This window comes from Uloborus diversus, chromosome 2, assembly GCF_026930045.1.
Source record: "Uloborus diversus isolate 005 chromosome 2, Udiv.v.3.1, whole genome shotgun sequence".
In the NCBI taxonomy this organism is placed as follows: domain Eukaryota; kingdom Metazoa; phylum Arthropoda; class Arachnida; order Araneae; family Uloboridae; genus Uloborus; species Uloborus diversus.
Window position 1 is genome coordinate 115,124,644 of NC_072732.1, and position 144,179 is coordinate 115,268,822.

The 144,179-nt window shown below is 33.0% G+C and overlaps 3 protein-coding genes across 3 annotated transcripts; 2 read left to right on the forward strand and 1 right to left on the reverse strand.

The window, feature by feature from the left end:
• The first annotated feature begins 13,507 nt into the window (after positions 1–13,507).
• Positions 13,508–18,640, forward strand: LOC129216499 (protein sax-3-like). Its single transcript, XM_054850714.1, has 3 exons — positions 13,508–13,541; positions 15,808–16,092; positions 18,483–18,640. Exons 1-3 carry the CDS (start codon positions 13,508–13,510, stop codon positions 18,638–18,640), a joined length of 477 nt encoding a protein of 158 aa, XP_054706689.1.
• A 2,100-nt stretch (positions 18,641–20,740) lies between these two features.
• Positions 20,741–72,234, forward strand: LOC129216000 (roundabout homolog 1-like). Its single transcript, XM_054850135.1, has 22 exons — positions 20,741–20,861; positions 23,108–23,232; positions 27,323–27,482; positions 28,450–28,647; positions 32,676–32,765; positions 34,033–34,194; positions 35,931–36,104; positions 37,883–38,004; positions 40,746–40,971; positions 42,474–42,589; positions 45,850–46,021; positions 47,804–47,992; positions 50,135–50,165; positions 50,948–51,079; positions 53,707–53,842; positions 58,494–58,575; positions 58,765–58,839; positions 58,974–59,152; positions 61,067–61,403; positions 63,599–63,739; positions 66,169–66,360; positions 71,283–72,234. The coding sequence occupies exons 1-22, from the start codon at positions 20,762–20,764 to the stop codon at positions 71,327–71,329; spliced, it is 3,186 nt and encodes a 1,061-aa protein (XP_054706110.1). The 5' UTR covers positions 20,741–20,761; the 3' UTR covers positions 71,330–72,234.
• A 5,609-nt stretch (positions 72,235–77,843) lies between these two features.
• On the reverse strand, positions 77,844–89,423 carry LOC129216500 (glycine receptor subunit alpha-2-like). Its single transcript, XM_054850715.1, has 4 exons — positions 89,309–89,423; positions 85,128–85,312; positions 78,538–78,699; positions 77,844–78,137 (listed from the first exon to the last, which is right to left on the reverse strand). Exons 1-4 carry the CDS (start codon positions 89,382–89,384, stop codon positions 77,844–77,846), a joined length of 717 nt encoding a protein of 238 aa, XP_054706690.1. The 5' UTR covers positions 89,385–89,423.
• Positions 89,424–144,179: the final 54,756 nt, after the last annotated feature.

The window sequence follows — 144,179 nt, forward strand, 5'->3', positions numbered from 1 at the left end:
ATGCGATAAAACCATTCTGAAGTGATCAGCACTTCGGCAAAATTTGCTGAATATGGAATTTTTAAGGAGGTCTCAGTGACTTCCCATCGGGGAGCCAGTGCGTGATATGCTACTAGAACACTAAAAAGTTGCAGTCTTGAGAAATGATAAAAATGATTGTCTCCAAAATTCAATCTAATCTTTCGCTATTAAACAACTAAACAACGTAATCTTTATTTACAAAATGAGTAAAAAAATCTTTTCCCCTGATATAGACCGTAATCTAAATTTTCGTAATTAAAGATTTTCTCTGCAAACAAAAAGGTATCATTTGTTTGTTTGACAGTTTTTTCTCCCTATTTATATATTTCCTCCGTGCCCCTCCAGTCTTAAGTGCAGTCAGTAAGTGCACAAAGTTAATCGCATTTCAGGATCTGTTTATTATTTCGTTCTTTTCGCCGATAACTTGCTCTTCCATTTCTTCCGCAGTGCGGAGAGAAACATGTGATAAAATATGCTTTTTTCCATCTGAGGCATGAATGTGAAGTTTTTTTCGTTTTACCAGTCACAATCGTGATAAAAGTGCTGTTAGAGAATGTCGAACTCCCGACATTGTCTCCACCCCCTTCATTCCCCGCACATTATCCCCCCAATTTTTATTCTCGCATGTTTTGTAAAATAAGCTGTGAAACTTATCGCACTGTTCTACAGCATTACATACAGCGGAACATGAATAGTCTAAGTGAAAACTTAGCTTCAACTCTTTTAATTAGTAGTTTTTGTAATACGAATTCTTCCATGCATACGCTAAAGTGACCAACTTACTTAGAAACTCAATAAGACACGACTGATATATTTTAAAAGACTATTTTTGGTTAAGAACGGCGCAGATATTTGAATTTTTTTTTGGTAAATTGGTTTAAAATGTCAGTAAATGGTGAGGGAGGGGGAAGATTGACCTTCTATTACGCTATTTTTTACTTTTAAATTTCTATTAGAAGATGAAAAAAAAAAGAAAGCTTACGCTTTTCGGCCCAAAATCAATAATAAATAAGCTAAAAACAGTTTAGAATCATGTCTTACTTACAGAAAAAAATTAATTCAACATTTTTGGTTAAATTGTTGTATAACTGTAAGTAGAAGAAAAAATTAGGAACTTAATCTTAAGAACTTAGTTGGATCATTTAATCAGGTTGGTGAAGGTGTTTTAGTGTGAGGGTGCATATCAGCATCAGGACTTGGTAGTTTGTATTTTTTTGATGAAATAATGAATCATGCTGTTCCTTTAAATATTTTAAAAACCAATTTTGAACTCTTAGCCAAATTAGAATTAAGAACGTTTTTTCGCACAAAATTGTTGATTACTACATACACGTGTTTCGATAACGCAAGAGTGCGGCTTTTCCCAATGCAAAAGAAGTGAGCTTATATGAATGAAAAGACATCCTACAAAAGTCAAATAAATGCTTTAAAATCATTCGATTATTTGAATTGAAATGTTCAACGGACCTTCATCAATTAACCCAGAAGGTCCGGTTATCACACCGGACATCCGGTTCTGGGTTCGTTGAGCAGAAAAAGCCCTGTTTCGTATCTCGACTGGTTGTGCGTAATAAGTGCTAATTTATTGAAAAAAAAAAAAAAAAAAAAAAAAACTTTCTGAAGGAAGAGAAATATTTTTGGGATGCATAACATCAAAAGTAGGCTCTTGTTGTGACGTCATTGTCTTGTTGTTGTGACGTGTGAGATGGATTAAAACGTCATCGAGACGTCTGTAATTTATGACGTGGCTCCAACGAGTGGCGTAGCGATAAGTTTTTCATGAAGAGAGGACTTTAAATTAACCATCATTTAAATCCCGGAAGATTTTAAGTGATGGTAAAAACCTAGAGCTTTGGGAAAATTTCAAAATTTTGAAAAATCAAGGTATTTGATAACACAAGCAGTTTTCAAAAGTTGATACTCATATTGTGATATTATTTTGTAAGTCAAAAGGTATTTTTGGCATTATGAAATGATCAAATTCTTGATATTAACATCCTAAGTATTAATTTAGATCTACTAATATTAAGTGCAGTAATTATTTGTTTAATATTAAACTTTTTTGTATTTTAAATGTTGTGTTTACAGTTAGTCAAGTGCATGCATCATAGGCGGCTCATTTTGAGGGGCAAGGGGGGTGACTGCCCCTCATATTCAAAAGTAAAGAAGGAGCCTTGCCCCCTCACTTGTCAGATTTTAAGATTATTGATCAATTGAAAAATGATTTTTTTTTTAGTGTATTGATATATTTTAAGAAAGCAAAAATTATAAACTCCAAATAAAAGGACTTTTTCACCTTATTTCATAAAAATTGAACTTTGAATTGGAGGGGGGAAAATCTACGGTGACCATCCGTCCCGATTTTTCAGTATTTATTCGTCATTTTTTGGAGATCATAGAATCTGTAATGTTAACAGCCTTGAATATAGCCCAATTAAAAAAAGACAAAAACAACAACATTTTCAGGGGCCACGCGCCCTAACCTAACCGCACACCTTTCTTTTGACCTCCCTCTTTTTTGGTGCACCAGCCGCCTATGCGGGACAAAGTGAAATAGATTGTTTCGTTTACTTATTCAATCTTTTATCAAATCATTTTCATTAATCAATTAATTCATTTGCATTCCTTTGTTTAATAATTCCCGTTTTATTCATTCAACTCATTTATTTATTCATTCACTATTTTATTCATTCATTTTCGTATATTAACTTATTTATTTATTTATCCATTCGTTTACTGTTTCATTTCCTTTTCATTTATTTATTTCATCATTTATTTAATCATAAATATCTTTAATAATCAAATAGAAAGTATTTCATCAGAAAAATATTTCATTTTTCACCTTGCCCATGAAAAAAAAAAGTGAAAAATTTCCATTCCAACTTACAGCCAAAAATAAAAAATAATTTTTCAATGCATGTGTTATTGTAAAATACCTTGTTCGTTCTTTATTTACCGTAATTTTCAAAACATATTTCCAATTTTTTCTTTTTGAAAAAAGTGAGTTATCTTAACTGTTTTACTTTGTCCCACACTCCCCTACTTAATAAAAGGGGTTTTTATAGTGGAACTTGGCCGATTTTGCTTGAAGATCGAAGATAAGACCCTTTTAATCAAGTTTAACACTTTTTAAGCATGCTTTTACTTTGAATTAACACCGAAAATGTTCATTGAATAAGACTAGTTATGCCATAACCCCCCCCCCCCCCCACCGTCTCGCCGCCCGGGAGAAAAAAAAATTTTTCTTGACAAATTTAAAAAAAAAAAATTTAAAGCGTTCTATTTAAAGGCAAAAAGAGATCTTACCCCAAGTATTACAGTAAAAATAGGGTCGGACCCAAACATCCAAAAAAAAAAAAAAAAAAAAAACAAAAGTTTAAACCTGTTGCAAATTGTTTATTACCTTCCCAATAAGAACGGGTAAAAAGTCCCACCCCATTGTGCGTCGGATTTCGGACTGGGGAGCATTTAAAAGTGCTATTTTGGGGATTTTTTCGGAAATTTTAGAGAAAATTTCAAGTGGGAATATTATGTCATACTAAATTTAAAAGCATTAAATTAAAGGTGTTTACCCCACCTCTCCCCAAGGGGGATAACACAACCCATTAATGCTACAGAGACACCCCTCTCCCCGTGAAACGAAACAGTACCCCTGAACCCCCTCCTTACATTTCAAGTGGAAATATTATTTTATGCAATGTTAAAGTTAGAAATCAAGTGTGTCCATCCAACAAGTGCAATGGTGCACCTCCTCCCAAAGCTACAGCAACCCCCCCCCCCCACTCAAATAAAATAATACCCCAATCCCCCCTCCCCTCCTTTCTATTTCAAGTAGAAGTGCAAGTTTCATGCAAATTTAAACTGAATTAAATCAGGACTGTTCACCCCCACAAGAACAGTAGTTCCCCTCCCAAAACGAAATAATATAGTTAAAGATTACTCAGCCCCCCCCCCCCCCCCCATCTGATGGCACATTTTATTAAATGGTCAGCAAAATTACGCTGAACTGTTTTTCTTCCTTTTACTATATTGCTTTTTCGCAGTATTTAAAATCAAAATTTTTAGTTTGCGTTATAACGCAAACTCAATACGTAACATGCCTCAATACGTCATCAGATTGAGATAAAGATCAACTCCGTCAGAAATGGATTTTCAAATTATTTCTCCTAAGTTTGAAACAAAAAGACTTCTTTATCAAGATCTTTTTTGGAATCTAGATTTTCGGCAAAATCGTTATTGTTGCAGCTTTGTCTAACACAGTTTGTGCACATAGTTGAGCACTTCAGTCCACTTTCAGACTTTTCAAACATTCACTGTATCCAAGGTACCCCTCAGAGCAAGTACAAGATATGAGGCGCAGCGAAAGTCTTCTGGAGAAGACTTGGCTGTTGTAATAGGATGCAGATGAGATTTCTGTTGTGCTTTCTCCTTCTTTGTACCCGTAAAAAATGACACTAGCTTTCCATACTTACAAGTGACATATACACTGCATAGCTGGCATATTTCCTTGAAGCTTGCCGAGCATTATCGAAAAACAAAAACATGATTGAGAAGGCATGTACCATTCATTACATATATGACACCAGCTGTTTGTTTTGTGAGGGTGGATGGATCTATTGCTTCAGATAATAACACTTTAACGGTACAGGATTTCTTTCCTTCTGAAACCAGATTCATTGAATACTGATGGAGGATCAGCGCATAACTCGTACTAGAAGTTTTTAGCAATTTGTTATTCCATCTTTACTGTTCATACCATTCGGTGTAAAAGATGGTTTGGGCTTACATGTCTTTGCAGATAGTAACTACTCTCGTAACAGAAGCTAGAGACATAGCTGCATAACTCCTTTACAAAGAAATACCACTATATTTTTTGCTTTCCATATCCTTTTATGTTACTACGTCAACGTTAAAGGCCTCATCACATTTCACGTTATTATCAGCGACCAACCTGTATCGGCGAGCAACACCGCTACCAACTTGATCCAATACCCATTGCTGATTGCTCTTATCAAGACTTGTTCTGTCATTGAATCACTACAGGTTCTGGATCACCTAAATTTGTCACTGCGTTGGATTGTTGGGTAGCTGATGTAACACCTTTATCAAATTATTTTTATCGCATAATGTACTCAAAAGTTTCAGGTAGTGTTGTAAGTAGATATGCGCATATTTAGCATAATTCACATAAACGCCTGCGTAAAAAAAAGGCGGCTAAGTATTTTAAGTGTTTGCGAACGAGAACCCACACCGACTTAGACGGTGCAGAATTGCAGCATTGTCCCTCTCACTATTGTCAATTTCGGTTACCCCCCCCCCCACCCCCCCTCTTAAGGTGACTGCAAAAAAATATAGAAAAGCTGAAGTAAATTGATTAAGAAGAAGGGGGAAAGTTCAGTCAATTTGGACTTTTTATATGTTGCACAGGGAATTTGTTTTAGATATCACTCCAGCGCTCTAAAGAGTTTAAGAACCCAATCACAACTAAATTGGTTACTAAGCTTGCTTAGATCTTTTAGAATTATCCTTCTGACATTACAATATCATTGTGTGGCATTTTTTACTTCGGAAAAGTTTAAAATCAGTGACATTTTTCGTGAACTTTTCTGCAATCGTTGATTTTAGATTGAAAATTCAGGGTCCCCCCTCCCCCAATGCCATGGCGCACCCCTCAAGTGTGACGGAGTCCCCAACTAGAATAAAAGTCCTCAAAAAAGAAATACCCCTTGAAAAAACTGCCTTAAAAGTTCCAATGACGCAATGTGCGGCATGGAATCCCACCCCCCGCCTGTGCACCCCGGTTAATAAGCATTTTTTTTTCAATGATCAGTGGCGGCTCGTGCCTTGAAAAAGTGAAAGGGCCAGATCATGGGTGCACTCGCACCCATTATATCTGGTCATGGGCGCACCCATGATCTTTTCTGGGATCGCACCCATTCCCCCCCCCCCCTCTAATTTTTCGAAATTGCAGTTCCAAAAATGCAATTGTAGACAAACTTAGAAGATTTTTACGGGAAGGGGTTCTGAAACGCTTCCGTGGATTTTTTTTCAAAATGGAATTCCTAAAATTGGCGTGAAGGAAAGAAAAAATCTTCGTATAATCCCCGGATAATACGATGCAAAAAACGAAGTTTTTATTTAACATATGATTTTAGCAACAAAAATGAAAACGTGAAGAAATAATAACTTATTCAAAACTAATGTAAAAAGTAATATAAAAAATAATGATTTCTTCTCCAAATTGTCATTATATTAGGCTAATTATTTGAAGATAAGAGTCAAGAAAGGAGCAAGCGGTCTAATCTTGTGCAAATGAACATGGGCGGATTTATGAGAGGGCAGAGGGGGGCAATGCCCCCCCCCCCCAATTTTGGGAGGACTTTATGTAGTAACAACACATTTTTCAAAAATTAAAAAAAGAAAAAAATATTTATTTTTCTTTTTTGAATAGTTCAGAAGCGCATGGGTGGATTTACAGGGGGGGAGGAGGCACATGGGGCAATGCCCCCCACTTTTGGGAGGACTTTATATAGTAACAACACATCTTCCAAAATATTAAAACAAAAAAATCATGCCTTTTTCTTTTTTGAATACTTTAATGAAAATGAAGAGAAAAGCGAATGAATGTCCTTTTCTGATGGGAACAAAAAAAAAAGGGGGAAAAAGTTCAGCTGTCACTGGGGTGCTGAAAATGTGTCTAAATTCACTATTTTGGACTGAAAACCATTTGGGCAAGTATATGAATGAAAATATAGGCAAAACGAGCTATACATTAAGCTGCAACACTTATAATAATTGACGATTATTTTAACAAATTAGAACCTAAAGCAAAGGAGAAAAAACTCCCCCCCCCCCATTCTCGCTAACAGAACGATCTACTCGTTATGATTTGTGTCCACATTTAAAGTATATTTGTGCATAATATTTATGTTCTTAGTAGATTAATTGGCCTTTTAGAAATTCTAAAAAATACAGTTTTTTTCCTTCTCCCCCTCTCCCTCTCTCTCAAAAAGAGAGAGAGAGAAAATAAATACTATCGCAAACTGAATAAATTTCAGTTATCTGAGTGTTTTGATTAAATGAATCTTTTTACTTAGAGGGAGAGTACAATTTTACTTACTTTATAAATACTGTTTAAAAAGTAAGGTAAGTCATAATCAACTAAGTCTAAGTGAGTCAGTCTTGTCATTATTGAAATCTAAATAATTGAGTTATCAAAATTTTTGCAAAAAATCACTGAAATTTTATAGAAGTCTATAAAAATCTAACAAAGATTGGTAAAATCGTAAAAATCCTTTATTCGTAAAAACTGACGAATTTTCGTAAAAATTACAAAAAATCTAGCAAAAATTTGCAGGTAAGAGTGAATTACAAACACGGTCGAATTTGCCTAAGATAAACAAGCTATTGCTTAGGGCCCTTGCTTTGAAGTGGGTCCCTAACTCCCCGAAAAAATTCATGATTCGTTTCTTAAAAAATGGAAATTGCTTGAAAAAACTAATTTCATTTTTAAGTGCTTGAAAACCTTGAATATTTGGAAACGTGTGGCTACAAACCTTAAATTTTAAAATTTTAAACAAATGGTAGAGGGGGAGGAATGCCAAAATATGTCAAATTCAGCTCCTTGCCACATCCTGTATTAAAAATGTAAAAATTATGGTTCTCACGTTTGTAACATATTATTTGAAATAAATTTTTGTGACTCACATGGTTCATATCTTGTTACTTATTCAATCCCGAATGCAGTATTTTGGAAATTCTTTTGTATTGATTGGTTTTATCTTACTTCTTCTGCATATTGTCTATCTGTTTAGCACGGAAAAAATATACACTACTTCTATTTCTTTTCGTTTTCTGCCCCACTTGCAACTGAAGAAAAGTTATTGTCATGAGAAATCTATGGTTTTTTTTTCTTTTAAATTTAAAATAGCCATTTCTCACAAAGTTAGAACAGGACTGTAAAAGTTTACAATCGTCATTGCGAGGAAATTACGGAGTAATTGACGAAGCAATCCAGTTAAAAATTCTGATTTACAGAATTTTTTTATTATTGTTCTGGATTGCCGCGCTCGCTTCGCTCGCTAAAATATCAGAGACTGGAAAGTAAAAATGAAGTGCGTTAAATAATTTTATTTATTCTAGAGTCCGGGAAAATTATTCGATAAGTCTTTGAAAGTCCTAAGCAAAGTGGGCTCCAATTACTTCTACTGCATATTGTTAATCTGTTTAGCCAGAGAAAATCCTTTTCGTTTTCTGCACTACTTATAATTAAAAAAAAGATGTTGTAATGAGAAATCTTTAGTTCATTTTTTCTTTCAAACTTAAAATGGCTGTTTCTTACAAAGTTAGAACAATGCTGTACAACTGTATAATCTAGTTATCAATTTCTATGTCTATCCAATTAACCTTTATAAGGCTTCAAAATGCAGAATTTTATATCCATTTTACAAAATTTCCTCCGGGAGAGAAACCTTCAGCCCCCTAAAATTGGAGATATTCTATTTCCCACTTAAGAGAGAGCCCTGCGTCACTCTCTTGATAACGCTCCCTCTCTTAAGGTCAGTCTTAAGGAGAAACAGCTCCCTCTCTTAAGGTCAATTCAAAAAGGACAGCATGAAAACACACATTAATGAAAACGACATACAAAAAAGTAAACGTGGACTTATGCATCACAGGAAAAACACAAAAACATGGGAGTGGGGGGCAATAAAAATGTTGCTAAAAAAATCCTGCCCCCCAGGAACTCAGTCCTAAATCCGCCTATGCAAATGAAGGCTTCTTCCTTTACTGTATGTTGTTTATTTCACATAGCCTGAATCGCGTAAAAACATTCAAGCTATGTAAAATGAACAACCTACAGGCATTGTAAAACGGTTTTGGTGAATCCTGCTGTAAATATTGAGGTTCAGTGCGTATGGTAACTGCGATTTTTGAGTATTTTTTTAAACAATAGAAATTATTTTTATTTAAAAAGAGGATTATTTCGCCCCACCCCGTTCCCCCAAAACCCGACGTGCTGAGACTTTTTACCCCTTTATGCTGGAAGGGTAAGACGTAATTTACAACAGGTTTCAACTTTTTTTTTGGATATTTGGGTTCCGCCATTTTTTGGCCTAATTTTATTGTAGTAAAGATCTAAGCTCTGATTAGGATCGCCCATAGACTAATAATAAGAGTCGACCAAGCTTTCCCAAACTTGCTGATGAACAAATTGGTTCATGGATACATCATGTGACTGGTGGGAGGCTTGGCGAAAACTTTGGCAGCATGGTTGCTAGCTGGCAACTTTATCTATAGTTTGGCACTCGACATGTATTTTAAGACGTAATGCTTTTTCATTATAATTTTTTTCCCAGGTGCAGAGATTGAACTGTTTTTCTTTTAGTTATGCATTATTTTGACATTAGTAATTAGTTTTTGATCACAGTTTTCAGTAACTTTTATTTCATTTGGAACTGCTACGTCAGCGTTGGCCTGAACGTAACGGCGTAAATGTTTTGCGTTAACGCAAAAATGTACTGATCGGTATCTTAAATTGAAATTGTAGGTAAAAATCTTACCTTTTACTCCTTTTTGGGCGCTTGCATCTTTAAATGCTTAGAGAGTTACTAAAATTGACTAAAGAAAATGCACAATACTATCTAAACGAAAAACTCACTATATTAACAAAAGATTTACAACTTAGAATAACAAATTTACAAATCGGACTCCATAAAATATCATTGTTCCATCAATTCTATTTATTTTATTTCTCGCGAGCGTTGATCGTCTGCTACGATTAGAGTCCCTAGCTACGATCAACGCCCGCTGCCGCTGTTGCTAGGATATCCACCAGTCACATGCTTTGGTTTATGAGCAGCAAAAGGGTTGCCATAGCTTGGTTTATGAGCAGCAAAAGGTTGCCATAGCTCGGTCTATTCTTTTTATTAGTCTATGGGATCGACCATAGACTAATAATAAGAGTAGACCGAGTTATGGCAACCCTTTTGCTGCTCATAAACCAAACCATGTGACTGGTGGATATCCTAGCAACAGCGGACGTTGATCGTAGCAGACGATCAACGCGAGCGAGAAATAAGACAAATAGAATTGATGGAACACGGAAGAATTATCTTTTATGGAGTCTGATTTGTAAATTTGTTATTCTAAGTTGTAAATATTTTGTTAATCTAGTGAGTTTTTCGTTTAGATAGTATTGTGCATTTTCTTTATTCAATTTTAATAACTCTCTAAGCAATTAAAGATGCAAGCGCCCTAAAAGAATCGGCAAACGGTAAGATTTTTACCAACAATTTCAATTTAAGATACCGATTAGTACATTTTTGCGTTAACGCAAAACGTTTACGTCATTACGTTTACGCCAACGCTGACGTAGTAGTTCCGAATGAAATTAAAGTTACTGAAAACTGCGATCAAAAACTAATTACTAATGTCAAAATAATGCATAACTAAAAGAAAAACAGTTCAATCATCTCTGCACCTGGGAAAAAAATTATAATAAAAACACATTACGTCTTAAAATACATGCCGAGTGCCTAACTATAGATAATCCTGCCAGCTGGCAACCATGCCGCCAAAGTTTTCGCCGAGCCTTCCACTAGTCACATGATGTATCCATGAACCAATTTTTTCATCAGCAAGTCTGGGGAAGCTCGGTCTACTCTTATTATTAGTCTATGGGATCGACCATTAGCTTTCAAAAAGTATTTAATATTTACATCTGGCAACCAACCAGAACTAAAATTTAAACTATAAATCTGGCAACAGAACTGTACTGTTTACTTTTCTTAAAAATTCGACAGAGTCGGAGAGTTGTCCGGATTAATAGAGATAAAGCCACTTTGATAATGTGCAGCAGATATCTCAAAGTGACAGAAGAAAAAGTCAGAGAGGTCTATGTAATGTACATCTTTCATATTGTTAAGTGTTTGTAGCAACTTCTAACTTTTTTGAATGACGACACAGTTCTTGAGAAAAGCACATGATATTGCTTTACAGCTATATACAGAAAACGTAGTTACAACTGCTAAGTCAATCACCAGCAATTTAGCTAATATCAATTAACACCGTAAACTCAACGATGGCACACGTATTTACATCCAAATACGCAAAAACACAGCTCATAGGCTTCACAAAACAGCTAATACATGCTCTCCAGCGCACAGCTGATACGATTCACAAGCAAAAACTAACTCTCCCCTTCAAATTCCACACCGCATTTATACTGCTTTGGAAAGTTCGACAAAACTCTACAACTTTCTACCAATTGCTCATATTTTCTTTTTATTCATTCACAAATCTTAGCATTCAGAAATGGAGGGACCGTTTACTTCAGCCGAATGTTAGGGGGTTTTATGTACATTACCAGAAACTATTTACAAGTTACGTTACTAATATAATTTTTGATGAAAAATAATGGAATAAGCACCCAATTTAGCCAGATTACAACAAATTAATCGCAAAAAAAAATCTATTTACAGAATTTGTAACAATATGTATTTTTGATTAGAAATAAAATGTGGAAAAATGTTGTGGATTATTAGAGGCAAAAAGCTTCTCCGTTGAGAATAACTATATACCCCAATGTGTGTTATCATACAGGGTTCGTACGGGTCATGGAAATCCTGGAAAGTCATGGAAAAAAAATAACAGAACTTCAGACCTGGAAAAGTCATGGAAAATTGAAATTTTCATTGAAAATCATGGAAATTTATTTCAAGTCATGGAAAAATTTCCTGACAAAGAGAAAGGAACAGTAGCGAAAGGAGTATTAGAAATCTTGAGTGATTTAACAGTATAGCAAATAAAAGCTATTAAAAGTGAAAAATTCAATGATCCAAAAATCAAATTTGAATTTTGAAATCTCGTTGCATCCACTTCTGTTGCAACCGCTTGCCATTTTTTGCGATGTGGTTTTACTGCCTAGACATCACTTATTTTGAATTTTCTGTTATTTTCATATTCTTATGTGTCATATTCTGTAGTAGCAAATTTTCACGTTCTTAGTTTTGCCACGCCCACTCAAAAAAAATAAAAAAAATAATTCAATTGCATGCGAGTTCGATTCCATCACTCGGTAAGGGCCCAACATACTGCACGCAAAACTAATCCATGCAACCCACTGCTACGTTCAATGTCCGGAATTAAACGTGTTCTGGAATTTCTGAACCTATTAATTTATATGCATTTGAAAATATGCAAATTTGTAAACAAAACAAATATACTTTTGACTCAAAAGATTGATTCATTACTGAATCGTTTTTTTTTTTTTCAAAAAAAGATCTGGTTTAGAAACATAAAGAACTAAACTATGTGGCTTTACTTCAAAGAACCAAAATACTGTCAAGTTACGTGGATGATTTAAAGGCACTGTTGACACTAAAAGGTAACTTTTGAAGCAAGTTTATTGAAACTTAGTGATGACTCATTCAACCTTTGTTCCATTCAATATCATTCTGCCTGTTTTTTAAAAAAATATCAGACATTTAAGCATCATCATATTCGCTTCACTGCATTTTTACTTTACTTAAATTTATATGATGAAGACAAATAAGAATAGTTTAGTTTTTTAAGTGTGCACTTATATTTTTTCCATTACGAGTAAGTGCTTCAAAGAGGCTGTGGCATTCATATAGACGTTTTGCTAATGCTCATTTCCAAATACAGTAAAACCTGTAAAGTTGACTACCTTTGTAAGTTGATACCTGTCTATGTTGACCGCTTTTGTCAGGAACGGAATTGGACCTTTCTTATATAATGAAGGAAAACCTCTGTAACTTGTCCACCTCTCTATCTTGACCACCTGTCTATCTTGACCACTAATGTACACCAAATTTGCTTCGGAGTATTGTAAAAAAACCCTTTGTAAGTTGACCACTAGAGTTTTTTTTTTAACTTAATCAAGCAAATTATTTTCTTTTATTATTATTTTCTATAGCTTTCCAAGAATAATTTTGATGCTTTAGACTAGCATTTTACCAACTAAATAAAACAACAGCATAAAGCTTACGCTCCTAATTCTCCGAACTTGTTTTTCTTTTGTTGTTCTATTTGAGATTGCTTTTTGTACTCTCTGTTCAATGAAAGTAAAAAACTGGTGTCAGTAGAAAAAGTACAAAGTCTTTTCTTCCAGTAGCAATATTTTGAGGCAACACTGGAATTGTGCTAAAGAGAAAAGTTACTTATTTCTGGAGCAACGGATTAAGAGATAGGATATTTTCATTTTCAACTGCCTTTATGAACTATGAGAGTCCAGCTTGTTGCTCTTTGTGTAAAAGTTTTACATAAAATGGTTTCAAAAAGAAAGTTAGTTGAACTTGAGATTGATAAAAAGTATGAAATATTTAAATTATATGAAAAGGAAGAAAGTTGGCGAAAATTAGCTGACACATACGGAATTTCTAAAACTACAATGTCTAATTTAGTAAAAAACGAGAAAAAAAAGCAAAAATATTTGAATAACTTTTTAAATTATTGTTTCAAAGTAATGTTAAACAGTAAAAGTGACTTAAACAGAAAGAGTAAGTGGCAATGATTCCAGAAATGAATACATAGTCCATAGTGCAAGAAAATGACAAAAAAAAAAAAAAAAATCATTACCACCCTTTATAAGTTGACCACCAAAGTACTGCACCGCAAGTGGTCAACTTACACAGGTTTCACTGTATTACCAAGTTTGAGATTAAATAGTGCTATTCTCTTCGTGTAACGATGTCATGAAAATTTTCATTGAAGTCATGAAAAAGTCTTGGAAAAGTCATGGAATTTTTTCATCCAAATAGAGTATGAACCCTGATCATAAATCAAATCAAATCGGAGAGCGAGTAAGCGAAATGAGGGACAGTGAAAGGTACACTATTTTATTGTGTTATGATTCCTGAGTATTAGATCTACATATCAAAAAAAAAGAAAACAACGTGATTTTTTGAAAAAAAAAAACAAGTTTTTTAATATAAAGTCGAATTAAATTAAGCCTTGAAAAAAACTTAACATTGACACAAAAGGCTAGGAATTGCAACCATATATAGCAATGAAAATTTCTCTTCTCGCTTTAAAATTTGAAACTTGCTTAGGGTTGGCAGGCTCATCTTATATTAGCCACTTTGGCTAATTTCAATCACACTTGGCTAAAAACAAATCCAAAAGCATTATGTAAGTCAATATAAGACTTTTTTTTTTAAAGCAAAACTATTGCTTGACCGTCTTATTTTATTTATTTATTTTCTTTTTTACACTTCAAAAAGTTTTATATGTTTTTTAAATCATGCATCTAAATATTATTTCAAAAAAACATGTCTTGAGACTGTTTATATTTTGTTAAGACTCTTGTTATAATTCGTTGCAATGCTGTATGTAGCATTTTCTGGCGTAAAGTAACCAACTACCCTAAAAGTACTTTTTCCAAATGAAAATCTCGATTGGGATAAAATCATAAACCGCAACGTAGTACGTAAGGAAGTATTGGGTTAAAAACCGACTTCAACATAGTAAAATTGGCTTAAAGTTCAAAATCTTTAGCCTTTTATTTATGACAGGAAAATTGTATAGTGGAAACAAAAATGTTGCAGATAGTTTAAAGCAAAATGTTGATTTAATTGTGTTCAGAAGCTTCTTTGTTTGGTACTTTAGTGTTATAAGAAGTTCATAGCACATTTTCAATCTTAGCAATTTTTTCATATTTATTGTTGCCATGTTTTGTCTTAGAAACTACTTTTTTTTGGCAATACCGTGCATTAAATATTTATACACAACCAGCTCAGAGCTTCCTTAGGTGTATGTTTGTGGGGAAGAGTAGGCCTATATTCAGTAGTTGGCTTCTTATAGCTGAAATGATTATAATGCTGATGATTGATGAAGTGTTTGCATGCACATCTCTCGTTTCTTGGAATCATATCCAACCACTGGCGAGAACTTTAATATTTCATTAACGTGATGTTTTTCAAGTATATTTGAAAAAGTATCTAACCTTAGAGAAACACAAGCTGACAAAAAACAATTGTTTTGTAGCCGAGCGAGGCTCGGTCGTCCAGGTACTATATATATATATATATATATATATATATATATATATATACACACACACACACACATACAGAACATGTACTGAGGAGGAACATTGACATCATTAAAAACAATTCTAAAAAGAAAATGCGAAAAAAATTTGCAGTGCTGCGTCCTATTTGTCAAATCAATTAATCAAAATGTTATAAAAAAAAATTGTTTTGGAGGTCACAATGATCTCCGGGGACTTCGCATGTGGACGACCCTGGGGGGGGGGGGCTATTTCTTTCATTCGCCTGGGGCGCTAGACCCCATAATTACGCTACTGTTCCTGATGGGACAAAATTCTCCCAATATGCAACAGTGTACGATCTTTATAGTTAAGAATGTATATCTTATTTAATTGCAGCCAAGGGGTATATCACCTCTTGGGATGGTGTACTGCTTGATACTCATGTTTAGGCTTATGTGTCTGTTGCTGCTTTTACGTAATTTGTTCATTCCTCATAGAATCATAAAAATCATTTTGTTTTACTCATATAAGTCTTAAGGGTTAAATTTGTTCTGTTAAATTCAGTTTGATTCTCAAGGTTTGAGATTGTTCTGTTAAACATCAATTTCAGAATCATTTATTACTTTTATTTACTGATGAAGTAAATAAGTAAATATCATATATAGTGTATAAAATGTCCTACTTATTTCACTTGCCTTAAATTTTAAATACTTGTTAATGTTCACTGATATTTTCTGCAGTTCATATTTTAATTTGTCTGTTTTTTATTCTAGTGTTAAGAGAAGACTTTCGTATTGTGCCTAAATTTGTGGTGGCTGCAGTGGGAGATGTTGCAACTTTGGAATGTGCTCCTCCTAAGGGTCATCCCGAACCAGCTGTTCGGTGGCGAAAAGACGGTGAGGTGGTATCCATCAGCAAAAGTGGCCGCATCCGAATTGTTCCTCCTGGCAACCTTGTTATTTCTGAAGTTCGGCAAAGCGATGAAGGGCGTTACTCCTGTGTTGCTCAGAATTTGGCGGGTGTCAGAGAATCTTTGCCTGTTCATATGACAGTACATGGTAAAATGAACTTTCCTTTTTGGCAATATTTTTTGTAGCAAGTAAGCAATGTTTGTCTTGCAGAGAAAGTTTAAGTATGATTTGTAAATTAGTACATGCCACTGGAGGAAATCTGATATTTATTCAAACCTTTTGAATTGCATTCAGACTTGAGTGTAGCTCAGCTGAATGGTTGCTTGGTGGAACTATTTTTTGGTTTTGCAAAGTAATGCATTTTGCATTACTATGTGGCACATGGCTGTGGCATAGCAAAAGTTTTTAATGGAATGAAAGGTTAACTTAGAACACATATATTATAAACACAATTTATCCTAACCTCAGAGCAATAGCAAGACATCAAAACCTGAAAAGAACAGTAAGATAGCCAGGCCCGGATCTATAAATTTTGGGCCCCCCCTGCAACAAAACCTGTTGGATCTCTTGCCAGAGGCTAGCAGTGTATATTTGCAATGTTAATAAGTCTTAGTTTAGGGCCATTGAGTCCCTTAAAGATGTGCCCCCCCCCTCCCCACACACTGCAAGGTCTACAGGTATGCAGATCCGAACCTGAAGATAGTCTACTATTGCTTTGAGGCAACAATATAATACATGCACACGCATGTAGATATTAATCATGTCCACAAGTTTGGAGGGATCCTAGTGACTTTTCCGAAGCAAAATCAAAGTAAATGATAGAAAAAGGCCCAATCTCAGTTGCACAGCAGGGGGGGGGGGGGATCAAGGAGCTTCCCATAGCCTTGGTTTTAGAATTATTGCCAATCCTAATACAATAGTTCATGTTCATATACGTATGTGAGGAACTCCCCCCCCCACCCCGCCCAAGAGGTATTCTGGTTGTGCTAGTGCCTAGTCTAATTCATTTTCCAGCTCGAGAGACAGAGTCCACTTGGCTTTGCTGAAAGCGAGGGTTTCCTTTTTAATGAAGTTGAATATGTTTCACTGACTTGTGGTCTGGATGCTGCCCCATCATTACATGAACGAGTTTTCTTCAAACCTCACTTGTGCTCGTACACCAACAAGAGCTCCCAACACCCGGAGTATCTTAGACAACTTGCTTTGGAGGTTATTCACCAAATCCCATGTGATGCATTGCAAATATATACTGACGGTAGCAGGGGTGACGGCGCTATCTCCGGTAGCGGTGTTTATATCAGAGAAGGAAACGGCATTAAGATTTGTATTAAAAACCCCGATTTTTGCTCCGTCTTCCGGGCCGAACTTCTAGCTATTGAGGAGGCTCTGAATTATTGCGTCACAGAGAGTGTCAGTACTGATATTTGGATCTTGAGTGATAGCCGAAGCTCTATTCAGCATCTGTCTGAATGGTGGAAACAAGGTGACAAAACGACTCTGAACATAATCGAACATCTAAAACACTTGAGTAAACGTCTCATCATTACTTTTCAATGGATACCGTCACATGTTGATGTATTTGGAAATGAGATTGCTGATGGGCTGGCTCGTCAGGGGAGCCGAGAGATCTCTCCCCATAACGGATGCCTTTCTTTTTCAGAAATTGCCACCCGTGTTAAGCAAAGCATCAGTTCCTCTTGGAGACAGCCCCCTATTCATGAATGGTACAAAGCATCCCGCCCTGGCGCTGCTTTACTTCGGGCAAGTAGTAGGGAACAACAAACCGTCCTAGCCCGACTGAGAAGTGGACACACTCGAGCACAGCGACATGTGGCTGGTATTAAGGTTTTCCCCTTGTGCCCAAAATGCAATTTGACTCAGGCTGCTCCCGCCCATATTTTCTCTTGCATCGGCTGTGACCTGAATCAGCTGTATTCTGACCCTTCTGCTGTTTTGGAGGGACTTTGTTTGCACGGCTTCATGGACTTGGTATGATGTTTCTGTCTGCCAAGTGGGACAAGCAACAACAACAACATTTTCCAGCTCAAAAAAAACACGTGATTAGATCTCTGGATTTGGATGTTGTGATCACTCAAATGTCATTTTTATAATGCTCAATATTTACATCTAAGAACCATGATCAGCATAAATGCATAAATAATAAGAATAATACTGAGAGAGTTCTTGCAAACAATAAAACAGTCGAAATAAAATGTTTTTTAAAATCAAAATTGTAACTATTCTCTCATTTAAAATGAGATATGTTTTGATTAGTTTTTAGGATGGTATTAATGTGAAAACTTAAACTTCTCCATTCCATAAAAAAAAGGGAGGTTGGGGTACCCCCCCCCCCCAAGGCTTTGGCTTTAACATTATTTCCAATTCTAATACAATAGTTTATACACAAAAAAGGACTTTTTATATATAAAAAAAAATAATAAAAATAAATAAAGAAAAGCCCAGCAGAACATAATTCTGGCTGTGCTAGTAGTGGTTATCAATTTGTTGTTCTACAAAACTTTTTTTTTTAATTTTAGTGAAGCCATTTTTTGTTCAAGAGCCAGAACATTTGACTGTCTTAGCCTATACAGATGTATTATTTTCTTGTAAAGTTGATGGAGATCCAAAACCTGCAGTATCATGGCACAGAAAAGATGGAAAACTCCCTGGAGGAAGGCAAGTATTTTCAATTTAACAAAATTTTAAGCAAATCAATTACTTTAATTCTTTAAAAAAAAAAAAAAAACCATAAGCTCTTTGGAGTGATAGGCTCTTTGTTGTAGGTAAAAACATTTTTTTTTGTTGCAAATTTAGCTTTAACAACTCAGAAACTTTAGTATTCTATGAGTTTTCCTATTTTAATCTGTTGTTTAAAATTATTTTAAGCTTTCTAGTTAAAAAATCTAATTTCATTCAAATTTATTATTGACATAATTTGTCACAGTGTTGTTTGGTTTCAACCAAGTTTTTTTTTTTTTTTTTTAAACCATGTGTGTGTTTTTTTTTTTTTTTTTTGAAAAATTTCATTGCTTCCCCCCAAATGTTTTTATAAATTTTACATATTATTGCTACGAGTTAAATCTAATTAATGCAAAGTAAATAGCAAAGCTTTATAGATAAATTACAGATTTTATAAATTTGGAAACTTATATTTTTTATGGTAATGCAAGTTTGCTAAGTAGTTTTTATTTTATTATTTTCTTTTTTTAAATCTCTGCAGCTTTCCTGTTAGGTACATAAATTTACAAGGCAGACCAACTTAAAGTTTTTTTAGAATTACATGGAAAAAAATCCAAGTAGCTCATTTATAATTTTGATTATCATTATTTTTCAGTCTTTTGCATTTCAAAATAGTCAAAAAGCATGTTTCAACCAAAACTTCATATACTACCTAATTTGCTTGATTACTTAAGATTTATTGAAATAGATTATGTACCATTGAAGGGATGCATAGTGTAAAAACATCTTAACACTAGAATATTTAAATGACAAGAGGAAAAAATGACTAAAGAAGTCCAAGAACACTTAGAGTAGGCATGAAATTGCGCTTATACCTGCACGCTTTTTGCATCCTCGATAGATGATGCAGTCTGAGAAAGAAAAGAAAATGTATAAAATTATGAAAACAGAAAACTTTCATGTAACTCTATGCTCTTATAAAAGTAATTTAATGCCAAATTTTCACATTTCAATGAACTTTTTTGATCCCAATATAATAAAAGAAGTCTCATGTATGAATAGTGGAATAATCAATAAACATTCATTTTTATGACCGTCTTTATTATTAAAGTATAGTAAAAGAGTATATTCCTTTAAGTTTGTACTGAGGCTTTTAATTAAAATGATTTTTTTCTTTGTTAAAAAAATTGTATTCCTAAATGCATTAAACCTGGAGAAATAATGTCTACAAAGGAAAACATAATGATTTTTTTATAACCTACTTGTCCTGTTTCTTAAATTCTTGTCACTGATACATCAGGCAAATAAATTTTAGGATTTGTAATTTTTTTTCGATCTTTAAACAAAATATGCGTTGATCTTTTAATTTTTAAAGTTATATAATGTATATCAGACCTTTGATTCATTTGTAGATACTGCAAAATACTTTCCATGTCTAAGAATGCGTGATTTTAATCTTCTTTTTTTAAAAATTTATAGTAGATAGCTATGATCATGAGGAAATTAATTTGCAAGAATTTATTCTTGGTAATTTGTAATTAATAGTGTCTGAACTATCACAGTAAATTATTTCTTTGATTACTTCTACCGAGACCCATTTTCGTATTGTATTTTTTATAATAGTTGAAGATTTTCAAACAATATTCCTCTATAGGAATCTCTAAGTATGAGGAAATGAAATTGACGAGATTTTACTATTAATTATTTAATTAATTATGAAGGAAATTAGGTAGATATATGAACATTAAACATTTTTTTTCAAACAAATCTGCTTTTATTCCAACCCTGATTTGTCAATTATTCCTTGAAAAAATTAGGTTGATTTCATATGTAGTGATTGTTCTTTCGATGTTAAAAATGTTTGTATGATAAGGTTTTCTGTATCCTATTAAATTTTTCATATATAATAGTATAAATAAAAGAAATTATTTGATCAACAATTGTTAATAATACGCAATAAATACATTTGATAGTATTGAACAATTAAGGATGGTTGTCTGATTTCATATGATTACTTGCATTTATTTCACTCTTAAAAAATCTTCTGTTATGCATCAAAACGGAATGTTGGCATTTAAATATATTTATATATTTTTATTTAAATTAAAGGGCTGAAGTATCTGAGGAAAGTAGCTTGATGATCAAAAGTGTTAACATTGATGATGAAGGAACTTATGTCTGTGAAGCTGAAAATTCTGTTGGGAAAATATCATCTGAAGTAACATTAACTGTTCATTGTAAGTAAGTGGTGTAGTTTACTATAAGGGTCAATCCGACGAAAATGGTACATTTCATGTCCGGCACTTTCAGATTTTTTACAGAAAATTTGATAGATAATATGAATTAATCATATTTTTTTCTTTATTCTTTGTGCAATTTTGTATCATGAGGTATTTTTTGTTTTTAATATTTTAATTTAGTAATTTTTTTTAAAAAAATTATGTTAGTCAAAAAGGCAAAATCTTGGTGTGCTTCAAAACAGTGACAGTTAAAAAGTGATTTAAGTAATTGCTTAGATGCAATAACAAGAAATTTCCAATTGTATTACAACACTTTTATTGTAACAATTTAAGCAATAAATTTTTTTAGAAAATTTTTTTTTAATGAAAATGCAGGGAATTTATAATTGTCCCTACAGTTTACAAATTTTGAAATGTCCACTCTGTTAGTCATTAAAGAATAAAAAAATATTTTTACAAAAAAACTAGCAATATTTTTGAGATGACCAGATGGTAAAAACTCCATGTTTAGCTAACCCTAGTGAATTCAACCGTCAACAAGCAAGGTAAGATTCATTCTTTGTCTCTGATAGTAAATTTGAGTTACAAAATGTCCACTATGTTACATTAATTTTACTAATTAAAATGAAAAAAACAAATCTAAATTACATATAAAGTAGTAATTTTAGAGTTACTTTTTGCTTTTGTATTACTATTTTAACAGTTACTTTATGTTTAGGATTAGAAATTTTTTTTAACTACTTATTTGTCCACTCTGTTACACTTCTTGTGTAACAGAGTGGACAATATTTATGGAAATAGTAAACAAGTCCCATATGCTATTGATGTTTTTCAAAAAGCATAGCTTAACAAATTTATAAAAAAATTGAATTAAATATAAAATTCTAAAAAATGAAACATTGTCTTTCTTTTTTCTCTGCTTAAACATAGAAATTACTTCTATCTTCAATAATAGTGTCCACTCTGTTACACGTACGTCCAGGGATGTACAGGACATACAGGAATATTTTACAGGAATATTTTAACTGATTTGACTGTAATTTTTTTTAAATATTTAATTTAAAGGTTAATTTGCATAGAACTGCACAATTACTAACTAGAATAATCCAACTTCAATCTTTTTTCAAGTTTGTTTTATATAGTAATCTAACTTTTGCAAATGATTTTTTGAAATTTTGTATTTTTGAGTAAGATAATTAGCAATAAAACTAAAATGTGCCTTTTACAATGACATTTTAAGCATTTTTATGAAAGATATGTTCGATTAGTTGAGCTAATTAATTTTTATAGTTCAGATAAATCAAACCCTTTTGCCATTATTTGACATTAAATTTTGTTGGATTAGATGACTTTGGAAAAAAAAGTTTTGAAAACTGAAATGTACCGTGTTCACCGGAATGACCCATAACTTTGTATTATGTGCAAAATATTTGTGTAATAATATATGGGCACAAACTGCTGTTTTCTTCAGTATATTTAAATATATTCTTAAATTAACTGATTTGTTGAATAATTTCTTCTTCATTACAGTAGTTTTACTACAATAAACTTCATCTTTCATTGACTTTTATTCAGATTCCTGTGATAGGCAATGAAGTTGTTTTCTTCAGTCAAAAGTAGTACTTTTTGTCACCAAAATTAATAGAATAAGCAAAAAAAAAAAAAAAAAAACATGGACCCAGAAAATACTTTCATTTTCCCAATAGTTATTTCTTAATTAATTTTTCCAAAATGTCCAATTTTTCAAACAAGGCTTGGTCTTGATGTGTCACAAATGATGCACTTTGGCATGAACCATATCGTTGCCAGTACATGTGAGTAAAGATGGGAAATAAATTTTTTGCTTTGTGAATGGCATTTCATCATTTGTCATGCCATCGGTAGAAGCGTAAAAAATAAAAGTGCACCGATTTAAGTAATTTTTTTTAAACAGAAAAATTTAAAAAATATTCAGATCCTATGTTTTTAAGCATGCTCTTTCAGAAAAAAATACTTTAAAAATTTTGGAAATGACCCCATTCACCTGTATAATTAACCACTTAGTTGATAGATGGCACCTTTGAAATCAGTGGCTTCCAATGTAGCACTTCAATGGTGCCATCTTGGAACAAGCTGATTATCTGTGCAATTGTGTACTACACAATTACTTAACTGTTTTAGTTTTGTTTATTAATCTTTTGCAGCTAATTTATTATTAATAATACTTGGTTGCTTAAAATAATGCCATTTTCTTCTTTTCTTAGCACGACCAAATTTTTTATCTAAGCCCAAAGATCAAAGAGTTGGTCTCAATGGTATTGCAAAAATGGAGTGCAGTGCTACAGGAAACCCTCCACCATCTATTTTTTGGACTAAAGAAGGAAACCAGGTAGGCAAATAAAATATCTTGTTTTCATTAATGCAAAAATACGTACATGGAAAGTACTATGTGTGAAAGCTAGCTACAACATCTGCTCTATTTCATTGGCAAATGTTGCCACCATGCCAAAGACTGCATACTTAAACAACAAAAAAGATTTTGATATAACTTAGAGAAGCTTCAATCTGCTCAAATAAAGTCCTGGCTAGCATACAAATTAAAGAAAGTTCTTATTATTGCAGGACTTAAAATGAAGAGAATAAATTTAATAAATTGTTGTTGCTCTGCGCTGTGTTGCAGTGATCAGCAAGGATCTTAATTTAAATAGGGGATTCATTCGTAGCCAAGGGCATAAGTTGTATTTAGTGTTTATTTCTGATAACATTTTTTGTGTGTTAGCTGGACTTTTTCTAAAATTCAGTAATTTCTTTTTAAAAAATAATTGTTATTTGATGAATATTTTAATTAATTTAATCTATTAGCTGTTGGTATGAAAAAGGTTATCTGAACTACTTAAGGGGTTGTCCCAAACTATTTTTCATCATCATTGGAGAAAAAATTTAGCTTTAGAAATAAATTTTGAGTAAACAAATGGAATTCTCAGTAACTTTTTTTGAAAATCTGACTTAGATCCAACAAAGTTGACTTGATGCAGTTAAGATTTTAGTAATTTATTTAAAAAAATTATTTATGTCAATTGAATATTGAAGAATTATTAGACAAATCGTGAATTTATATTGTACCTTTGAATCCTAAACCAGTAAATTAAGCCAGTTAAATATATTCCTTCAAACTGAGCTCTGGCTGCAATTTTACTACCCCTTTAGGAAACAAAAGTGATTTATAAAAACATGCTGTGTGTGTGTGTTTTAAATAATAGTTAAAGAATTTGATTTGTGCTATTTAGAAAAAAAAAAATTAATGGGATAGTTATATTAATTTTAAATCTTTTGGTAGGGTATGGGTGCCCTGTGCCCCCCCCCTCCCTCCATAAAATCTACTTATGCATCTAATTGAAAATTAACAGTTGAATGAATATTTGACTAATTTTGTTTGTTTTTATGGTTTTGAACAGGGTTCGTACGGGTCATGGAAATCCTGGAAAGTCATGGAAAAAGAATAAGCAAATTTCAGACCTGGAAAAGTCATGGAAAATTGTAATTTTCATTCAAAGTCATGACAATTTATTTAAAGTCATGGAAAAATATCCTGGGCAAAAAGAAAGTAACAGTAGATAAAACAGCATTAGAAATCTTGAGTGATTCAACAGTATTGCACATAAAAGCTATTAAAGCTGAAAATTTAAACGATTCCAAAAATAAATCTTGAGTTTTTAAATCTCATTCATCCACTTCTATAGCAGCCGCACATCTTTTCTTTCTTTTTTTTTTGTTGTTTTCGCAATGAGATTTTACTGCTTGGACATCACTCATTTTTAATTTACTATTATTTTCAACACTTCATATATTTTATGTTCTGTACTAAGGATCATGCACCGTCTTGATTTTGCCGCGCCCACTCAAAAAACACAAGCCAATTGCATCCAAGTTCCTTTCCATCACTCGTAAAATCTTTATTACTAAATTTTTGCTTGTTTATCTCAATTTGTCGAAGGTTTTAGAAAATTAAGATCTTAATTCAGGCGACAGAACACAGAAATAGGGGACCTGAACACTCTAAAAAAGAGTAGTGCCCAACAAGCGACCCGTAAAACTAATTCATGTGTCCCCCTGCTATGCTCAATGTCGGGAATCAAACACTATGTTCTTTAAATTCTGAATCTCTTAATTTATATGCATTTGAAAATGTGCAAATTAGTAAACAAGTACAAGAATCAGAAGATCTATTCACTACTAAATGTTTTTTTTTAAATATAAATATCTGGTTTAGAAACATAAATTTACTAAAGAATGTGACTTTATACTTTAAAGCACCAAAATACTGTCAAGTTATGTAGATAATTAAATACACTCTTAACACTAAAAGGCAACTTTTGAAGCTAATTTATTGAAACTTAGTAATGACTCATTCAACCTTTTTCCCATTTATTATCATTCTGCCCATTAATTAAAAGAACAATATTAGACATTCAAGCATCGTTACATTCCATTCACTGTCTTTTTGCTTTACTTAAATTTATAAGATGAAGACAAACAAGAATAGTTTAATTTTTTAGGTGTACACTCACACATATTTTTTCAATCATAAGTAAGTGCTTCGATGAGGTAGTGGCATTCAGGTAGCAGTTTTGCTAATTCTCATTTCCAAAAAAAAGGCAAGTTTGATATTAAATAATACTATTCTCTTCATGTAACAAACAAGGTCATGAAAATTTTTATGAAGTCATGAAAAAGTCTTGGAAAAGTCATGGAATTTTTTCATCCAAATAGAGTATGAACCCTGTTTGAAAATAAATAAACTATTGGCAGATAGGAAACAGAAATGCTAATCTTTATTTGATTGTAAAAGTTTTATACATACAGTAAACTCCCAATTATCCATGGAATAGGGTGGCACGGTAATCGCAGATAATCCGAATAATAGGTAAAAAATGATATGGCTCTACTACTGTGTACAATGGCTAAAAAATATGAATAACACTCACACATACATTTAAATTATAGCTGAAAACATTGTTACATTGCATTTTCTAACATTGAATGTAAAAGATATGCATATGTAAAAGCTGAAAACAAAATATAACACAATCTTAAATTAAAAAAACTTTCAACGACCAAATAAAAAAGTGAAAAGACCCGCTGATAACCCGAACTGCGGATAATCCGAACGCCGATAATCAGGCGTTCTGCAAAGAAGATAAAATAATACAGATTGCATATATTTTAAATATTTAACCCTTTTTATACTTTCTCAGAAACTATCATTACTGAATTACAAATAAATTTAAAAAGTGAAAAATTTCTTTTTATTTTTTGGGGGGGGGGGGGCAGGGACACCTGTTAGCCCGGACCAAGCCTGAAGTGGACTCAATATTTTCAAAATGGGAGGCGAAATATACATAGGGATGTAGGGGTAAACAATATATAAAGGGGGGGGGGAAGTTATTTGTGGCGGGCCTCAAAATTTCTGTGCACGACCCTGCCAACAAAATCATCTTCACATAATCTAAATTGTTCCTTCTCCAATCTATGCAGCTCTGGAGAGGTGATGGACTCTGAACATCTTCTGTACACTGAATTTTAGGTGCTCTAACAATGAAATAATGTCAACGGGCATGCTTACGGTGCAAGTTTCATTGTTGGTGACATCATAGCATTTCTCAATCACGAAATTTAACTATAATGTATACTGTCAGCCCTGCTTAATCGGGTAGCAGATAAAAAAATACCTCGCTTATACGAATAAAACCTCCCGGAACCAAATTTTTTTCCATAGATGCAATGTTAAAGATCCCCGTCTTATTGAATAATCCCCCCCCCATAAACGAATAATATTGATGAGCTTCCATGAATCTTTTTGCTGAGAAATTTTTTGAATAAATTGGAAATAAATCAAGGGAGAGCAATTATTGACGTAAAACTGAAACGTAATATTTCCCGCCTACAACAGGCGAGGAAAGCAATATTCATATTCCATTAAAAAATTTCTAATATATTACCAAATTTCTTTTGTCTTAGTCATTTCAAAAAGAAAAAAAAAGTACACAAAAAAATAACACAATCGATAATTAGACGAAATAACACAAAGAAGAAATGTACACATTTTAGATGATAAAAAATTGATAAATATTAAACGTAAAACAAGGTAGAGGAGGAGAGGAAAAAGGAAGACAGAAATATGTTTCCAAAAGAACCCAATCTACTATTATGGAATTTTTCAAAAGAGAATGTAGTGAAAAAATTTACTAAAATAGATTTCAGAACTCAAGTTGTAAGTTACTTTTTATAATTTTCATATGTACTTATAATATGCATATTATCAAATACTCCGCTTGATAAAATAAAATTTCTTGGAACTAACGATATTCGATTAAGCGGGGCCGACAGTATCGTTTTTTATTTCTTCCAAAAAGTATATCATTTATTGTCTATTGATAAATCATAATTTTTTACAATGCTCTTTATGTTATGTTACATAGATATTGATGTTCCCAGAGAGGTCTTATGGGAGGTTTTCTGTGAATAGAGGTGGAACTTTAATTATATCTGGAGTTAAAAAAGAGGATGATGGCTATTACATATGTTCTGTTTTATCAGGTCTAGGATCATCTATGGCAAAGGCTTACCTTGAAGTTACAGGTAATTTTTACTTGTTTTTAGCACTGAATACCGTAGGGGCTGTCTAAGAATGATTTTGCGCTTTGGGAAAGGGGGGTGGGGGGTTTGTGAAATTGTGAGTTTGTGACAAGGGGGTAGGCAACAAGAAGTGTGATGTCACACATTTTAAACAAGAATACGTTCATGAAAAATTATATGACATGTGACAAGGAGGAAGGAAGGGGTGAGGTAAAGTGTGACTTTTTTAAAATGGGGAGAGGGGGGGGGGGAATCAAAAATGATGAAAAAAGTTTGACATCATTCATGGACAACCCCCCATATTTTAATGAATACGGAATACTCGGTGAAAATTCCATCTGAATATTTTGCTAAATATCTGATTAAAATTTTTTAACTGGAAATAGTTCTATTTTTATTTTATGCCAATTTAAAACAGAAAATGTGAGCCTATGTTGTTTTTTTGCGAAATGTAAATGCATTTGCGTTTAACCTCCTTAATTTATGTACATATTTAATATTTCATATCGTGTTGTGTAACTGTAAAATTATTGATAAATGAAAAAGCATGCAAATTTAATGTGAATTATGTTACTACAACCTTTTTTTTTAAATGTAGATTTTTTTAAAAAAAATACCAAAGCTGGCATAAGTAATTTAAACTAGTGTTTTTCGGCCCAAAAAAAATCCGTGAACCATAACACCTACTTTATAATAAGGTGTGTTCCCCAAATATTTTTTTCAAACTGCAGCATTCATCTTATCATTGAAAAATTGGGGGTAAAAAGGAAAAAAAGTAAGCTATATGTATGTGTGAGAAAACACAAGGTTGATATTCCGTTTGATTAATCTTACTTAGATTGATGTCATTTTAGTAGAAACTGATTACATGTTATACAACCATTTTCTTATTTTTATTTCTTTATTTTTTTTTTTTTTGCACTTAAAAATCATTTTTTTTGACAAGATTATAAAAAAATGTTTTCAATAGCTGTTGGAGACCTTCCTGCTCCAATAATAAAACTTGGGCCTGCAAATCAAACTTTGCCATTGAACACAGTAGCTATGTTACCTTGTGAATCTTCTGGCGAACCCCCTCCTGTCATACGCTGGCTGGTGAACTCAACTCCTCTCAATACTCGTAATCCAAGATTTGTTGTTCTCGATTCTGGCACCTTGCAAATTGATGGTATGATTTCAAACAATATTTTTGACAATTATTTTTATAGTATTATAAAGAGCTCCTTTCTGAATGATTATATGTTTATATTTAAAGAAAATTTATTTTTATTGCAAATTTCTGCATTACTAAGCATGGATCCAGGAGTCAGGAGTTGGGTCATGGGGGGGGGGGGGGTCATTACCTCTCTTAATGCAAACAAAGAGTCTTAAATAGAGTTTTGGGCAACTTAAATTTTGAGAAATTACAGGGGGAGAGCTGCAAACTCCCTATTTCTGCCCATAGCTAGATAATAAAGACGTACACATGCACACAGTGCGTGGATGTAGTGCAGATACATTTGCTGTAGATATGTGAATTGGTTGAAAGTTTTTAATGATATCCATATTAAATACTGATTATCTTCAAAAGTTGAGATAAATAAATGAAAAATGCTCATTTTTGCTTTCACGAATAAGAATACATGATCGAAAACAAAAGGCATTTTCTTACTAAAAATGTTACCTACCCACTGCATGTTGATTTTCATTCTTGCACATAGTTCTGAGCTATGTGTGCAGATACTTTATATTTTAGTTTACTATGTTTCTACCAAAGTATTAATTATGACCTCCTCTGCTGATTAGTGTGCTCGTAGTTTAGTAATGATCACCTTAAAAAACAGAAGCTGAATCTGTCCTTTTGTTACCATTAGTTGGCTATTGCCATAATGAACTGCTCTTTAAGTGCACTACTTACAAGTAATTTGTGTCATTGCCAAATCTGTTTGTTTTTCATTAAATTATAATCAATTTCATTTCAAGTTTTTATTCAAAAATTAAAGTGTTGTCTAATTTTATTGTTTCAGGATGAAATAGTGTATTCTTATTATATTATTAGAGCTTTGATGCAGCATCTTTTTTGAAAATTATTTAAGTTTTTAGAATTAGCTGGAATGTGTACTAGTAACAGTATTTGAAACAAATAATTAATGCATTGGCAAGAAACTGTCCAGTATTATTGCATACTGTTGTGGAATCTAGATTAAATTTTCCAGGAAAAAAATGAGCATTCTCTATACTTATTGTAGTCACTTTCTAGGCTGATGAGCCTTGGACTATCCAGAATGTTTCTGGTTGGTGTTTAGCTTCACTAATGTCAAATTTTTTCACAGGGCTCTTGAAGGAGCCTGAGTCATAGCAGCCAGAAACATATCAAATAGACCATGGCAGACAAGCTACAAAGTAGTTATAACTTTGACACTGATTCTGAAAGCCTCAGTTCTTATGTTTTCTATATTTTGCTCAATCCATTTGCACAAATGACATTTTTATGCAGATATTTGCACTTTATTTCTGGAATTTTAAATTTTGGCTTTTAGTTGTGATACATTCAAAAATGGAGAATCAGCATTCATAATATAAAGAATCAACTTTCTTTAAAAAAAAAAAAAAAAAAAAAAAAAAAAAAAAAAAAAAAAAAAAAAAAAAAAAAAAAAATGTGCATCATAAAGTTCTGAATTGTCACTTCACCCTCAGATTTTCTCTCACACACACGCTCTTGTTCTTTCTGTGCCTGACTTAGGCCTTTTCTCAACAAAATTGTATATTTTAAGGAAGAATATAGATTACAAACAACAGAGTACCTAAACAATTCTCAAAATCCGTTTTTTATTTTTTTGCCAAAAACAATGAAAATAATAGTAGTTATCGAGTTAATTTTGTTAATAAAAGTTAGCAAATTAATTTCAAAGCAAAATTAAGCAATGTGGATTACGCTTTTATACTGATGTCTTGACTTGAATGAAATAAATCTTCTAAAACCTGAATTATTTGAAAAGTTCAGAACTCCCAAATCTTTAAATATATACTTGCTAAGTTTAGCCTTGAAATTAGTTTGTTGAGATTCATTAACAAAATTAACTTTATGATTATTATTGTTTTTCTTTGTTTTCGGCAACAGTTAAAACATAACATGTCACTTTGTCACACAAAAAGATTACAGATCGGGATTTCAAAGCCCTCGCATAAAAAGTTTCCCTTCCAAAAATTTTTGTTCTGGAAAAATATTGATTGACTTGGCGGGGGCACTGCCGTGCCCCCAGATGTATGCATGTTGCTTGCATGACTGTAGGGTCTCGTCCACAACACATACAAAATTTTTTAAAAAAGTTTTTAAATGTAAAAAAACTTTCCAGAAAGTTAATGCTTTATATTATGATACATAATAGTTCCTCATGCAAATATTTAGAAAATAAAAGACAAACTTTAAAATTAGGGGAATAAAATTAGGGGTAAAAATGTCTCATTTGTGCGAATCAATAGAGCAATTTAAAAGTAAGAAACAGGGTGGCGACAGATCAGGGAAATCAGCGAGGTCAGGGAACTTTATCAATCAGGGAAAAGTCAGGGAAATATCAGGGAATTTTGAAAAAATAACAAAAAATCAGGGAAAATTGATTTTATGAAGAAAAAAAAAATTTTCCTTTACCAAATTAAGTACTCTAATTCCCTATGCATTTTCCGCCAATTATCTGTTCAAAAAAAAAAAAAAAAGTAAAATTAATGAGGTGCGATTATACATTGCTGCATATTTGTGCATCTTTTTTCCTCAACGTCGAAGTATTGAATCTTAATTATTAACCACAGGATGAACTTCCTCAGATTGCTTCTGTGTCTGTTAGGTTGTTTATTTTACCTAGCTTGAAATTTCCTTTTACGCTTTCAATGCTATGTAAAATAAACAACCATACAGGCAAAGAGGAAGCCTTCATTAATGCCTTAGCTCTTTTGCTTTTATTCCAATGTCTCGAAGTAATTAGCGTACTGTAATCACGATTTCAAGAAGAAATCTTTCGTTTTTGAATTAATACTAAAAACGCTTAAAAGTTATTACTTCTTCGCGTTTTTAATTTAATTGCTAAAATTGAACTTTCAATGATAAAAAAACTTTGTTTTTTGCCGTTATACTATTTGTTGTCACCGCAGATTATAAAGGTTTTCTTTTCTTCAGACTTAAGTGATTCTTTAATTTTATTACTAAGTTGTATTCTTCTTTTATATATTTTGAAATTAACTAATTGCTTTTTTTTTTCCTTTTTTTTCCCTTGCATTTCAAAGCTGTTTGTTACAAAAGCAATCTAAGATTTTTTTTTTCATTACATACTGAAATCATTTGAAATAGAGTTACCTTGTGTACTTAAGTAAATATCTTAATTTTTTTATTGTTAAAATGCTGTATTCATTCATTAAAACCTATGTTCTTGATTAGAGAAAAGCTCCCTATGAATGGATGTCAAATGGTTTCATCTGTTTTTCATAAATATGTCAATTAGTTATATAAGAATAACTGCATTCCTTCTATTCTTTCACTATTACTTGTTATTCTTGCAACAATTATTATACGGTTTGAAAACTTAGTTCAAAATAATTTCAATTACTTTTTAGTTCTATCATAAATATACATGTTTTTAAGAGTAATTTTAATAGTTTCTTAAAATTCTTATGCTAAGTGGTTTCTGGAAGTAAAGTTTTTTTTAAAAATTTTCTGTAATCTTTCCATGTAGAAAAATTTAATATACTTTTTTGTATGTTTTGTTTTTTCCCAAAAAAATTGACTTTATGTTTTTTTAAACAATTTTGTTAAAAAAGTAGCATTTTTTAAAAATATATCTTTAGTCAACAACTTTACACAACTTAAAACCTTTAAAATACTGCATTTTATACAAACATACAATGGATTTCAAGTAGAGCAAAGAAAGAAAACCAGTATCATTGGTAACGTAAATCAGGGAAATTTGGTGACTTAATCAGGGAAAAGTCCGGGAACTTTTTTTCACAGTTCCTGTCGCCACCCTGAGAAAGTAACTCAAAAGTGCATAAGAACCTTTTCTGAAAGAAAGAAAACCTAATATAACTTCTTTCAATGAGTTTTAACCGTTTTACTGATATGTATCCATATTTTAGTTGAATTCTCTTTTTTATTTATTAATAAATAGTTCACATCATGATTTCAAGTCTTTGCGTCACTACATTCATAAAGTTGTCTTGATATTCCAGGTTTGCAACCTGAAGATTCAGGTATCTATACATGCACAGCATCTAGTGAAAGTGGTGAGACTTCTTGGAATGCAGCTCTAACTGTAGAATGTGAGTTTATATGCTGTTTTTTGTCGTTTTAGCAGTACAGCTGAATACCTTTATAACGCTGATCTATCAAACTCAATTCTCTATAAAATACACAACTTATTTTAATGTGTGAATACATGGATATATTCTGAGTACTGTTTTCTAAATCTGTGAAATGTTCTACATAACGTGAAAACCTTTATAATGCAAAATCTCTGGTCTGGAGGTGTGCACTGTAACTGCCATCAACTGTATATTAAAAGTTTATATTTATTCTGAATTCTACAAATTAGTGTAACAGAGGAAAGGGGCTGCAGAAATTGTTTCACAGTGATTTTTTTTTTTTTTTTTTTGCAATTTCATTTTTTTTATGACATGAACTTTTATTTTGTTTTATACTGATAGGAATCTTTATTTAAGTTTCTATGAGTTTTCTTCCCTTATTTCTCTTTTTTCCACAAAGTCTAGTAGTACAGTAGAATACCATTATTACGCCGACCTATATAACGCAATTCTCTATAAACCACATAACTTTTCAGAAGTAAACAATAGGTTTTAAAGTTTAAAAAATCCCTCTGTTTTGCCTTGCAAACATAAAAATTGTCAGGCAAATTAAATTTTGAAACAGTTTTTTTTTATCTTCCCATCATTTAATTCAAAGCTTTTGAATGAAAATTATTATTCACAGTAAAAAGAAAATACCAGATGGCTCTTGAAAATGCAGCTGTTATACAAACCATGAAGCTACCAGAAGTGCAAGATAATTCACTTTCTTTTGATTGTGAGATATATTTATTTGTGAATAACTAATTCCATACTTAGTGCTTTACTACTCATTGCAGATAAAACTCATTCTGAAGTGCTAATATAGATATATTCTGAATATTAGTTTCAAAACTTAGGAAACAATCTATATAACGCCAAAACCTGTATAATGCAATAGCTTTGGTCCCAAGGTGTGCATTGTAATAGTCTTCTACTGTAGTCAACTGTCTTTTTTAAGTTCATTATTTTGCTTTTAGTCTGTACATTTGCTTAGTGCTCATTCAAGAGAAGAAATATAAATAATGCTTCTGTATCACGAAACACATTGTACTATGGTATTGTTGCTGTGGAACTTGTTTCATTTCCCAGTTTCGAAAGTATTGTATGCACTTAGGTTTAAAGCTTTATTAACTAATTTTTTATTTCAAAGTGTGAAAGATGCTTAAATATGCCGACATTATGTTGTGTTGCTATTCACTCTATGTGATTTTGAGATTTTTAATTGAATTTCTATTTCATCTAGCGCCAAGAAATCCAAATGTGATATTCCATAGAATGCCAGATTCTTCAACATTTCCTGGACCTCCATCAAAGCCGTTAGCATCAAATATAACCAAATCTTCTGTGACACTGACGTGGAGGAAAAATTCTAAAATCGGCTCTTCTCCTCTTATCGGATATACAGGTACTAACTAATAAAATAAAAGTTTATTTCATTAAGTTAAGATCTTGCCCATCAAGTGAGAAGGGCAAGAGGAAGAATGGCTTCCCCTTACTTTGAGAAATTTAATGTATTTATGCTGATTATGTGTTACTTTTTTTTAAAATAAAAAATCTGTTAGGTATGTACTGATTGATGCTTTTCTTATGGACAAGCTTAGAATATTCAGCATACTTGAGTACAAATTTTTTTTTGTCTACTAGCGCTTATTTGACCAAGTTTATTTATATCTGTTTTTTAAAGTATTATTCATTTTATGCAGCACATACATTAGTACAGTGAAAATGTGAGAAATGTTAACATGCACAATATTTTAAACTGGAAATTGTTGAAAAGCATAGCCTGCTTCAAGAAGCTTTTTGTGTCTTGAAAACCACAGCCTCAATACCCTCAGTTCTTCTGCCTTAGACATTAAATGAAAGTTAATTGTATTTACATTTCATCCGTAACATTTGACATTAAAAAAAATGTTTTCAGCAATAAAATAGCTTCATCTGCATAAAGAAATTTGAAAAGCTTTTACTCAATACTAGCTATAATTCTTAGTTCCAAAAAGATATTTCCTCCCTAAAACTATAAAAATTTAAAAAAAAAACTAATTTTAATCATTTCAATTTTTCCCAATATGGTTTTGTGCATTTAAATGACAAACTATAGTAATTTGTGTTCTTTTTTGTGAGTGCCAGTCATTAAATTTATTTTTCCTTCAAATTATTGAAAACTGTTGATTGTATAAGCTACTGCTTAAATCTTGAAAACGTTTCATACTTTATAATAAAATGTAATTAAACAAAAGCAGTTGATTAAAAAAAACCTTCCAATTTTAAAATAAAAAACTGATTTTAAAATCAACAATTATATTTAATTTTTTTAAATAGCTTCTCAACCTAAACTTAGATAATCTGTTCAAAATGTATTCTCTTGTCACAGATCAGATCTTGTCACAGAATCTCCTATATAATTAACGCATAGAAAAAACAAGTTGTTTAGCTTAGTGCATATTTTCAGATCTGACATCTCAAACGCAGTTGAGAAGGTAACATTTGCAAATGTAGAGGTACCAGGAAAAGAGGTCCTTGCACAAGATTGATAGCCTGTGTAGATGCTGTTTTCAGGACATAAAAACAAATTATTCGTTTGCAGACCCTGGTCTCTGATCAGACCATTGAAAAAGACTTGTCTAGATGACTTTGGCCTGTTGTAGTGCAGTTTAAGAAGAAAAAGTTCATACTCGATTGGTAGTTGATTTAAGCCAGTTTCTTTTGCTTCATCAAATATCAAAAATTATTTTATATTAAGTTAAATGTTATTCCTTTCCCAAAACTTGAGAGTTATTGGTCAATAAGAAAGGATTCTTTAAGGAGTAATTTTTGGGCATTATTCCACCTAAATCTCAAAAAACCATTTACTGGTCATAAGATGTATTGTTTAAAATTCAAAACTTTTTGAATTTTGAAGCCTTAGATGTGTAGTATTGAAACCTCATGATGTGATCTCGTACCTTTTGCTCCTAAAGAAATCTATGGCAGTCATTTAAGGCTAGTTATGCTTTTGCTGCTTCAAGTGATAAAGTGTTAATGACTAGTGTGTGCTGACTATGAATGTCTCTGAATTTGGTGATGAAAAACTAAATATGTGGCATTATGTTTACTTGGTGTTTTCAAATTAATGTTTCTAATGAAATTGTTGTTTCTTTTTAGTTGAATATTACAGTACTGAAAGTGGTTGGGTTGTAGCTGCTCATCAAGTCCTTAAAGAAACGTGTACTATAAACAATTTACGACCTGACACAAAATATGTTTTCTTAGTCAGAGCTGAAAATTCTCATGGATTAAGCTTGCCTAGTCAAATATCAAATGTGGTACAAACATTAGGTACGATATTTTATTTTTTTTTAAAGTAATTTTATGTATAATCATATTTTTTAAAAATCTACACTAATATTATAAAGAGAGAGAACAAATTTTTGTGCCTTTATATGTTCAAGGTAATCTTCGGAATTATTGCAACTATTTGAAAAATTCCTTCACTGTATGAAAGGTGCCTTCTTACTGAGTAACATAGGCTATAATTCGAAAAAAATCCGATAAATAGATTTTTTTATTCCAATTTAGGCCGAAATTTCATGTAAATTGCCTATTATTGGCTATTAAAGGGGTGAAAAATTACTCACATATTTTGTATCGTTGAAAAGGCTGGAATTTTCCGCGTTCTAAGCAATTTGTTTCAATGCTCAACTTCATTACGATGGGAGCACTTTGCGTTTTTATCTCGAACTTTTTTAGGCTTAGCTGAAATTTTGGCAATACTTTCTTCATTAAATCTATCAATAAAAAGGGAAGGAATTGTCCCACAGTTTTCTTTTTGACTCCATTGGAAAAAGCGACATTTTTTACTCCAGAAATATCTCGACCTATGGTCGGAAAAATAACCTATCTCCAAAGGAAAAAAAATTACAAGCCGTTAAAAATAAAGTTCGAATAAATTTAATCTCTATTAAAATTACTGATGTTTTGTTTCGCATTGCCATGGTTACGTCTTTTAGCTTCGCTTCATTTTAATTTCTTAAAGGTCCACGAACTTGGCACTACAAAATTATAAGCAATGGGGAAAATTTTTCACCAATTCTGCATATTTTACCATCTATGTTATAATTCCCCCAAACAATGTAGAAATTGCGGGAAGAGTTTGAAAACTAGGAGTCTTAGCAATTTTCCCAATTGTCGCCAAATTTGTGGATGCCAAAGACCAAGGGCTAATGTACTTTGACCATGGCCTTGCTAATAGTGACAGAAGCAAACAATAATTGATGATAGCGCCAAACCCCCAGTTATTGAAATTTCTTCGAAATTACTAATGAAAAGATACCAGTGCATCGTAAAAGCAGGGGGGGACGGAAGTTGTATGCACTTTTACATTTAATTCTAAAGAAGAACATTACTATGATTTAGCTTTCAAAACTTAATGATATTAAAATCATTTTGCAACAGAGGGGAGGGGGCGTCATTTTCTTAAAAATTAAATGGACTTCCATTAAATTTTTAGCACGAGCATCGCAGTGCAGGTACTGCTAGTAAATCATAAATCAATGACTAATATAGGAGCAGAAATTCAAATATTATAATTAAAATGTGAATTATTTTAATATTGTTTTGTAGAGTCTAGAAATGGAAAACTATTTGGAGAAGAAATGCCTATTTAACTGTTTCTGATTCAGTCTTATATGATTCGGTGTACCTTTTGTAGCCCTCAATTGTAGTCACCATGAATAAAGATAATACGGATAAAAGTTCCGTTAATAACGAGTGCACTTTTTGAGTCCAGCACGATACAACATATGTACTAGAAAGAATTCAAAGCTTTATTGTTGACCCTTGGCGCTCTTCTGAATTTGTCTCATAAATTTCCATGAAATAGTTTGTTCTGAGACAAAACATTAATTGGTGTCTAAATTCAACATATCTTCTGAGGACATTAAATTACTGGTATGAATTCGGTATCACTTGGTACTTCTGCATTGCTTACTGGTGTAAATTTTTGAAATGCTAAATCTTCAAGTGTTTTAAAGTTTTATGCAACATTGAATAAATATTTATTGGAAAAAAGAGCTGTTTTCAGTAATATTCTTTCTTTTGAAATTTGGTACATTTAGGCTTTCCGTCTGGCATGTCCTATTATGATCTAGATGAAGCTCGCACCCATTTGAATGATGTTATTACTTTTTTACAAGATGTGACTGCCAGCAGCTCAACATCACTACAATTAATGTGGAAGGTATGTATTTTCTATTCAGTTAAACATGAAACCTCCCACCTTTCAAGTCAGAAAAATCTAATTTAATAATAAATTAGTAAAATTAGCCTTGACTTACTTTTTTTCGTGCTAAAATCTGTTTCTTAACATTTACAGGGCTGTCAAGAAGGGGGGGGAGGCAAGCCTATGTATTGCACAGGGGCCGGTGAGAGATAGGGGGGTTCGCAAAGCGGACCGAAGTAAAAAAAAATCCTCTACCCCTTTTTTTTCTGAAATTTTTTTAACTTGAAACAAGTTTTTCTCATAGAAAGTTAAGATTGCAAGTTTTCAATCGAAGTGAGTTCAGTAATAGTGATCAAGTTCAAAGTAAGAAATTCCATTTGTCCTTATCTTCATAGCCTCTATTGACGGCATTAGCCAAAAATAAGTATGATTTTTTTATGCATGAATTCCAAGGCTAAAAACATAGTTTCTGTTTGAAAGATAAGCAGAACTTTAGTAAAATGGACAAGGGGCAAAAAAGAAGACTTAAAAATAAGCGCTTCCATTTTCAGTGTTTGAAACTCAAAACATAGGCAAACAACGTAGTTCAAAGAAAAGATTTTAAAATATTCATTGATTTGAGTTTTAACATCAGTGATACAAACTGAAACTAAATCTAGTGTTTCTAGAGTAAAATTAGTTGCCCAAAGGAAATATTTTGAAAGAAGCATTCCTCATCAAAGTGTCTAGAACAGTCTTACAGTATGTCTAAGAGAGGTTGTGGCACTGTATTTATAAGAATCAGTGCTGGATTTACCTATAAGCTAAACAAGCTCTATAGCTTAGATTCCCCGCTTCCTTGGGGGTTTTCAACTCTGGAAAAGTTGCATGATTCGATCCCAAAAAAAAAGGAAAAATACATTAAAAAATAAATTTTACTGTCACGTGCTTGAATACCTTAACAATTTGGGAAATTTTTAACTTCTTCAAATGCAGGAAGGGGATGCCAAAATGTTCCAAATTCAGCTCCTTGCTAAATACTGCATCAAAACTGTAAAAAGCATGGTTATGACGTTGCTGTAACATATTGCTTGCTTGAGATATATTTTCCTGACTAGCATGTTCATATTTTTCAATTTATTTAAACATGAACTCTGTATTTTGAAAGTTCTTTTGTTATTGCTTGCTTTTATATTACTTCTACGAGGAATATAAAAGCAAGCAATGGGAGAGATTGGGAAGTACAAATAAATTGCTTTAAATCATTTTAATTATTCTAGAGGTCTTGAAAATAATTTTAAATTTCTGAATCTGCTTGAAAACTGCTTCAATTTTATTTATCAGGGATATAAAGTATGAATTGTCTGAATGGTTAGGGTGTTACTTTCTCATTACCTATTTTTTAAATATTTCCACCATTTCTTTTAAAGCATTTTTTAATCTGGACCCTTTTTCAGTTAATTTAGTGTTGTGTTTAATGGTGGTTTGAAGGGACGATCAAAAACTTAATGTACTGAAGTCGATGTGAGTAAGTGACAATGCGTTATCGTTTCTCCTCCCTCGCTCTTTTTCCACTCTGTCGATTGATATCAACAATTTGTAGAACCACGAGCAATTTTTATTTTGTATTGTCTAAATTTGCAATTGTTTGAAAAAGTTTTTGTTTTCCTATTTTTCCCTGATGTTTTTTTAGTTAGTATTACCCCGTGTAAGGCCTCAAAATCCAGAATGTTTTAATGTATTTTTCAAAAAATTATCCGTGTTAGAGGCTCCCGCACCCTTTAAAAAATTGCCGATATTCTACCTTCAATACAAAGGAGGTCCCAGCATCACTCTCTTGACACCCTACCTCTTCCAACTTAAAAAAAAAAAAGTCTAGAGAATTTAAACAAAAAAAAAAAAAAAAAAAAACATATACACACGGAGGGAAAAGCACACAGTGAGGAAAAATCTTTAAAAATGGACTGTTTTGCTATGGACAGAAAGCTATTCAAGCTGCAAAAGGGTCTTCCGTGCCTGAAATAGTTTAGGGCTCTGTTAAGTCTAAATCTGGTTCAGTATGCAAGTGTCTCTTTTAAAAAGTATTACAAAGTTTTAATTAAGAAGCATCTTAAATTAATTTTAATTGAAAAAACAATTTTCGGTGAAATAAAAAACGTTTAAGATCCACTGACAATATTTCAGATATTTTGCGAAAAGGAGCCTAGAAAGAGGAGGTTAAACGTTAAAGTAAAAAGTAAGGGCCCTCAAGAAAGTTGCATAGGGGCGCATAAATCCTGTCGACGGCCCCGAAGATTTATTGTAAAATATTTGTTTTAACACAGCGTTTTCTATCTCTACTAAAGATTGATGATATGCTAAGTATATAAACTTCCTTCATGTTTAAATGGTTAAACTGGTGTATTCAGCACTTTTTTCACTTTGTTTTCACTACTTAGCATAATTTATTTTACTTCTTTAATTAGCATAAATGTTATTATTGCTAGAGACACCATGTTTTGCTCAAAATTCAATTTTCAACAACCTAAAACTTTGATGGTATTTTGGATCTAGATGTTTTTACTGTGTTGGTATTTCTGTTTATGAGTTGTCTGTAAATGATCACGTAGGAATTTGCAATTACAGCACTGTTTTGTTCTGGTCTAACTATATTTAGACCATGTATGTAAATATCTGTGCATTGCATGTATGTTTAGATTTTTTTAAAAATAAAATGTATCCTTTTAAATTCAATTTTTTTTTTAAATTTGTATTTTAAATTGTTTTTATTTTTAATGTAGGTGCAGGGAGCTTTTGACTATATTGAAGGATTTTATGTTAGATTTCGAGATCTGAGTGGAGGAATCCAAAAATACAATATAGTTACTATCTTGAATGCAGGATCATCATCTTATATTTTGACAGACTTAAAAAAGTTTACAAAATATGAGCTGTTTTTAGTGCCTTTTTATAAAACTGTGGAAGGCCCTCCAAGCAACTCAAAGATGGCTCAGACTTTGGAAGACGGTACTGCTTTATTCATTTTTATTATCTTTCATGTATGCACTGTTTCTGTATTATTGTATTTTTAAATGATGAACTTTGTCTTACTGATAAATATGGATGTGTATATTTAAAATTGTACTCTGATACCTAGAAGTAGAAGTTTTATTTTTTAAGCACTAGTGTAGTTGAGATAGAAGGCTTGAGGATGGTGTCCCCAACTTTTTTGTTTTAATTCAAGCTTCCCCTCCCCCCTACATTTCACTTTAAATGTGTTTTTGGTTTTGATAACTCCATATTGTCGCCTCAGAGCAACAGAAGGATATCTTACTTTTATTCCTGGGATTAGATGTTTTACTGTTGCTCTGAGGCGACGATATATCCATCAGAGGGCACCTCCCCACCTTAATTTCGAAGATTACATTGCTGATTGTAAATAATGGTTAAACTTGTGCAAGAAATATTTATGAATGTGATTAAAATTCAAAATGTGGTAAAAATTGTAATGTCTTGTTCCAAAAGCAAGAGCTTGTTACTGAGAATTTATGTGAATAAGTGTCACATTAATAATTCTAGTCAAATGTATTTTTGAAGTAACTTAGTGACAGCAGGGGATGCATTGACCTGAATACATTGCAGCCAGACTTTTATTTTTCGGGGTCAGACGGGGGGGGGGGGGGCTGCCCTTGAGAAATCAATATATTTGCATAAATATGGGCAAGTGTTTTGTTGTTTTTCAATAGCATATGCATGCTTTTCAACCCCCTGAAAATTTTTTGAAATGATAGTCTTGAATGTGGCATATCAATAGAGATAGTATGCTATTTTTATAACAGATGAAAGGCAAAATTTGCTTCACTCTGCTTTATCTTTCATGTAACTTAATTGAACTTTATATATATATATATATATATATATATATATATATATATATATATATATATATATATATATATATATATATATATATATATATATATATTGGTACAAATCATCTGGCACAGTCTCATCACACACTGTCACTAAGTCTCCCCTTTCGACAATATCTAAAGTCCATTTAATATGGTAGTTTTATTTTTTGTCATTTTCGTTTTCTTGTCTGGATTTCGTGTGCTTTGTTGATTGCCAAAAATATATTCTTCAAAATACTATTGCAAATTTGCTTTTTTTTTGGTATCTACTCCCCCCCCCCCTTCTTCTTTGATGCTATTGATAGTTTTAAACATGTTGTAAATGCTTACTTAGGAAACTTCAGTTCTTCCAAAAAGTTTATTGACATAAGTCGTATATTTCTATTGTCTGAACATTTTGAAATTATTTTCATATATAGTAAGTTAATTGTGATTTATGCCATTTTAGTTGTTTAAAAAAGTTTCAGGATTTCAGTCTAAATCAATTTTGAGTTTTCCACATTCTAATATTACTTTGGGAATAATGGAAATGTGTGTTCTTTGTGATTAGTTTTAAAAACTTAAAATTTTCATATGCAGTCATTTAACTAATATGGTAGTTCAATTTACCTCTAGTTCCATCTGCGCCTCCTGACAATCTGCAAATTAGAGTGACTGGTCCAAACAGTGCTACAGTAACTTGGTCTCCACCTCCTCCTCAGCATCGAAATGGCATTCTTCAGGGATATTCTGTAAGCCTTTATCTATGCTTTGTTTTGTATGTGCAGAAATTAATTACATGTATTTCCTTAAAAATGTATGCCCATTTAAAGTCTTTTTTTTTTTTTTTTGTAAATGAATAAATTAAGAGAAAAAATATGATGTTAAAAAAAAAAGTTTCAATAAAATCTGAAGAACATGTCACATTCATATCAGAAATGTCTTTTAATTACTCTAAAATCACTTTGTTTTTGTGAGGCTTAAATTTTTGCGATTTTCACTAAGTAGCCAAGGCTTGGTGCCAATGATGCCTTACTTTTATGTTCTAGTTTCGAACTCTGAAATGAACCCTTTACTGTATAAGTCAGTTCAGTTGATGAATCAGTATTTGTAACGACCTCAGCTATGATCATTTTCAGATGTAATGTGCTTCACATACATTGCCTAAAACCTTAAACTACTGTATATGGATTAAAAAGAAGAGAATGAGTGTGCTAGATGCTAAAAAATGTTAAGCAGAAATAAAATAATTGTTGATTATTTTCTGCAATATGAAATATTTTTATCTTGCCACAAATGGTTTAATTTTTAATACTTTATTTTTTCTCATTCTTCAAAAGTTGGACTCTCAGATTACTCCTTCATTTAATTACTGGCAATGAATTTTGAACCTTTTTAGTTTTGATGTAAACCAAGCATTAACACCAAAACTAAGTGTTTAAGGTCAACCTCAGGGCCGCGCCGCCCCTATGTTCAAGGTCGTGTGGCGCACGACGGCGCCAGAGTCAAAAAGGCGCCAAGCTCTACCAATCAAAAATGCTTCAAATGGGGGGGGGAGAATCTCCAACCAAAAAAAATTTTTTTTTTTAAAACTTTTTTTGTATCTATAAAAGTAGCGGTGAAATTATACTACTCATAAAAACAAACAATCCTCCTTGCTGCCTATCTATAAGGAAAATCATTGCCTTGTTGGTGTCTGAATATGCAATTCAAAAACGCAATCGTTTACACTGAAAACACATGATGCTAATTAGCATTTTTCTTCATATGTGGAGCCATGAATGTTATTTCGGTATGTCAATAATTTCACAAGGTTGAGCATACAAAGCAGCGCAAGAAATTTGCTATTCCCCAATTTGGTTCTTGCGGTGTATATGACATATTATAATTCATGCAATATGTCTTTTTGTGATTTTTAACTATTGTTCGTGGTTCATGGTAAATCCACTGCATCATGTTATCATACATTAATATATACGGTAAGCACATTTGCATATTATTTACTTAGTGCGTAAAATGCATATATTGTAGACAATAATTTAGATAACCTTTTTAGTTCTGAAAAGTAACAACTTGACCATAATTACTCAATTCCTCTACCCCCTTTTTCTTCAACTATTTGTGTATAAAATTAAAAAAGAGCTTTGGACAATGTGTTTGTTTTAGATATTAAATTAAATGCCTTTTTAACGATTCGTAATTCAGAATTATTTGTTTTACCGGCAAGTTTCAGTTTCAGATTTTAAAGTGGAATATCCTCTACAATATTATCCTTCAATTTAGAATTATAATCAATACCCTCCTATTCCGTGGCGCAACCAGAAGGGGGTAGGGATACATAGGGCACCTCTCTATGCCCCTCCCCTCCAGACTGCATAGTTGAATGTTTTTCAAAAATATTTACTATTAAAGGGTGAAAAAAATTTGTCTTTGGAAAACAAAGTGATTTTAATAAGGAAAAAGTAATGATGTTGGGGTAAAACTTTAATTTCTTTTAAAAATAAATCTTTGGGTTAAAAATTCTCACTAGTTTCAGCTAATTAGTCAGCTAATCCATTTCCGTCCTATTTCTTTTTTCTTTTCCTTATTATTTTTCTTTTTTCTAGTTCGCCTAAAAATCAAAAAGTTTTCAAAATGCCACTCCGCCGAATCCCCCCCCCCCCCAAAAAGACTCAAATTTCGTTTCCAGACCTTTAGCTTCACAAAATTTCGCGAAAACTCCCAAATATGAAATAACATCGCTTGAAACTCCGTTCGAAAATCACTTAAAATTGTGTTTTTAGAGCTTCAATTTTGAAAGATTTGCCGGCCCTAATGTTACTAAATATGGTCATACAATCACGTATTTAAAACTTCAATTTCAGAAAATATTCGGACAATGGCCTCCGAACCTCTTTCCTTAAATATCATCAAAAGTTAGGTTTTTCAAACATGACTTACGAAAAATTTAAGTTAGAATAGCCTCCGAACCACTTCTCCTAATATCATAGAATGCTGCTTGGGTTTTTAGGACGTTAATTTTGAAAAATTTTCCAGGAGGGATCTACAGAATTTCATTCGCATAAAAATCTTCAAAGTCGTCTACAATTGTGTTTTTGGAAGTTCAATTTCGAAAAATTAGAGGGGAGAAAAGGAATTGATTTATATCTATTCTTCACAAAAAAAAAATGATTTGGTAGAATCGCAGAGTTCCATTCCATCCCATATTCTAACGTCAATAAATATGGCCTATAATCAGGTTTTCAGGCTTCAATTTCTATAAATTTTCGTGGAATCCCTTGTACCCTTTTCCCCCATAACATCACCAAAAACCGTTTAAAATTGCATTTTTCAAACTACAAGTTTCAAAAATTTTCCGGGAAGAACCCTTGTAGCCGTCTTATTAAAAGATATTTTTTTCAATTTGTGCCCCCCTAAACTATTTTCTAGTTGCGCCACTGCTCCTGTTATGTTTTGACAGGCATAAAAGTTTATTAATTGTTCATCACTTAGAGATTGGATAGATAGTGTAAACACATATGTGTTAAAATATTTTCTTCTTCCAAAAGGTGTTATATTAGCACATCAGAGGAGCTGCTCAGCTCGGAATAATTTCGAGATATGAAGTCAAAACGTACACCATATTGCGAAATTAAATATTCACACATTTTTTGTATAAATTAAATGCCTTTTTTTTTCATTTTATATTTGTCTACAAAACCTCTCTCCAGGTGTGAACTATATTTTTCTCGAATGCCAGAGCATAAAGGCGCACGAAAGACATTTGCACGACGGCGCAAATCATGCTTGGCGCGGCCCTGGTCAAGCATTTACCTTAAGCATATTTGAAATTATGCTTATTATTACAACTCTTTTTATGATTTTTATTAAATTTATCGAATTTATGTTGCAAAGTACCTTTCAAGTGTATAGTACAAATTAAGAAAGTAAATTTTGTTCTTTAAAACACACTTACTATAAGTTAAGAACAGTTATTGTAATTCATTGCTTTATATTTTTGTGTTCTTTACAGATTAGGGTTTTGGATAACTCGTCTCAACTTTATGCCCAAATAACAACAAATTCTACAACAACTTCTGTCACTCTAACTAATTTAACAGTTGGAACCACCTATAATATTAAAGCCGCAGCATTCACCTCATCTGGTATTGGGCCATTTTCACCTTCAATCCATCCTAAAATTGGTAAGCTTCTGACTATTTTGCAAAAGTTTCACAACATTCTTGTAACTCGCACAATGTAGGATTATTTTACTGTGAATTTTATTTTGATGGAACCAGAAAATGTTCTCAGTGGTGGTTATATAAACTTATTTTTAGATTAGAAAGACAGAAAAGTTTGTCTGTTGGTATATTTACAACAGTGTCTTATGCCTTTATTAATTTATTTTTTTCATTGGGTTCCTGTCAAAAAGTACATTTTTTTAAAATTTATGGAATTATAGTCATTGCAATAGCTGCTAAAAATGCAATTTCACTAAATAGTTTTTTTCTACCTGCAAAAAAACTTTTTCTTTTGTAAGCAAGGAACTTGTTTGCCTTGCAAAAATCAAAATTTAACAATGTTCAGTATACATCTTTTAAATATCGACAATAACTTTACAGATGCGTAATGCCAAAAAGGTCTTTTCTTTCCATGCCCCCAAGTAGAGTATAAATATATTTATTCAACATTTAATTCAGACTCGAATTTCTACTGATAGCCAGTTCTCCAATTATGGGAAAAGGGGGGGGGGGAATCTGTGCGAAACTATTGATATTTCTGTGTCAAAATTATGACATTTTTGTTTGAATAGTATATCATCTTATTTTAAAATAATTTTTTGATATTAAAACACCTCAAACAATCTGATCAAATCAATATGTATATTTTAGAACCTCCATTTAAAAGACATTTATATACATAGTTTTATCTTTCTTGAACATAGGTGGCTTGTATGGGGGCATCAACTGTCCCCTTTTCAGGATCCATTGAATAATGATTTTTTTTTTACAGAGTGAATTTATTTATTTCACAAAAAAAAAAAGATAAATAAATAAAAAAATAAAAAAAAAAATAATAAAAAAAGTAAAATCTGTGACCTACTTCCCCCCATTAATTCTAATTTGAATTCCGAAACTTTGAATTCAAATTATGTTTTTCGCAATCACGAGTTGCGACAAGACCCTACTGATTAGAGTTATTGTTTCTAGAAACGGCTCCCCCCCCCAAGCATGTCCCTCCTCCTGGGTGGTTACGTGTGTATAGTTGTGTGTAGGCTTACGTGTGTGCACGTAGGCGTGTGTATGTGTGTAAAGGCGTGCGCACGTAGGGGAGTGTATATGAGCATGCGTGTGTAGGACATGGACGCCACCGCCCAGCAAAAGTGGATTCCGGTGGACAGTGCTCAGGACCAGCCACGCCGCCGCCGGTGGACTGTGGTGCTGCAGCCCTGGTCCAAGCTGAAAAAGGAACCGTAACGTCAAGGACAGTCAAATGAAAGCAATAAGCAATCGTGATTGCTCAAAAATGAATAAAAAAAATATATAAAAATGCACGTAAGAATACTAACACTAATAATTCCAAATTAAAAGAATTTTCTTATGTTATTATTTCATAAGAATGAAACTTTGAATTGGAAGGATTAATAGACTTTTCTCACACTGTTTCATAGGAATAGAACTTAGAATTAAAAGAAGGAAGTGGCTACTCAACCAAATTTTTGAGGCCCTGTTCTACATTTTTTAGAATTTATTCAATCAGTGAGGTTAAATCCAATAATATTGCCAAAGTTTATAGGGGGGAAAAAACAACAAATCAACTTCAGGGTGACCACCCCTAACCCCAAACACTTCTTTTGACCCCCTTCCTTTTTTTTTGACTCTCCAGTCACTTTTGGTTTTGAATATGATTGTATCTACACATATTAAAAAATGCTTTTAAATTTTAAACCAAGATAAAGAATGTTTCTTTTTTTTTTTAAACAGATTACGGAGCAGTTACTGCATTTGATGGCAAACCAACAAGTGTTTCTGACATTAATGATGTCATAAGGCAACCCTGGTTCATTGCAGTCATTGGTGGTATCATATTCATATTATTATCCATATTTTTCATCATCATGTTCATCAAAAGAAGAACAGCTCTGAAAAAAGGACTACAAGCTCATTTGAGTGGTAAGTTTCTGCAATTTCTTGTCTGAACTATTGTTGAAAATGGGGAATAAAGAAATATGAAATAATTAAAAAGCAGAAAGTTGGGTTTTGAGATGGGGAAAATGTGTGCTGGTTGGTCTGTCCCCCCCCCTCCCACCAATAACTTTTGTGTAAATAGACTGATTCAAAGAAAAGTTTTTTGTTTTTTTTGTTCTAAAGGTCTTGCAAGGATACTTCATTCCAATATTTTTTCTTATTACTCATTCCTATTTACTTTTTAATTTGAACAATTTTTCGTTCAATCTTGAACAGTTCAAAATTTTTTTAACATTATTACTTATGGGGAAATTTAATAGCAATATAATCCCAAACTTAAAGGTGGATTTGCTTCAAACAAACTTTGTTGAAAAAAGCTCTTAATGAAGAGCATATATAGAACAGGAAGTTTTTTGATAGAGCTGTTTTAAGGTTTTAACTTCAAAAACAACAACATGAAAAATTATTTTTTGGCACCAAAAAATTGAACAAATCATGCAGATTCTGAATATATTCTTAATTTTTGGTTTCAAGACATAAAAAAAAGTTATTAATAAAAAATTGAAGTTCCATATCCTGTAGACTAGACATTGACGCAAGTCAGAGATAATATGACTGAATCAAAACAAAATTAATTTAAAGCACAAATGTTTTTACCAGGGCCTGGAAAGTGGGAAATTGACCACTCCTGACTCTTAGAATTTTAGGGCCTTCGACTTTGACTCCTGTTCTCCAAAATCTGTCCAAGTCCGACTCTTAACTCCTCAGTCTTGTAGAAATACAGACACTCAGTGGGAAAATGACGGAATCTGACTCTGTGAATTTTAAAGCCTTCGACTCCCGACTCCTTTTCCCCAAAATCAGTCCAATTTCGACTGCACAGCTCTTCTCCGTCTCCTCAGCCTTGCCAGAAATGTGGAATCAGAGTGAAAATGACTGACTCTGACTCTCTTTTGAAGCCTTCGATTGCTAACTCCAACACCTTTACCACAAAACTAGTCCAATTTCGACTCCAACTCAGATGGGTTTCTACTGTGACTCAGACTTGGTTTCTACTGTGAAATAATAATTGTTACAATAATTTATTTTTATTTTCATTTTAAAGTTTTAATTAATTTTATATTTGGCAACAGGAAATAAATAGAAATTTGGAGTGTTTTTTTAATCAGAAAAAAAGAGCTGTACAGACAATTTTTTATTTTTGGTGAAAACTGTTTATTTAAGAGGACATTTTATTATTTACTTATTTTCTAAAGTATATTTGTTTATTTTTAGTCTTGGCAATGAGGAAGAAACAATTTCTGATTCTATATTTTGTTTTTGGAAATCATCTTAAAATGTTAATAAGGTACAATGACTTAATATGCAGTTTTAGCCAATCAAGAAAATATTGATCAGATGCTAGAAAATTGATGTTGGTATATGGGAAAGTAGACTTGTTTAGTTCTGGACGAAACTTCTTGAAAAGTTCATGTTACTATATCAGTTTTGGGAAAATATTTTGATTAGAGCAGGAAAAAATTATTGAGACTGAGCAAAACAGGTACAACGTTATGTATTGGGTTTCATAAATTTAAATCAGGCTTTTTTTTTTTTTGTTTAAAGCAAATTATTTTGATTTAAGTGCTATAAAGGTTAAATTTTTGTACAAATGTCCAGTTTGACTTTCAATTTTTTTTTCTTTTATGTACAGGCTTTCTCACCTTTGTATCTATCCCTTCCATAACTGAACATTACCCAAATCTCATTTTAGTATATTACACTATCTATGAACACATCTTGCATAACTGGTGCATAATTTTTGAATACTGGAACTAATTTTAAGAAATAATCCTGGTAAAAATTGGTGCTAACAAGCCAATTTAGGTTCTTTATAGTGCCTAATTTTTACCAAGAGGATTTCTTGAAATTGAGTTCCTAGAATAACACGTGTATTAATATGGATCATGGTTTTAGAAAAATTGAAAAACTTTTGTATTTTGTTTTGTGTGTTTCTATTTACAACAAAGCTTTCTTGTTAAAAAGTATGAGGGAACTGATTTTTGGAACACCTTTTGCATTTTTATTCATAAAGTTACTCTTGTATAAACATTTCTATATAATTAATTTTTAATTATTAAATTTCAGCTTGTCCACCCCATAAACCTGAAGATGTTCGGTAAGTTGACTTTTATGATATGATAGTTCATGGAAAATAAGCGTATAATACATTACTTAAAGACATGCTATGGAAATTTGAAACATTATTATAATGCTTATCTATTACATTACGTTCTATAACTCCCCCCCCCCCCTTTTTTTCTTCCACATAATTTTGCCCTATTCATTGAAAAATCTGTCTTAAATTTGCCATTCTTAATGAATGTCAATATATAAAATTAATGAAAAGAATTGAAGAGAAGTGAAAGTTTCAATCAGCAGTTGTACCCTTGCAAAACAATTTGTATTTAAAAAATATTTTTACATATTAATGAAAAACAATGTATGTATTAAGATGTTTAAGCTTTAACAATTAGAATTTTGAAATCAAATCAGGAATCATTTAACAAAACTTCATTTTTTTCTAGATTGTACTTTTGTTGTGTTTTATTAATTAATTGAGGGTAAATAACTAACACATTTAATTAAAAAACCTTTATTTTAATGAATAAAGGTTTTTTAATAAAATGTAATTAAATGTGTGTGTGTATGTACTTATTTTATTTTATTTTTTTTAATATTTTCGAAAATTGTGATGTTAACAATTTATGATTTATAATTACAACTCCACAACTTCAGCTACACAATAATTTTTTTTTTTTTAATCTCCAGGAAATTCTTTTAAATGGAAAAGCTACGGATTTTATAGTTAATCTTTAATGCTTTAATATGCATGTTCTGGTGGCGGTGTGGTTTCTTCTTTAACCCATCTAACATCTCTTTACTGTAAATCTTATGTAGAGTTGGGGTGAGTGCACGTGAGACTCTCTGGATTAATCAAGCATGGCATCCTGCCCCTTCAGGAAAAACTTGCTTACCTGATGATAAACTGCTAAATAATGTAAATGCTGGAGTGGATCGTAGTTACATAAGGTATGTATGTAGCTTGGTTGCTAAAACCCAAGTGTCATGCATATTCTCATCATTACAAAATATAAATTTACTAAATTACTGAATGTTTAAGTTGAATAAAAAACTGCTTTACTGGAAAAAAAATAGCAATTGTTTGCAATTTTGTTCTTTCATTATGTTATTTATTTAACTTTTACCTCTAGTTCAAAGGTAAACACACTAATATTAATTTATTTCTGACTTAATATAGTCGTTCTCTCTCTTTCTTTTTGTATTTGCAGCAAATTTATTACTTAAGTTTTTTTTTCTTCACCTTTCTATATTATTCTTCACTTATCAACTTTATTAATTCATTTGACATTAAAGACTCATTTCTGTCATCATAAAGAATAGACTCTTGTTCTGCATGTTTTCATTGATTTTTTTAAGAACTTCTTATAAATACTTAAATTTATTGCGAAAACAAACACTATATGCCTTAAAATTTTCTGGTAATTTGTATGGTTTATTAACCATTTGCATACTATGTTGATTTGAGCATTAAAGACATTCAATACCGATTTCTTAGAATTATCGAAAACAGAACTTTTATTTTTACTTGAATTCAGAATTCATGAATAATCTAAATTAGGAAAAAGATACATTATTTATTCACTCAAATCAATTATTAAACTAGAATTATCTTGAAGTTGAAAAACATACAAAATGCTAAGAAATCTATTTTTCTCTAATTGTGTAGTGTACTTTAAATTTTGTAGAAAGTTAAAATTTGATAGCTCTACTTTATTAATGCATAAAATTGTGAGTTTTTCATGAAAATAATCTTGAGTGTATGGTTTTGCTTTTTATTTTACGCTTTATGCTTTTATAGGATTGGAATCCTATCTTCTTAACTGTATGCATTGATAAAGGGGTTCCTTGTAACTCCAAAATACATGCCAGTAAATTTTATTGCTATTTTGTGTGTTTCATTGCCTTGATTTTCTATTTTGTTATTTCTACATATGGGTAATATTCTTACTTTTCATTACCAACCACTTCACAATCAGTTCCAAGGAAAAAAAAAATGCATAAGCTCAAGGATACCATCTGACTATAGGATTGCTCAGCAAGATCCAGCCCTTTAATTAATTTTTTTTTAAATTCTTATCAAAGTTCATAAATTTTTTCATTCAGACATTCATCCATTCAAAACATTACTGTATTAATGTTTTGAATCTGAATCTTGTATCCATCAAAAAGCAGATAAAGATTTTATTTCAAAAGTGTTGGAAGAGATTTTGGTTCCATTGCAAAGTAACTGTAACATACTAAATGTTTTATTAAATGAATACTCAATACCAATGGAAGAAATCACTACATTTTAAAAGAGCAGACAATCACAGAATTTGCCATTATTGTGGTTTTGCTTTGGTGACTATTGCATTGGCATTTCATTTAGGATTTTAAAAATATTATTCAGTTAACACAGTATATTTCATTAATAATAGATTTAAGCCCCATCCTTATTGCTTCACAGAGCTGCCATGAGTAGGTAAATGGCAGTATCTGCAGGAATGAGTTTTCAAGATATTTGAAGAAATGCATTTTGGATTCAGTATTAACAATAGGGAAATATTGGAATTAAACTTATTTTTCACACTTTTTTCCCCATCAAAACCAAGTAAGCAAGCTTGTACAATAAAGCTAACGTTACAGTAGGTGACAAAATGAAAGAAAATGAAAAATCTGCAATGAGAGTCTTTACATCTTTTAACAACGTTACCTACCACGTCAGTCACCAGTGACTGACGCTGATCTGTTTGTTCAGTTTTCAGTGAACTGACTGTAAACTTTTCCTTCAGGTCGCAGGTTTCAACCTCGACTAACACCATAAAATGTGATAAACTAAAAATTATAGTGTGATTAATTTCAGGACTGTATCATTAATGTACTTAAAACATTACTCATCAAAAATTTGAATGTATTTTCTTGAAACAATTTAAACAAAAAAGTGGCTATTCTTCAATATCTCCACACTGAATGGTATTTTCTCATAAATGCTCCTAGCAACTAACATGTTGAAAGATTTTTTTAATGAACTTTGCTGAAACTTCTTTCCCAGCATGCTACAGTTACTGGTAGACAAGGAAATAATAATTTAAGGATATGTTTTACATTGATCCCAATTAACCATTTTCAAGTCATAAGAAGCCCCCCCCCCCCTTTTTGAAGCCTTATGCTGTTGCCTTTTTGCTCAAAAAGGGCTATTGCTATATCTGCCATAGGCTAATCACACTTTTGTTTTAGTTCATAGATTTGATGTCGCAGTGAAATCTCATTTCAGTGGATACTTACTTATACAATGAAGCATCCATTTTAGCAAAATAATGTTCAGTCTTGTTTTAATTGTCATTACCTTTGCCATCCATTGAACTTCATTGTAACAAGATTTAACTGTGTATGAAACTATCAATGCACATTATTGTGCACTCTAGCTTTATTTTCTATGTAATATAAATGAAAATTTCCCAATGTTAGTAATATTTAGTATTTTTTGCATATATGTGTGTTCATTTTCAATGTTATTTAAATTTGTTGTTTGTGATGCATGCGTTGTAGCCTGTTTTAATTGTTATTTACAGCTTGTATTCCCCTTTTTTAAGCAGTGGTGGAGCTTCAGATTATGCTGAAGTGGACACTCATAATATGACTACATTTTACAAAAAGGAACTTCCTGCAGTTCCTGCTCCATATGCAACAACTACTTTGATTAATCCTTCAGCAAGGCATCATAGTGGTTCTGTACGTAACACAACTTGTCCTCTAAGTTCTTGAATTTTCAGTAATTGTTATAAAAACAAACATGTTAGAAAATTATTCATGTATTAACGATAAATCGGAAAGAATGCAACTTTTTGTTCTGCCAAAAAAAAAAAGCAGAAAATGCAAAATAAATGTAATGATAGTACCAATTGAAGAGGTGGCATATTTTATAGTATTTTCTAAACCTTTATAATCGTGCACATTTAAATGAAAAACTCCATTGAGATGTTTTTATAATTTTAAATTATTTTCCTTTATACAACTATAAAAGGTCATGCCAGTTTTACATTGATTTCAAAGGCATTCAAAATTAATGCTGTAATGATTTTTTGAAGAGTATATATTTTCACTTCATAGATTCCATTTGGCACTGGATATAAACTATTTTATTTCCAATATTTAATAAATTGTTCACCAGTACACTGTATAAAATGTATGTAAAAAAATCATTACAAATTCAATTATGTTCCTGCAAAAATCATACTTAATCAGAAAAATTAAACTTACTACAAATAAAAAAAATCAATGTTAAAATTAAAGCAAAAATACAATAAATAAATAGGTACGCTTAAATGTAACAATTTATTTATTGAAACTTGCTAATGATAGCATTGCGTAAGTGGCTAAATATTTTTTTCTGGGTCAATGCAAAAAAAAAAAAAAAAAGACACCCCTTAAAGTCATTCCTATATATATGTTACGGCCAAAGCCCGAAATCGGCCAGTTCGTGAATTGGCCAGCCAATTCGCGAACTGGCCAACATTGCTGAAAACTTACCGGCCAAAGCCCGAAATTCTCTTCATTTCGGGCTTTGGCCGGCCAATTCGCGAAGTGGCTATGGGCGATCGGCCAAAGTACGAAAAAAGAAATGAGGAGCAGACTGTTTTACACAATTTAAAAAATGAAGTATTTTGAAATGAGTACTTCGATGTAATATTTTTTTCTAAAGTACACTTGCTTCAAAAACGAGTTCAAATATATGTGATACCTCTTTGTTGAAAAGCTTGAAATGCATAAAAATATCTCGTGTTATTCTTTTCCGTATTTAAGCCATAATAGATATTATTCAGTGAAAGTACATGATGTAACAACGTGATAGCGTAAAGAAGTACATTTGCGCCCTTCAAATGAGCGAATTATATCTTAAATAAATGCGTTGTGTAAAGTGTGCGAATGCAAAGGTAAATGAAATTAAGGACGATCGACAGTCTTTTTCTGCTCCGTAGACTTAATTTTAAAGATCCTGGATCACATTGTACCAAAAAATATCGCTTCAAAAAATTTTAAATTATTTTGGAAAGCCTCCATAATAAGGGCTCATTAAAACAAATAAAAAGCGAAAATAGTTGTGTTGTTAATATTATTTAAGGACATTTCTTTAATGCCGCTTTTTGTCAAACTTCCCCTACAACATGTCCTTATTAATACTTTATACATAAATGTCATTATATTTATTTTAATTTTCTCTTAGCATTGTTTTTTCCTTTATAAGCAGTCCAAATTTTTTTGAATCAATATTTCGGAAGAGAAAGCAATCTAGAAAATTAAGCATATTTTCCTTACATTTAAGAAAGGTTGTTCTTACTGTCATAGTATTTATTTTAATTCTTTTTTTTTTTTTTTAACGTTTTCACGCATGCTTTACTGCATTTATTTTAAGGCTGAATTGATTGCGTGTATTTTAGTTGGTTTTCTCTTCGTCTATAGCTGTATTTGCAATGCGAAGTTTTAATTCAAAACTTTTTCTTCTTGAGGATGCGGAATTCATTTATATAATTTACGTTGCGTATATTTGAGCTAAATTCTTTTTTCTTCTACGGGGGATGGATAAGCGAGATTTTCCTTTGGTTCTAGATACAATGTGTTTTTATTTACCTTCTCTGCGAGGAAGGCGAGAGAGCGGGATTATCCTTTAAACGCTTTCGTAAGAAAGGTTATATCGCTAATCGACCGGAGTTCGCTTCGCTCGCAAATCGATTGGATAAGGAAGCGTGGTAACTGGGCGAGTTTGGAGAAAAAACTACATTCTATTAATTATTTTACATTTTAAAGCAACTTTTTATGTATTTTAATGTCTTTTTCATGTAGCAAAATATTTTACAATTGCAGATTTTTTTTAAATAGATTTTCTTAAAGAGTATACGCATTTCAGTATAAGAAAATGATTATTTTGCATCAGAGATGGGAGGGTGGGGGGATTTTGATTTATTTAAGAACCTTCCTTTAAATTCTTAGCACGGGAATCGTCATGCGGGTATAGCTTGTAATTAATAAAAGTACTCTCATACTTTTCGAAATGGCTTGTCGCACCAACGCAACGGTGTGAATAGACCGTGAGTACAGACTAATCGCGTGGACTCAGCGCAAAACATGCTAAATTTCCCATCTTTGCTATCTCGTTTTTTAATTGTCAATTCTACACAAATGAAAGCAGAAAGAAAAAAAAAACATTTGCAGCTTCTCAAATTTTAAACTTTCTACTTCCAATAAAGCATATTTCAAGAAAAAAAAATCAGACATGATTATTTAATTAATTTCTAAATGGAAACAAGTTCATATTATTCGTGCAATAAGTCCTTTCCAAAACGTGTGTTGCCGAAGATTAAGTTGCTATATTTGGATTTTCATCACTACTTTATAGCTAATTTTTTAGTCATGACTGATTTTGGCTTGGAGATTTTCTGTGAGATGTGGTTTTGTAGAAATTCGGGATTCAGAGCGATTTTAAATAGAACCGATTTTAAATGGAATTCTGGGGAGGGGAGCACACGCTAAATTCCTTACTTGTGATTAGGTTTGGTTTCAGAATGAAAATTATATTTAAAATTTGTGTCACACACACTGAAAGGTTGAGAAACACAGCCTTAGGCTTAACCTTAGCTGGGACCGGTCAAGTATTATGTAGGCGGAAAGGGGAGACTAAGGGCTGCTTATTTTCTCTGACAAGGGAAGTGGGGTCACAAAAATTCTTGGGTAAGCATTAAATAATGAACAACAAAAAACGTGGGAAAAGAGCATCCTGTGACGCACAATATGGCATAAAATCTTATATAAGCAAAAAGGGAAGGGGTATAGCGCATGCTTATTTTTTCTCACAAAGTGGGGGGGGGGGGGAGGTACAAAATGAATAAAAAAATGCCTACACAATACTTGAATGACACTTTATTAGCGATCGCATGTAATTTCAACTGAAAGTATTCACATATAGAAGTGAAAATATCAGAAATACATACTCATAGCTCAGTCGAAGAACTAACACCAAGAAAAACGAGGTCGAAGTTTAGAATATCTATTGTCACGACCTTCACAGGGACATGGTTGCACCCTCCAAGCTCAACGAGATGACATCATATCAGCCTAGTGGGAAACTAGGGATCCGACTCTGTATTAAAGTACTATAAATTTGACTGGTTTTATAGAGGGAGGCGGGCCTGGTGGCGAAACTGACAAGGGACTCGATTTGGCTCTCGACGGCCCTGAACCAACCCTTATTTTCTAGTTTCTACCACTTGCACACCGCGCCGTCACACTGGAAGCGACACATGCGTCGTTTACCTGTTAATCTAAAAGATTTCGTAATCATTTCGGACTTTGGCCAAGAATTTCTGGCCACTTCGCGAAATGGCTAGCCAAAGTAGAAAATGCAATATTAATTGCAAGTATTTCGGGCTTTGGCCAAACCTCTTGGCCAATTCGCGAATTGGCCAGCCAGTTCGCGAACTGGCCGGACTTCGGGCTTTGGCCGTAACATATACATATTTTTAAATAGCTTTTTCTGTTTTGCTGATTGTTTTCAGTACCTACTACTTCCAAAAATAGTTCCAAAATGCACATCTTAAATGAGCACATTGAAGTATTCTTTTTGAAATTCTCTTCAACTTGTTTCTTTTCCTTTTTTTTTATTTATTTGATGAATTATTAGTATTAAGCATCAACTTAGTTAAACTGTTATGCTATTTTAAAGGAAACTTAAGAGAAGAAATGTAAAAGTAGACTTACTATTTATTTATCTATTTATTGATTTATTTTAAGGTTTTTTCCAATATTTATAGAGCTATGCAAATGTGAGGAAGAAGGTAACAAGGCGTACATTACAATGTACCTAAAAAGGATGTTGAAATGAGCTTTGAAAAATAGTTTTGGTGGTTTTTGTGTAAATCAACTGTATTATGAAAGAAATCAGCTATTTGTTATGTACTTATCGGCTAATTAAGGCTTTAATAACTCACCAAATTTAAAAAATAATTTAGAAAAGTTGCTCAAGAAACCAACAAAAGCTGTTAACTTAATATTTTGGATAGATTTTGATGATAATCAAAAGCAACCCCAAAATATTGTTATTGTAAATGCAACTTAAAATCAATCGAAACAAAATTTTGTAAAAGTAGTTCTGTAACTAATTGTGCTTTTAAGATATTAACCTCAAACTTTAGTCTTTTGAAATGATTTTTTATAGTTCTATTTATTAAATTTATTAGTTTTATACTTAAAAAAAAAATTAAAATAATAAATTAGTAACTTATTTATTCTGTAGGATAGACATTCTAAAGTTGATTGTAGTATTTGGTTTTAAAAAGTACAAATGTTTAAAACTATCTATTTTATTTACTATTGCCATCTTTTGTAATAGGTTCATGAAGGTAGGAGCAGTGGATCTGAAGTTAGCAAAAAGTCAGAGAAAATGTATGATATGGAAGCACGTTTAATTGAAGGTAAGCTTAATACTTGCCAGTTATATGATAAGTTTAAGATATAGAGATTATGTATGAAAATAATTACTTTTAATCATATAGTAATATTGTGAAATGTCTTTTCTGTTCATAGTAATAACATTTGTTTATTACCTTTAAGTTAGAGTTAAAATTAAATTTGCTGACTCTAGTTTTTAATTTATTTTATAGATTGTGTAACAGAACAACTTCTAGATGCCAGAAATGTGATAAGTCCATCTAGTGATTCTGGCAGTTACACAACAGGTATTTAATTGTTTTTTTTTTCCTCTCAAACATACAATGATTCAAAAATAAATTGAGTTTTAAAGAGTCTGTTTTTAAAAATATTTATTTATTTGCAGTTGAGCAAAGTTTTACTGTTTTCTTCTTTTTTTCAGATGAATATGGTTTACCTATTCGAAGGAAGAGATTGAGATCTGGTCAGAAAGGTAGTGTTCTGAATTGGATGGAGTTTATTCCTCCACCCCCAGATCATCCTCCTAGTGAAAGGGGTTCACCTACACATTCATCATCCAATCTAAGAAATCCATATCCCATTAGGAACATTCATTCCCAAGTATGATGATTATACATTGTTTTTAATAATGTCTCAATGTGCTATTAAAACATAATTTGTATTTCTTAATATATTTAATACTCAGTGCTGGGAATCAAACCATTCAAAAACTGGTACGCTTGAAATGTTTTATAGGGATAATAGTAATGAAGTATTAGCTTTGTAATAATGAAATATTTTAAAAATGTATGAATAAATAAATGAAAACTAAGTTTTCAAGCTCATTTAATTCAACAAAAAATGCACAACATTTTTTTGGGAATTTCTTAACTTACTTCTTCTAAATTGTGATTATTATTGCTTAACCACTCTGTTAACACTGGCTCCGGGTTCCAATCTTTTAGTGGTTATCCAACTATGGGGTTAATTATCATTATGTTTGAAATATTTTTGACAGGTTATCTGTTTTTCCTCTGAACAAATTGTATCCATTAGGATGAAGCGTCCTTCAGCTTCAGCAGAACTTACAGTGATGGTTTTAAGGTTATTTCTGGATTCCCCCCCCCCCCCCCCTTTTTGGGATGCTATAAATTTCAAAATTTTCTAAAACGTTTGAAATAAAATCTCTGTTCTTGTTTGCACCGATTTCATATTTGAAAACCTCAAAAAATTGCTGAATAAGTTTTACTGTCTTTATGTACTTGTTTGCGGAGCTTCAGAAATTTAAAGAGTAAATATGCGAAACTTTGAGAAATTTTAAAAAACGTTCACTCAAACCAGTGAATACCAGCTAAATCCCATCACTTTAAACTGAATAATGTATGGGGTAATTGCTATGGTTTTAGTGTTGTTAATCTAGTATAGTCAAGTTTATAAAAGTTTGTGTCCTTTGAATTTCAGCTTTCTTTTACTAATCTGAAACCTGTACTTATGAAACATAATTGGGAATTGAATTTGCATTATAAATAATCATAGCAGAATTTAATAATTAAAAAACCACATGCAAATAAAATTCCATTAAAATGAACATGCACCATGATCAAAATTAGCACACATTGTGCAGCATATATAGGTTGTGGGTGAAAATGTTTTGAGGCAAAGTCCAAAATTCTGTTTTTTAATTCACGAATCCCTGAGTAATTTAGAAGACGGTGCTTTTGTAACTACTCAATTCATTTTTTATTTCTGAAAAGGGGTGTAAGTTCAACAGAATTGCTTAATATAGATCGGCAGTTTAAAGCTTTTGTACTGTAGCTATACAGGGTGTCCAAAAAGTCCTAGACGCATTTTAAAAATTTATAGAAAAGCAACATATTGTTGTATGAATATGAGGTTTGCGCCATAATACTTCGCAGTTTCAAGACTTTTTTTATGGCATCGTAAAAAAGGAAAGAAAAAAGTAATTATAAGTAATTAACATTGATGACTGTATCGTCACAGTAGGAAAAAGAAACGTCATGTGAGATTTTAATCATGTTATTAAACATAATGCAATATCCTTCATTTCCAGAGTTCAATGTGTGCCCCATATCTTGATTGAACCACATCTAAACGATTCTCAAGTTCATCTTATGTCACAAACGATGCACACAATGAGTTCTGGTAATGAAAGGTATTGCTTTACGAATAAAATGGCTAATTATCTCGCATTACGTTTCTTTTTCTTGCTGTGGCGATACAACTGTCAATATAAATTCAATTCTTGAACCTATGGAGCATTTTGGTGCAAACCGCATATTCATACTACAATTTGCAACTTTTTTTATGAACTTTTAAAATGTGCCAAGGAATTTTCGGACACCCTGTACATCTTATCTTTTTAGTTTTAAAAAGGAATGTGTCATATAACAACAAGTGTTATGAACTTTGAAAACTCTTTTCTATTTCATGATCTAATTCATAACTTTTTTTTCTGTCTGTCTGTTTTGATGAAATTTATTTTTCCTGCTTTTCATATTTTGTTTTCCTTTTCAGATTCCCTTAGAAAACATAACAAATTTGAATCAATCGCCTCAAATTAGTCGCAGTTTACAGTCCACTGCATTAGCTAGGCATACCTCATTAGGACCTTTAAGTCACAGTCTAACCAGAGCTCAAGGTGATGTAAATAGAGCTCCCACTCCTCCTTCCTCCACGGGACCTCGATTTCCTGTCACGAGTATCCCCACGCCATTATCCTATGGTTCTAGTCCTGGAGTAGATAGAGGAATTCAGTCCTCATTACTATCACTTGCTAGTGACCCCAATCCTAATTCAAAGATAATGTGTCCTGAAAAGTGTATGAAAATGAATTCATTGCAAAGCAATCCAGGTAAGTGAGAAAGTTATGGATTATTTTGTATGTCTTTGTTACTCTTTGTAAATTACTCATGGTCTAAGAACAGACTTAGGTTGACCTACCCAGTAGTGTATTCAGAAATTAATTTTGGGAGGTGCGTCTCGCCATTGCGATGAATGATGCTATTTATAGGATAAAGACTCTGTGAATGCTAAATAAAATACAATATTTGAAAGGCTCGGAGCAATAATGTAATATGCCACATGATGCGAATTTTTCAGTAGGACAACTTCCAACCTTTTAAAAAATATTTGTAAAATTTTTCAAAGGTATAATTTATTCTATATTATGCAATACTGAAACCAGATATGTTTTTCTCCAAACGACATCATCCATTGTCATGTTTATTTCAGTTTTAGTTATGAGAGACAAAAATTTTGATCAAAAAGTCACTCCTTGTGTCTTGTCACATTTCTGCCCTGAGACCTTCACATCCATTTTGTTCTTTCTATTTAAAGCTGTTTAAGAATTGAATTTTTAAAATAAAGTTATGAATATCACTACAATATACATCATTTCAGGTTAATTAAGAACAAAAATTTTCACTAACCAGAATAGGTAAAAAAAGTTATGATTATTTGTCTTTTTAGTTTTTCGTAAAAACTAAAAAGTGTTTCGTCATCGTTTTTAAATCATTCATAGGTGAATTATTGAAAAATACAATACTTGAGCATTCCGCAAATTTTTTTGCGAGAATGCTTTGCAACCTTGTGGTTTTTCTCTTACATTTTTACGAGTAAAAAATTATTATTTTTTACGTATAGCTGTGATAAAACAATACTTTTTAGTTTCCATCAATTATTTTTCAATAAAAACTATCTGATTAACAATGAAATGTATAACAAACAATCTACTAAAACACATTTTAGGTGTACTGTTACTTTAAAAATTCTTTGTATAATTCCTTGCAGGTTGTGTTCGCACACTTCAACCGGTTGACCGGTGACTAACCGCAGCGTTCTATAGGAGTTATATGTTAACTGGTTGCTATCAATATCGTTCTATTAGCCTCACCGGTTGATCTACCAGTCGACCACAATATAAGCTGGTTGATTGAACCATGGGACATGTTTGACCAATAAGTATTTTTGACCTGCGTGTCTGCGCAAGTAACTGATGATCCACCAAAAGCGTTCGATGAAAAGTTGGTTGGTGAACAACTGGTTAGTAACCACTGAGGTCATTAGCTGTTATGTATGAGATCAACCGACCGGTAGCTACCAGTTGAGGTATGCAAACGCAGTCCAAGAAAAAATCTTTCATCAGTACATGTTGTAACAGGAAAAGCAGACTTAATTGTGAGTTCATGTGTGACTATAGAATAAAGGCTTCAATCAGACTGGACTATAGAAAAGGGGAGATTAATTTCTCCCCTTAATAAAAACGCACTCTTTATTTATTATTTTTTAAGGGGGTATTCTAGTCTAGAAGTTCAAAAAAAAAAAAAAATTTCTTGAAGTTTAGACCTTTAAGAGTAAGTTTCTAACAAGATTCATAGAAATTCAAATTATTTTTGGAGTTATAGTTAATTTTGTTAAAATGAACTCTTTTGCTGAAATGAGATTGCAAACTTTTCACTCGTTTTTCTCAAAACTAGTTTTTTCAATACGGTTGACAATCTCAAGTTCTAATGCACCAATTTACTTGAAATTTGGTAGGCTTTCTTAGTACTATCAAAACTGTCTCCTCGTAGGGGTTTTTGCAATTTTTGATTTTTATTCTTTTTTTTAAAAAAAGCTCACAAAAAGACGCCATTTTGTGAAAAATTTTTATTTTCTAATCGGCTACGTCCAGACAGTTCTAGATCCTTGTTTAATAAGAATTAACTTTTACTTTATGTTTCAGATCACGTGGAGGATTGGAATCACGTCGGCCAGGAATCCCCCCCCCCTTTTTTTAGAGTCCCCACTTTGCCAGCCTCCACCAACTACAATTTTTAATTTTTTTTCAACTATTATGCATTTTTATAATTTCAAAATATCAATTTAAAAAAAATGATAAAAATGTATAGTGAAAATAGCTACTGTTTTTTTTTCTATTGCGCACATAAAATCACCTTAAAATCAAACCTCTAGACTAGAATACTCCCTTAAGTGGCCAGAAAAGTATGTTTCAATTCATGCCATAGGTGAAAATGATCAATTTTTATGAGTTGTTTTATCTTGCAGGTATCATTTATCATCAACTTCATCCTGAACCTGATGCGCATGAGAGAGTGCGGTATCATAATGTGATGCAAAACATACACCCCAAAAACCATTCACCTGCCTCCAGTGTTCCAGATGATACCGAGTATGCTCCTGGTCACTGTAAGTCATCACCTATTTAACTATTGCAGTCCTTTTTTAAAAACCTTGCAATGTGAAGAAAAATATAAGTTTTTGTTTGGAGTTTTTATTAAAGATTTCTCATGAAAACTTCAGATGTAAAATTACATATACTTTGTCTAAAAAGAAAAGGGCAAAATCTGGTCACCACTGAAGTGCAATTAAATTAAAACAAAGGTAATTAAAAAAATAGCTGTCAATTGCCAGTAAAAAAAGAATATAAGTCGATAAAATTTTTCCAATCTAATCAGCTGGCATCCTTTATGAACTAAGTTATAATAAAATATATTAACTTACAATAATGCAGTTAGGACTATAAATTTTAACAGATTAAACAAAATTCTTCTGCCATGGGCAGGTAAAGGGCAGTAACTGCAAATTTTTTTTTTTTTTTGCTTTTTTTGTCATCTGTTTTACGTTAGCTTTATTGTACAAGCTTGCTTATTTGGTTTCCGCAGAAAAAGAGGTGTGCAAAAAACATCAAATTCCAACATTCTAATGTTAGTATTGAATCCGAAACAAATTTCTTCAAATATCTCGAAAAATCATTTCTGCAGATACTGCCGTTTACCTGCTCACGGCAGTATTGTTTTGCATTATGCCATTGCTTCCTTCTTTTTTATGCCATTACTTCATAAAAGGCGCTTCAAATGAGATGATTACTTTGAATGAAGTTGTTAGTGACTAAAGGTTTCTTCGAATTTGACCCATTATTTGTGTTTACAGAAATTAAAGTCATACCATATTGACTACCTTGACATTTGTCCTTTAACTACATTTTGTTTACACATATCTTTGACTTAAGGTGCCTACCTAATAAATGCATACCATCAAGGGCGTACACAGGGGGGGGGGGGATAAGGTACACCTGTTGGCCCGGGCCCGAGCCTAAAGGTAGCCCAATATTTTCAAAACTAGGCATGAAATATAGGGGTAAACAATATGGAGGGGGCTCGGAAAAGTCTTTTGTGATGTGCCCCAAAATTTCTGTGCACGCCCTTGCATACCATAGACTTGACTTTAAATGTCTCTACTATAAATTTCCTGTAGGCTTAATATCCTTTCTTAGGAAAAATAATCTTCCTAATGTTACCAAATTAATATTTTATCCGAGTGTATATATTCTACTGCATTTACCCATATCTCAGCTATCAAATTGATTTTTTTGAGATTTTCTTACTTTAATTGGTCACATATATTTAACCTATCACACAATTATATCAAATTTGAATGATACCTATGTGGCTTCAGAAGTTAATAACTTCAAAAACTTGGCATTAACAATACAAAACATTTTGAAACAATTATTATCAATGCTGAGCAATGTCTCCATAAATTTTCAGCTTTTTTTGTGAAATATTAGCTAGTTAAAGAAAAGTACCTGGACGACCGAGTCTCGCTCGGCTTTAAAAGAATTATTTTTAGTCAAATTGTGTTTTTTTAAGGTTCAATACTTTTCCAAATATACTTGAAAAGCTTCAGGTTAACGAAATATTATGTACTCGACCTTCTTATAACACTAAAGTACCAAACAAAGAAGATTCTGAATGTAATTAAATCAACATTTTGCTTTAAACTATCTGTTACGTTTATTTACTCTATACAATTTTCATGTCAGTAATTAAAATATTTTGACCTTAGTTTTGCTATGGTGAAATTGGTTTTTAACCGAATACTTCCTTTCATACTATGATGCGTTTCACGATTTTATCCCAATCGAGATTTTCTTTTTGAAGAAGTACTTTTAGTTTTTACGCCAGAAAATGCTACATACAGCATGATATCCATCAAAACTGATGATCCACAAACCATTCCAACAAATGATAACAACTGTCTTAACAAAACATAAACAATCTCAAGACATACACTTCTTCGAAATAAAATTTAGATGCGTGATTTAAAAAACATGTTAAACTATTTGAAGTGTAAAAAGAAAATAAATAAATAAAATAAAATAAAACAGGATGGTCAAGCAATAGTTTCACTTAAAAAAGAAAAAAGCCTTACATCGACTTACATAATGCTTTTGAATTTGTTTTCAGCCAAGTGTGTTTGAAATTAGCCAAAGTGGCCAATATCAGCCAAGCCTGGCAACCCGAAGCAAGTATAAAATTTTAAAGCGAGACGAGACAAATTTTCATTGTTATGGTTGCAAATCGTCTGCCTGATGCGTCAACTCACAGTTTACTTCAAGGCTTAACTCAATTTGACTTTACATTAAAAAACTGTTTTTTGTAAAAAATCGCATTTTTTCAGAAAAAACACTGATGTAGATGAACTTAGAATGCAAAACTACAATTAAATCCAAAATTTCATCCAAATCGTTAGAGCCATTTCCGAGATAAGAAATATATATATACCCACAAGAATTGCTCGTTTAAAGATATAAGATGTACTTTCCTTCATCCTAGGTGCAGCTCCTTCTTGGACTAGTGTCACAGACAGGAGTAGTACATCCAGTGCTCGATCAAGTGTAGCAAGCTCTTCAGATGGATCTGTATATACCGACTCTGATTTTGCAAATGTTGTAGCAAGAGCTAATCAGAATGCTGGCTTTCACATATTTAGGCCAGTTACCTCTCCAACTCAACCGTCCAAATTAGGTATGAAATAAATACAGTTCATATATATATAATTTTGTTTTAAATTTGGTTGATAGATTTTTAAATGCATTGCATATTGAAGAAATTCTGAATGAAATCTAGCATAATTCATTTATATTCAAGAGTTGGAGAAACTAGCATATACATCTTCTGCTTGTGTACTTTTTTTTTCCAATACTGCCAAAATAATCAAGTGTGACAAAGCACATGTTTAAATGTTTGTTAAATGTATTGCTTGTTCAAAGTCCCAGCACAAAAGAAAGCATGCAGAAAAAATCCTTAATGTAATACGATGTATGTCAAGCATTACAAAATGACAAGACACTTACAATCTTAGGAAATAATAGGAATAACTTTATAACTCCCTTATATCATTTTTTTCTTTTTAAAGAATTTTATTTCAATCCAATTTTAATGTTTCAAGTCCAAGTTTAACGGTCCTTTGTTACAGCAAAGTTATGTTCAAACCAAACTTTGCTGTAACCAGGGGTGCTCCCCTTAAATATTGCAAATACCCCCTAAAAGCAAGAGCCCCCCCCCAAAAAAAAAAAAAAGAAAAAATACCTGTCAAAACACTTCTGTCTTAAAAATTTTAATGCCGCAGTCTGTGGGCACGCCTGTTGTAACAGTGACTGCAACCGTAATTTATTTTTTAGAAAAGGGGAACTGGATTTAAGCATGCATTCTAAAAAGATTAACAGTAAAGGAGACTGGGGATACTTGGTCCCTAAGGATTGCTAAGGATTCCATAGCCAAAAATGTACCAAAATAGTTAATATAATTGTCAGGTTTCAAATCTCTAAAGTTATACTTGTACATAAACACTGGCAACATTTTGTTTTTTTCAGCCATTTTGTTTTAGCTCAAGAAATAATAGTCTAAATGTGTCAAGGGAATTTTTTTTTTAGGAAACCATTCCAAAGTTTACATTATCCATTAAGTACAGCTTAAAAAAATTCCGAAGTGTAATGTTAAAGTATAGACAGTCTTTCATAATTGAGACATATTTTTAGTAAATTGCCATTGATTGTTAACAATATAGCAAGTATGTTTGTAAAAATCACATATTAGGGACACTTGATCCTTTCGTTTAGAGGGATACATGATTCCAGTGATCAAGTATCCAAATGACAATATAAACACAATGAAAGAAATATAAATATTGTTTACTTAGTTAACATTAACTTTAAACATTCAAAACCATGTTAACATAATAAAATTATCATAGTTTGATAGATTTAAACAATCACTACAGTGTGAATATGCTAAACAATTAAAATATCAGTTCTCACTTGTAACCCACAAAACACGTCAAACATCTAAACATGAACTAACTCTACTGATAAATTATGTTCTGATCAGCCAAATGAGCTTGAACAATTGAAATAGATGTCAAATCTTTGTTTGAAAGAAAAAAATGATTTTGCTACAGTTCGACTTTTTTACAACAAAAAAGTGAATTGGCCATTATGTAGACTCATTAGCGGATAGAATGCTAAGTTGAATTTCTAGAGTTTGAAATACGTTTTCTGGAGTGAAAACGTAATATGCTTAATCAGTCTATTTTTCCTGAAAAATTGACAAAATGTGTTAAGCTGCACACATCCAGTTGGGTTGAGCGGAACTTTAAGAACTACAACAAACAAATTGTTTTCATTCAGGCCGAGGAGTCAGTCACCTTTCTCACCTTTATTCACCTTTTGAAAATTTGGTTACTTTTAGTCACCTTTTGCAGCTTTTGTCACCTTTCTCACCTTTTTTGAAATGCATCTTAGGAATTTTTTTTTAAATAATTAAATCTTTGAAAAGTATCTGAATGGTAGCTTTAACAGTGAAATTAATTTAAAAAATAGCCTTAAATATGCCCCCCTCCCCTCCACCTTGTTGTTGTTTAAGAAAAATAGCTATGCTATCGGGAAATCGGGGAATTTTTTTATCGCTTGCAATTGCACCCTATGAGCAGAACCAGTCTTTCTATCCCCCTTCGACCGTCAGACGCATTTTCCGCAAGTCTCGTCTAAACGCCATTTTCTACACACTTTGTTGAGTGAGCCGTCATCGAATGCAAGTTGTCTTCCGTGTTTATCAAATGACGTCATCTGAAGTCTCTGAATCTCACGGAATCTCACGCTCATCTCTAGCCAGGCGCGTTACTTGCTTGTTTTACTTTTACTGACTTCGAAAGTCGCGACTAAGCAGTCACAAGCGGTTTGATTTGAAAAAGGGGTGATGGGTTAAGGAGGTGTGCCTCGATGCCTTCTTTGAGCGCGGAATAGTGAAAAGTTTTGGTTTATGTTTATAGTTTCACTTTGTGTTTGCACAGAAATGGTTAGTTCGGGTTTTATTTTTGCTGCGCAAGTGTGAAGTGAACTTGGTCTGTGTAAACATTTCTTAACATTTCCTTTTTTGGTGCGTCTCAGAGAATCTCCGAAATTTTTTTTAAATGAGGTTTCAATGCTTTATATGGCTAGCTCCAGTAAAAATAAAGCTTTTAGAAGCAGATGCTAGCCAAAAGCTTTATTTTATCTAACGGCGAGATTGATTTTATTAAAGTACGGTATTAACATGGTTTGGTAATGTAATGATTTGGTTCTTCCACATTCATTTTAAAAAGCTGCTGATTTTATAATCCAGAGATTTTATAAGTGGCGGTTAGTGTTTATTTATTTATTGAATTAAAACAAAAAAACTGCTGTAAACCTATTTGAAACAAAATGCACTACGACAGTATTTTTGATAAATGTGATATTATTTTCCTAGATTCAATAAGGAATAAATTTATGTTTAAAAAAAAAAGTAAAGAAATAAAAAAAAAACAGCCAACCAACGCATCTAACAAATGAGTCCCGATTGAAAAAAAAAAGTACCCTCACATCGTTATCTTTATCACCCCTATTTTGATCAAATCAGAAGAGACCATGATAGCATTCCTGCTTATTCGTCATTATTTTTTATTCCTAAGCCTGATAAGTTGGGGATTGTAACTTGACTAGGACCAGTCTAGCTATGCCCAGAGCCTGTTACTGGTTGTCACTTTTGTATTTGTAATTATTAATATCTTGATTTAACACTACATTTTTTACCTCCCATGGACATGTCATGGAATATTTTCAGAGCTTGCTAAAAAAAATAAAAATTAAATAAAACAAGAAAGAAAAAATCATGAACATTTTCAGGCATATGAAATGATATTTTCAGTTTCATACTTCAACATTTTCTTTTTGCATTGTAAGTACAATTATCATTTTGTTAAAGTCTGATTTTTCAAATTGGTTTTCTCAGTTATTCTCTACTGTCAAGACTTTCGATTTAATATTTATGCTTTTTATTTACTAAGAAAAAAAAAAGAATGCTAATAATTTTTCAACAAGCTAAAACAAAAGAGAAAAAAACAATACTAAAAATGTGATTGAATAACATAAATTATATGTTCAAGAAATGCATCATCTTGCTCTTTACTTCACAATTTCAAGCTTTATTATGTTGATTATATATATATATATATATATATATATATATATATATATATATATATATATATAATAAGGTTACATAGAGTTACACTGAAAGTTTTTTGAAAATGTCTTAAAATTTTTATTTTACTACTTCTAGCCCTATAATATTCATTTCCAAAATTGTAAAAAAAATCTTTACAAGAAATATATAAGCTATTTTGGTAAAAGTCAGTAAAAAGGGATAATCCTTTTTTTTTTTTTTTTTTGAGTTCTTAACAAATTGCTTTTGGTCACCTTTTAGTTACTTTTTTGTCACCTTTTAGTCACCTTTGTTTTCAAATTTGTCACCTTTCTCACTTTTTTCAAAGGCCATCAGCCATCCTCGGCCTGTTTTCATTTGACTTTTCAGGTTTTGAAAACATATAAGCTAGGCTTTCTTTTTTATAAGTACACTGATATTTACATTTTTCTTCCTTCTTTTTAAAAATTAATTCAATTGATGAAACCCTTAATTTTATTATTGCAAGACAAGAAGCAAATAAGATGATTTTCGTGCTTGTCATCCTATTTTTTTAAATTGTTGTAATTTTGGCTTCACTATGCTACTTTAAAAAAATTGTTAGTTTTGTTTATGAAATATAGTATTTTGTTTGCAACTGTGTTGGATAATAAGTAACTGATCAAAAGCATCATAAGTTCATGAAAGTTGTGTACATTTTTTTTACAAACGTCTAGTGAAATTTGAAACTATGTTATTTTATATGCACATATTATAATCTAATAAAGAAAATTAGAAATGGTGTTATTTTTTAGAAACAGTATGTAGAAAACTAAAATCCATAAATAAATTGCCTACCTAATGAAAGATCTATGTATTTTTTCTCAGTGGGATCAAGTATCCCTGATGAAAAAATAATGTATCCCTTGATGTGGGGATACATAATCCCTTTATGAAATATCTGTTACATACCCTATCTGTTTAATTTCAACTAAAAAAATACTGTCAGATTGAGGAAAAAATTACCTTTGTTCATGTACGTTAAAAAAAAAAAATAATAATTTGCAGCAGAGAAAGAAAATTGAAAATTAAAGTGGGATCAAGTGTCCCCAGTCTCCCCTAAGGGCTAACCTTTTTAATTATTCAAACTTAATGAAAAATCATGAGCAAAACTAAGAAATACGGATGTTCTTCATGCAAATTATCCCTCAAGGTTATTGTGAGGAATTTGCTATCCCAGATATTTAATCTGACTATCACAGCACATAGCAATGTCTGTTTTCTTGCTTTTGAAAGATGACACATTCGCATTGCAGCACTGCAAATTTGCATTTCAGTTTTGTTCAGCCCTTTTCATTTAGTAATGAATTCAAAATTGCTTCATTCTTGAATGGCTTATCACTACTTTTGTGGATTTTGCTTAATCTTTGTATGTGTACATCATTTAATTTTTGTAATTTTTCTTTCAGAAATATCACAATCTTCATCATTGCTGAGTCCTATACAAAACTGTTGATGTCTGTACATAAAGAAAAATATCGGCTAAATAGCACCCCTTAGCCAAAAATATTAGCAGAAAGTATGGATTCAAGTCATTTCATCATCTCTATTGTGATCTCAACATATACTTATTGCAAACAAAAATTTAAAATAAAAGAAAGCATTTACAATTAAGGCGAAAAAAACACCTGTAATAAATTTTTAAAATATGTATTTAGAGAAGCAATTCAAAATTTTTTGATAGTTCAAAAGTTTCTACTTTACATCACTCATTTTGTAATAATATTCTCATTCCGTGTCATAATAATTGTAGTTTACTGCTTGTAAAAATAGCACTTGGAGCAATAAGAAAATGGTTAAGTGTTTTTTATACAAAAGTTTTGTATGCAGTTTTACTCGTAGCATATATTTGAAGAAACGTGTAAGTGAAATTTTTCTTAAGCGAAACTGGGAAACGAATAATATAAAATATCTATGATGCTAAACTCTACTTATTAAACAAATTTTTCTCCTGAGAAATTTAGTAACATTGTTGCAAAAACAAAGAAAATTTAACCTTGTGGTTTCGTGTGTTAACATCCGTTACTGCTTAATATATTCTTTGTTCTGTTCATACAGTATTTCATACTACTGCATAGTACATACATACATGCAAGTACTAATTTGTGGAAACTCTTTTGCAACAACACTGTTTTATGTATTTTGATGAACTTAAAAAAAAAAATCTTACTCTTCATTTTTAAAAGAATTTGTAAGCCAACAGTTTTGTAACTTGAATACATTTTTTGATTTTGTTGTGCCTACATCATTGTAATGGGTGCCAAATTGTTTGTATTTCAGGAAATCCATACAACCTTGCCATATTTCCAGTCATGTAAATGTAATTTGCCTTGTATATAAAATGTAATTTATTTTTGTAAGTATCTGTACAGAAGTTTTATAGTTTTTTTTTCAAGAATTAAAAGTTTAAGTATTAAAAAGTGCCGTATTCTTTTGTTATCATCCAACACATTATAACTAGGGTTATGTGTATTTAAAGTAATGACAATTGAATGCCTCACTTGCCAAATCGATTAATTCCATGAAACAAAAAGTAGAGAAAAGTTATGAAGAAGATGGTGTTATCCGTAGGTGCAAATATGTCGTCGTGTTACATTTTCTGCTATCACATGGTCAGAAATGTTTTGAACCAAAACATTAACATAAACTCACATACTAAGCATTGATAAAGCACTATTAAAGCAGAAATGAGGATTTTTCAATGAAGTGGAGTTAATCGAGTTGGCAATGGAGGCATCCAATTGTGCGCCAATTAACTGAAAACTTTTCAAAACTTGTTTTGTATTGAAGTATTTAGGAAATGCTAAAACTTTCAATTTAATAAGTAAGAACAAAATTGAGAAAAACTAAGATTGGTAATTAACTGCAATTCCTGTTTACCGAAAGTGGAGTTCATTGCCTAGCAGTAAATAATACGTTCAGACATTCGAATTAATGCTGCTCTTTTAAGCACAGTTGGAAAAGTTCTTCCTTTTTTTAAACTGAAAAATAAAGTATACATGTTTGTTACAAATTTAAGGGTAAGTCTTTTTAAGTTATTGTGGTGTTTGTCATATCAAGTCCAAAACGTTTTATTACTGTTCTTGGATTTTTTGCAGATATTTGGATTCATGGGGGTTGTTTAGCATTGCTAAACATGCCCGAGATAAGTCAAAAAAAAAAAAAAAAAACGTTTTATTACAGCCAGAGATATTTTTAACACTTCTACAAATGATTTCACACAAAGAAAATTGGAGACAAACATATTTAGTCAAGTATATTTTCATTCTTTGTATTTAAAAAATAAAAAAAAACATTAAGGTGAGTGTGTTTGACTCAGTTGAAATTTAAAAAATACTACATTTATTTGAATGTTCTGTAATTTTCTGTTTCATGTTCATTTTCATTTAATAAGGTTTTAGATCTAAAAATAAAGAACTTTTGCACAGTTTGAAGAGAAAAGAGGGAATTCTGAACATTACTCATTCTATCTGTTTCTGGGTATATTCAGAATTGTCAGTGTCTATTACTAGGGCCGGATCTTTTTTTGAAATTGAGCAAGTAAAAATAGAATTAACTAATTCAGAGGATCGAGAAGCAGCCAAACCTTAGATGAGATGTAGTTGCATGAGAGAAAAATAATTTTAAAAGTCTAAACGCATTAAAAGGCTCAGAAAATTGAGTTAACATGAGAGCCACGTCCTTAAGCATCTGTTACTAGTGCTGTCACCCTATCTCTGGTTATACTGCCGTGTGCAGGTAAATGGCAGTATCTGCAAAAATGAGTTTGAGATATTTGAAGAAATGTGTGTCTTATTCAATATTAACCATAGGGAAATCTTGGAATAAGGCGTTTTTTTCGCGCCTTTTTTTTAGCGGAAACCAAATAAGAAAGCTTGTACAATAAAGCTAACGTACAATAGATGACAAAAAAAAAAAAAAATAAATAAATAAATAAAAAGTTGCAGTTACTGCCCTTTACCTATACAAGGAAGTATAGCTTTTAGGTCTGGATCAAATGCCATTAAATTTGATATTTAAAAGCTGTTTTTTGTGTTAAAATTTTGAAAAATACTAAATTCTTCAAGTTTAAATTAAATGTTGACCCCTTTACAAAGGTTGAAATAGTTAGTCTATTGATTTTAGAGTCTTCGGAGTCAAAAAACTTAGTTTGAATGGGGGGGGGGGGGCATGGTTAATGTCAAAAGGATGCTAATTTTTTGGTTATTAATAAAAATGAAAATAGGGTATCTACAGTGGTGTAGTTACTGTTTCTGCCGCCCGGGAAGGCTCCTCTATTTGCCGCCCTTTCATTAAGAAATTACTAATACACATCAAAATACACATCGAAAATTATTGAACTTAAAATTAAAAATTTTATTTAAGGAAAAAGACAAGCTAATTTAATCCACATTCTTCCCACAAAAAGAGGGAGGGGGCAGCTCCTCTCCCGATTAATGCTCATGTTTAGGACTTATATTTTTACTTATTCTAATCGAATTTGCATATAATTTGACTTTTAACTAAAAAGTTTAGCTACCGAGTGCGTGGCAACAGCAACAAACTTATGTTATAAGCGAGTCGCTTATTTACATTTTCTGTCTCCCACTTGCATACCTGCCGGTAGCAGCTTGCACGGCATTTATATTTTAAGTTGTAAATGAAAAGAATTTTATCTTATGTTTAAGATATTCCATATGCTACATGTTCACAGCTGAATGGACCCGTGACACCTCAAAATTTACATCAGAAATCCCGTAAATTTACGTCAAACATTAATAGCAACGTTCAAAGGAGGGTTCTCTCCTGAATCTTCTACAAAACTGAAGTCAGTTTTAGCCTTTGGTGACGTTAGGAGGGGGGGGGGGGGTCTAGAATATTTTCCGAAATTTAAGTTTTGAAAAAACCATTTAGTCTATTTCTTAAAAGACGTTAGGTAAGGGAATGAGGAAGGTTTAAGGGCTCACTACGGAAATACTTTTACTCATTACGGAAATACTTACTTAAATACTACGGAAATTTTGAACTCTGATGAGCACAGCTGAAGTAGTGAGAAGCAAAGGAGGGTAAGTGGACTTTTTCAAGAAGAATGTGTTTAAAGTTCAGACCCTAGAAAAGCTTTCATTGACATAATTTTCTAAACCATGCTGTACAGCAGCACCTACCAGGGCTACTAGCCCTTGGACAGGCAAGAGTATCACCTACCGTTTGTACTGGGTACTTCGAAAATTTTAATTTTGGCACATACATTCCTTTGCTTCTCACTGACTCAGTTGTAGTCATACCAAAATCTTACATTTCGAAGGATTTTTGAGCAATCAGGATTGCTTATTGCTTTCATTTGACAGTCCTTGATGTTCCGGTTCCTTTTTCAGCTTGGACCAGGCCTGCAGCACCACTGTCCACCGGCGGCGGCGCGGCTGGTCCTGAGCACTGTCCACCGGAATCCACTTTTGCTGGGCGGTGGCGTCCATGTCCTACACACGCATGCTCATATACACTCCCCTACGTGCGCACGCCTTTACACACATACACACGCCTACACGCACACACGTAAGCCTACACACACAACTATACACACGAAACCACCCAGGGGGAGGGACATGCTTGGGGGGGGAGCCGTTTCTAGAAACAATAACTCTAATCATTAGTGTTTTGTCGCAACTCGTGATTGCGAAAAACATAATTTAAATTCAAAGCTTCGGAATTCAAATTAGAATTAATTGGGGGAAGTAGGTCACAGATTTTACTTTTTTTTCATTGCCTTCATTAATAGATTTTAAGTATGATTCCCTTATTTTTTTCCCCACATCAAAGGCCCTGAATCGCCACCCCCAAAAGTATGCCGCCCGGGCGGACCGCCCCACCCTAGCTATGCCACTGGGTGTCGAATAACAGTAATTTTAACAATTGGGTTGTTTCCGAAAATTTAAAAGTATTTTTATTCTGAATGAACATGCTTAAAAACACAGGTTTTATCCATTTAAAAAATAATTTGACAAAGTTTAGTATTAAAAAAATATTTTAGTCAGTGCTCAGATTCAATTTTATTTTTTACGCTTCTGCTCATGACATTACAAGTGATGAAATGCCATTCGCTGATGGCATCAGTACAGAGTGCTACATTTTGGCATTAGATAAAGATTAAAGTATTATAGCACAATAATACTAATGAATTTCATGTTTGCTTTAGAAAAGCCTTCATTCAAAATTCTCATTATGATTGTTGTGTTATTGTTTAATGGCAACTTTTTATTTTAAACAATGCGTAAACACTAAGTGCGCCAATGTGCATCACTTCTGACATCATAAAGACCACGCCCTATTTCCAAAATTGGACTTAAAAAAAAATGAATAAAAAATAACTCTTGGGAAAAACAAATTTTTTTTTCCTGTGGCTCCAGTCCCCCCCCCCCCCTTCTATCAATTTCAATGACTTAAGTGGTACTTTTGACTGAAGGAAACAACCATATTGTGGTTAAAGAAACCTCAGGAGATTAAATAAATGCTTAAAGTTTTCTATGCGAATGTTCGCAGCATTAGGAGCAAGATGGAAGAATTGAAAAGCACAATTTATAGATGAGAAGTTGGATATTATTGGAATTATTAAGACATGAGCTACCAAAAATGATGCAGATTTGTTGTGTATTGCTGGTGTATAATTTGTTTGGACAAGTTAGAGTTGGTGAAAAGGGTGGTGGGGTTTTATTTTAGGTTAAGAAACTTCCACCTGCAACGAAATGGTCATAATCAACTCCAAAGCTCTGAATTTTACTGAGCAAGTGCAACTGTGAACTTTTGCTTTCTACTCAATAAAAAAGACCTGATTTGTGGCAGGTAGGAGACTGGTTCTTCCACCACGACAATGCATCTGCACACACAGCCATCTCAGTTATCCAGTTTTTGGCTAAAAACAACATGCTCCGCTACCTTACTTAACTTAGTTTCATACAACTTTTTCTTATTTCCACGATGGAAAAAGGGCATTAAATGATACCAATTTAATGACATTGAAGATGTCAAGGAAAGATTATAACTATCAGCAATTTCTAAACATGACTTCATAAATTGTTTTGAGCAGTGGAAGCACCAGTGAGACAAATTCATTAGTTGCAATGTAGTAGAGTACTTTGAAGGGGCTAAGATTCTTTTGTAAAAAATATTGAAGATATAATTGCTGCTGCAAAATAATTGCATTATTTTGGGTACCCCTTAGTGTATATTATGTGTATATGAGTCTCACCAAAAACCAATGGGTGCGATGCATCACTCATTGCTAGTGCTGCTTTGGGCAACTCATCAAACAAGTACAGAGACAATGAAAAAACACCTTAAAAGTAAATACTGTACAATAAATAAAAAGACAAAAATGAGTGTGTGTGTGGGGGGGGGTATCCAATTTGTAGGACTTGACCGATGCATCGGCACCGATGGTTCAGAAATTTAGCCATCGGCATCAGCCTTAAAAGACATCTAAATGCCAATGTTTTTTTGAAAAAGAAGGGGAAATAACCTAACGTTCATTTATCTGATTTTTACTGCATAATTAATAGTAAGTACAGCATAGGGCTCGAAGTCAGGCAGCAACGGGATCAACAGCAGTTTTGGATTTCGGAGCACGCCGAATTTTGGGCCGCTACCAAAATTTTCGCAACATGCATGGCAAACACTTATCAAATAATCATTTTGTTGGGCAGCAAGTCAGCGAATGCAGTCTCTACCCATCTTCACTCTGAGATACCAACTGGAACCAAGATCCACCATATTCATTAATGGACTGATGTATGCAAAATCTGTGATGGCCACAAAATCCTCTTCCCATTACGAATCAATACCTCTAACCATCTGGGAATACTAGAGCCTAGAGCAGGTTCTGTTCTGTGTCTGTTCTGGATCAAAAATTGTCTACTGGTCAGGAATGATGATGTTCATCGAAAGTTGTCCCACAAGTTTATGCCTCTAATAGTTGTTTTAACTGCACTTTTATTTCATTAAAGATATAACATTTGATTTCGATGAATCCTCATATAATAAATCCAATACACAATTGCAAACGTTAAGAAAAATCCTGGAAAAAGTCTTCTGCACAATTTATCAACACGATGTGCTGATTGTTGAAAAGATGCACATTTAGTGCACTCATTATTCGTTTCTTCACGAAAAAAAGAATTTTTTCTTATGTTCACGAATTTAATTTGATTGTCTTCGCCTTTGATCCACGAATTAATTTTCTTAAAATCTGTATGATTCCGCGTATTTGACATTGGCTTTTCAGATTTCTTTATCTAGAAAAGAAGACAATCTTTATACTTAAATTATTGTTTACAAGTACATGTGAACAAACTTTGCGCGACTCTTGCTACATTGCCGTGGACAATTCAAAGCAGTAGCTACAAAAATACTTTTAGAAATATTTGGAAATAGCAGATCCAAATACAGAAAACAAAGCAATGTACATTCCTTTTGCGTGATTGCAAAAACCCGTGAAAGTTATGCAACAAAGCAATAAAAATGAAGCAGTGAATTCGCAAATATTCATAAACAGTGTGCATTTCTCTCGCGTGATTGCACTAACCAGAGAAAATTATGCAACAAAGCAATAAAAATTGAGCAGTGAATTTGCAAATGTACATGACAATACATGAGATCATTAGCATTCATCACGTATTTTGTATGAGAACTTACCAACAATTTTTCACGACATTCTTTGCATTTTCTTCGTAGAAGATTATAAGCTACAGCAAATTCAAGAAGGGTTGAGAATACCATGATTATACAAATGAACAGCCAAATATCCATCGCTATTATGTAGTTCACTGGTGGGAGCTCCGTTTTGTACTGTTGAGCCTAGTGGAGGTTAAGTATTCACTTTTGTGATAGAAATACTACTAGCGACAAGTGACATATTTACATGGGACTAGGCACATGCGGCGACCAGCTGGTTCGCCTTTTTACCCCATTTGCCTTTCTTTTATGCAGGCAGCCGCTTACGGCAGCTGTTTGGCTTATTTGTCATTCATCTTTTCACTCCAATATTGGCGACTTCGGCGACTGCTAAAATAAATTTGGCGGTGGTATTAATTCCCCAATATTTTGCATAAAATATTTTCTAGATATATCTCCAGTAACTACGTTTGGAATTTTTCCAAAGAAGAAGCGAGGGGAAGCGCATAAGGTGTACTCTCAATGCACATTTTGTCCGAAAATACGTAACAAAAAGCACGATTACGTTTATGTAAATGCATTAAATTTTCAAAATCGTGTATAGGGGGGGGGGGATTGACCTCTCGCTGAAGTTTAAATGAAGGACCTATCTATCTCTTACTGACCATCTACCTATCGACCTCTATATTTATTTATCTACGAGTATTTATCTATGCGATCTATGCATATCTACCTCGGATGTTAGTTAACAACTTTTTTCTACGTATATAAGTATTAATTCCAAAAAACATTTTTGTACTCTCAATCAGGGTTGCCAGATTTAAGAACAGTAAATACGGGACAGGCTTCTAGAAGTGAAAAGGGGGGGGGGGGTATTTTTGAGGTTGCGGTCAATTACTGGGTAATTTTAAGGGGTGCTTTCCGATGTAGAATGTCTCTTCTTGATAAATCTGAAAAATTCAATCCTTACGACAGCATTAAACTTTACAAAATATCGCCGATCAAAGTATAAAAATCTTTTTCATTGTGATTGACGACGCATGCGCAGAGATATATTTCTCACAGTCAATGAACAAAGAGGAAGCAACCATTCGGCTCCTAATAGTTTTAAAAAAATCAAATTAAAGCGAAAATAATTTTTGCGTTTGCTGCCACGTGATTTTCTTATTGCTCTTTATTTCACATTTCTTTGTTTTACTTGATTTTTTTTCCATTAAAATGATAACTCGTTTTGTAAAATATTGTTATTAGCTAGAATACGGGACTTTAGCCGTCCCGTATGGAAGTTCCCCGGGACGCGGGACAATTTTTCAAAATACGGGACTGTCCCTTGAAATCCGGGACGTCTGGCAACCCTGCTCTCAATATCTATCTATCTAATAACCTATACGATCTATCTCTAAGTTTTCTTATCCATCTCCATTTATTTTAACCGCCAGTTCTTAACAAAAACAAAGATCACGCACAGCGTATTTTACTATCTAATTAAAATAGCACAAAAAAAAAAGCTCTATAATGCACGTAGTGTGCAAAAGGTTAAAAAACTCACTGCTTTTATTGAATTAAACACACACAAATGTGCAACGTAAGATATACTATAAACACAGCAATACATCAGGGGGGGGGGGGAGGAATTACATCCCTAAATGAAGAAAAAAAAAGCAAGGGCTGCAGTTAGACAAAGTCATCGTAAATTAAAGATCACAAATCTTCGGCTGTGCTTAGATAAGTCGTGCTGTGCTCTGCATTAAAAATAGTGTAAAAAAAAAATATTGAGTGTTTTGAAAACATCTTTTTTTCTGAAGAGGGTGAAATATTTTTACTATTACATAATTAAACTTTAGAAAAGAGGCCTTTATACTTTTCGCTGGATGAGTTAAGCAAAAAATTAAACCTATGAAAAAATTCAAAATAAATTCATTAAAAATACAAAAATTCATTAAAAATACAAAAATTAGCAAAAACTTTTTTTTTGTCATACTTAAAATTGAATTTCCTACATTTTAGTACAAAACATATTTTTCTGGCGCAATTGTTTTGGCGTCTGTGGAATAAAAAGTACTAAAACTGCTAAAAGTCACATAAAGAATAACCTTTTTAGACACAGTTTTTTTAGAAATAAATAACTGCCTATTTTACTTCCTGATAATGTAGCTTTCTACACTCCTGTTTGTGAAAATTGCAACACCACGAAGGACATACGCGAGTGAGCTAAAAATTGCAGGACATGCAAATGATTAGAATTGCAGACCGGTAGCGCATGCGTATGCTGAGCAGCGCCCTCTGAACGGCGGATCGAACCGAATATAAATAGACGGTTGTAGCGAGGTGTGAATGTTTATCGGTGGTTATATGCTAGAGAAGCGTTAACTGAATTTTTACTATGCCTCTTCGACGAAAGAAAGCGAAATTTGAACAAATTTCGGAGTTTGAACGAGGCTGAATCGTCGACCTTTGTGAAGCTGGATTGTCTTATCGTGCAGTAGCCGCTCGTGTGCAACGTAACAGCAGCACAATCATGCGTGTTTGGAAGCAGTGGACGGACGAGGGTCGGACAGCTTGGAAATCCGGGAGTGGACCCGGAAATGTGACGTCAGCTCGCGATAACGGACACCTGGGGGTATGGCGCTGGCGGACGGCACAGCTTCTTCTAGACAATTGGCAGCACAGTGGTCAACAGCTACAGGTGTTCCATTGTGTGCTTCATCAATTCGGAGACGTCTGCTGCAGCGTGGGCTGCGCGCAAGGATTCCTTTATACAGGATTCCTGTCACGCAAAACCATCAACGCCTGCGGCTACAATGGGCCAATGTGCATAGGAGCTGGCGTGCTGATGGGCAGCAGGTCGTCTTTTCTGACGAATCCCGCTTCAATTTGTGGCACCATGATGGCCGAATTTGTGTCAGGCGCTATGCCGGTGAACGGCAGATTCCGTAGTGCATTATCGAACGCCACAGTGAACGAACAGCCGGAGTTATGGTCTGGGGTGTCATTACATATCATGGACGATCACAATTGCTACGAATTGTTGGCAATTTGAACAGCACCCGATACATAAACGAAGTTTTACAGCTCCAAGCTATTCCTTTCCTGCAAGAATTGCCAGAGGCCATTGGCATTATCCAGCAGGATAATGCCCGTTCACATATCGCCAGGACTGTCAAATCCTACCTTGATTCGCAGCAGATACAGCTTCTTCCTTGGCCTGCATATCGCCCGAATATGTCACCGAATGAACATATGTGGGATTTCGTTCGGCGGCGTCTCGCTCGTGATCCTCGTCCTGTTGCTTTGACAGACGAACTTTGGTTGTGTATACAAAAAATATGGAATACTTTTCAGCAGGCAGATATTCAAACCTTGTTTCACTCCACGCCGAGTCGTGTAGCAGTTCTTATTGAGGTGCGTGGTGGCCACACAAAAGACTAATTTCTATCTCTTTTTATTGTTTGTTTGGTTTGAAAATTTAATCATTTATCTGTACCATTACCACTCAACTGTGTATTAAATTTCATTCAACTATGATACTTCCTTCATGGTGTTGCAATTTTCACAAACAGGGGTGTATTAGCGAGAACATGGTTAAAATCAGTTCAGTAGTTTTGGAGCCTATTCGATTCAAACAAACAAACAAAAAAATCTTTCCTCTTTATAATATTTGGGTAAATAAATAAAATACAATGATGTATGTATCCACACAATAAAAAATAATGAATTATTTTTAGTGTGGTAAACTTGCTTCAGTCCAGAGCAGAGCATGAATGTACTAAGACTTGTTTTATCAAGCAACATTGTATACACGTGGCGTTGATTTTTCAACCGACTTCAAAAAGGAGGCGGTTATCAGTTCATACCGTATGTATGTTTTTTTTTTTTTTTTGTTTGTCTACTCACAGCGTCTCACCTAGTGGACGGATTTTGATGATTCTTCTTTTAATGGATAGGGGATGGCTCAACTTAGGTCCCATTACTTTGTTTGACCATATTTGTTCGTTAGAAAAAAAGTTATGGTCAAAAAACAGTAAATTTCATGCAATTTCCCTATTAAATGATTAAACATAAAACCCATTGTTTCAACAATTTGGTGCCATACAACAATAATATTAATAGTAATTGTGGTGATAATTTTGAATGGAGGCTTCTCTGAAGCAAGCATCAAGTTTCTTCAGTGTCATTGCTTTATAGTGGGGGTAAACCTAACGTGGAAGCGAGGTTTATGCAGTGATTTGGATCTGCTTAGCCTTCACAATGCTACTAGGTTAGGTTTACTTCAACTATAGTTGTATTTTTATCGTTATCAAGTATGCCAATAACAGATGATTCGGGCTGAGTAAGGAGATACAGGATTGCACAAAAAGCAACTATGCTGTGAAATGTAAATTAGTTAGGGAAAACGTAATATTTAAATGGTTATAATTAAATTAACACACAAATGAATTCCAGCGAGGAACAAAGATACATTTTTATTGTCAATCGCTTAAAGTTTAAGGCGTGTTTTTATTTTTTTAATATGGAACATTTTTATGAAAAAAATAAGGTAAAGTTTCGTTATAGTAACTTTTTAATATTTCTGAAATACATTTACACTAAAAAGAATAAAATAAAAAAATTTTGAAAAAAAAAAATAGAACCGACTTCAAAATTGCTCTAAAAAGTGAAAAATAATTTTATTCTTTAAACACCATCGATAATACTTTTAAACATAATTTTTGAAGTTGGCGCAAAAAACGATCGATAAAATCATTCACAGCCATAACTCAGTTACAACTATAAATTAAATCAGGCCCAGTTTCTTCACTACCACATGCATTACGCATTGATGACTGCATATTTGAGTAACGATATAAATGTTTCGTTCCTAACTTGGGATGATTTTTCGATAACAATATGAACGAAGCATGGTTACAATGGATTTTACTTTTTGTTTTTGCGCCAACTTCAAAAATTATGTTTAAAAGTATTATCGATGGTGTTTAAAGAATAAAATTATTTTTCACTTTTTAGAGCAATTTTGAAGTCGGTTCTATTTTTTTTTCAAAATTTTTTTTTAACAGCTAAATTCAGAAGTCTTTACTATGCAGGTGTAAAATGGCGGACAATCAATCAGTTGAAAAGCATTTTCGACATTACATGCTTTTTGATTTTCGGTAGGTTGTTAATGTTAAGGTTGAACAAAGAAAAATTCTGATGTGTATAGAGATAAATTAAAAACTAATAAGTGCAAAGCTGGTTTAGAAAATTTTCCAATGGTGATGAAAATTTTCTAATCCCAAACTGTGTGATTAGGGGGAAAAAAATCGCGGGATACTTGGTCAACTGTCCTCAGACATCTTCAAGAAATTGGAAAGGTTAAAAGGTTGGGCATTTGGGATAGGTTAAACATCCGTGATAAGAGATGAATAAAGAACAACGTCGCAGTAAGACTAACAAAGAAAAAAATAAGGTAGCTAAACTGAGAGGTTTTACCGCATCTCCCATACCACTCCAGACATAACACCATCCGATTTTCATTTATTCCGATCCATAGAACATTCGTTAAGGGGAAAAACATCCAAAAAATGACGATGATCGATATCGATGTGCGAGCGCACCTAGTATTTTCTCTTCGAAAGAAGCAGAGGATTGAAACTCCACCAGCAACATGTCAAAAAAATATTGGATAACGACGGAAATTACACGGAGCCGTGGTGGCATGATCGGTAAGGCACCGGACTTGTGCCCGGAGGGTCCCGGTTCTAATCCTAGCCGATCGAAGATCCATTATCGTCATCATTAATGGTGACTGGGGGACGTTAAATATGCTCGTGGTCACAAAGTCCTCCAAGTGAAACGATACATGTGGGGTGCTGGACCAGGAACGGCTCGGCTTCTGGTCTGGATCAAAAAATCAGAGCTGTCTTTAGGGGTCCCATCCAACTGGTTAAACCACAAACAGTGGTAAGTACGGGGACCCTGAAGTGTGGAGATTATACAGTCCACTGAAGATAAAATTAAACGCTAATAAATTTCTTTTTTTTCTCTTAGCTCTTTAGCATATAACGTTTTGAATTTTTTAAATATAAAAATTATTATTTAAGTAATTATGTTATTTATTTTCAAAAAAAAAAGTTTTTTTTCTTAAATTTAAGAACACTTCGCATTCGTAGGGTACATATATAAAGAGAGTAAAAATGAGAGAAATTTGACAGCATCGAGTATACTTCTTTCCTTCAGCATAAAAACATCTTTCCGACGTGGCAGATGTTGCAATCAACGATGAGTTCTCATATCTATAAATTAAAAGTTCTTTTTTTTGTGTATGTTTTGTGGTGCTTCTCGGATTCGGAGATGTTTTACTGCAAAACGTCTACTTGAACGTGGTGTAGAATTCAGCTGTGTTACGATATGAATGGTGTTCTACACATGTTTATGGCTCTTCAGTCTTGAAAAGTAACTGTGTATAACCAACCTTCGCTCACAACTTGCATACAGTTGAAAATAACAGGTAGGTACGCCCACTTTTGGACCATGTATACTTTCCTGTTTTTACAACAGCTTCAATCGTGAATTTACTGTCTGTTTTCATTCAAAAGAACCCTCTTTTAATCAATATAAAGCTGAAAGTCCCATACCTGAGTGCACAAAGTGAGCAGTGATGTCACGCCGAGAGCAACCCTCGCTGGTACTGCATCCACGTGCAGCCAGAAACTGATCCAACTCATAGCAACTATGACAGTGGAAGGGGCAAATGTGTTCACGATGCTACCAGTTAGGCGTCGCACCAACGTGAAGCTAGCTATCAGGCTTGTAAAATTTCCTAGAATGAGAAGGATAAGTACTCAAGAGTTTGTACAATGCAGTTGAAAATTTGATAACAAACTTCAATAAAACACATTTTCCTGTGCGACGCAATTCTTTGTGGAAACCATAGATGTAGTATTAACAAGATACAGAACGTGAAACCGGTTCCAATGGGCAACTGAATAGACGGGCAAGCGTCCGAAAAGCGCATGCTCGCAAGCAGCTTTTGTCGAGGAAGCAGTCACCCTTGCATCCATTGGAGATCAGTGGTGGCATTTGCATCCTGAGTAGGCTACGATTTTGCTCGTTTAAATCATGATTCGTGCTTCCAATGCGGCCTGTGGTTACTGCTACGAAGTTGTGTATTTAGTCATACTACATCTATGGTGGAAACGAACACATTAAACCTTAAGTGAATGGAAATTTATGCCCAAAAAAGCTCCCTGATCATAAATGCTTCTGGGGAACTTTCTTGCGAAAATCTTTATTTTCAGAGCAGAATCACACTACCTGAAAAAACCTGTAGCAATGATTTCGTGTATAACTCTTTGCGGAAGTACATCACTAGAGAATATTCCCTTTTAGAATCACGAGAAAGGCTCCACGAATAATTATCCCTTTACTGTCACGTGACAGGTGTTCGCCTTCCCTTGGTGCGACAATTCATTGGGAATCATTGGTTATGACATGACTAGGCTTTCCAGACGACCCGGTTTGACCGGGACAATCTCGGTTTTCGGACAAAATCCCGGTGTGTCCCAGCCGGTTTACTTCACGTCCCGGGAAAAAGATAAATTTGACTACAGATGTCTAAAAAAGTCTAAAAATAAAAACTGAAGGAATAATAACTCAGTTCTGCACTCAGAGCCAGACTGACGTAAGTTCGAAAATTCAGATTTTCTGTTGATAACTGCATTGTACGAGGTAGTTATCAAAATAATAGAAACACCTGCGAACTAAAGTGACGTTTCTGAATGTGCTTCGTAAGTAATAAAGAATTAAATTTTATATCTGTTTTTTTTTCTTCTTTTTTTTAAATTATAAATAGCAATGTACACATTCTGGTAGTATATAGTACCTTATTGAAGTTCTGGAAGGTTTTTTTTTCAAGCGTGTGAGATGTCGGACCTCTCAAATTTTAAAAGAGACCGAATTGTTAGAGCGTGTCTAACTGGAGCTAGTGTAACTGAAACATCTCAACTTTTGGACGTTTCTAGAGGTACAACATCTGAAGTCTTGCAGGGCCGTGGTAGCCCGATCGGTAGAGTGTCGGATTCGGGGCCGGAGGGTCCTGAGTTCGAACCTCGAGGGTCGAAGACCCACCGTCGTCATTAAAGGGGACTGGGCGACGTTAAATATGCTCGTGGTCTCAATGTCCTCCAAGTGAAACGATACCTCTGGGGGTGCTAGCACCAGGCAGCTATTAGCTCCTGGTCTAGTTCTAAATTCTCATTAACTGTTCGATCCGGTGATGGTGCTGCCATCTATCGGTATAAAAAATAATGGAGGCAAGGCACTTAGTATGCAGTCCTCGACATAAATACAGTTGTAGTCAGTTGTGACTCGGAATCGAAAGTCTTGCAGCATACACATGGCGCGGTAAGACAATTTCGGCAAAGCAAAATAGTGGGCGGAAAAAGTATGAAACCGATGGGTATTGAAGCGGTTTGTAATGTCTAAGAAGCGAACAATAGCAGCAAAAGTGACCATAGAACACAATCACCATCTGGACTCACCAGTGTGAGTGATTACAGTCAGAAGGCACCTTTATTAACAGAATATTTACTGCAGTTTTGCGATTCCTAACATTCTTGTCACAGAGTGTTTCCTTATTTTGATAACTACCTGTATGTAGCATAGAGTCATGCAAACGTAATTCGAAAAAAAAATCTCTGTATTTATTTATCAGCGTTAAAAGAGCGAGCGGCCTATCCTTTTATGCGTCAGACAAATATTTTTCTATCTACTGTAAAGTAGCGATTATGTGACTTTCGCTAGTCTGGCTCTGAAGTTCAGATTTGTAACATTGACCTGTAAAATTAATACCGAAACCTGTCAGGATTTTTACAGCAAGATTAAAAACAAAAAAATCTCTCCAAAAAAGTCCCAGCCAACGCAAAGAACATGTAAATATTGTTCAAATTTTCATTCCTCATTCAAAGTTTTTCTTCCTACTAAAGTAGCTTCAAAATATTAACACCTAGGAAATAAAACGTTTAAATGTATCTGCTTGCGTCATGTATTATGTATTACTTCTGGTTCAGGCTCATCTTTAGTAACCGTTTATTCATTGCATTGAGAATGAACTACCCTCTAAAAAACTAAAAACCAACCAGTGGTGTGTATCCTTTTGAATACTCTCCACGCTGTCGGGGAGAGGGGGGGGGGGGGGCGAGAATTTCCGTGTCCCTTTTGACCATTTCAGAAAACTCGCAAGCCTAGTAATGTTTAACTCGAGCTATGCAAAACATGAATTTCGCCGGAGTAAAGGAACTGTCACGTGACAATCAATTCATGTTGGCGGTCTGGAAGAAACCCTTAGTTTTCCCTTTTAGATTCCATCCATTCATTTTCCCTTTAGTCTGCCTGCAGCCTGCATTTAACCACTGCCTTCCGCTGTAAGCTTTGTACCCTTCTGAGTATCCACGGGCGACTTGTACCGTGTTGTAGATTTATACAAAAAACAATTTCGTTAACAATTGTATTTTGTTCATTTTCAATTCCATTTTTAAGAGACATTTTCAAATAAGTGTACTGCTTTGGGGGCAAAAGAGTTTCACACGATTTGAACCGGTTGCATACCAATCGCAAGTTCTTTTTAAATTTTTATTATTATTTTTTACATAAGATCAATTTAGTTTAAACTTTGCAAAATGATTAGATCTTCCGTAACTAGCGTTTAAAGAAACATTTACTTCCTTACGGTTAAAGAGAACTAAGCCTTAGATGGATTTTTTGTTTGTACGTAGTTTCTGTTTCCATCGTGATTCTTTTTTGCTTATTTTTATGGGTTTTTGCGTTTTTGAAGGGGAAAGACTTTTTTATATATAGACTAATGGGTTTTCCTTTAAACACTTCATTATATATTTTGGCTCTCTTTTCTGATACATTTCTGCTCCACTTATGACCATTAGTTCCGATTTTATTTAATGTTTTACGCTCTCGATCGCTGAGGCTCGCATCTGTTTTCTCGTCATTACAGTCATGAAATTTGGCACAAAATTCTTCAAGCTCATTAGGGTGTGCACTTCAATGCGATTTATTAAGAAAATCGATTTTGTAACTTTTGTTTACTTTATTTTAAGCGAAAACTCCCTATTTTTTAGCCTGAAGAACCCTCAAAACCTTCAAATTACATTTTTACACACAATTACAGACAACTGACTGGTGTCTCTTTTTATAATAAGGTAAAATTTGTTGGAAACTAAGTCAAATACAATATCAGTAATTAATGTTTAAAAAGTAAAGTCTTCAAAGCGCTCCTTCGTAAAATTAATTCGTTTTATATCGTTATTGTGTATTTAGCTTTCCGACATGGAAGGACCCCCTTCACAAAGCAAAATATGTGAAAGCTCACATCTTTCTCTGTTGAAGAAAGGATTCCTTGTAACGATGAAACACGTGTCTACGAATTTTTGCAAATTTGCTTTTATAGAACTGTTGTTTTTACATTTACTTTTCAACTCAAATGCTCAAAAATTATTTATTCCTTATTTCCAAATTGGTTCAACCTTTAACCACAAAATTAGTTCAAGTATTAGTTTGTAAAAGCACAATTACGACGGTGAAACTTAACAGCAACATGGCAGCTGCAGTTAAATTATTGTTCGATTTAATTAAATTATTGGTAAAACTTGTAACTTGATTTTAAATTAAAAATTAACTGTCGATGAAATAAGAAACCGTTAGAAAAGTCACGACAATCGCTTCCTGTTAGTGTGTTATGGGACTCAAATGTTATGAAAAGTAAAAGTTAATGAAAATTATCGACAATAAAGCATCAAATCCATACCTATTGCGTAATCCTCTGTAAGCTCGAATGTCTCAGGCTGTAATAGGTAAAATTGCAAAGGTTCTATTTCTCTCATGATCACGATAGAATTTACAGTGTCTTTATATGGGCTGTTAGCTTCACCGGCCCACCTCAATCGGGCCACCGAGTCGGAAGAAGACACTAGGGGGAAAAAATTCACAAATAAAAAAAATAAAATAAAATAAACGTCCAGCATTCAGTTTAATTTTGACGTCTTGAATCCAAATTATGTTTTTCGCAACCACGAATTGCGATACGAATAGGATTCTACTCGTTGGGTTTTTTGTTTCTAAAAGTGCAATGGAAATGAAGAAGAAATACTATTACTGGTGATTTTCCAGATTAGGTAATACGGGGCATATCCATAAAGAAAAGAGAAATGGTAATTAGGATGCGGTAATAAAGATATAGTTATGGTCAATTTGCACTCTTACACTTATCTTATATAATTAAAAACTGAGCGTATGTACCTATGTATCTATGTATGTACCTATGTATGTCTAAGCTTCTTCTCCCGAACGACAGTGAACTGACCATCGAACCAGGTATCGATGGATTCGTAATCTTCCCGTGTTCGTGTTTGGCTATTTAACATATACCTCTGATAATAATTAACGGAGATATCAATTAAAAGCTATTAATTATAACACTTAGATTTCGACATAAAATCCCTATTTTTCGAAGGCTTTCCTCCATTCAAATTATTATTCAGTGCTTCATCTCAACTTTCCGCAACAATGCTTTTATTAAAATGTATAGCGTGAAGAAAATCCCAACAAAACATAAATGTGAAAAAGAAGCCAAGTTCGGTCGAAATGAGGTTCGAGGTAGACGGTGTCCCCGACAAAAAATAGTTCAGATCTAAACTGTTACCAAGTTCCATAGCAGTTCCACATAGATGTTGGATTTTCCCATGATCTTCAATTCATTTAGAAAACAATTTTTTACTTTCTTTGAGAATGGATTTTAAACTTGCGGCAAGTTCTAGTCATCGCTATTTTTTTTTTTTTTTTTTTCAAACTTGCCAAGTTTTAAATCCATTATCAAAGAAAGTGAAAAATTGTTTTCTAAATGAATTGAAGAACATGGGAAAATCCAACATCTATGTGGAACTGGTTTAGATCTGAACTATTTTTTGTCGGGGACACCGTCTACCTCGAACCTCATTTCGACCGAACTTGGCTTCTTTTTCACATTTATGTTTTGTTGGGATATCATTACTTTTTGAAAAGCTAAATCAAAGGTTATGTTCTAATTCAGACGATTATAAATGCAAAAGCGTGTAGAACTATATGATTTCCTTTTTCCCCCCTGCTTTTACGGTTCACTGGTTTGCGGTTTCTCTTTATTAGAAGTTTTGAAGATATTTCGATAGCTGGGGACTTGGTGCGATCGCCAATTTTAGGCAGTAATCGTCTGTTTTTCCCATTTATCAGCAAGGCCAAAGTACATTAGTTCTTGGTCTTTGACGTCCTCAGATTTGTCGACAATTAGGAAAATTGCTGACTCATCTCAAAATCTGTCTGGAATTTATTGTTCAGGGGGATAATCATAACGTAGATCGTAAAATATGCAGAATTGGCGAAAATATTTCTCAATTGTTGAAATTATTGCTGCCATTTTTGCTCCTCCTGTAAAATTTTGCATTTAATTGAGATCTAAAGATTTTATAAATTTTAAAGCTGGTTATTTTTGATTTTAAAGGCTTAACTCTAGATTGCAATTTTAATTATTTGATGGATCATTTTTCATTTTAGCGGAATTTAAAGTATCGTTTAAAGCCCCATTTTGGTTAGAAATTTAATTGTTAATTTAAAACATCAACAACCTTGTTTTGGCAACGTTTGACGAGCCCTTTTGTTTTGATTTATTTGGCGAAATATTTTGCAATCGCGCGGTAAAGTGATTACGCCATGATGCTCATAAAAAATAGCGTAATTTTTTGCTACTTTAATGTAGTTTTTTTGACTTTTTAGATTTTTCCCTTTACATATGCTTGAAAATCTATCTTTATGCCAAATTTCAAGTATGTGAGACACTTGGAAGTTCGTAAACATTTTGATTAATGAGTGAGTGAGTGAGTGAGTCAGTGTTAAAAATGACACTTTTCAGATCTTAATAATTCCATAACTATAAGAGGTACACTCATGAAATTTAGGATTATAGGTCTACTATGCAGCTCTATTAGACATACAAAATTTCAAGCACGTAGATTTAATAGTTTTTGAGAAATGAGGGGGTCAAAAGTAGCTTGAAATGATTCGTGTAAGATACACACTGGCAGATGTGTCGCCTGATTTCCGAACTTGGCTGACACACTGCCGTGTGTCTAAATCATTGAAATGAAAGATCTGTTGCCATTTTTTTTTCTCGAATATCAACAGGTAAAATTCTTGTTTTTGTTTTGAGGCTTTTTCTGTAATCAGGGGATTTAAAATGTTTACTTTTTGGGGGTTTTCCGCAATCTGCCGCAAAATTTCACTGACTTTTTTTTTTGTTTTTTGTTTTGGTTGAAGCCTGGTTCAACTCACGTCACTTGACATAACTTTTATTTTTGATGTGGACCGTGCAAAGTCGGGCGACGCAGCTAGTAAAGATTATATTTAGTGTATAACATTGCGGTATTTTTTTTTCTTATTTTCAATCTTAAGTGATGGGAATCAGTAACCCAGAAATTTTGTATTCAGATAAAATTTTCTTTATAGATGTTTTTCCGAAAAAAAAAAGTAATTAATTTTGAAATCTCTAATTCAAATTATGTTTTTCGCAACCGCGAGTGCATGTGTGGGTGCGCGTGTGTGTGTGTGCAAGCGTGCTTGTGTGTGTGTGTGGGTGGGTGTGTGCAAGCGTGCTTGTGTGTGTGTGTGTGTGTGTGCGTGTGTGTGTGTGCAGGCGGCGGCGCATGTGTGCGTAGGTAGGCTTGTGTGTGTGTGTGTGTGTGTGTAGAGGTGTGGAACATTAAGCGAAAATCAATGAAGAATAATGGATGACGAATTTCTCGCCAATATGCTATGTTAATTTGCTTGTCTATGTTATGGTAATTTGCTTTGCTCGTCCATGCTACGGTAATTTGCTCGGTATTGCTGCAGAGGAAGTAAATCCACCAATGGTAGTAAAAATAAAATCAATCAGGTCCACATATCCTCATATGGTAGTTCCACTTTTAAAGTTTTTCTCTTTAATATTTCTTAATTTATATATTTTGACTCTTTGCTTTTAGTGATATTTATACAATATACATCAAACCTTCTTGATTTTTTTATAAACCTGAAAGTAGATTTAAAAGTGCCTACTCATTAGCAAGACACTTTTACTATTTGAGCAGTTTTTACACCGGCTGGAATATTATTATAGACGGTAGAACTAATGGTCAGAAAACAAAAATCATTTGAATCAAGGGCGCCCATATGCAAAATTGTAAGGGGGTCTCAGATATTTCCCCCATGGTTTAGCAGGATATTTTCCCCATGGAAACTGATTTCAGTGCAGATTAGAGTTATTAAAATTTGACATTTTTGACAACTTATTCATTAACGGCTGGAGAAGAAATGTTTTTACAAACAAAAATGTACTAAAAGCAAGGAAGTTTTAAATTCTAAGGGGGGGGGGGAGGGGGATTGCGCCCCCACACGTCTCCCCATATGGGCGTCTTTGAATGTTTCAAGCTGTAATCTTTTTATTTAGCACTAGTAGTACCCGCACGGTTTTGCCCATAGTAGAAAATTAAAAGGTCATTTGAGACAGTGAGAAGCAAAGGGATGCAAGTAGCAATATTAAAAATTTGGAGATAACAAGTACAAATAGTAGGTGAACCAATACTCTGTCTTGGGGCAAGAGATAGTACTAGTAGCCCTGGTAGGTACTGCTATGCAGCATGATTTTGAAAAAAAAAAAAAAAAAAAAATCAATGAAAGCCTACCTAGGAAGCTATCTTTATACGCGTTTAACTCAAAATTTGAAAATATCCACTTACATCCCTTTGCTTCGCACTGTATCATTTGGTCCGTCTGTATATTTAAATAATGAATTTCTCGCAAATTTGCTAAATTCATTTGCTCGCTCATGTTATGGTAATTTGCTTGTCCATGTTATGATGATTTTTCTCGGTAAAATGTTCTAAAAATTGGAATAGGAAAAGAACAAAATCGAATTTACGAAAAATTGCCTTGAGGTGCTCACCCCTATGCTTCGAGCTAATTCTTTGCGAAATTTCATGAAAATCGGCAGAACGGTCTAGGCGCTATGCGCGTAACAGAGATCCAGAAATCCAGACTTTCAGTTTTATTATTAGCAAAGATAAAGGTATTAATGGTGATTTTGCATGTGACAAAATGCACGCAATTTCTCATATTTTGACTACGCATTAGTTTATGGGTTCATGAGTTGCCATTAATGCCTACTTTCAGTGAGGAGTAGTCATTAGCATGACACATAAGAGAAAATATTTTAAGCATAACTAATGGCATTTGGGATCGTAAAAACTTAAATACTTTGCAAATAGTGATAAGTTACGATTGATTTTACTTACTCATTGCAATGAGGAACATGCATCTTTGAGTGTCAAAAGGATAATGTCCTAACTTCATATTGCAGGAAGATCTGAAGGAGTACCTAAAAAAGTCGATTTTTTAAGTTTACTAAAGCAAGTATCACTCATTCCTGTAAGTAAATTCAAATAGGTAGAAAAGTTACATGGATGCGTACAAAGATATTTTCAACGCCTCTAAAGCGTCTTTTACAAGCTGAAAATCAAAAATGCGACTCAAAAACTTGAGAGTGTTTTTCCGCTTTGTTTTTAAGTAAAAATTTATCATCGTGGGGAAGGGGTGAGTAATTGAAATTTTTGAAACAGTAATACAGGGTATAAATAAATACCTTTGTGCGGAAATGTAACTGGTAATCAACAACGTTTTGACGCACAAAATCAGCAGATTACTGCATACACGTGTTTCGACGTTTCATGGAACCGAGCTTCCATGGAATGCAAACAGGCAGCTTTTGGATGAAAAGACATCCAGTAACTTCAGTACACTAGCTTTTACTGAACCTCGAATACTTATGAAACTTCGAAACACGTGTATGCAGTAATCTGACAATTTTGTGAGTCGAAACGTTGCTGATTACCAGTAATACAGGGTGTCCGTAAAGTACTTGACACATAAAATGCCATTTTTTTGGTTAAATGTGTCAAGGATTTTTTGGCAGACTGCGGAGTCGGAGAGAAAATAACCTACTCCGACTCCAGTTATTTTAGAGCCTTCGACTCCGACCATTGAGAAGATATAAAATGGAGGGAGTGAAGACTTTCATTCGTGAAGCCAAGCACTGAACCAAGACCCCCAAGTCACGCGATAGATTTGAAAACAAAGCATAGGAAGAACTTGGGTTTCTTTCGCTTGTTTCACGCAAAATGTGCCAACCATTCGTCGTTGTTCAGTCACGTGACTTGGAGTCTTTGGTCAGCCTTTGCTAAGCCAATGATTAGACTTTCTCCCTCCATTTTAATTCCTACTCTAAGACTCGGACTCCTTTACCCCATAATCATTCTGACACCGACTCCACAAGCACTAGCAGAGTTGTGGACTTAGAGTGAAAATAACCGACTCTGACGACGCTTAGAATTTAAAACTTCGACTCGCGACACCGACGCCCTAACCCCGAAATCAGTTCGACCCCCACTATCCGACTTTGACTCCACAACCTTGCTTTTCTGATCCCCTTTATATTTAAATCTTTCATTTTAACCCCCGACACACAAAGGAAGAGGGTTATCAGTTTGACGTGTCTGTGTATCTCTATGAGAGTTGGTGTGTGTGTATCTGTGTATCTGCGTATCTGTCTGTGGCACTCTAGCGGCCTAAACAAACGGAACCATTTTGAAAAAAAAAAGTTTGAAAGGAAAGTTGATCGAGAATATTCTTAGCTAGGTTGCGTCTTTGGATGACATTAACTAAGATATTAATTAAAAACCTCTGCAAGGTTTTTCACAATTTTTGCAGTAAAAACATATTTAAGAAATTAAAAATTTAGTACCAAAAGAAAGAGTAATTTTTTCTGCGTCTGATAGATGTGTTTGGAATTTCCATGTTACATAGAATTCGAATTATAACGTTTTTTGAAAGAAAATTTTAAATATGGATAAATCTTTATTCACGGGATTGGTAACCGAATTGATTGTTGGCCGACAACGAAAGAAAAAACAATGATTTAAAATTTTAATCTGTTGCCAGTTTCTATTCGTTAACAAATATAAAATACTTGAAATTAATTTTCAATAATATAGGGTACACCGGGGCACGTTTATGCAGTGCCCTCTTTTCAACACGAATTATAACTGGAGAGCCAACGGTCATAACAGATTGATGCTGCTCCGTAGCAAACACCCTCACACATTTTTAAGCATCAGTCGAGCTTCGGTCTAGCAGGCAGTAAAAATTATCTGTTTTCAACCAAGTCGAGTAAATTTTGAGTTGAACGTTTTAAAGCTTATTGTGAATAAATTAGACTTAGTTGAGAAAGAACAAATATATAAAAATTATCAGAATTTTATCCTTTTTACTTCCTTTTACAAAAAAGGAAGTACTGTATTCGCGAAAAAATTTTCACTCAAAAATCGCCCTTAATTTCCATTTTGCTCACCCCCAAATGAATGTTGAGTTTTTTTTTCGATTCGACCACATGCGGAAAAGTGCCTAAGAATGTATAGACACGCGAAATATCCATTTTGACCATCACCGAGGTAATTACAACGACTTTTCTCGTGACGTCTGTATGTATGTGCGTATGTGTGTATGTGCGTATGTGCGTATGTGCGTATGTATCTCGCATAACTCAAAAATGGTATGTCCTAGAAAGTTGAAATTTGGTACATAGACTCGTAGTGGGGTCTAGTTGTGCACCTCCCCTTTTGGTTGCTTTCGGATGTTCCTAAGGGGGTCTTTTGCACCTTTTTGGGGGGAAATCATTGTTAATTTCGATGTAAACTCAAGTGGCGTTATAATTTGTCGGACACTTGGCGATATATCGCCAGTCTTTTGGTCGCCAAGTTTTGTCGCCAACTTGGCGACAAATTTGGCGGAGTTTTTTTTTTTGGTTTCAATTTGGCCATTGTTGGTGATATTTAGAGAATAAATATTGAATCACATTAAAATAGCGAATAATGGGGAAATGACATTAAATTGGAGTAAAAGGAAGTCATGTGATGCACACATCAGCTCGTTTGAGAAAAGTATTGGTACGAACTGAAATGTTATTAAATTTTTTTTGCACGTTAAAAATAAATCCAAACTTGGCGATGGGGCAAGTTTACGCGTTGAACGTCGGGACACCTTTACGATCGTTCTTACTATGTCTTACCTAAACGTGCCCCTGACTTCTTTTGCTCCAAACTGTCCCAAACATTTTTAGTATTTTCCGGCTAAGCTTAAAATCATATAGCGCTGTCTTCATGCCCCTTCAGCTTCAACTGTATGCACTATTCTACCTGTAATAAAGTTTCTTTATTTTAACGATGGTAAGACATTGTGTTCAAAACACTAACAGAATCACGTTAGGTGTCAAAATAAATGTGCGTAAACTTGCCTCGTGTCCGGGGCACGTTTACGCAACCGACTTGGACTCAAAAATTATTTTTTCAACGGTTAAAAACACAAACTGAGCAACAACCGAGTATACCAATTTTGACTCCATTAACTGCTTTATAAAACCCCAATGTCTAAAATTTTCCAATTTAAAACATAAAATTTAGAAAATTTATCGAAAAAAATCCACGTAAACGCACCCCGGTCTACCCTAAGGTTCTTAAAAGACATTTCAATTTTCCCTCTTGATTCTACATTTGCGACTCAGTCGGGTTTTTTAAAATTTTTAATTTTAGCTACTCGTTAAATTAGTAATTCAAAATGTCAACCGTTCTAAACAAGAAAAATCAAAATCGTACGTAACTCTTCTTTCCCACCATCTTCCATTCTATTCCTAGAAAGTTAGCTTTTTTTTAAAACTATAGAATATATTATTATTAAGATCTTCACTACTTTTGTACATTTCCCAAATCAGAAACGAATTTCACTCTGCTAAATTACCTTTATGGATTCAAATAAAATACTGACAATGAAATATGTATATCAAACGATTAATAATCATCCAAAAGTGAGTTAAAATAACACCAAACACGCGGGTTTTTTTTTTTTTTCGCAAACATAGCACATGAAGTTAGTGAACGATTAATAATTTTTTGGATAAGAAGACAATTTGCTAGCTACTTCAGACAAAGATTCCACTAAACTTTTAGATACATAAAAGCTCTTCTTTTAAACATGAAAATACCTGAGATTAAACCGTTTCGCAGTTTTCATAATTTGGTTGTTAAAACGTGTATGCGAGTAAAATTACTCACTATTACTTCCACAGGTAAATTTCGAATTAGTTATTCAAATGTTGCCTCATATCGGCGCAATTATTCCTCATTTTATTGATACTTATCTTTGTTTACTTCTTCCGTTGTTCAATACATACTACGAAAAACTATTCTTATGTAATATGAAATAGAGAAGTAAACGATAATTAGTTTCTTACCTTGTTGCTGCAAAAAGTGCTCCATCGGGAAGGACTTTGAGCAAAGTCGTGGGAGATGTGCTTTCAAAAGTTTCGATACGTTTCGCTGTTTCAAAGAAGATGTCCGGCTTCCAAATATATTTTAAGCATTTTTCATAAAGAAAAGACGATTTTCCGATGTAAGGATCCAGTATCAATCTTGAATCATTCCATATGGTTATTACAAAAGTATGCAAATGAAAATCCTAGAAAGGAAAAATCACAATATAATTTTATTCTTCTTGTAAAAGATCAGAAATCGGGTTGTATTATTAGGCCTGAGCTCTCTTTTCCTAAGTTACCGTAGTAAACAGCATGAATTTATTATATACCTATAACTAATAGTTTATTTGGTGTCAAAAGTACCTTAGATGTAATGCAAATATGCGTTTTTTGTCGTTTTTTCCCAGTCAAGGAAAGTGACACAGTTTAAAGTTATGGAAAAACGTACTACCTATAGATTTAAAATCTAAATCCAATGGTCTTTTTTTCCCCTAAAACTCGCAAAGTTATTTTATATAACTTATGCGTGGTGACGTAAAGATTATATGATCAATATCAGTGTTAGGGCCTATTTTGTTCATTGTTTTTATGAACGATATTTATAAAAATATTTCTGGGAACATGAATTGTTTTGCTGATGATGTCAAAGTTATGGGGAGTGTAGAAAATGAAGAACAAGCAAATCAGCTGCAAGAGGATCTAGATCGTATTACGGAGTTGGCTGATAAATGGGGTATGGCTGTTAATGTTGGGAAATGTCAAGTGCTTCATTTAGGGCATGGAAATAAGTGTACAAGTTATTATTTGTATGGTTCAGTCACTAGTCAGGCAGAAAAAGTTACTGATCTAGGCGTCATAATAAGTCAGGATTTAAAGTTCAGCCAACAGTGCAGCAGAGCTAGTAACAAAGCCAATTAGATGCTTGGGTTTATCAATAGATCTATTTCAAACAAATCTAAAGAAGTTCTTCTGCCCTTATATAGAAGTTTGGTAAGACCTCCTTTAGAGTATGCTGTTCAGTTTTGGTCTCCTTATCTTAAGAAAGATATTAATGTATTGGAAAGGGTTCAAAGGCGGGCTACAAGGCTAATAAATGGACTTTCTCATTTAGACTATGATTCCAGGCTTAAGAAGGCTAAAAATGTAGTCTTGAGCAAAGAAGAGATCGAAGGGACATGATACAGTTGTTTAAATTTATAAAAATGAAAGACGTTACGGGGCAGTTTAGCACTGAAAACAGGACATGGGGTCATTGTTTTAAGCTATTTAAATCTCAGTCTAACATGGCTATTAGGAAAAATTATTATTATAGCAGGGTAGTGGAACCTTGGAACAGCTTACCGGAAGAGGTGGTAATGAGTACGGGAGTAGATAGTTTTAAGAGGGCCATTGATCTTCACTGGGAATTGTAAATTGACTAGGATCAGTCTAACTGGGCCCAGAGCCTGTTGTTGGTCGTCACTTTTGTATTTGTATTTGTATAATAGTGACCGAATTTAGCAAAATAGGGAAGGAAACCCAGAAATAAAAGGTACAAAATGACGCGTTCAGTAGTTCTTCCAAAGTAACGTCGAAAAAGACAGAGATATTGTCCGTTTTCCACAAGAAGGCACTTGACTCCTCCCTCGTCACGTGATATCCCATGATTATATTTCGCTGTTTTCGGCAGAAGGTATATTCGGATCATAGCATTTTGTAGTAAAAGCAGCAGTTTTTAAAATTTAAGAATAACTAAAATGACAACAGACAAGTAAAGCAAGTGATGTGAAGGACATTAAGACTTTTTTGCACATTAAAATGCACACCGAAGTTAAGGATGTCTGGTTGTCTCTTTTAGAAGAGCGTGGATCGCGTACCGATCACCCCCGCGTAAAATGGAACTCTGCGTTCAAGGAGGTGTGGCGGAGTGCCTTCTTGTGAAAAACGGACAATAGCATGTGCGAGCGGAAAATGCCAATCTTCAACCTTTTTCCCCTTTTTAAAATGGGGTCTATCCTGAGTGCTAGTCTTTGCTTTCGAGAATGGACTTATACATCATTAATTTAAACTACAAAACTAACCAGTAAACATCACTTCATATTTTTCTCGTGTATTATAACATTTTAGACTAAATGACTGAAAACTACTTTATTGCGTAAAACTTTAATTTCTCTGTTTGTTTGTTTGTTTTTTTTGAGTTGTGTCACTGTCCTTGTCGTAGTGCGATACTGGTAAACAGAAAGAAATAATAAAAATTAATGAAAGTAGAGAGAGTAATAATAGTATACTATGGTTCTGATATCAAAACACCTGACAGTGGAAAAGTCTAATACTTCTGGGGGAAAAGAGAAGGAATTCTTAAAACAACATCAAAACAAAGCCAATAAACTATCGCAGTACGTAATGGCAACGCAAACTATATTCCTCATTGTAATAAATGGAATCGTTTATTAAATCGTTTTGTCAAGTTATTAGTGCAAAACTACACTCAGGTTTGAAAAATTTTGAGTTCAAAGCGAAATGATATACTTATGTGGAGCTTGAGGTTGATCAGGATGTGTCCTTAAAACTTAATGTCATACACTCTTAATTAAAAAGAAGAAAGAAAAGAAAGGGGAAAAAATGCTTTTCATTGAGGATTTTTGACAGTTTTTGCAAGCAATGATTTGCTTAATTTGACTTGAAATGGTCCACTTAGAGATTTTTTCCTAAAATATTCGGCAACAATTTGAAATTGCATAAATTATAAGTACTAATTTTTAGCAAAACACTCTGTTTGTGTCGGTTTAAACGAGCAATAACATACTTTTCTTTTGAAAAATATTCTATCTTTGTTTGCTTCATAATGAAATAGCTGCTGCATACATATGTTTTGAAAATACTGTTTCAAAATAAAGTAGCAACAATGCACTTTTCGTATTGAAAAATACTTTGTTTGTCTTAACTTAAAATGACAAAAATTTTACCGTAAACGCGATCTACTTTGGCCCAGATTTTGTAACTTTTCTCATTCTTTTCTCAATAATTTTATTATTCATATTTCCAAGCTGTGGACACTTATTTTACACATCTAGAGATCTTTTAACTTAATTTTTGAATAGTGATCAGTTTATTCCCAAGTATTTTTACCCTTTATTATTGTTTTTTATTTGGGTCAATGTTACCCTTGCGTTTGGGTTACTTTGGCCCAAAGTGGTTTCACCTATTTAAAATCATTTGAGAACTAACTACAGCCAAAGAAAGACGTGTGCTCATAGGCAAAAATATTTATTTGAAAGAAAAATACATTTTAAAAGAAGTTTGAGTCACACATAGTTGTTTTAAGGAAAATTATTATAATTTTTTTAAATATGTATGCATACTTAGAATTTTCGGTCGCTTTCAAAACTTTTTGGTGCGTTCCATGCTCTAAACATTCGCTCTTTCTTTTCTCGCATAAACAGCTATCTTTGGAAAGCTGAGTTCATTCCATTCTACAAGAATAAAATTCCGTAAACATTCCAACAAATTTAAAAATATTTATAAGATGTAGATGCAACTGGGTAAACTTTCTTCTAAACTTCCTGCAATTTTTAAATCCTCTTGATCTTTCATAATGAAAACCATGTAACTGAGCCCTGATGAAATTGAGTTTGCAAACTCTTCCTTCATCCGTTGGCAACTATTCCAGGTTTTATCTTGCGTTTTTCTTGTTAACAGTCTTAATTTTAGCTATTCTTCACTTTTTCAAGTATCTCTGGCAGATTTTTTCAAGTTTTTATTCTGGACCAAAGTAGGTCGTAATTTTTAGGCTAAGAGATATGTTGTCATTGTCAAAATTAAAAGAAAAAAAAACCTAAACAGAAATTAGAAGTACAACTATACTACGGCATAGAGTATTAAATGGAGCTCATAAATAGGTATACTTAAAAAACTCTTAGCTGATGTAGAACTTCTTCTACATGGATAAGTTTGAGTGATTATGAAGGTACATGTTAGCACAAGGAATGTAGAACCACTAGTGTTGCTTCTTGAGCAGAGCTATTGAACTGCTTGGTGTACATAATTGAGTGCTCGGGGATGCTCTTTAGTGGAATCTGTCAAAATATGTTGAAAAAATTGCGCCCTGAAGGTTGACAGAGGACGTTGTATCTTTTTATTCACTTGGGCCAAAGAAGGAGCGTAGGGTTAAAGTAGCCCGCGTTTACGGTATGTTTGTTTCAGCTTAAAATAGCAAAGTTGGAAGCATTTTTAAATACGAGGCGTAATTTTAAAGTAAGTTCCGTTTTGATATAAAAAAAGAACGAGTACAGATAGAGCAAAGAAATTTATTGCACAAAAATCTACCATCCTTACGCTATTTTTTGACATTGCTCCCGTGATTTTCCAAACATTTGTCATAGCGTGGTACAGGTTTTTGTATACCTATTCATAGAAAATTGCCGCCTGTGTAGTCAGCCATGGGATAACATGTTCTCTGAGCTCATTATTGCTGTTGTGCCACAGACCACCTTGGAAAGACTTTAGATGCCGAAACAAATGAAAGATGCTGCGAGCGAGGTGAGGGCAGACCAGAGGATGTTCAAAAAACGCCCCAGCCAAAGCCCTGTAAGAGTCCTCATGGTTGACTAAACGGGCGGTAACTTTGTACGAATAGGTATACAAAAACCTGTATCACGCTATGACAAATGCTTGGAAAATCACGGGAGCAATGTCGAAAAATAGCGCAAGGGTGGTAGATTTTTGTGCACTAAATTACTTAGCTCTATCTGTACTCGTTACTTTTTTATATAAAAACGGAACTTACTTTAAAAATACGCCTCGTACAAACAACACACTATTTGTGTGACAGTCTGAAAAACAGTTGAGTTTATTATTAAACCAGAGTAATAAAGCTGCGGGGGGGGGGGGGGGGCGTACGCCGTCAACCGAAATATTTGGTTTATTATTGTAAAAATAATGCAAAATTAAAGTAATTTGGTAACAAATGACCCCAAAAAGAAAAAAAAAGCCCTCTTTTTATATTAAAGTTCTGAACAGACCTTTTTTAGTCTAATAAAAATCCGTCAACCATTCTTCCACCCACCCTAAAAAAAGGTGTTTTCCCTCAAATATTGTCCTCCTACTACAGCACAAACCAGTCATTACGCATTTTAATGCTCATAATTGACATTGGACAGTTCATATCTTTATTCTCAACTTTATTAATGCTCGTCTAGCGTAACAACAGAACAAGAATAAATTAGCAGTACTTTGTGTGGGAATGTCAAGATGCAAAATGTGTATGATGGCAGTTTTCACTTTCTGTTTTAGTTAAACTGAACGTTCTGGGTTCATGTGCTTTCTCTTGTCACGGCGTTGCACTGTTTGCAGATTCCATATTTGAGGCAGTGAGAAGTAAGTGGACTTATATATATATATATATATATATATATATATATATATATATATATATATATATATATATATATATATATATATATATATATATATATATATATATATATATATATATATATATATATATATATATATATATATATATAACTAGAGAGTTGTTGCTTTACGAAAGATACCGTGTTAAAGTGCAGAAAAAAAACTAAATTTAAACATATTAAGTATTGAAAATAGAAGAAAAATATGTGTATTAGTCAGCGCCTTGAAACGTGAAGTCTTCATTAGCCAAGAGACTGAAAATCGAGTTAAGTCTCATGCAAGTATGATGTTGTGAAAAGACGATTAATATGTTTTTATTGACTGAAAGACTATGATTACGTCTGATATGCAACTGCAATGTTAGTGGACAGAAGAAAATGTAATGTTCCGGAGAACCTAATTCCCCGCAGCAGCAATTAGCAGAATCAGAAAGGTTAAATCTGTGAAGATATTGTGGGAATGGTCCGTGGCCAGAAGGGAAAATTGTATCAAACCTACTTTTAATGCGGGGAGAAAAATGAACAGTGGAGAAGAATTCGAAGACTCTGCGTCCAGTATCCGCTTCATTCCACCTAAATTGTCCGTCATCTAATGTTTGTTTTTTAATGTATGAAATTAGTGAAGAATTCGGAAGAGGAATAGATGAAGAAGGAAATTGAGGGTCGTCAGCTGCAGTTCTTGCTAAGCGATCAGCCAGATCGTTGCCGACGTCCTCAGAATGCCCTTTTACCAGAATTGAGACAGAAGAATTACCTAATAATGACTGTTGGATATCAGAATAATGTTTTATTGCGTTGAAGAGGATTTTTAATTGCTGAGAAAGAAGACAGACTATCCGAAAAAATTTTAATGGAATCAGCGGTAAATGAAATCGAGAATGTTAATGCTTGATGAATAGCAAATAATTTTGCTTCAAAAATACTATTATTGAGATTAAGACGGATACTCCAAGACGAGGAAAGTATTCCGCCCTCAAAATAAGCATATGCTGATGCTGTACCAGTGGAAGTGCCAGAACCATCTCACACTTCCTCGCATTGAAAAAAAAAAAAAAGTTCACCGCAATCCTAAAACATGTGTTAAAATTTTCTAGCGTTTTTTCTGCCTTTACAGCGATGCCCCTAATTTTCCTTTCTCTGCATATTTTTGAACAAAGGCATTTTTATCTGTCTTCTCTCTCTCTCTTTCTCTCGGAGTGATTAAGTGGCGAAAACTGAAGTCTTCAAAGGAAGACGTTTGGGGCCCTTATTTTTTCTATTATATTTGTACTGTTACCCCTTAAAGTTTTGCCCGACAACTCAGAAAGACCCTGTATACCTTTAGTGCAAAACGTCCAAACAAGTGTATCGTCACCCAAAATTTAGAAATAACCACAATTAAATGCATTTAAAATGTATTATTAGCTAGGTTAAAAGTTAACCTGACATTCAGAGTAACGGCAGAATGATAAAAAATCAATTACATTGCGAAAAAATAAAATTTGCAATTTAATGCAACACAATAAAATTTCTAAATGTTTAAAACACTATTCCACGTATGCAGTATACCAAACAGCTCGGTTATCACATCCAAAAACTGCAATTTTGTTCTTATTATATCTCACAAGCATTCCCATACCTGGCATTGCTCGGATAATGGAATTAGCAGGGGTTAACAGTGCTTGATCCACCTAGTTTCGAAAATCCCCTATAATAATTACTTATTACCTATAACTTTTTCTAATTTGGGGAGGATCCAGGGGACTCTGAACTCCTTATATATATATATATATATATATATATATATATATATATATACACATATATATATATATATATATATATATATATATGCCCTTGTTCTTAACCGATCTTTAACTGTTATTAACGATCCTTTTGAAGTATTGATTATCTTTGCAAACACAGGTCATCCACATTTTATTGTTATACCTATGTTTAAGCTAGAACTTCTTTGTATACAACATTTTTAGTTTTTTTTTCTGGTGCTAAAATTATTAAACTGCCTGATGAACTGGCTTTGGAGCAAGCTACATAACATTGGTCGTGTGAAAAAAAAGTCTTCTCTGAAATCGATCCCTGCTACTTTTAATGTCTGTCCTTGTGACTTATTAACGGTTATTGCAAAGCAAACTTTAACAGGAAACTGCACTCTTCTAAATTCAAAAGGATAGTCCGCCTGTGATGATGTTCATAAAAACTTCGTTTCTAGTTTTGAAAAAATAAAAGCAAAAGTCAGAAACATTATGATTTGACTTGAGAAAAGTCTCGAAGAATCACGTGAGAATCAAAAACAATATCAAATTTATAGTTCGCTATCGACCAAAAGTTGAGATGAAGTACTGAATAATGATTTGAATGGAGGAAAGCCTTCGAAAATAAGGGATTTGAATTTCAATGACAGGTTTTTAATTTCGCAGAAATTAAGGGGTTTTAATTAATTTCTACCGAACTAATTGAGATTTCGAAAAATCCTTTCTTAGTGGTTACTTTTGTAATCATGCGGACATGCTTGCCAAATTTCAAGTCTGAAACTTCAGCGGTTTCGGCTGTGCGTTGATATACATATATATGTATATATATATCTTATCTCAAGACATTGATTTTTATATATTAAGATAAAATTTTGAGTGAAACGCGCGCGTTTAAAAGTTCTGATTTTTGGTAGGCTTTCATTGATTTTTTTTTTCTTAATCATGCTGTATAGAGTGACGTTCCCATCAATTTTTCTGAGGGTATACTCCCAGGAATCCATTACGCACAATATGTGTATGCGATCATATATATGTCATAATATGAATTTTTTTGAAGCTTAAGGTCTAATACGCTTTATGTCTAAAAAATGTTTGATAGTATAAGATGTATATGGAGTTATACCCTAAGGGAACATCACTGACTGTACATTAGCGCCTACCAGGGTTACTAGCACCATCCCTTTTCTCAAAACAGAGGGGAGGTTTCCCTACTACTTGCACTGATTACTTGTACTTCATTTTTTTAATTCTGACACTTATATCCCTTTTCTTTTCACTGCTTTATTTGTAAAACCAAGCAACCTTTTTTTTTTGACTGCGGTAACACGGTACATTATACAGCATAAAACATGTCTTTTAGATTAAAATATGTGCTTCTTGTGTAATGCTGGCTGAAAGTAACCACTATTGTTATTAATGTTTAAAAATATGCAACAACTTTGGTAATTTTTAGAGCCAAAAATTACTTGCCATATTTGCTTCATTTATTTCTCCTATGTCCAATACTTGATAGCCAACGAAGATTTTTATTGGGTGCTCTAGAGAAAAGGAAATAGAAGACCTTTTTTATAAAAGAGAATTTGCGAATAATAAAGAAATATTAAAAGGCATTTTTAGCACGATATAGCTATGAACTTTACCATTATTCGATGGAGCTTTATATATCTTATAATCATCTGGCAGAAGCTCATTACATAACTGGTCAACAGCAGTTTCACTGAAAAAAGGGGTGTGAGAGACTTTAGGCACATTTTTCAGCAACAAGGTAATAAAATTGGCATGTTTTGAGAGAGAAAACAAAAACTCCTCAGATAAACGCAAAACTAAGATGTTTGATACGGGTTTTTAGTCAGCTTACTTTTCAAATCAACCACTTATTGTCATAAAAACGAACAGAACAAGAAGTAAACTCCCCATGGTGTATTCAATATTTGAAATAAGGCAGAACCTTCGATGTTTTGAAACCGTAAAACTTGAAACTTGCTCAGAAAAGCATATACAACTGTCATACGCGTTGACTTAATAATCGTGCTTCCTTGTGGTACAGCAACAAAGATACACAGGGTGTTCCGTTTTAACCTGCAAGACCTTTATTTTCGCATCCGTTTGTCTTTGATGCATACTCCCATTTGCAAAAATGTTCAAATCAGATGTAGAGTTAGGGTATTGAAAATTTGATGCGAAAACAAAAATGAGTCAAAAAATACAAAATTTAACTTTTTAAATGGGCCTTAGGTCCCCTAACTTATATTTAGGGAAATAATCAACATTGAAAACTATTACTGACACAAAAAACTTGACATTTGTGCGACCAAAACTCAGTGACATATTCCAGTTCAAAGTTTTAAAGGACCATACAAAAGATGACACTGGAACTTATCGCCCTTTCAAAAGAATGAAAGGTCGTCAAAATACGAAAAACAAGGTACAATCTATATTTTTCATTGTTATTCAAAAATAAATGCAAATGTTATGCCGTAACACGCAAAAACACACTTCAAAACCTCGAACAATTTGAAAAACCACACTCATGAACACATATAATTTTAAACACTTGTAAACCGCTATATTTCCTCCCAAAAGGTGTTATTGACGGCGAGTGAAAAGTGGTGTAAGTCACAAAACGCTGCGTTTCATATCTCGGTGAATATTGGTCGTACTAATTTCAAAAGTTTTGTACTACTGGAATTATTTTTCAATGCAGATTATTTCCAATAAATATAAATTAGGAGACCTGGGGCCCACATTAAAAGTTAAGTTTTGTATTTTTTGACTTATTTTTATTTTTACTTCAAACTCTCAATATCTAACTCTGCACCTGAGTTTGAACATTTTTGCAAATGGAAGTATACATCTAGGACTAACGGTTGAAAAAACAAAGGTCTTGCCCCCTGTATACAGTTGAGTCTCGACTTACGTGAGGTATGCGTTCCAAGCGTATAAGTCGAAATTTCGCGTTGTGGTACAGGGTGTGTATGCGAATTTTTTTTATATACATACCCATTTACCCTTTGTAAACGTTCTTCAAACGGTTCTAAACCATTTGTGAAGTAACAAATGGTTAAACAAATCTAAAGTTATCGAAATCATTTTTTTATAAGCAGGGGACAGTGGCTCTCCTTGTTGAATAGTACACTTATAGCCCTCGATTAGGCAGCGAGATGAGGAATTGTCCACCATCTACGGGCTAACAGCCGGCTTTCTTCCTATGTCTGCTATGATGATGTCGTGTGTTTTCCTTCTTGATCGTGGTTTCTTATTAACTCCTCATTAATAAAATATTTCTAGATTTTTGAAGATTCATCATCGTAGCAGACAGAGGATGAAAACCGGCGTTTAGCCCCAAGATTGCGGTCGATTCCTCATGCGCAATTTAAGCTACGATCCAGGGCTTAGGTACGCTTTGAGACAGCTTAGTTTTTGCCCTAGTTTTTAAAATAACTCTTAGCTCTTGCAGATATAGATACATGGCATCGGCATCACTATCTAACTTTCAGATAAGCTTCGATTAAATTGGTGAACTGAGGAATTCGTTAAGATTTTTCTTTTACAACATGTCTAGGAAGTTCTTAAAAGACTTTGATAAGTTGTGCAGTGTAATTTAAACGAAAATGCACTGAAATAGAAAACGGCACAGTGCCAGCAGAAAAATCTTTACATTTGGTTGGCAATTGAAAACTTTACATGCAAACTTCTTGTCATGATTTTACTTTGCATGCTCCCTAGTGATTCGGCCGAATATCCATATGAAATTTAAAGTTTTATTCATATTTTGAAATTTCGTTGTAGGTGTATGGCTCACCCTGAGACAGGTGTAGGTGGAGGCCCTTGGAGACACAAGATAAGTCTTACCAGATTTTATTCAAAATATTTTAACAAAAAGATACTGCTAAAAATATATTTTATTTAGTCTCTGTAACCTGTGCATATCAATATTTTTTTGCTGGAAATCCAAGACACTGGAGATTTCTGCTGTATATATTTATACTTTACTAGCATTCCCGTACCCGGCATTGCTCGGGTAATGGAATTAGCAGGGGTTAACAGTGCTTGGTGCACCTAGTTTCGAAAATACCCTATAATAATTACTTATTACCTCTAACTTTTTCTAATTTGGGGAGGATCCCGGGGCACCTGGACTCCTTACATACATGCCTTTGTCCTTAACCGATCTTTAACTGTTATTAACGATCCCTTTAAAGTATTGATTATCTTTGCAAACACAGGCCATCCACATTTTATTGTTATACCTATGTTTAAGCAAAAACTTCTTTTTGTACAACATTTTTAGTTTTTTTTTCTGGTGCTAAAATTATTAAGCTGCTTGATGAATTGACTTTGAAGCAAGCTACATAACATTGGCCGTGTGAAAAAAAGTAAATAAAAAAACTCTCTTAAATCGGTCCCTGCTACTTTTAATGTCTGTCCTTGTGACTTATTAATGGTTATTGCAAAGCAAACTTTAACAGGAAACTGCACTCTTCTAAATTCAAAAGGATAGTCCGCCTGTGATGATGTTCTTAAAAACTTCGTTTCTAGTTTTGAAAAAATGAAAGCAAAAGACAGAAACATTATGATTTGACTTGAGAAAAGCCTCGAAGAACCACGTGAGAAACAAAAACAATATCAAATTTATAGTTCGCTATCGACCAAAAGTTGAGATGAAATACTGAATAATGATTTGAATGGAGGAAAGCCTTCGAAAATAAGGGATTTGAATTCAATGACAGGTTTTAATTTCGCAGAAATTAAGAGGTTTTAATTAATTTCTCCCGAACTAATTGAGATTTCGAAAAATCCTTTCTTAGTGGTTACTTTCGTAATCATGCGGACATGCCTGCCAAATTTCAAGTCTGAAGCATCAGCGGTTTCGGCTGTGCGTTGATATATATATATATATATATATATATATATATATATATATGTTATCTCAGGACATTGATTTTTATATATTAAGATATTAAATGCTTTGTAAAATACATCAAAACAACGACATGTTCATGATGAAACAATTCTGTTTTTCTTTTAATTCAATTATTGAACTTTTCCACTGTCTGTTTTTAACTATCCCAAACTGCCCTACCAGGCACCCGGTATTACATCTTAGGAGAGGGGTTCCCAAAGCGGGTGTCGTGCTACCCTGGGGTGTCGCAGGGAGAGGCAAGGGGCGCCGTCCCCAGGGTATCAGTATATATACGTACGTATATAAAGGGTGTTTTTTTTAAAGGTATAGAACTTTAAGTCGGGAACACTGTTTGGTCTGTGTGCCATTTTGATAGTTGTCACTTGTTTTGTGTTTAGTTTGGTTTGCCATTTCATCATGAATCGACAACAGGACGGTGCAACACGCCACACAGCGCGTGTCACAATTGATTTATTGAAAGAAACTTTCGGTGAACGAATAATGTCACTTAATGGACCTGTGAATTGACCTGCAAGAGATCATGCGATTTAACGACGCTGGACTATTTTTTGTGGGGCTTGTGAAGTCTCAGGTCTACACCGATAAGACACAGATGATTGACGCCTTGGACAAGAACTTTCGCCACATATCACTCACATACGGCCCCCATAGCTGCAAAAAGTGATAGAAAATTGGACTTCCCGATTAGACGTTCTTCAAGCCAGCCGATCTGGCCATATACCAAAAATCACATTTAAATAAAAATGACAAAGATTCATCTTTCGAAAAATGCCAAATTCATGGCAATTTATATCATTTAACGCTGTTTTATTTGAACCTAAAGTTCTATACCTCTAAAAAAACACCCTATATTATAGAGGGGGTGACGTGAGAAAAATCAAACTCTTCAAAGGGTGCTGCGAGTTAGAAAAGTTTGTGAACCCCTGCCTTAGAGCAGAATTTACTCAATATCTTCCATTTCCATACTAAAACCTATTGTAAGCAAAGGCTAAAAGAATACCAGAAAATATTTCGACATTAATTGATCAATGCCAGAAAATTAGAAAATTAAAGAAAAAGTGCCCCAAACTATGCCACTCTAACCTAACTTTAAATATTCGTTGCAGGATTGATACGATGTTTGCATGCTTCAAAGTTAAAGAAAGTAACAAAAATAAATGTATGCCCTTTTAACATAATTTGCATAACATATGTACTATTGTGTGTAAACAAGTAACTAATGGAATATAAACATGAAGGTGCGTGACGATGATGTACTAATGACATTGTTAGTGAAAGAAAAAGTACCCTTGAATAGATAAATATCATGAGAGCGAGCGATAAATTAGACAACAGTATGATAAATTAATACAATAGGCTTTGTTTTGTGACATTGAAATGGAAAAACGATCGATTAAACTACGAATACAGTGCTCCTTTTCTTTTGAAAAAATAAATGTTGGAAATAAATCTTAAAAGTAAAGTGAACAAAAACGAACGGAAAATCTCAGGGGAAATACTGGCGAATTCATTACTTGAGTTTTTTTGGAGTATAATGGAAGTTATTTTTAAAGAAAAAAAAAAGCGCGTTAGCATTACAGTCATCTACGGTAACTGAAAGCCAGTTTATCTATTTTAAACTTCACAACTCATATTTTAATAGTTTAATAGCTTTTATCAGTATGAAACGGGAAAAAATTCCTAACATATTATATAGTAGGGTGGTTCGAAAAAAAAAAATCGATTTTTTTTAAACTTCGGAATTGTATTATATTTCAAAAGTTGTAGTTTGGTATCCTCAATTGGGGAAAAAACTGATCAGAAGACATCTTCAGTTCGCGCATGAGGCTGAAAGTTTGAAAAAATATGTTGAAAATTAAATTTTATTAAAAAGTAAATTTTATTATATAAAAAATTAGTTTTTTATAATTTTTTATACCGCAACAGCCATAAATTATCACCTAAAAGCATATTCGGAACTCCAGCGCTCGAATACGCTGCCTTGCGGAGATTTACAAAACTGCAAATGAAACTAAAACATTGCCACGTTGCGTTCCACGTGTGTCTGTTGACGTAAGCACAGGCAGTTTGTTCTGAGTATTTATTAACGCAATCGATGTGTCTTAGTTTGCTTTCAGCTACAGAAATTAATTCGCCCCTTAGTAGCATTCTCGAGCTTCTCAAAATAATGTTAGTTTTCATTATTTCCTTAATAATTGGTGAAAACGAAAATTCTGGATTAACAAACTTGGATAACGTTATACAAGGTAAAATTTTTTATTGTTTTGTATGAATTTGTAAGAATATGGGGTTTTTTTTAATCTTAAATTAATTAAACTTACCATATTTTACAGCAGCATTTAGTTGGAATGGACAGTATGCAAAATATTTTCTTGAATATATTATCGTAGAACAAAATGAATAACCGAGAAAGAATTTACTTTATTCCTTTTATTCTCAGCTGAAAGGTTTCGCCAAATTTGTTTAGGGTTATAGTTTTAGTATAGTGCGAGCAAAGTAGCCTTGGCGAGATTTCGCGTTTTTAGTTAAACCATTTTTAATTTTTATCATGAGTGGAATAAAATGGTAGTAAGATTACAGAATTCGATAAGTGAAAAGAAATAATGGTCAATCAACTGAAAAGAAAACTACCACCATACATCCGTGAGAATTTTGTTGATGATTTGCATAACATGACACAATTAAATCGTAACTCAGAAATTAGAAAAATCGAAACAGAAAAGTTTTAAATTAACCGATTCGGGAATTCGAGAGAAATAACTCAGCTACAAATGGAAAACAATAATCGCTAGCCAAGCAAGGCAAAAAAGTATCTTCTTTCGATAACAATTTGTAATGTCATATTGAATTTTCTAGCATTAATTGTTATTCCTGTCAGGCCACAATTATTATTTAGTTTTATCAAGAATTCATAAATATCGAATTCAACATCGTGGAAATAGCTGCTTAGAACTACGAACTACGTAGTTTGCATTAATCTTTGACGTTTAGTAATGCTTCTTGAATTCTCATTTCTTTCTACGTGGGCCAGAATATCCACAAGACTTCGAAAATTAATTTAAAAAGAGTAAAGCGAAAAAAATCATACGTACGAACAAAAATCACAACACTTTTAGCATTTTCTTCGTTACCATGTGCGTTTGTTTTAGTTTTTAAGTCTGCCATTAGACAGTGACTTCAGTGCCCCCTATAGTTCGTTGGAGTTGCGAATAGCTTTTACTAACATCTTTAGTTCGTGCATATTCCTCTTAAATTGGGCTTAAATCACAAGAAACTTGAAATTTAAGTATTTAATTTACAATAATACATACATGACATATTTACGTTTCAAAAGTATTTTAAATATTCTAAATTTGTTAAATATAATTTCGTTACAGTATAATGTACACAAGTATAGTTATACAAATTTTCATGCATAAAAAAAAGTTGCATGCCATGGCAATTATTCTGTAATTAGCTATATGTTTAAGCTATATTAGCTTATGTGTTTAGCTACGTAAAAGCTACAAAATATTGTTTTAGGTTTAAATTTTGCTATGTACGGATAATTCATGGTTGTTGCACTATAAAAATTAGAAAAAAAAATTAAATTTTGAAAAATTCAATTTTAACATTTTTTTAAACTTTTAGCCTTATACTCGAATTGAAGATGTTGACTCAGAATTCTTTTATTTTTCTCAAATTGAGAGTACCAAACTACAACTTTTGAGAGGTAACGCGATTCCGAAATAAAAAAAATCGATGTTTTTGGACCACCTTATTGTATACTTATCTAAAATTAAGAAGCAATAAATACTAAATCCATTGAAAATAAATTACTTAGCCTAATTCAAAATTATCCTGCAATTTAGGAAAACTTTGAGCCTCGTCATAAATGGGGTGCATAATAAACTGAGGAATAATTTATCAAAAAAGAACATATTCATTTCCCAAAAATGTTCACAAGGTGAGAAAAACGAATTAGGGAAAGATCAAAATAGTTTTATCAACTTTTCTGGGCACAGCATTAAGCACAAAAGTACATCAAATCATGACCCAGAGTAAGAAATGTTTGTGGAAAAAAACTAATATGTTGTGGCCGTCACGAAACTTTCTTCTATATTTTTCTGATCCCTCCCTATGCTTGACGAGGAAACAATATTCCCAACAAAAACAAAATTACACATACCAATACTTGACGACCTTCCCAAATCCCGATTTATCTAAAAAGCAAAGCAAATAATTGAAAATTACTTTGAAAGCCTTGCTTAAAATAATTACAAACATTTATTTGTTAACAAACACAAGATGGCAACAGTTAAAAATTTTAAGTCATTGATATAATGAGAAATACGCAGGTGACAGTCTGTTACGATTTATTACTTTCTTCTACTATATTGAAGAAAGTATTGGAATCGTGCACATTTTTGAATTTTGAAAGATTCGAAAGTTTTGAGGTGTGCTGAGTCCATTTCGACCGTTTTTGGAAAATGTCTGTGTGTCCCCTGTGTGTCACGTATGTGTGTGACCAGTTTTTTGTGGCCGCTCTACAGCAAAAACTACCGAATGAAATGGAACGAAATTTGGTACACATATGTGCCCCTATGTGAACTTGTGCCCATTGGTTTTTGGCGCGAATTCCTCCAAGGGGGTGGAGCAATGGGGCGTTTTTACAGTTATGCATGCCTGCTGTTCCCCAAGAAGTAACTGGCGGAATCAAACAAAAATTGGTCCATGTGTTGCCGCTAACAGGTACAGGTACTGATTCAATTTTGGTGTCAATAGCTCAAACGGGGGTTGAGTTATAGAACGTTTTTTGTCGTCAATTGTGACTGCTGTATCTCAAGAAATAATGAACAGAATCAAACAAAAGTTTATCGACAAGTAGCACTCAGAGAGTATAACAGCTGATTCTATTTTGGCGTCAATAGCTGAAAAGGGGATGGCGCAATCGAACGTTCTTTGTTTTCTATTGTGAGTGCCATATCTCAAAAAGTAATGCTACGTTCTGGTTGAAATTTGGAATAAATGTCAATCCATATGTAAACAGGCGTTGGCCCAATTTGGCACCAATTGCTCCACGAGGGGCTGATTTTTTGTGTGAATAAAAACAGCTTTATAATTGCAACAATAAGAAAGATAAATCGTTATAAACTGTCGTCTGCGTAATTCGCGTGATTTCAATTGTTGGAAAACTACAAGAAAATCGTGATGATTTAAACTTTTTAACTATTGTCATCTTGTGTTTGTTAACAAATATATGTTTGTAATTATTTCAAGCAAGGTTTTTAAAATAATTATCAATTTTCATTCTTAAATAAAATCAGCTCTTGTACCCTCTAAGGGCTACTTGGCTACTTGTAGATAACTTTCTAATCCGACAAAGTGGCTTTTGTCGGATGTCTTTTCATCCATAAGCTCATTATTTTTTGCATTGAAAAAAGCGTTTCCTGTAACGCCGAAACACGTGTCTGCTGTAATTTGCAAATTTGTGCTTCCTCTAACGTTGTTTTGTCTTACTTTACTGTTCAGCACAAAGGTATTTATTTATCTTAATTCGTGATTGCTCAAGAAAAAAAAAATCTAAATACCACATATCGTCACGTCAGAGCAACAGTAGGCTATCGTACTATTATTCCTGAGATAAGATGTCTAACTGTTGCTCTGAGGCGACGATACATAACTTAGGCAATATATTTCCAGTTTCTGGTACAAAAAATTTAAGTATTCAGAAAATTTTCCCGCCATCGTATCGAGAAAGCGAAAGAAAAAACAGAAGAGAACAAAGAACTACTGAAAATTGACATAATATCATACAAAAATAGATAAATTATTTTCTTAAGAAATAAAACCCAGATAAAAACAAACAAATTTCAAAGCGATTAGTTATTGGCTCATTGGTATAAACTGTTCATTACCATAAACATCACAACAAATTGAAAGTTCCAAGGTAAAATGTACTTTTCGAAAACTTTTGCGCATAAAAGTTGGAAAGGAAAAAATCAAAGTTTCAAGCAGTATTTGAACATTACTAGATTTTTCTTTCGTTTAGACTTGTTTAGGGACTTTAAGATTATTCGTTTAATGTTAATAAATCGACTTTTGTCACGCTTTCAAGCGCTCTGATATTTCTGTACTTGAAAGTTTCTAAGGAAACGAACTAGAACTTCTGTTCAACAAAAATTTCTTTACATTCAACAGTGTGAGATCACAGGAAAGTCGTTAAGTGATCAAAATGAGCACAGTTATCCATTGTATACAGATTTTCGTTCAACATTTATTTCAAAAACAAATAGTGCATAGTGTGCCAAGACAACTGTATTTATTTTGCCTCTTACAAATGGGTAGGAAAAGTAACGGTTTCAAGTAAAATCGTCACGCCATTTGAAAAGTTACATATTTTGTTGTATTGATTCTGTAATAGCTTGAAAATTATTCGTCTACGACAATAGATAATGCTTGGATTTATTTTCCACAATATGTGAGAGACAATATCAGAAAAAGTCGATTCTATTTTTCTTTTTATTTTTAAGCGACTGCACGTGCACGTGCGCATCCCCCCCCCCCCCAGGTCTGATTTACACATTTCAGGGCAGTAGGCCCGGTTTATCTGTAGGAGCCCACTTGAATAACACGATCTAAGAAAGTGCTGAAGAATTCGGGTGTAAACTACTTTAACAAAAAACTAGATGGCAAAAGATATGTTTTGATGTTAAAAGCCACATTGCTATACACCTACCTCATTCTTCTTAACTTTATAAATACATTAAAACTATTTTCAGATAATTTTTTAAATGCTGTACAACTTTTGGAGCCGGGCGTCATGGGTCTATTGGTAAATTAGGCCTGGACGTGCGCACACACACACACTAGTGGACCGACCAGTGAATACTCAGTTTTAAATACAGTAGAACCTCCATTAAGTGACACCTCCGAATAAGGGACACCTCTATTTAAGGGACATTTTCTTCTGGTCCCAGTCCCTTTGAATAGGGACTTCCACGTATTTACCTCTAATTAAGGGACAATCTGTTTAAGGGACAGTCACAAAAAAAAAAAAAAAAAAAAAAAAAAAAAAAAAGAAAGAAAAGAAAATGCAAGAAGTAATGATAAAAATAGTAAATTTACTGGAATTCAAGTCTCACTTTTCCTCTAAAAACTACTTGAGGTAAGTTTGACAAAAACATATGTGAAGGAACCAAGTAATGTACTGTAAAAAAAAATTGCTGAAATTAACACGCATAATTCGCCCTCTCAATAATTTATTCAAGTAGGTTCAGGGCCGACGAAGAGTGCACAGCAACTAATTAGCTTTGTATATAAAACTTAAAAAATTTGAACATTAATTCACAAGGTATTACATTGTAAATTATATAACATAAAGCAAATACATGTAATGAGTTACTTCAAAATTGTTTCTGTATGCTACAAAACTTTGCCATCACAAAATTCTTGATTAAATTTTAATAGTAAAATAATATAAACGTAGAAATTTGAATAATTATGAATTGTATTTAATATAATGAGACATTTTCAGTATTTAATCTTAAATGATAGTAGTTAATGCTTATTGTGCAAACTAATCACAATACTTAAGCCAGTTTTAAGAGAACAAAGACTAGAAGTTGAATGATTTACCAAATTTGTCATATTTTTCAAAATATAAATAGCTTTCCCAAAAAATAAGGATCCGAAGCCGATGAGAATTTTTACAGGTTTGTTGCAGTTCAGAAAGAAAGAATACTACAGGTGTATAAGGCAACAAGGCGTTGTATCATATTACAAGCGAATATGGACAGCGCTGTTATGACATCCAGAGACTGCAGTTTCTTCCTTGTTGTGGGCTCATCAGTCTGGAATAGTCAGTAACCAAGCTGGACACGAATGTCCTCTCAATTAGTTTTGCCTAAGCTCTGGCTTGGGGGTTGTAACTTACAACTTATTCGTATTATACTGTTAGTTTTTGATTCATGCGAATCAGTTAAATGCTCAGATACGGGTGAGGAGAGAGAGGGAAGAGTGGGATAATTTCGTTTGTTTTATCATAGTTCCTTTAATTTTATTTTAAAAGGAAATCTAAATTCATTACACTACTTTGGGATCATAAAGTTTTCATTTAAATATTTTTAAAAAATTGTCTCCGATAAATTAATTTATCAGGGATATTTAATTCTAATTTATAATACTAATTTGTAATATATATTATTATAAATGAATTTTATGCATATGTCATTAATATTTATTATAATTTTCGCTTATTATTTTTTTTTAAATAATAAAATAAGCATAGAAATTTTTTTTTTGAAAAGAATGGAACTTAATTTTGAATTTTGGCAAGTTGCCTCTTTGTGGAGCATTGAGAAAGACACATAAAAATAAGCTTAATGACTGTGAAATAGAACTTGAGATATACATAGCACACAGAAAATATGAAATCGGTTTTGAAACGGGAAAAAGTAATGATCAGGGCCGCGCCGTCCCTATGTGCAAGGTCGTGCGGCGCACGACGGCGCCAGAGTCAAAAAGACGCCGAGTTCTACCAATCAAAAATGCTCCAAATCGAAGAAAAAAATTTCCAACCAAAAAAAATTAAATTGAACTTTTCATTATGTCTATAAAAGTAGCGGTAAAATTATACTGGTCATTAAAACCAGCAATCCTCCTTGTTGCCTATCAAAAGGAAAAATTATTGCCTTGTTGTGTTCAAATGTGCTATTCAAGAGCGCAATCTTTTTTTACAGAGAACACATGATGCTAATTAACGCATACATTAGCATTTTTCTTCATGAGTGTTATTTCGGTATGTCTATAATTTCACAAAGTTGAGCTTACAAAGCAGCGCAAGTAATTTGTTATTCTCCATTTTGGTTCTTGGGGTTATAATGGGGGTTTGGTTATAATGGGGTCGTTTCCAAAATTTTAAAAATATTTTTTTCTGAAAGAACATAATTAAAAACTTAGGATCTGACAATTTTTTAAAATAATTTGACTAAGTTTAATATTAAAAAAAATTATTTTAATCGATGCGCTTTCATTGTTTACGCTTCTGTCGATGAATTCACAAATGATGAAATGCCATTCAGTGTTGCTATTCACAGACCACAATATAAATTCGCATCTTTATTCACTTGTACTGGCAACGACAAGGTTGATAGCCAGTGTAGAGCGCAATATTTAATTCGCTTCTTGATTATCATACCGTGGAAACATGGTAGAAAGATGCGCATAAGTGCATCATTTGTGACCTCATAAAGGCCGCGCCTTGTTTGAAAAATCGGAAATTTAAAAAAATTAATTAAAAAATAACTGTTGGGAAAATAAAAGTATTTTCTGAGTCTACGAAAATTTCAAGTTAGAATAAATAGCCTCTGAACTACTTCTCCTAATATCATAGAATACTGCTTAGGTTTTTAGGACTTAAATTTTGAAAAATTTTCCAGGGGGAGTTCCAGAATTCTCTTCTTGTAAAAATCTTCAAAGTTGTCTACAATTGCGTTTCTCGAAGTTCAATTTCAAAAAATTGGAGAGGAGAAATTGAGTTCTATTAAAAAAAAAACGATCGCGTAGAATCCCAGAGTTTCATCGCTTATTCTAACGCCAATAAATATGGCTTATAATCATATTTTAAGGCTTCAACTTCTATAAATTTCCGCAGAGCCCCTTGTACCTTTTCCCCCATAACACCACCATAGACGGTATAAAATTGCGTTTTTCAAACTACAAGTTTCGAAAATTTTCCGGGGAGAACCCCCGAACCCCCTTATTAAAAGACATATATTTTTTCAATTTGTGCTTCCCTAAAACTATTTTCTAGTTGCACCACTGCTTCCGTTGTCATGTTTTGACAGGCATAAAAGTTTTATTTATTGTTCATCACCTAAAGATTAGACAAATATTCAAAGTGGCTTTAACTTAGATATTGAAATATTTTCTTCTTCCAAAAAAAAAAAAAAAAAAAAAAAAACACGCATTATTAGCCTATCAGAGGAGCTGCAGAGCTGGGTATAATTTCAAGGTATGAAGTAAAAACGTACATCATATTGCGAAATTAAATATTCACACATTATATTTTGTATAAACTAAATTCCAAACGTCTTCTTTTTTTTCATTTTATATTTGTCTACAAAACCTTCCTCCAGGTGGTAACTATATTTTCATCGAACGCCAAAGCATAAAGGCGCTCAAAAGACGTTTGCACGACGGCGCCGATCAGGCTTGGCGTGACCCTGGTAATGATCTAAGTTGAAAAATTCTTTGCAAAACAATGTTGGATGCATTGAAAATAATAAATTTAAATGAGGTTAAACATTAAAGGTTTTTTTAAATAATGGATGGAATGTAAAGAATAATCAAAGTTCTTTTTTAACATGGAAAAATATCGGAACTCTTCGGTAATTGATGATGATTTGTTGTTTTCAAAACACTACAAGTCATAGGTTTTGGTAAGGTTTGTACATTGAAAATAATAAAATAAAATTAAGCTAAACATTAAAGAATTTGTAAAAATGGGAAGGATAGGTTGTAAAAGATAATCAAAAGTTCATTCTTAAATTGGAAAAACATCGGACGTCTTCTACAAATGATGATGATTTCTTTGTTGTTTTCTCGAAACTCCGCAAGTCATTGGTTTTGGTAATGTTTGTACATTGAAAATAATAAAGTAAAAATAAAATTAACATTAAAGGATTTTTAAAAATGGGAAGGATAGGTTGTAAAGGATAATCAAAAGTTCATTCTTAAACTGGAAAAACATTGGAAGTTTTCGAGAAATGATGATCATTTCTTTGTTGTTTTTGAACTTCCACAAGTCGTAGGATGTGGTAATGCCAGTGCTATCCTTTTTTGAAAACACAACAACTTAGAATAATGTGTTCAGATTCAAATTCATAAGAGATATTCAACATAAATGTTATGTAATGTTATCAGTATAAAAAGGGCCCATTAAACGTACACTTTATGTAAAGATCATTGAAAATACAGTTGAAATGAAACCTCATTAAAATCAATGACCATAAAACATTAAATTTTAAATCTTAATGTTTCAAAATATATGTAGGGGAATATGGGGCAAAGTGAAATAGCGGGGCAAAATGAAATGGTGAAATATTTACTATGCTTTTAGCGCCACCTGTCTAGTCATATTTTAACTATGTAGTAACATATATAGTCTATTCCGGTCAAGAAAAAATTACCTCCGAAAATCAAAGAATATGATAATACAAGCAATTTTCAAAAATTGATACTCATGTTCTAATATTTTGATGTAAGTCAAAAATTATTTTTGCTATTATTAAACTAGAAAGTCGCCCGTCAAGGTGTGACGGGTGAAAATTGCTTCTACATTTGAACGAAGCCATTGCCTGTTTGGTGATATTTTGATGGTTGAAATTGTAACCCTAACTGCAGTGGATTAACAACGAACTCCAGTCGGTAGCGTTCATTGTTGACCATTTTTTCGTTTCTTCACTCCCCTGATATGACACGGTCTTACCAGTAAAACTGTTAAGTTGCCGGATCGAGTTCAGCCTTGTCACAATAAAACCCTACCCTGCATGTTAAACATTACCAAAACATATTATCAAATTATCGTGCCGTGGCGCGAGTTTCATTGCTGAAGCACGCGAGTTACTCGATCATCGGCTATTATTTATGTGAGTATGATAAAGTGCTTGTCATTAACATTTTAAATATCAAATGAGACCTTCTAATATTCAATGCAGTATTTATTTGTTTAATATTAAGCTTATTTGTATTTTAAATACTTTGTACTGGTAGTCAAATGCATGCGGGTCAAAGTGAAATAAATCATTCATTTACTAATTCAATCTTTTGTCAAATCTCTTACATAATCATTTATTAATTACTTCATTTACATAATTTCATGTATTAATTCCCTTATTTATTCATTCTTTTCATTTATTTTCTTATTCGCTCACTATTTCACTCATTTATCGCTTCTCATTTATTAACTTATTATTTTATTTATTCGTTTATTGTTTGATTTCCTTTTTATTTATTCACTAACTGCATTGTCCGGCTTTGCACGGTCTACTTCTAAAAAAAAAGTTATGTCAAGTGACGCATATTCAACCATCAGGTTTCAATTAGAGGAAAAAAAAAAATCTGTAAAATTTCCCGGCAAAATAATCATTCCTCAAAGAAAAAAAACGTCAAATCAAAAATTCCTGAATAAATTAAACGCAACTCCATAAATACAACTAAAATCCATTAAAAAGAAACAAAACCTCGAAACTTAACAAAATTTTAATTAGTCATTGTCGAGAAAAAAAAAGTGGCAACCTTCCGAATGATTTCATTCACGCTAATTTAAAATGAATCGCGCAAAAGATAATTTTCCGATATGAAAATGGATTATTAGGCTTAAAAGTGCTTTAAATATTCTCCCGGTAATTTTACAGCCTTTTTCTTTTGAAATTTGAAGGATGTGGATGAATCTTATAGGATTTTTTTCGCGGGCTTTCGAATGGGACCTGAGTCATAGAAATCGGATAATTATTTCGGGTAAAAAGAGCCATTTTCGGGTCCTAAAATTAAAATTCGAACCGTTCGGTTCTTTTTTGGCGTTCGAAAAACCCCCTACGTCCCTTCTCGGGTGCCCAAGTACCTCCCTGCCAAATTTGGTCGAGATCCGACGAAAACTGTAGATTTGTATATTACACACACACACACACACACACACACACAGTATTCTCTGTTTTATTTACAGTGGCTCCCAAAAGTGTTCGTGCACTTTGAAATTTTTTAGTAAAACAAAATAACGCGAAACTGAATTCGAATATGAAATCCAATATTTTTCCACATCATTCCTATGTCATTCTAAATAAAACCCTGTAGTTTTTCAAAATATTGACGGATCTTCTTTTTGAAATGGGTCAAAAAACGATGAGACAGAGAAATAATACGCCACAAAAGTCATCGTACACTCAAATATTTTCGAATAAATTCATGATTAAAATTATCATATCGTTTTTTCATTATTATTGCATTGTGTTGACATTTTAACGTCATTTGGCTATAATTTTTTGTTTATTTTATTTCTTAATATTGTGCTTATTACTTTCAAATGGCTGGTATTCGTAAAAAACCACAAACACCATTCAAAATTTGAATTTTTTCGTCGCAGTAGCTGTAAATTGGTTTGAAATGTCTCCAAATTAGTTAATTTATTCCATGCTATTGTAAAGTGCTTGACAAAATTCTTTAAAGGAAAGAATCGGACCGAAAACAAGGCAAGAAAAGGTAAACCGGCAAAGTAGACCAAAGCATGATCGGAGATATACAGTTAAAAAATTTATGAAAAATACACATTTGAGTGTTGTAACAGTTTCTGCAGAGTTAAATGAAAAATTTTTCATTTAATTTTCACCTTAAATTGTTCGCCAAGTTCTCTGATTAGCTGGATTAAATAGGAAGGACCTCTTCCCTCAGAAATTTTCCTGGTCGTGCGAAAAACAGAAAGCTTACGCTTTTCGTCGCAAAATCAATGGTAAATAAGCTCAAAACGTTTTAGAATTACATCTTACTTACAGATAAAATGAATTCAACATTTTTGGTTAAATTATTGTATAATTGTATAAGTAGAAGAAAAAATAAGGAACTTAATCTTAAGAACTTAGTTGGATCAGTTAATCAGGACGGTGGAGGTGTTCTAGCGTGAGGGTGCATATCAGCGTCAGGACTTGGTAGTTTAGAATTTTCTGATAAAATAATGAATCATGCTGTTCCTTGAAATATTTTAAAAACCAATTTTGAACTCTTAGCCAAAAATTTGGTTATTGGGATCAAATTTGTTTTTTTTTTTTAAATATATTTTTAAATCAAGATAACGATAAGAAGCATACGGTTTTCAACGTCTGCGTCTAGTGCCTTGAAAAGTGTCCTAAAGTTTAGAAAATGCTCCCTCAATCTCCTGATTTGAACTTAATCTTACTACTATTATATATGCGAAAGTTTGTCTGTATGGATGTTTGTTACTCTTTCACGCAAAAACTACGGAATGGATTTTGATGAAACTTTACAATAATATAGCTTATGCATCAGAATAACACATAGGGTAGTTTTCGTCCCATTATGGGGGGCAATAAAACAGTATTTTCGTATAAATTCTCTAATATGGGGATGAAAAAATACTTGCACATATTAACACTATATGTTCATCGAAAGCTCTGATTTTTCTGCTGAAGATGGCACCTGTTCGAAATTTCTAAGTAGAATAAAAAACGAGTTATGAGCTTTTTAGTTCCATGTTCGAAGGCTTTCCTTAACTCAATACAATATTTAGTGTATCATCTCAACTCCCTGTCGATAGCGACTGTTGTTGTATTGTTGACTATCTTTGCTTTTCGTGACTGTTCAAGGCTTTTCTCAAGTCAAATCTTGAAGTAAGATTTTTGCACAAGATTGGCAAATAATACATGGATTTGGTTGATTTTTTTTCCATTTTAATGCAACATTGAGGCAATTAGTGATTTTTTTTATTTATTTGTATTGACTGGGTATTTAATCGATCAGCTGGAATCTGGCCTAACTTTTTTTTGTGGAATCATTTCAATAGCTAAGGCATTTGGCATTTTTTTCAACTGTCGCTGTTTTTGAAGCTAAAGACTACGCAATACTGTTTCTCGGTTTTCACCATGTAACCAAATATCGCCATTTCTTTAATATTTCTTTTTTTAAATTTGTTAACACGTAAAATAATTCGCCAACTAATTCGCAAATTCATAAACAGCGCAAAAACTTCCATTACTTTGTCTTTTCACACAATTTCAAACAATTGCCAAATTTTTACTGTTTATAGGAAACAGTTCGGGTAGCATCATTGTTGATCCTATTTTGGGATGATTTCTACGGTAAGAAGTTACACATTATACAATAATTTAGATTGCCGGTGTAGCGCTGGATATTATGTATTTGATGGAGATTGAGATTATAAGGGAACTGTTTCACTTTATTTAAGAACAGTTGACCTAACTTGAATTGGATTTTTTGGGGATTACCCAAACTGACTTCTTTAGAACTCCTGAACGTTTTCGTGATTTATTTTTTGTGATTTTTGCTTTTCTTCTCAGTTTTGCCAACATTTCATTTACTCCCTTTCCCCCTAATTTTTCAGTTTTAATCATACCTTTTGATACATTTAAGAGGGCAGGCAATTTGAAATGTCGGCGAAACTAGAGGCAAACAATGTTTTGATAACTATTTGACCTCTGCCTGTAATGACCATTAACTTAAATCAATTGAAAAAAAAAAAAAAAAAAAACTACATCAACGTGAGCGAAGCCGCGGGCAAAAGCTAGTGTAACATATTTAGAAATATCTACAGGCTAGATTACGAAAATACGGCTTTGAAACGAAAAGAGAGCTAGAAACGGTACGACTCAATGTGTACTGCATGATATTCTACTAAGTAATAACTTAATAAAAAGTTACATTATTCAATAAATGTATAGACATTTTTTTAAAGTGTACAAAGACTTTTGTGAGATAAAATTTCCGGCACTTTTTGGTTTTTGATTTTTAAAAAATTAAGTTTTAATATTTTATAAAAACTTTTCATGTAGATTTGTTAAAAATTGCCCACAGATCTTATAATTAAATACCCATTCCGAAATATTAATTCTAACTGATGGATAGAGGCCTATTTCGTTTAAAATCGTAGGTGTACGAACACTTTTGGGAGCCACTGTATATGGATTAATTCTTTTATTTACTCATTTATCTGAACAAAAATATCTTTCAAAGTCGAATAGAAAATATTTCATAGTAAAAATATTCTATTTTTTCAATTTGCCTCATGAAAAGAAAAAGTGGAAAATGTCCACCTTTTTTTGAAGGTACAAAATTACTGTCAAAAATATAAAAAAAAATATTCCAACGCAAGTTTTATTATAAAATATATTGTTTTTTCTTTATGTACCGTAACTTTCAGAACAAACTTCCAACTTGTTAATTTTGTAAAAAGGTAAGTTAACTATTTCACTTTGCCCTACATCCCCCTATTTCACATTATTCTAAAATATATTTAATTTATATGAGGCAATGTTAGAGGTAAAGCAGTATTTTTAAATCAAGAGTCAAAATTAATGAAATAAAGAACCTACGTGCAATTAAGAAAGTTTAAGCTTTAAATTAATGCCTTGATATTGATTCGGTATTGAATAATAATTTGCACATCAAACGCTAAAAGGTAAATTTCACATAAATTTTCAAACAGTGATAGCAAAAATAAAAAACGGTCGCAGTTTCCCTGCAGGAGGAAAAAATGGTAGTCTCTAGTTTCCACGGCATTGCCACGGCTTAACTCATATATGGCTAAATGTTTTGTATAAGAATCAATGGAAAAATTCCAGCTGTCCTGTCCCACTTTACTCTGTGTCCCACAATGCTTCACTCTCCCCTATTTTCGAAAGATACGAGCATTTTTCGCTTTGTAGTTAATAAACAGCTTTTCCATAAATTATAAATTTATAATTTTCCTATCCTAACACATTTCATCTCCATGAAGATATTTAATGTTTACTACTTACCATTCAGTTCTTATGCTCATTAAGCACAGAATAATTAACCCAAAAGCTTCAGTCAAAGTACGGAGCGTCATGTTGTTCGTTTTCATACAATAAGATTTGAAAGCAAACTTTTAATCTGTCTAGGTGACATATCTTCCACTGCAAACAGCAAGGACAGTTGTCAATGAAAGTAGTTTTGGAGAACTTGCGTTATTGATTTCTGCGCAGAAAAGTTCTGATTGTTCCAGTGCATTGGATGTTTTTGTAGATTTAATTTCGTTTGGAACAGTATAAAAGTTCTCATTCTTTCATATTTGAAGTTTTTCTTAGCCGTACAAATGGAAAATGAAATAGAAAAGAATGAAACAAAATTGCAGGAAGTTTTGTATTATAATTCAAAAAGAAATATTTTTTATCAGTTCAATTGCCCAAGTATTATAAAGCACATTTTGTTGCTTTGTTTTGACACTACATGTATGCATGCAAGAATGAGCAAAAACATTTAACATTTATTGTCGAGAGTACATTTGGAATAAATGGTTTTGAATGCAGTGCATAGCTTTTAATATTTATAGTTCACTAGCTTTTGCCCGCGACTTCGCTCACGTTGATGTAGTTTTTTTTTCAATTGATTCAAGTTAATGGTCATTACAGGAAGCGGTCAAATAGTTACCAAGACATTGTTTGTCTCTAGTTTAGCCGACATTTAAAATTGCCTGCCCCCTTAAATGTATCAAAAGGTATGATTAAAACTGAAAATTAGGGGGGAAAGGGAGTAAATGAAACGATGGCAAAACTGAGAAGAAACCCAAAAATCACAAAAAATAAATCACGAAAACGTTCAGGAGTTCTAAAGAAGTCAGTTTGGGTAATTCCAAAAAAATCCAATTCGAGTGAGGTCAACTATTCTTAAATAAAGTGAAACAATTCCCTTATAATCCCGATCTCCATCAAATACATAATATCCAGCGCTACACCGGCAATCTAAATTATTGTATAATGTGTAACTTCTTACCGTAGAAATCGTCCCAAAATAGGGTCAACAATGATGCTACCCCGAAATGTTTCCAAAAAAACAGTAAAAATTTGGCAATTGTTTGAAATTGTGTGCAAAGACAAAGTAATTTAAGTTTTTGCACTGTTTATGAATTTGCGAATTAGTTGGCGAATTATTTTACGTGTTAACAAATTTAAAGAAAGAAATATTAAAGAAATGGCGATATTTGGTTACATGGTGAAAACCGAGAAACAGTATTGCGTAGTCTTTAGCTTCAAAAACAGCGACAGTTGAAAAAAATGCCAAATGCCTTAGCTATTGAAATGATTCCGCAAAAAAAGTTTGGCTAGATTCCAGCTGATCGATTAAATACCCAGTCAATACAAATAAATAAAAAAAAAAAAAAACATTAATTGCCTCAAAGTTGCATTAAAATGGAAAAAAAATCAACAAGCTCCATGTATTATTTGCCAATCTTGTGCAAAAATCTTACTTCAAGATTTGACTTGAGAAAAGCCTTGAACAGTCACGAAAAGCAAAGATAGTCAACAATACAACAACAGTCACTATCGACAGGGAGTTGAAATGATATACTAAATATTGTATTGAGTTAAGGAAAGCCTTCGAACATGGAACTAAAAAAGCTCATAACTCGCTTTTTTTTTCTACTTAGAAATTTCGAACAGGTGCCATCTTCAGCAGAAAAATCAGAGCTTTCGATGGACATATAATGTTAATATGTGCAAGTATTTTTTCATCCCCATATTAGAGAATTTATACGAAAATTGTGTTTTATTGCCCCTCTAAGGGGTTTTTTCCCCCTATAATGGGACGAAAACTACCCAATGTGTTATTCTGATGCATAAGCTATATTATTGTAAAGTTTCATCAAACTCCATTCAGTAGTTTTTGCGTGAAAGAGTAATAAACATCCATACATCCATACATCCATACAGACAAACTTTCGCATATATAATAGTAGTAAGATTTAATCAGTTGTGACATTTAAATAACCACTTAATGTTCAAAAAAGCTTCGCACAACTTTTTTTGCATAATATACTCCAATATTCATAACGATCAACCATCGATACGCAAACAGCGAGAAAAATTACATTACTGCAAATTTGTTACTTAACTCCATTTTAGTTTATAAATTAATTATAGCTCAGTCAATAAAGGTAAAAAAATAGGCTTTGTCGCAACTAATTTAGGGAAAGCTGAATTTTTGCAGGATGTTAGCAAATAAAGTATACACTAAAAAAATACACACTGATCAGTTTATAGGACCGGATGTGACCCGTGGGACGTAGGTTGGACACCACTGGTTTATAATATTGTAAGAAGTGAAATAAAAAAAGGAATATTCCGGTATCATCATTAGTTTTCGAGCTGTATGCGTATAATCATAATACTGCTATTGCAATGTTTAGGACGGTGTGTGGGGGGGAAGCAATAGGGGTAGGGACTTTGTGTTTTTTATTGTATACTTAGTATACCAACATCTTGAAAAAAAAAATCATCTTTCCCCCGTTTAGTTGGGACATGAAAAGCGTATAATCATAGTGCTGCTCTTGCAATGTTTCGGAGGGGGGGGGGGAGAAAGAGGGCTGCGGGTCGGGACTTTGTACTTTTTTAAAGAATATATTACGTACTTACATCTTGCCAAAATTCAGCTTTCTCTAAATTAGTTGCTACACGAAAAGTGTACAATCATAGTACTGTTCTTGCAATGTTTCGGAGGGGGTGGGGGGAAGCAAGAGGGGTGGGGATCGGGTCTTGTGTGGCTTTTTAGTGTATACTTTATGTACTAACATCCCGCCAAAATTCAGCTTTCCCCTAATTAGTTGCGACACAAAAAGCGTATAATCATAATACCGCTATTGCAATGTTTCGGAAGGGGTGGGGGGGGGGGGAAGCAAGAGGGATGGGGGGTCGGGACTTTATGGCATTTTAGTGTGTACTTTGTGTACTAACATCCTGCCAAAATTCAGCTTTCCCCTAATTAGTTGCGACACAAAAAGCGTATAATCATAGTACCGCTATTGAAATGTTTCGGAAGGGGTGGGGGGGGAGCAAGAGGGGTGGGGGTCGGGACTTTGTGACTTGTTAGTGTGTACTTTTTGCATTAACAACCTGCAAAAATTTAGCTTTCCCTAAATTAGTTGCGACACGAAACCTTTATTGACTGGGCTATTATAGTTGTAAGATATTCATATTAAATATAAATAATGTATAAATTATGTAAAATTACCTGAATACAAAATAAAGCGCGTAGGTGTCAATTAAAAAGTTACAAAATATTTTATATCTTAATATATAAAAATGGAGTTTGGTAAATTTGTTCCCTAAGATCTCAGAAACTACCCGGCAGATTTGGCTGAAATTTTCACCGTTTGTTCTTTTTGGTACTGGGGAGGTTTGTAGACCAGTTCGATAAAAATCCGATTGATAGTTCCTTTTTTATTCTAATTTGTCCAAAGTTTCGCATAAATGCCCCAATATGACGGTTAAAAAATACGTGCACATATTAAAATTATGTGTCCATCGAAAGCGCTTATTTTTCTGCTGAAGATGGCATCTGTTAGAAAGTTCTAAGTTGTATGAAAAACGAGTTATGGGCTTTTTTGTTCCATGTTCGAAGGCTTTCCTAAACCCAATTCATTATTTAGTGTATCATCTCAACTCCCAGTTCATAGTTAGAATTGTTGAATGTTTTTGTGTTTCGTCTGACTGTTTGAGGCTTTTCTCAAGTCAAATCTTAAATTAACGTTTTTTCCCCAAGATTGGCTAAGAATAACTGTAGATTTGGTTGATTATTTTCCATTTAAACGGAACTTTAGTGTAATTAATGGTTTTTTTTTTTTTTTTGTTATTTGTGCTGATTGGATTTTTTCATCATTATCCAATCTAACAGCAGAAACTTCGCCAAAATTTATGCAGGTTGATTTCTGTAGCGGATGCATTTGGCAGTTTTTTCAACTGTCACGGTTTTTGAAGTCAAAGACTACGTAATAATGTTTGTCGGCTTTCACCATGTAAACAAAATATCGTCAATCAAAGAATCTTTAAAAACTTTTTTTACTGTAAAATAATCCAGCAACTAAATTAGGCAAATCCATAAACAGCACAAAAACTTCCATTAATGTGACTTTGTGCACAAATTCAAGCCATCGCCAAATTTTACTACTTATTTTGGAAACATTACGGATGAAATTGTTTAGCGCCATTTTATGGTAACCAAAAATATCTTAGCATATGGCGACAATATCTCTTTAACAAAAATTAGTAACATACCGTTTCTCAAATTAAGGAGGGGGAGCATTACCCAAGGTATCCCAAAACGATTCCCGCAAATTCGGTAATATTTTAAATCGCACTAAGAGCCCACAATAATTGAAATTTTCCAAAATAACTAAAGCAAGTTTAAGGGGATCACGGGCGCGCGGCCACATTTTTTTAAGCAGTTCGTTCTTCAATATACATACAGAGAAGGTAAGACTCAATGTAAAAAAATAAATAAATAAGTATTAACTGATAAATCTTTTTAAACATGTGAAGTTTAATTTCATATTTCGGAAATTCTTCAAATTTGTATACACTTAAATTTCGTGTTTTCGTTTCTAAACGAATACTATTTTGCTCTTTTTAGTTACTGCTACTTTAGTTTTATGAGTAAGGAAGAAGCTAGATTTTAAGTCACGTCAAAAAGGTGTGTTTTAAGTTCTTTCACTTAAAACAGAAAACAAATGCAAGTAACGATTGTTTCTGATAATTATTGCTAACCCAGGCAACGCCGGGTATTTTTGCTAGTATTTATATAAAACTATTAAATGAAAAATTATCATATAAGCTTTGTGCTACAATATGATTAAAGGGAAAAACTAACGTAAATAAAGCATAAATTCTGCAGAAAATACAGCATACAGCTATTTCAAGGCTACAGTGGGGCCTCTTCATCAGTGCAAGAAGTACACCAACACAACCAAAAGTCATGAGAGAACTCTATTGTCTCGCGACTTTTGATTATGTTTGTGAGCTTCTTGCACTGATGAAGTATAAGCGTATTAGAGTCAATGCCTGTTAACTGGCAACGATACATTTGATGACGTAAGCGCAGATCGGCCAGTTTTCCTTTAAAATTTCTCTTTAGTCCAACGAAAATCTTTTTGGTCCATAAATGTGTTGTGTAACTTCGCAAAAGAAATTACTTTTTCGTTTCCAAAGGAGAGCAAAAAACTTCATTCTTGCCCTGGATGTATACGAAGTGATCCATTGGATGCTAGATTTGGGAAATATTGCTAATTAGCTGGATCATAATAACGTACGACACCTTTGAATCCGATTCATAAATGTGATTGAAGCAAACTGTAAATGAGTCTTATGGCTTCATATGAGTTTTGTAGCATTGTGAATGATTATTTTTTTGATGAATTACCGAGTGAGATGCACATAAGTAATATCTGTCTCATCTTATTGATGTTTTGGTATAATTTTGATATACACCCCCAAAAATTACGCGCCAAATCTGGCATTTCCTACGGACTTTTTAGGGTTGCTGTTTCTTATTTTGGTGTTTGCAGCTTTTAGGTTTTTGCTGTTGCCAAATTTAGTATTTTCTTGCATTTTGTACCATTTTTTGAGTTTTTTTTTAAAGTTTTGTGGCAACAATTTTTGTGGCAACAAAGTTTTGTGTCAACAAAAACAAAAAAAGTCGCCAAATTTCCGATTTGGGGGGGGTATATCAAAGTAGTTCCGATGTTTTACCTCAAGTACAAGTACATATTGGTGACAAAAAATGTGATTCTGTGTTACCTGTTATATTATAGTTAACTGGACATTGCATTTTCTACATTAAAGTTTCAAGTGTGATGTCGGCTCAAGAAAAACTGACCGTCGATAGAAAATTATGTCTTTGAATTCCTCGTATCATTAGATAAAAAAAAAAAAAAATCCTGACAGAGAGGGCTAATTTACCTTTATCCCGCATGTAAGAAATGTAGTACGTTTTGTATAGTTACAGCATTAGGTATTCAAAAGTTCTACCTTATCCACTTGGGTAAGTATTTTTGAAGTGTTCATATAGGAGTAAAAACAACTCGCCAATCGACAATGTTATCACTCAATGAGTATAATTTTGATTTTTCCCCCTGAGCCAACAGTCTTTGAACTAATTTAATTCTATAGTTTAGTAAATAAAAAAATGTTTTAGCTAACGAAACCTGTTGTATTTTGAAAAGTTGTTGCTGTTGCTACATCTAATAAGTCTTAGGAGCGAAAGTTTCTGACACTGAAGAAACAGCATTAAGATTTGTTTAATTTAGTTGGCGATTTATTTCAGAAGAACCATTCACGGTTATCATTTAGCTTGTTTTTTTGTTTGGCGGACAATTTTCTTTTAATTAGCTTAATTCAATCATTAGGCGAACTACTTTTTATTTTAACTCAACATTTAGTCTTATTTAATGGTTCGTTTTATCATAAGTCCATTAATAAACAAAATAAAGCATGGTATCGCCAAAAAAAGTAATTTCATTGTAAGTTTAATCAAGCAAGACAACAGTAAATAAAATGAAAAATAATCGCCAAGATGAAAAATATACCTTTTGAAACTGTACTGCTACACTAATACCTGCCATACCTTTACGATATATATTTTCTGTATACTGTAGTAAATATATACAGTGGCTCCCAAAAGTGTTCGTACACTTTGGAAATTTTTTAGTAAATCCAAAATAACTCGAAACTGAATTCGAATTTGAAGTCCAATATTTTTTCACATCATTCCTATGTCATTCTAAATACAAGCAATTGGTTTCTTCAAAATATTGACGGATCTTCTTTTTGAAATGGGTCAGAAAACGAAGAGACAGATAAATAACACGCAACAAGAGTCATCGTACATCGAATATTTTCGTATAAATTCATGATTAAAATTATCATATGCCGTTTTATTAATATTTTTGCATTGTGTTGCCCCTTATAAGTCATTTGGATTTAATTTTTTCTTTATTTATTCCTTAATATTGTGCTTATTACTTTAACATCGCTGGTATTCGTAAAAAACCGCAAACACCATTCCAATTTGAATTTTTTTCCCTACAGTAGCGGTAAATTGGTTTGAAATGTCTCTAAATTAGTTAATTTCCTTGTTTGTATAGTAAAGTGCTTGATAAAATGCTTTAAAGAAAGGAATCGGACCGAAAACAAGGTAAGAAATGGTCAACCGGCAAAGCTGATAAAATGTGATCGGAGAGTTAAAGTTAAAAAAATTATGAAAAATACACATTTGAGTGCTGTAAAAGTTTCTATAGAGTTAAAAAAAAAATTACGTTTAATTTTCACCTAAAATTTTTCGCCAAGTTCTCTGATTAGCTGGATTAAATGGGGCCTCTTCCCGTAGAAATTTTTTTGGTCGTGCGAAAAACAGAAAGCCCTCGCTTTTCGTCGCAAAATCAATGATAAATAAGCTCAAAACGTTTTAAAATTACGTCTTACTTACAAATAGAAATAAATTCTACATTTTTGGTTAAATTGTTGTATAATTGTAAGTAGAAGAAAAAATTAGGAACTTAATCTTAAGAACTTAGTTGGATCAGTTAATCAGGACGGTGGTGGTGTGCTAGTGTAAGGGTGCATATCAGCGTCAGGACTTGGTAGTTTGGAATTTTTTGATGAAATAATGAATCATGCTGTTCCTTCACATATTTTAAAAACCAATTTTGAACTCTTAGCCAAAAATTTGGTTATTGGAAACAGCTTTGTTTTTTTTTATCAAGATAACAACAAGAAGCACACGGTTTTCAACGTTTGCGTCTAGTGCCTCGAAAATTGTTCTAAAGTTTAGAAAATACCCCCTCAATCTCTAGATTTGAACTTAATGCAACGTATTTAGAGATATTTGGAAGCTAAATTAAGAAAATACGGCTTTAAAACGAAAATAGAGCTAGAAACAGTAAGACTCGAAGTGTGGTTAAAAACTTACTCAGAAATTACGCAAAAAAAAATCTATTCCCAGACGTTTAAAAGGTGTTATGAATACTGTATGATATTCTGCTAATTAATAACTTATTAAAAAGTTAGATTATTCAATAATATATAGACATTTTATAAAGTGTACGAAGACTTTTGTGAGATAAAATTTCCAGCACTTTTTGGTTTTTGATTTTTTAAAAATTAAGTTTTAATATTTAAAAAAAAAATCATGTAGTTTTGTTAAAAATTGCTCACAGATCTTATAATTAAATACCCATTCCGAAATATTAATTCTAACTGATGGATAGAGGCCTATTTCGTTTAAAATCGTAGGTGTACGAAGACTTTTGGGAGTCACTGTATGTAGTATATACTTTAATTTTGAAATTTGAAGATTTTACGATTTGCTCTTAATAAAAATGAGAAATGATTGCTTTTGATTTAATTGCTGTACATTCAAACTTTTTATTTTAAAAAAGTCAATCTTTTTAACTTTCTTGAAAAGTTAAGCGTTCATAATACCTTCCTAATCAAAAGAAAGGTCATTTTCAGGGCCAAATATTTTATTCTATGTTGAAGGTGAAGACGTGAAAAGCAATACTGTGTCAAATGACGCACTATGACAAAAACATACCGCCATATAAGTTGCACCATTAATTAATATTAAAAGTTTCATAGAAATGTAAAACTGGAAAAAGAGAACATAAACGATATTTTCTTGTTTCGCAAAGGTAGAAAATAAACAAGTTGCCAAGTAAAGTGACGCACCTATAATAAAAAGTCTTTTTGGCGGATTATTATTGTTTGATTTTTCAATATTGGTTTGTTTGTTTTCAGGATTATTTTAATCACCTTTTTATGTTATTTAATGAATTATTAATTTTTTGGTGGATATTTTTTCAATGTAATGGAGAATTTAGTCTCATTTTATTCATTGTTTTGTTAAAAATTAAAAAAAAAAAAAAAACCGTACATAGATTTGCCAAAGTAGTTTCTATGTAATTTAGGCTAAAAATTGAGGCAAAGAATAACATCAAAAATTCTCGCCTAGTTAAAAATTCAGTCAAAGAAAATCACTCTAAAATTTTCAATAATTTACAATTTTTTTTTTGTAATTTTGGGAAAATATCGATTACTACGGATTTTTAATTCAATTTTGATTTTCTGTTTTGAAATATCAAATACTTGGAGATTAAAAGACGCGGTGATATGAAAAATTTAACATGTAACATAATTTCCGTAAAGCAGTAATATCTGATGATCGACCGATGCATGATGACGTCATTTTTCAGTTCACAGGCATTGACTCTAGTGTGGTGATGGATGAAGAGGCTCCACTGTAGCCTTGAAATAGCTATATGCCGTATTTTCTGCTCAATTCGTTACTTATTTACGTTGGTTTTTCCTTTTAATCATATAAAACGATTAGTTTGTAACTAAAATTAATTATAGTTATGAACTAACTACATAAAATATTCATATTGTTACGCGTTCGGTGCAACTTCAAACTTTCTTTGAGTGACGACATAGCTCTTGAGAAAAGCAAAGGAGATTTATTTACAGCTATGTACAGGAAATGTAGTTACAACTGCTAAATCAATCATCAGCCATTTAAGCAAATATAAATTAACACCGTAAACTCTACAGTCACACACGTACTTACTTCAAAATACGCAAAAACACAGCGCTAAGGCTAATACACACAGAGCTAAATACATGCTCTCCAGCTCACAGCTGATACAATTCACAAGCAAAACTAAATGCCACACGGCTTTATACTCAGCAAAGAAATATCCAGAAAATCCTAGTTCGTTCTACTAGTTTCTCATATTTTCTTTTTATTCCATTCACAAATCTTATCGTTCAGAAATGGAGGGTTGTTGTTCGAATGTAAGGGGGTTGTATATTCATTACAAGAAACTATTTACAGGTTACGTTACTAAGACAATTTTAGATGAAAGATAATGGAATAAACGCCAAATTTAGCCAGATTACAACAAATTAATCATAAAAATAATTACTATTTACAGAATTTGTAACAATATAAAAAAATATATAATATCGATAAAATTATATGCTTATTAAATGTAGCATCTTAGTCTTAATATATAAAAATGGAGTTTGGTAAATTTGTTCCCTAAGATCTCAGAAACTATCCGGCAGATTTGGCTGAAACTTTCACCGTTTGTTCAGTTTGGTACTGGGAAGGTTTATAGACCAGTTCGAAAAAAATCCGATTGATAGTTCCCTTTTTATTCCAATTTTTGTCTCAATTTCCGCATAAATGCCCCAATATGGGGGTGGAAAAAACGTGCACATATTAACATTACGTGTCCATCGAAAGCGCTAATTTTTCTGCTGAAGATGGCATCTGTTAGAAAGTTCTAAGTTGTATGAAAAACGAATTATGAGCTTTTTAGTTCCATGTTCGAAGGCTGTCATCAAACAAATTCATTATTTAGTGTATCATCTCAACTCTCAGTTGATAGCTAGAATTGTTGCATTGCTGAATATTTTTGCGTTTCATCTGACTTTTCGAGGCTTCTCTCAAATTAAATCTTAAAGTAATGTTTTTTCACAAGATTGGCTACTAATAAATGGATTTGGTTGATCATTTTCCATTTAAACGGAATTTTAATGTAATTAACGGTTTTTTTAAAATTATTATTTATGCTGATTGGACACTTACTCATTATCCAATCAAACAGCAGAAATATCGCCGAAGTTTTTGCAGAAAGATTTCAGTAGCTGATGCATTTGGCAGTTTTTTCAAGTGTCACTGTTTTTGAAGCCAAAGACTACATAATAATTTTCTCAGCTTTCACCGTGTAAGCAAAATATCGTCAATGAAAGAATCTTTAAAAAATTCTTTTTTACTGTGTAAAAAAATAATCCATAAACATCACAAAACACTTCCATTAATTTTTATTTTTGCACAATTGCAAACAATTGTTAAATTTTACTACTTATTTTGGAAACATTTCGGAAGAAACTGTTTAGCGGCATTTTATGGTGACCAAAAGTATCTCAGCATCTGGCGACAATATGTAACGAAAATTAGCAGCATATCGTTTTACAAAGTAAGAGAAAGAGGGAAAGCATTATCGAAGGTATCCCAAAACGATTCCCGAAAATTTGGTAAAATCGCACCAAGAGCCCACAATGATTGGAATTTCCCAAAATTACTAAAGCAAGTATAAGGGGAATACGGGCAGCTACATTTTTTAAACACTTCGTACTTCAATAGCCATACAGAGAAGGTTTTAGACTTCATGTTAAAAAAAAAAAGTATCAAAAGATAAATCGTTTTAAGCATGTGAAGATTAATTTCATGTTTTGGAAATTCTTCAAATTTGTATATGCTTAAATGTCGTGCTTTCGTTTCTAGATCAATTCTATTTTTTTCTTTATACATATTGCTATTTTAGTTTTATGAGTAAGGAAGATGCTCGATTTTTGATCATGTCAAAAAGGTGTGTTTTGAATTCTTTCACTTAAAACAAAAACAAATGCAAGTAACGGTTGTTTCTTATTATTATTACTAACCCCAGGCAACGCCGGGTATTTTTGCTAGTACTAATTAAAAGTTATAAAATATTCACCACGGTCAATCAATAACAAGCAATCAATCAAAAAGAATCGCATGATTATTTGAAGCAGTGAGAAGCAAAGGGATGTAAGTGACAAGTTAAAAATTTTGAAGATAACTAGTACAAATGGTGGCAAGAGATAGTACTAGTAGCCCTGGTAGGTTCTGTTATACAGCATGATTTAGAAGAACTTTTCAATGAAAGCCTACCTAGGACCTTATCTTTAAACACGTTTTACTCAAAACTTGAAAATATCCACTTACATCCCTTTGCTTTTCACAGCCTCATTTGCAACTTAAATCCATTATAATTTTTAAACTCAATATGCCTAACTTTTAATTCATGCTCTATTTGAATTGCTGAGAGTTTCTAAGTTTGTAAGAGTTGGTTGTATAGCTTTACTTTGCTTTTAAATGGTTACAAAAGCTTCTGAATTTCTATCGTCTTTTCTGGCACTTTGAAATTTCCGGGAATGTATTTCCCTCGTGAACTTCAAGCAACAGATTGACTTTTTCACAGAATTTGGACTTCTTGCTTCTGCTTTTGAAAAAAGAAGACTCCTGAGATTTCGACGGTCTTTTCCGAGTCCTTATGTTTTTTCAACCGCATATCCTTTAAAAGAAAAGCGGCAACACTGTTTCCTGAATAGCATTTCAATGCATTTCATTTCACACTACGTCGATGTAGATTCTCTAAAAGTCCCGACGGAGGACATTCGGTTGAAAAGTTAACTGTTGTATGATTGTAATACTGCTACATTGAATGCTTTTGTATCAATTACACTGGTAAACAAATGGCTTATGCCAATATAACTTTTGCTTATCGTGTAGCACTTTTGCACGAGAAATACAGTAGAACTCGCTTATAGCGAGACCTGTTTTAACGAGAACTCGGATTTAGCGAGGAAATAAAAAAGAAACGGTTGGTACAATGTTGAGTCTGTGGGAACAAAACTTGCTTTTAACGAGCAAACCCCGCTTTAAGCGAGCAATATTTTTGTAAATCATAAAATGTCTGCTGATTTCTTCCTCCGAAAAGTTCATACTATTTTTGGAAAAAATCCATTGACATTTTGAATTTAACTGAAAGTTACAGATAATATATAAATCATGAGAACAAGTGATGATACGACCTTTTTTTTTAAAATTCGTGGAGTAGAGGAGCATTTAAAAATGATATATTTTTGAAGAGAATGTTATCACTTCCGTGATATACTTCCGAGGATATTGTAGCTGAAAGCCAAGAGAGCGAAAAAAATAGAATGAAAGCGACCACCATAACGACAAATTTGAAGAATTTAAAGTTAAATAGCTGTCGAAATACTTGGCTTCTAAAGTGCATACAAACTTCAAACTATTTTGAAGCCACTGATGCAAATGACGATGTTTTTCGGACCCCACGTTCCTCGAAAACAATAACAAGAACGAGACAATAAGACAGTTTAAATCAAATAACCAATTTCTATGATACCGTACAGAAATATAAAAACAGAATTTTTTAAAAAATACCAAGCACTTTTCATAATGCACTCAAAAGGACAAAATAACTTTTCTGGGTCAGAAAGGACAATTTAAGAATCCCTGTAATTTTCGAAAATTCCAAAAAAATTACACCACAAACGAGGAAAAGTGGGGATCAAATCATGAACAGAGTTTCTCTTATCATTATCTAGCTTTCAATCATAACTTTGAGTGTTGAAACACGCATATTTTTCTGGGAAAGTTTGGTTTGAAATGACAAGAACTGCACTTCTCTTCGTTTGTGGTGTCATTTTCTTGGAATTTTCAAAAACTACAGGGGTTCTTAAATTGTCCTTTCCAACCCAAAAAAGTTATTTTGTCCTTTTGAGTGTATTATGAAAAGTGCTTGGTATTTTTTAAAAAAATCTGTAATTTCATTCTTTTTAGTGTAAATGTATTTCAGAAGTAGAATAATTTTACCCTCCCGAAACTTCACATTATTTTTTCATATAAATACTCGGTTCTAAAAGGGAAAAAACCTATATATGTGTCTAAAACTTTAAGCTGTTGGCAATAAAATTTAATCCTTGTTCCTCTCTAGGATTTATGCTTGCTAATTTCATGCTTGCTTCAGAGAAGCCTTGATTCAAAATTTTCATTACGATTGCTTTTAACATTACTGTTGCAAGGCAACAAAATGTTTGTAACAATGGGTTTCATACTATTTAAACATTTAATAGGGAAATTACATGAAATTTGCTGTTTTCCATCCTAACTGAAATAATAGTTTTATTTTAGAATTTTAATTTTTCAGCTCTAAGTTGTACCTTAAGATTAAGCAAATCATTTAGTGAAATCCCAAAGTCTCTAAGTGTTCTAGTTGCAGAGATATAAGCAAAACCAGGCCTCAGATTTCTCCGTGACAATCAGGCCAAGTATAATAAAAGTGCTTAATAACAAAGCAAGCATATATTAGTTTTTAAAATTTGTTTCACAAACCCGTATTTTACGAGCATTCGGTTAGAATGAGCAAATATCGCGATCCCTTCCCGCTAGTTATAAGCAAGTTCGACTGTACGGGGTGGTTATAATTAAAGTTACCCTGTTTAGACACCTCTAGTGACCGTTCTACACATCGGATTTCGATGAAACTTGGAATATAGATTATATAGACCATGGGGAGCAGGATTATGCAAAAAAAAAAAAAAAAAAAAAGAAAAAAAAAAACCTAGTTCAAAAATCTACCACCAGGGTAGAAAAGGGCGCATGAATCAAATAAGATGGAGACTGTGTCACAAAATCGATTTTATTTACAGAATTTGTTCAATGTGCATTCCATCTGCGTCAATCACGTGTTCAAAACGTGTTATAGCGCGAGCCACATTTGCACGAAGAGTTTCCCTATCAATAGCATGAACATGGCGCCTTATCTTATCCTATGGCTGTCCTTCAATTCATGCATCGTCCGTATGCTTCCACCATTGACCTAATCTTTCAGAAAGCCCCACAGTCAGAAGTCACACGAATTTAGGTCCGGCGATCGCGGGGGCCAAGCGGTAGGAAAATGCCTAGAAATTGTCCTGTCATCACCGAAATGCATACGAAGCAGTGCCGTCACTGGACGAGTAATGAGAGGGGGGTGCACCCAGGCCCGTGCTGGGTCTCCGAAGAGGGCGGTGGAAAGACTAGTTGGGGGCGCCTACATATTTAGGTGCATGTTCACACACACATATATATATATATATATATATATATATTTTGGGGGGGGGGGGACAATTTTTTTCCGGAAGAAAGAAATGGCTTTCTGGGAAAGTTCTTTTCCTTTTTTTTTTATTCAACTCCCCCAAATGCAATTTTGTTTACCTGTCTCAAATGCATTTTGTTGTACTTCAAGCTTTTGGGTTTGACCTTAAGAGGGGCAATAGTATCATGAGAGTAGTAAAGGGCTCTCCTGTAGTTGGGGTGCAGAATGTCTCCAAATTTGGGGGGTCCGGGGGTTTTTCCCCCAGAGAAAAATTTAATAAATAACATAAAATTCTGCATTTTGAAGCCATATAAGGGGTAATTGGAACTACAAAAATATGGGGGGAAAATAGGCAAACAAAATTTCTTTAAAGTTATATACTCCTTTTCAAATTAAGATAATACAAATTAAAAGTTGTTTTGGTTCGACAAATCATGTCAGCAGCCGACAGAAAGAAAGAGCGAGGGAGGAGAAAAGTTTATTTATGCATTATTACTTTCGGTGCAACTCGGTTTTGATCACCCCTCCAACTCCAACTCACCGACAAATACTACAATAAATTAAATGTAAAATAGTCAATAGTAAAAAATTGCTTTAAAATAAATGGTGCACAGATTTAGAAAATAGATAACTATATAGTATCATAATGATACTGTCCATTTGGACAATTCATAATTTAAGCACTTCATGAGAAATAAATTGGAACACTTTGCTTTAGAGCTCGAAAGACTTGTCTAATTATTTTTATGGACTTTAGAGCAATTAAAAATATGTTAAGGACTTCACTTGCACTTTTCAGTCTCTGATATTTTAGTACTTGGTTGCATAGGTTAAGCTTTAAAAACTTTGTAAGAAACAGCTCTTTTCAAATTAAATAAAGAATAAGCTATAGATTTCGCATTGCAACAACTTTTTTTTTTTAATTACAAGTAGTGCAGGCTAGAAAACTAAAAGAAATAGAGATTGTGTATTTTTTTCCCTAGCTAACTGAACAGATTGACAACGTGCAGAAGTTATATAAAAGCAAGCAATACACAAGTGGGACAAAAATTAATTTGTTTTAAAATCCCCGATTACCCCGGCAAATGTAGATTCAAGAAGGAAAATTGAAAATCCTTTAAAAAGCCTTGTACTGTTAAAAATGAATTACAAGTATTTTATTTGTGAACAAATAGAAACTGGCAACGGATCAAAATTTCAAATCATTGCATTTTCTTTCCATGTTGGCCAACAATGAATTCGGTTACCGATCGCGTAAATAAAGGCTTAGCCGTATTTAAAATCAGCTTTATAAAGCGTTATAATTCGAGTTCTATGTAACATGGAAGTTCCAAATACATTCTATCAGACGCAGAAAAAAAAACCTCTTTATTTTGGTACAAAACATTTAAATTTTTAAATATGTTTTCACTGCAAAAATCGCGAAAAACCGTTTAGATTTTAAATTAATATCTTTGTTAATTAATGTCATCCGAAAACGCAACCTAGCTAAGAACACCCTCGATCAACTCTCCTTTCGAACAAAATTTTTTTTCCCCCAAAATCGGTCCACCCGTTTAGCCGCTAGAGTGTCACACACAGATACGTTAAACTTATAACCCCCTTCCTTTGTGTGTCGGGGGTTAAAAAGAATTTCTAAAGTACTGCATTCGCTTATTAGGGATGAAATAAATAACAAGATATGAAACACGTGTCACAAAATATTTCTCTCACCCATCCCCCCCCCCTCCCCGCACTCATTTGATAGAAATTTTAAAATTTAAGGTTTGTAGCCAAACTTTTAAAATTTTTCAAGGTTTTCAAGCATTTTAAAATGAAATTTATCTTTTCTACTTTTCATTTTTAGTAACGAATCATGCAATTTTTTGGGAGTTGGAAACCCCCTACAAAACAGGATCTCTAAACTATAGCCTGTTTAGCTAATAGGTAAATTCGGCCTTGGTTCTTAGTTATAACAGTACTGACGACAGAGCATTTTTATAAGCATGATAGTATGCCACATAATTATGCCACATAATCACCATGTAATAAGTGACCGCAAATTGTTAACGCATTTGAAAAATAACTTTTTAAATACTAAGACTTCGAATCTGGACTATACAACTACATAGGTATACCATTTACAAGCAACGATAAAATTAAAAATTGTAAAAAACCCCCGACTGAGTCGCAACTGTAGTATCAAGAGGGAAAATTGAAAATCCTTTTAAAAGCTTCATATTATTTAAAATCAATGTCAAGTATTTTATTTGTTAACAAATAGAAACTGGCAACAGATAAAAATTTTAATTCAATGCTTTTAATTTCTTTGTGGGCCAACAATGAATTCGAACTAAGCTAAGAACACTCTCGATCAACTCTCCTTTCGAACAAAAAAAAAATTCTCAAAATCGGTCTATCCGTTTAGGTGCTTGCAGACAGACAGACACACACACACACGTCAAACTTATAACCCCCTTTCCTTTGTGTTTTGAGGGTTAAAAACCATGAAGGAAAAATAATAATAACGAAACTAAGAAGGATATTAACATCAGCTAATTACAAAACAAAAAAAAATCAATGAACTGGTAAATAATGACCATAGGTAAAATATTCTGTTATTACAAGATTACTTTCGCAAACTGCGCAAAAATAAACTTTGTATTCGACGAAAACACAATCAGTAACAAAACCGAAACGTTAATGAATCAAACCGAAATTACGTTTGACGTTTCATTTCTGAGCTGGTTTCACACATTCATTCTAAAATTTTATTAATTCTTATAATGAGAGTATTGATGACTGAGCATTTTTATAATCATGGTAATATATAAAATAATTATAAACTAATAAGTTACCGCAAATTGACGCGTCATTAAAGAATAACTTTTTAATACAGACTTCGAATCTGGAATGTCAATTAAAGATGAACTAAACA

Coding starts and splice junctions, on each gene's coding strand:
- LOC129216499 (XM_054850714.1), top strand. CDS start 13,508: ATGTTAAACAGTAAAAGTGACTTAAACAGAAAGA. Junction 13,542..15,807: donor AAGTGACTTAAACAGAAAGA/GTAAGTGGCAAT, acceptor TTTTTATTCTAG/TGTTAAGAGAAGACTTTCGT. Junction 16,093..18,482: donor TGTTCATATGACAGTACATG/GTAAAATGAACT, acceptor TTTTAATTTTAG/TGAAGCCATTTTTTGTTCAA.
- LOC129216000 (XM_054850135.1), top strand. CDS start 20,762: ATGATCAAAAGTGTTAACATTGATGATGAAGGAACTTATGTCTGTGAA. Junction 23,233..27,322: donor GGACTAAAGAAGGAAACCAG/GTAGGCAAATAA, acceptor TATGTTACATAG/ATATTGATGTTCCCAGAGAG. Junction 27,483..28,449: donor GGCTTACCTTGAAGTTACAG/GTAATTTTTACT, acceptor TGTTTTCAATAG/CTGTTGGAGACCTTCCTGCT.
- LOC129216500 (XM_054850715.1), bottom strand. CDS start 89,384: ATGAGAGAAATAGAACCTTTGCAATTTTACCTATTACAGCCTGAGACA. Junction 85,313..89,308: donor TACAGAGGATTACGCAATAG/GTATGGATTTGA, acceptor TTCTCATTCTAG/GAAATTTTACAAGCCTGATA. Junction 78,138..78,537: donor AATGTCGTGAAAAATTGTTG/GTAAGTTCTCAT, acceptor CTTCTTTTCTAG/ATAAAGAAATCTGAAAAGCC.